Source organism: Urocitellus parryii, chromosome 6 (genome assembly GCF_045843805.1).
Source record: "Urocitellus parryii isolate mUroPar1 chromosome 6, mUroPar1.hap1, whole genome shotgun sequence".
Taxonomy (NCBI): domain Eukaryota; kingdom Metazoa; phylum Chordata; class Mammalia; order Rodentia; family Sciuridae; genus Urocitellus; species Urocitellus parryii.
This window is the reverse complement of record NC_135536.1, coordinates 50,457,782-50,581,303: the sequence shown is the minus strand read 5'-3', so window position 1 is coordinate 50,581,303 and position 123,522 is coordinate 50,457,782. Positions and strand designations below refer to the sequence as shown.

The 123,522-nt window shown below is 36.4% G+C and overlaps 1 protein-coding gene and 1 pseudogene across 1 annotated transcript; one reads left to right on the top strand and one right to left on the bottom strand.

The window, feature by feature from the left end:
* Positions 1–16,364: 16,364 nt before the first annotated feature.
* Positions 16,365–72,043, top strand: Sec23a (SEC23 homolog A, COPII component). Its single transcript, XM_077799380.1, has 20 exons — positions 16,365–16,537; positions 21,954–22,195; positions 23,314–23,371; positions 23,730–23,816; positions 25,666–25,902; positions 27,780–27,859; positions 29,106–29,250; positions 30,897–31,055; positions 32,961–33,076; positions 39,681–39,804; positions 41,638–41,718; positions 42,677–42,766; positions 45,773–45,879; positions 49,145–49,298; positions 54,214–54,291; positions 57,450–57,611; positions 59,894–59,980; positions 61,378–61,533; positions 63,322–63,387; positions 70,659–72,043. Exons 2-20 carry the CDS (start codon positions 21,975–21,977, stop codon positions 70,746–70,748), a joined length of 2,298 nt encoding a protein of 765 aa, XP_077655506.1. The 5' UTR covers positions 16,365–16,537; positions 21,954–21,974; the 3' UTR covers positions 70,749–72,043.
* Positions 72,044–98,102: 26,059 nt separating this feature from the next.
* LOC113196881 (asparagine--tRNA ligase, cytoplasmic pseudogene) lies at positions 98,103–99,776 on the bottom strand (annotated as a pseudogene).
* Positions 99,777–123,522: the final 23,746 nt, after the last annotated feature.

Below are 123,522 nucleotides of genomic sequence, written 5' to 3'. Positions count from 1 at the left end.
ATCGAACTCAGGGCCTCGCACAAGCTATGCAAGTGCTCTTCCACTGAGCCACAACCCCAGCCCTATTTAGTATTAAATATTTTTTGACATCGGTGTTTGTCTGTTGAGGTTAAATGAGGACTGTGAGAACAGAATATTCCATTGAGTGTTCTTGATGATATAGTTCTTTCTGATGATGATATATATCTAAGTCAGACCTAATAAAGCTAAATGCAAAGGTTGGCTCTGTGTTTTCTATACCTTTAAGCAACCCTGTTAGTCTCAAGTATTAATGCATATAAGAGTCATATGAAATAAATTGTAAAAAGCTTAGTTCATAATTCTATCCTTTCTCTATTTTTTTCCCCAGTACTAGGGATGAAACCCACAGAAACTCTACCTCTGAGCCACATCTCCAGCTTTTCTTATTTTTATTTATTTATTTATTTAAAATTTTGAGACAGGGCCTTGCTAAGTTGTTTAGGGCATTGCTAAATTGTTGTGGTTGGCCTGGAACTTGTGAGCCTCCTGCCTCAGCCTCCCAAGTTTCTGGGATTACATGTGTGTGTCACCACTCTATTTTTGTTGTGCTTGGAGTCTGGTGGACAGGGAGACATGTTTTTGTTGATTTAAAAAAAAAAAATTTGGTACTGGGGATTGAACTCATGGGTACTTAACCACTGAGCCACATCCCTAACCCTTTTTATATTTTATTTAGAGACAGGGGTCTCGCTAAGTTGCTGAGCAATCCTCCTGCCTCAGCCTCTGGAAGCTGCTGGGATTACATGTGTGAGCCACTACATCTGGCTGGGGAAACATTTTAAACATTAACTGGGGAAAGTACCACTATGGAAAGGTTCAAGAGGGTCTTTCTGCATAGAAAATAAATGAAAACCATATGAGAAAAAAGACTACTCAGAGCTTCCTATAAGGAGTCAATCACTACTACCATGTACTGTTTAGTAGAAATCAAAAGCAGATAGGGGAATAGGAAAAACTTGTAGTGGAAAAAGGAAAAGTTTCATGGAGAAGCCATAGGTTGGCACTACGGTTTGAATGTACCCACTGACATGTGTTGGAAACTACCCCAAATTCATTTTAATCGTATTTGGAGGTGGACCCCCATAGTGATATTTACTTATTTATTATTATTATTATTTTTGGTTGTTCTGGGAATTGAACCCAGGGCCTGTGCGTGTGAGGCAAGCATTCTACCAACTGAGCTATATCCTCAGTCCTCCATAGCGATATTAATGTCTTTATAAGAAGAGAGATGTTTGGGCTGGGTTGTGGCTCAGTGGTAGAGTGCTTGCCTGGCATGTGTGAGGTCCTGGGCTCCATCCTCAGCACTGCATGCATATAAATAAATTTTTAAAAAGACCCATTGACAATCAAAAAAAATTTTTTTAAAGAAAAAGAAATGTTTTACTCAGCTTTTTCACTGCTGTGACTAAAGGACTCGATCACCAAAACCTTAAAGGTGGAAAGTTCATTTGAGGGCTCACAGTTTCAGAGGTCTCAGTTCAAAGAAGTCCTGAACCAGGCCTCCAGGCTCCAGTTGAGGCTGAACTTCACAGAAGTGTGTGACAGAGGGAAAAGGCTCACATAATGATCAGAAAGCATGGTCTCTCTCTCTCTCTCTCTCTCTCTCTCTCTCTCTCTCTCTCTCTCTCTCTCTCTCTCTTCTCTTTCTCTTTCTCTCTATTTATGAATCCCATAGTCAAGCCCCCAATGAACCACTTTCAATAATCACACCCCCACGGCCTCTAGCTACCACGCCTCCAACCACCAATCAGGGAATCAATCCATTGATTAGGTTAAGACTATAATTATTTCTCTTCCAAAACTTCTTGCATTGTCTCACATGAACTTTGGAGGGACACCACCTCTAAACCATATCTAGCAGCCTGAGCTAACATATTTGCTTAAACATGCCATGTTGAAGCCAGAATTAGGCAGGTAGGCAAGGGTTGGATCTGAGAGAATGGAGGAATTGAAATATTAATTTCTTCAGAGCCCTTCTTCCACCCTAATCAAGATAACCTGCCCCTGCTCCAACCTGCTGCTAAGGTAACCTGTCCCAGGGATTGTTCCTCCCTATAGGGAGTTGTTAATTACACCCCCTTCCTTTCTGGATTACTCCTCTCTGGCTCCTTCAGCCCACCTGTTTCCCACCTTTTGGCAATCCCTTTCAAGTATTTCCTGGGCCTAGTCACATAGGCTGGATGGAGAAAGATAAGGGGAAGAGAGCAGGTGAACAAAGGAAAGATAAGGGGAAGAGAGCAGGTGAGCAAAGCAAACCTATAAAAAGATAAAGACTTCTTAGGATGCAAGGATATCAGCTATGGTCCCCTTCTCCCTCCTGGGACAAGTCTGTGTTAACCCTTTTTAAATAAATCCTGCTTATATGCTTGCCTCCTTGTGCTTCTCTAATGTTATAATTCAACATATGAGGAAGCAGGACCAGTAACCGGCAGTATCAATGTGATGCTCTCTGCTGTTTTATAAAGCAGAAAGAAGATCCACACTAGAAACTGAATAGACGCTAGCAGCATGGCCTTGGACTTCCCAGACACTAGAACTTCTATTATTTATAAATTACACAGTCTGTGGTATTTTGTTGTGGCAACAGACAATAGATTAGGACAGCAGGCTAACTAGATATAGGACATCCTGTGTGATCGGTTAAGGGTGCATATTTGGCTTTATCTGGTTAGTTCTAAATTGGAATTGCAGACAAATTAGGAAAACTATCAAATATTAATCAAATCCAAGATATTTTGTACTGATTACTATATATATATATATATATATATATATTTTTTTTTTTTTTTTTAAACTTTCTGGGTTGTTGCTAGAGTTAATATTCTGACTTGCTATAGTCTATCTTATAGTAGGCTGTTTTCCCAGGTTGGTTATTGTAGATGACAGATTGGGATTATGGTTTGGATATGAAGTAGCCCCCAAAGACTCTTGTGTTGAAGGCTTTGTCTCCAACTCAGCAATGTTCAGAGGTAGGACCTTTGGGAAGTGATTGGAGCATGAGGATTTTAATTTCATTGATGCCAATGATTGAATCATATCTAAATGGATTATTGGGACGTGGTGGAAACTGTAGGAAGTGGAACCTATAATACTGCCGGTTGCTGGTGACAGTGAGTTCCATTTCCCCAGATGTTCAAGATTGAACACTGGAGAAATGGGAGAAACAAAGAGACTAGCATAGAAACAAGTTTACTTAAAGACTAGAAACAGACTGCTGGGCTGGAGGTGGGGAAGAAGGAGGCCATATCTACTATCCAAGGAAGTGGGAGTGTCCTGCCCCTTTTATACATCTCAGATTTTCTTTATTCTCATGCCCTCCTTCCCATCTTGCCTACATGACCAGTGGCCAGGGTAAGCAAAATGGTGAAAGCCAAATGGGCAAGGGAAGGGCCAAATGGTGGAGTGATCCATGCAGTATGGTAATAGCCAGGAGATATCACTTAATAACTCTTACAACTTCCTGCAGAGAGGAACAATTCCTGGGGCAGATTACCTTAGCAACAGGTTGGAGCAGGAGCAGGGGGAAGGGCTTTGGAAGGAGGCAGGGGAAAGGGTAGCATTTGATTTTCTTTCTAACTAGCCACCACCTTCCTGATCAGACCCAATTATTTGTTACCTATATTGACTGTCTTTTTGTCCCCCAGCTTCACCTAGTTGAAAGGAGTGGGTCCTTGGGGGTGTGCTTTTGGGGACTATATCTTGTTTTCTGTCCTTCTACTCTTGCCCTTTGCTTCTGGCCACCATGAAGTAAGCAGCTTTGCTCTGCCATGCCTTTCTGCCATGATATTCTGTCTCACCACAGGTTCATCTTAACAATGGCCAGCTGGCATCAACTGAAACATCTGGAATTGTGAGGCAAAATAAACTTTTCTACCCTTAATTTTTTATTTTTTCCAGGTATTTTGTTATAGAAAAACTCCAAAGCAACAAATTCCAGGGAAAGTTCTGTGAGCTTTTAATGACAAACTGGTAAAAAAAATCAGAGATAGTCGATGAAGATATATGCAGAGAGCTCTAATTTGCTTCCTAGAGCACATGTGCTCTGGGTATGAGCAGTCTCATTATTCTTGCTGAGAGTGCTGTCCTCAGGCTCTAGGTGCAGATCTAAAGAGGGATTGAAAGCTGACCTGATGTCTGAAAATCAAGGTAATGTCTAATTTAATCACAGAATCCCAAACAAAAACTTTAATCCTCTTTCAAAGTAAAAATACAAATCTAGTTTTTTTTCTTTAAGTGAGATTTATTTCCTTTGCTGTATAGCTTCTATAAATTCTGTGTTCTTTGCCAGGAATGGTGGTTCATGCCTGTAATCCTGGTGACTTGGGAAATTGAGGCAGAATTGCAAGTTTGAGGCCAGCCTTGGTAACTTAGTGAAGCTCTAAGCAATTTAGGGAGACCCCATTTCAAAATAAAAAATAAAAAAAGGTAGGGGGTGGTTGGGGATGTAGTTCAGTGGTTAAGTGTTCCTAGGTAGTTAAACCCATGTAACACATACACACACACACAAAAAAAATCTATGTTCTCTTAAAAATCAAACATTAGATAAAAACAACAACAAAAAAAAAACTTCTGCCAGTAGATCATGTTTTGCTTCATTGAGATACTGTAAATGGTGTAAGAGATTAAAGGAACTCTTACTAATAATTCTAGAATTGGCCAATGTGGCAGAACAAAGAATCATTGGAATATTGGACACTCTGGAATAAAAACAGTTGCTATTTTAGAATTATAATTTAAAAAATATATTTATTTATTTATTTATTTTTTAAGTTTTCGGCAGACACAACATCTTTGTTTGTATGTGGTGCTGAGGATCGAACCCGGGCCGCACGCATGCCAGGCGAGCACACTACCGCTTGAGCCACATCCCCAGCCCTAGAATTATAATTTTTTTTGATACTGAGTGTAAGCAAAAATAATGAAAAATGGGTGTAGACCTGGGATCAGAAGCTGTCTTTATTAAGCAGCAGTGGGATGGCACATTTTCAGAATGAAAATGGTGAATGGTTATAAGAAGGGTCTGTGTTTTTATAGGTCTTAATGAGAGTTAATCATAGCAGAATGTTTAGTGTGACTTAATCAATAAAGACTGAATATGTACTGGCTGGAAAGTCAGGAAACTAGTTGTGCAAGTTAAAAATCTAACTCAGAGCCATGTGCTGTGGCATACATCTGTACTCCCAGCAGCTCAGGAGGCTGAGGTGGGAGGATTTCAAGTTTAAAGCCAGCCTTAGCAAAAGTGAGGCACTAAGCAACTCAGTGGGACCCTGGTTCTAAATAAAATACAAAATAGGGCTGGGGATATGGTTTAGTAGTTGAGTGCCGCTGAGTTCAATGCCTGGTAACCCCCCCCCCCCCCCAAAAAAAAAAATCTAACTCAGGAAAGCAGTTGTAAAAGCTTGAAATTCAGTGCTACTGGGATAAAAGTCCAGAGCCCAGAGCCCATTGTTTGCCTTCCCCTCCTAGTCTCCTGGATCACACTGTCCTCCTTTTCTACCTGGGGGCTGTCACTTTCCTTTCCATGGGGATGTTATTTTCCATATCCTTCATTTCAGACTCTGAAAAGGGATAATGAATTGGGATGTGGATATCACATCTGGTTATTTCCTGCTTAGAAGGAGGAAGTATGGGGGACCCTTCCTTTCAGAGTCCTGGAAGAGAACATGGAGACCTCAGTTGCTGAGGCTGAAGAGGAATGTGTATGAAGGATCCTTGAGGTCATCATAGGCAAAATCCTTTTTATGTGGTTTCAGAAAGTCAGATTGTGAACACAGGAGGAAAATGGCTTTGACGTGCTTCCAGGAGGCAATTTGAGCTGAGCAGGTCACCTTAAAGAAACTGTTTTTGTACAAAATTAAGAATATGGAAGAAAAAAAGGTTATTACAGGAAAAATTAGTATTAGAGGGGTTAAAAGAGAGAGAAGCCAAGAAGTCCACCATTTTAGGAATCAACTAGTTCTCACCTCCATGGTTCCAATCAGTCCTATAGTTATTTAACTTTATCCCTTACTAGTCCTGATTGATTAATATAGAAGCAACATTCTTCTCTGAAGAAGGGGGCACAGGCCATCTAATATGGCAGTAAGCAGATCTAGCCCAGATGATTCTGCAGGATGACGGATGTCAGGGATATCTGACAGATGTTTTTTGTAAAGTCAGTACCTAATTAGTGACCTGTTGGATATTTTCTTTTTTTTTTTCTTTTCTTTTCTTTTTTTTTAGAATTTTAATATTTATTTTTTACTTTTTGGTGGACACAACATCTTTGTTTGTATGTGGTGCTGAGGATCGAACCCGGGCCGCACGCATGCCAGGCAAGCGTGCTACCGCTTGAGCCACATCCCCAGCCCCTGGATATTTTCAACAACCTGTGCTGACAATTTTTATAGTGAGTAGAGGTTCCTAATCCCACTGCTCCTATGCCGATCCCAGTGGATATCTCTAGCCCTGTGAGTAAGGGAATAAAATGAAAGGATCCCTTGTGTCTGGTGTGCATCATTATTGGGATAGATAAATTTTTGGTCCTAAGGTAAAATGTCAATTTGAGGAGTAAGGGAAGCCAAGGAACAGAGACCAGTCCAATTTTGGTAGATAGGGGTCAATATGAGTCTCACAAAAGAAAAAAAATGCCTTAAAATTTCGGGGGCATCAGGGATGTAGGACTGAAAAAAAGTATATATCTTAAATTCTATTAAAAGAACTATTGACTTTTTCTTTTATATGCCCAGGTATGGTTGTACTTTGGTTATAACTGTTTTTGCCAAGTGTTCAAGACCAAGCTGGTCAAATTGACTATGTTCTTATCTGTTATTAAGAGTCAGCTAAGTTTCCTCAGGGGTCCTTCTTGGGGGGAACTTGTGAGCAGCCTCTTAGGTCCACTAGTGCCATTTGCCAAGATAGGTCAAGGTCTTGCTGACCATGTGGCTTCCTTTGGAAGCATCAGTGTTGTATTTCTTCTCCAATGACTTTCTTCTTTTGCAACATGTGCAGTGTTGGCTTTCTTTTTCCAGGGTCCCAGTGATCTCCCTGATCGGGAGGTCATGTGACCCAGAGTTGCATATCTCTTAGAGAAGTTCCTGTGTTCCCTGAGTTCAAACTGACTCAGAGGGCAAGAACCAAATATTGATTTTCTTGACCCTTTTATTTTAACTTTAATTTTTTTTTTAAAGAGAGAGTGAGAGAGGAGAGAGAGAGAGAGAGAGAGAGAGAGAGAGAGAGAGAGAGAGAGAATTTTTAATATTTATTTTTTAGTTCTCGGCAGACACAACATCCCTGTTGGTACGTGGTGCTGAGGATCGAACCCGGGCCGCACGCATGCCAGGCGAGCGCGCTACCGCTTGAGCCACATCCCCAGCCCCTAACTTTAATTTTTAAGCCTTTGACTTAAACATCCAGCAAGCCAGTCTCACCAGTCTTAAAGTAAGAGTACTGGGCCTTAACTTTATTTTTTTTTATTTTATTTTTTTTTAAAGAATTGGTTTGGATATCTTTGTGTCCCCACAGCACAATGATAATGATTTTATTTATTTTTTTTTTAAAGAGAGAGTGAATGAGAGAGAGAAAGAGAGAGAGAGAGAGAGAGAGAGAGAGAGAGAGAGAGAGAGAGAGAGAATTTTAACATTTATTTTTCAGTTTTTGGCGGACACAACATCTTTGTTGGTATGTGGTGCTGAGGATCGAACCCGGGCCGCACGCATGCCAGGCGAGCGTGCTACCGCTTGAGCCACATCCCCAGCCCTGGGCCTTAACTTTAGTGTCTTTATCTTTACAGTCACTTATCCCTTTTATTTAATTGGGGTCTATATTAGTAATGGAAGTTAGCCTTATATCCTGTCTGTCTATAGATGATGGCCCATTATTTAAATTAATTTAGGTTGTTATATTGAAAGTTGTACTTCTGTAAGACCGTAACAGAGGACACTTAAAGTGGACAAAGAAAACACAAAATGAAATTTACAAGAGTTGAAAACATTTTGGGTTTGTGTAATAGCTTTGAATCAAGAAATATAACTTTTTATAATTTTAAATCTTTGTAACAAAAATTTATCCTTTGAACATGACTTTAGATGAGCTTAAGCCTAGCCTACTTTGAAAATATCTTAACATGAGTAAGGTGAAAGGCATCTTAACTCAGGCAAGGTGGGGTTCTTGATGAATCCTAGGTAAAATATTATATTTCTGAAGCTAGTCTTTGCCTCTTTCTTAAATGTCATTTTATAAAGTTTACATATATTGCTTCCTGAATCTATATGAATGTTAGCTAATAATATGACATTACATCTGAAACATGAATCAAAGGAAAGCTAAGAAAGCTTTGGACTTCTTTCTGTGAGAAAGTGGCAAAATGTTTTTATGTTTCACATATTAACCTTTTAACAGATCAGGCTCTCATTATCTTTTAGAAATACATTTACATTTCTACCCCAATGTAAAAGTAGCATAAAATTCAGGTCAAGTTATGGAACATTAAATGATATAAATAAATCTCCCCAATTAAATTTGTTATTTTAAAAGTCTAAAATTACCATTACTGACAACTTATATTTTGGAGAACACTAGCTTGACACAATGCTGTTTTTTTAAAGAAAATATTTTATTTATTTTCATGTGGTGTTAAGGATCGAACCTAGTGCCTCACATGTGCTAGGCAAGCACTCTACCACCAAGCCACAACCTCAGTCCCATAAAATGCTTAAACCACCTACTTTAAAATATTTGTATACCTAGAAGATATGAACACACTTAGAATGCAAAGAAGACAATAATAGTACCACAATTACATTGATGTTTTTATATTAACCAAGTTTAGTTTTTTTAAGAAAATCTAGATTCTGTAATGTAGTATTATACTCTAAAATAACAGTTGTTGTTTATATAAATCCCAATTCCTTTAAAACCATTTGCTTTAATATTTGACCTTAGGAAAAAGCCTTGAATAGCTGTGATTAATTATGCTACTTACATATAACCACTTTAGTCACAAGCTTTTTGAAATTTACCCTTCACAAACTTTCTGCAGCTTACTTAGACATTCTACTTTACCACACAAATGACATTCTTATCCAGAAACATTTCTTATTCCTTCTACTAAAATATATTTCCATACCTAGGACCTTCTTTTTCTCTTTCCTAGTTTTTGACCACTTTTCTTAATTCACAGTTCTTATGAAATTTTTGAAGGGGCTGGGTATGTATGTGGCTCAAGCGGTAGCGCGCTTGGCTTGCGTGCGGCCCGGGTTTGATCCTCAGCACGACATACAAACAAAGATGTTGTGTCCAATGATAACTAAAAAATAAATATTAAAAATCTCAAAAAAAAAAGAAATTTTTGAATTTAGGCAAAATATTTTATTTAATAAGATGAAATACTTTTATGTTGTTATGTTACTTTAATCAAAACCCAAATGAAACCTCTTACATACACTCTTTGTATATAAATTATACCTGATAGAATATTGACTCTTAGTAACCTTGTTTTAGTTAAGGCATAGACATAGCAATCTTAAACCTTTTTCCATTTACAAATTCATGAAAACATGCATAATGTTTAAGTGTATTACCCTGAATTCAATAAGTCAAGAATATTTGATTGTATATTTAGCAGTTAGCACTTTAACTTTATAAGTTAACCAGATGTCTCCTTAACACATTTACAAAGATTAAACCCACAGATATTAAAACCTAATTTAGTTTAACTTTATAAACCAAGATATCAAACAAGTGTATTGAATAGCATTAACCATCTCTTCCTTTTTAAAGAAAAATCTTAGAAACAATGGATTTAGATAGCAACATTTTATTACTTGTTTGACCACCTCGAAAAAGTATGAGTTAGTCATTTAAAAATGTCTTTACTCTCATTTGTTTAGTCAATTTAAATTGAACTTTTAAAATCATGTGAATTAAATGCATTTGGATCCATTTTTAAAATTTTAATTTATGTCACTCATTTATCTATAATGCCAATTTTACCATGGACACAAACACATGTAGACATAACAATATACAGGTGCACACATACACAAAACAAACAAAAAAAGGCCTTGTAGCTTTTTGTAGGTAGGTCTCCATTGCAATGCTACAGATGAGAGCTAACTAACCTTTGTAAATTGGCCTTTGAACAAAACAGAGTAAAAAAAAAAAGCCTGTATAGTTGGATAAAAATAGGACTGATCATAAAAACATATTAGTCTAGGCACACAGGACCAAAATGTGAATTTCACCATAAAACCATGAGCTGAAAAATATAGAATTAAAAAAAAAGAGTCCTAGGAAAAAGTGACATAGCCATTAATTATTTTAATAAAGCACCATACAGTTTACTTTTTGACTCCGGCTAGTGTGAGTTCAGGTATTGAAAGAAGGAGAAAGAAAGAAAGGGAGAGAGAGAGCCCTGAAATTATTTTTTTCTCCCTGTGCTGTAGCCAGTTGTTTTAGATCTCCCAAGGGGGCTGTTGGGATTTAGAAAGCACTTTTTCCTTTTTTTTCCCTTCCATCTCAGATTGGTCCCCTGCTGAGCCTGCAAGCTCCTGTCATTTACATTTCATGGCAAGCCTTAGTGAGATCTGGCTGGAGCTGAGGTAAATTGCTGTTTTGAGCAGAAACATCATGCCTAGGGCATTTTAACCATTTTTTCAGCAGTTGGTAATCAGGCCAAGTTTGGATGCAGAAAATTATGAAACATCATTTCCCATAACTTTTGAGGATGAGGCTCCCCTTTTTTTGGAGGGGGGTGGCTACCAGGGATTGAACTCAGGGGCACTCAATCACTGAGTCACAGCTCCAGCCCTATCTTGTATTTTACTTAGAGATAGAGACTCACTGAGTTTCTTAGTGCCTTGCCATTGCTGAGGCTGGCTTCAAACTCTATCCTCCTGCCCCATCCTCCAGAGCCACTGGAATTACGGGCATGCACCACTGCGCTCAGTGACGTTCCCCTTTTAATAAATAAAAAGAGATCAGAAATATGGGTGCCTATGCTGAGGAATTTTTTTCTTTGGCTAGGGGGCAGCTCCCCAATCCCAGAGCCTCTAGGGATCAGCAATTTCTATCTTTCCTTCCATTACCTCTGGCTGGAACCTCACTCAGCGTGGAGGATACAAATTAACCTTTTTTTTCCCTTTTCCTTTTTAAAAATTTATTTATTTGTTCTAATTTGATATATATGACAGCAGAATGCATTTCATTTCATAGTACACAAATGGAGCACTATTTTTTATTTCTCTGGCTGTACACAAAGTAGAGTCATACTATTTGTGTCTTCACACATGTATACAAATCAACCTTTTGATAATTATTTTAATTTAAGGGAGGACGTTTGCCAGCCAGTTATCCCTTAAAATTTCTTACATGTTATGAACTATGATTTCATAGTTCACTTTTTTGCTCCTCAATCTGAAGTGGGAGGCAAGCCTATTAGTGCTCTGGGTGATACATCCACTAGAGAAAATAAATGATTTGAATTTCTGAATTAGTACAGATGATGGGTAGTTTTACTCTAATTAAATGAGACAGTTTTTTTTTTTTTTCTTTTCCCCCACTGCCAGATGAGGATTATCTGGTCACAAAAGATTCCTCCTTCAGGGAAATTTGGTTCCTCTGATCAACGATATTTTGGGCCTGCATTTTCTCCTGCAGTGAACAGGTGGTTTGCTAAGGAATGTGACATAGCCTGTCCTCAGAGGCCAGACAGGGCTGCAGGTAAATTTGGAAAATAAAGCATGTGGGGTCTTTCAGTTGGATATGAACAGGGGAATGATGTTTAGCAATGATGGGTTGAGAGGTAAGCCAGATGGTGGGGTTAATCCCAGTGAGCAAGGAATAATCAGGAGACATAAGGGGTGCAGACACTAGGTCTAGGTTAGAATGTAATATAAAGATGGTAGTAGACCTTAAAGGAGGAATGGTGATGGAGACTTTTGATTTGTGGAGGAGATCTCAGCCCAATAGGGGCACAGGGCAACTTGGCATGACTATAAAAGAATGAGATAATGAGAGGGATACAAATGTGCAAAAGGCAGGGGCGGGGATAGCTTTAGTTCCAGAGATTCCCTTTAATAGTGGTTTTTGCTTTGAAAGTGAGTCCATGTCATTGAGTCAGAAGGGAAATACCCCAGTGTTGACCACAAAAGAAACTGCTTGGTTGTTCACCATCCCTGTAATCTGGGAGCAGTGGAGCCCAGGTCCCCTCATTCCAGTAACTCAGTGCATGAGACTTGGGAAGTAGGCCGCACAAGCGGAGGAGTGTCATTCCCTGGGGACAGTCCATCTTCCAGTGTCCCCATTGCCCATAGTTGTTATAGGGTATATTGCAGGAGGAAGGGGGGAACTCAGATTAGGACAGGCTTTTGCCCAGTGTCCAGTCTGCCCATATCAGAAACAGGATCTGGTGTGGCCACAAGCAGCAGGGGCTCTTTTAGACTATGGATGACTGAGACCAAGAGCTGATATTTAGCTTTAAGATGGTTTTCTTTCTCCTTTTTGGACTCATCTTCCCTATTGTTAAAGACCTTGAAAGCAGCATCTAGAAGTTGCTGCTGAGGAGTCTTGGGACTCTTTTCTAACTAAGTTTTTTTTTTTTTTACAGCTATCAAGTGCAGATCTGCCGATTAATTGGATATGGAGAAAGAGAGCACCAGCAGAAGTATCAAGATCAAGGGTGGTATATTTGGTAATAATTTCAGTAAATCGAGCCAAAAAGAGGACAAGGTTTTCATCAGGTCCTTGGGTGAGTTCCCTAATCTTGTCATAATTAACCTGGGTATGAGAATTTTTTGTCATGCCATCAAGGAGGCAAGTAGTCATGTGTTGGATTTTAGTGAGCCTGGCATCTTGAGATTGGTATGTCCATTAGGTTCAGCTGCAGGGATGGCAGCACATGCTGCAGGATTGGTAAAGGGGTTTTGAGTATTGGAGGAGGTCGGCATGCTCTTTAGCTGCTTGCCAGATTCAGGCACGTTTATCAGGGGTCAGGGTGGAAGTTAGGATATAGTAATATATATTTGACATACTTTTGAAGCTGAAATTTCAAAATTAGAAGAATCTGAGCATCACTTTTTTTCTAGTGAATATTTGAGAAATAATTGGCCAGTGCCTTGTTCTGTCCCCATGTAAACAAATGGAAAAGAATCCGTGTTAGACAAATACTTCAAGTGCTTCATGTGTATTAGAGAACAATAAACCAAAAAGGAGAGGTGAAAGCTCCATCTGGTGGTTAACACAAAATTCCAAAAATTCACATTATCATACTTCACTAGACTGAGCAGTACTGGAATTTTCAGTTTAGAAAAAAATCTGTGTGTTCTGAAGTAGAAAGGAAACTACCAGCTGTTACATAGTAACTAATATTTAGGGTAATTAATGGTGGAAGACAAAGTCTTTCATAGGGTATTTAGAATACTTGTTCCAAGATAATCCCTGCAAAAAGAAGATCAAATGTCTTTTGATAGTATACTTAAATCCCTTATTTGAAGACTCATGGGTATTAACATTAAAATCTGTGACAAGTCAAGAGACTTATTTTATATAATTTAACTTGGTATTTCCTGACTTTATTTGACCATGGAATCTCTCCCCCTTTTTTTTTTTTAATCTCTAATTTTGAAAAATGCTAGTTTGAGAATGTAATGATCTTAAGGGCATTTGCTTTATAAAAAAAAACTTTTTAAAAGAAGGGTCTTGAACAGACGCTTCTCAGAAGATGATATACAATCAATCAACAAATATATGAAAAAATGTGGGGCTGTGGTTGTGGCTCACCGGTAGAGCACTTGCCTAGCATGTGCAAGGTCCTGGGTTCGATCCTCAGCACCACATAAGAATAAAATAAAGATATTAAAAAAATTAAAAAATGTTCATCATCACTAGCAATTAGAAAAATGCAAATCAAAACCACTCTAAGTTTTCATCTTACTCCAATAAGAATGGCAGCTTTTATGAAGACAAACAACAATAAGTGTTGGTGAGGATGTGGAGAAAAAGGTACAATCATACATTGTTGGTGGGACTGCAAATTGGTGCAACCAATATGGAAAGCAGTATGGAGATTTCTTGGAAAATTGGGAATGGAACCACCACTTGACCCAGCTTGCTTCTTGGTTTCTACTCAAAGGACTTAAAAACAGCATACTACAGGGACACAGCTAGCTATTGTGAATTGTGCTGCTATAAACATTGAATGAATAAAAAATGTGGCATATATATACAACGGAATATTACTCAGCAATGAAAGAGAATAAAATCATGGCATTTGCAGGTAAATGGATGGTATTGGAGAAGATAATGCTAAGTGAAGTTAGCCAATCCTCCCAAAAAACAAATGCCAAATGTTTTCTCTGATATAAGGTGGCTGATTCATAGTGGGGTAGGGAGGGGGAGCATAGGAGGAATAGACAAATTCTAGATAGGGCAGAGGGGTGGGAGGGGAAAGGAGGGGGCAGGGGGTTAGCAATTATAGTAGAATGTGATGGACATCATTATCCAAAGTACATGTATGAAGAAACGAATTGGTGTGAACATACTTTATATATAACCAGAGATATGAAAAACTGTGCTGTATATGTGTAATAAGAATTGTAATGCATTCTGTTGTCATTTATTTTTTTAAAAAATCAATTTAAAAAATGTAACAGTGGGCTGGGGATGTGGCTCAAGTGGTAGCGCGCTCGCCTGGCATGCGTGCGGCCCGGGTTCGATCCTCAGCACCACATACCAACAAAGATGTTGTGTCCGCCGAGAACTAAAAAATAAATATTAAAAATTCTCTCTCTCTCTCTCTCTCTCTCTCTCTCTCTCCTCTCTCACTCTCTCTTTAAAAAAAAAAATAAAATAAAAAATGTAACAGAAAAATAAAAAAAAGAGACCTCAGAGAGTTAGCTTGCCCCTTCCATCATGTGAAGACATAGCTAGAAGGCCCTCACCACACACCTCATTATCTTGTATTTTGATCTTGGATTTCTCAACCTCCAGACTATGAGAAGTAAATTTTTGTAGTTTATTAAGTGTCCTGTTAATGATTTTTGATATAATAGGCTGAGTAGACCCAGATGCGTATCTATTTACCCTATTTATTCTTGGATCTTATTTTTTTGGGTGAACGCCCTTATTTCAACCTTATGACATTGCCCATTGTTATTTACATGTTGTATTCAGTCAAGAATCATTCTTAAATTGGTACTCTGAATCCACTTTATTTGCAGACTTAAACTGAATTTTGGCTTTTGATTTCATTCCCTTTTTAGGCTTGTATTAAAATTTGTTAAGCAAATGTATCCTTTCCCATTTTGTAAAACACTCTTAACATATACATTATATTTGGTTCTATCCTCTTACTCTATTACTGGGATTAAATTCAGGTCTTCACACTTGCTAGGCAAGCATTCTACTACTAAGTTATATTCCCAGCTCTGTTTGATGTTATTTCTCATGAATATAAGAATTAAAGAACTTTGATTTCTGTTTTTCTAGTCCATAAAATGCTGAGAGGTCTGAGCTTTGTAGAATTTTATTGTAATCATATCTGGAACTAATTTCATGAGCAGGCCCTCATGGAAAAATGAGGTGTGCCTGATACCACCAAAATTGAATGTTTTCCCAACCTTTTCTGTCTCATTTTTTCAGCATTTTTTTTGAAAAAAAAAAAAAAGTAGCAAACTTATCAAGAATAATCAGCCAAAGATTGTAGTGTGTGTGTGTGTGTGTGTGTGTGTGTGTGTTTGAGGCTATGGGGTAGGTGGAGATAGGTGGCAGAACTAGGAGGAAAAGAGAGATACATAGTGTGTAAATTCTGCCAGATCAGGGATTTAGGCTTATTTTGCTTCCATCATATTATCAGCATCTCAACTGGTGCGCTGCACATAGATGTTCAGTAAATATTTGTTGCATCAAGTAAAGAAGGAACTTTTCACTTTTTTTTTTTTCCAGATGTGTGGTTTCTGGTTTTCAGAATCAATCAGGGTCCTAGAGGAGAGGATGCTCTAAAGGACGTCTTCATTTCTGTCGCCGAGGTGTCTGGAGTGCCTAGTACAGTTATCCACCCTTCCTGCGACCTGCAGGGAGTGGGCATGCCGCGGCTCCCGAGAGGGGAAGGTCGCTCTACTTGCCCGCCCCACTCCCTTGCTCCCTTGCCAGGGTTGTTCTGGTCGACCCACCCCTAAGGCTCCGTTCCGGTCCCCTCTCCCATTCATCCCTTTTCGTCGGGTTCCCAGCCGCACATCATTTTAACCTTTAGCTCCCGGGTCCAAGTCGCCGGGTCCCTTCAGCTCGGTACCGGCTCACTGACGCCTTTTAGCCCCGCCCCACCGCCCCGCCCCTTCCCTGACTACTCCCCCCCGCCCCCTTGACGTGGCAGAGGCGGCACCAGCCATGTTGGCGGGGCCGAGGTCCTCAAGGAGGTCGGGGGCGGGGCGGCGCCGGCCCTGATTGTAGTGCCACGGCTGGTCCTGCCGGGTGGAGGGGACTGACTTTGCCAGGACAAGGCTGCGACAAGCGCGGATCTCGTAGGAGGGGTAGTGTGGTAAGGACCGACTTCAAGGCCCCCTCCCCTCAGGTCCCCGGGGATCCGCGGGAGCTTAGCGGGAAGCCGGAGCCAGGCGGTGGCGGCAGGCCTGCGGGCGGGGGTCTCTAGATGGTCCCGGCTCTGTTTCCTGGGTGCCCCGCGTCCGGCGAGGCGCCCCGGAGGCTGCGGCCGAGTGCGGGAGGGGGAGCGCTGATCCCTGAACCTGTCATCCTCACCCACCGCCCTCTGCTTCGTTCTCCTGGGGCCTGGCGACCCGGCCCGCTCACCCAGCTTCCCTGGATTAGGTGGGAAGAGGGGAGTCGGGTGAAGAGTGGCAGTTCGAGTATCTGGCCCAGCACCCACCCCCACTTCCTGGGCGACCCGCCTTCCCTACCCCATCGCCACCCTTGCTGGCTCTGGGGCCCTTAGGTTCATTGCTGGCTGATCTGATGTGCCCTAGACTTTGAACCGAGGTGACTTTATCACCTGTAAATCGGCCTTGTTGTTAAATAGGTTTAGGAGAAAAGTGCCAGGTAAAGCTAATGCCTTGGGCCTTGATTACTAATAGAGTTGAGTTTTCAGACCGGACCGTCCTATACCGTTGGGCTTCCAAGCTGCCAGTTTTGTCTTTCCGTTCGGGTGGGAAAGGAAAAGTCACTGTTAAGAAGTCTTGATAAATCTACAAATAATCACTGCCGCGAGATGTTCAGTTCATGTTCTCTCATGAACTTCCTTAACACTTACCCACCCGGTCCCCCAAAGCATTGGTAATTAGCTAATTTGGTTAAAGAAGTTTTACATTTAAATATAGATGTAAACCCAAATGTTTAAACCTTCTGTTTTTCTCCAGTAGTATGATTAACATCATTTCAGAAGTTAATCCATTTTTAATCGGTTCATTATAATATGGTGTGTGAATGATTTTATTTGGTTTTATGTTTTTCTGTAAATATGTTAATATTTATGGGATAGAGTGCTTGACAAATAATGCTGTTTTGTGGAAAGCTAGTTTGTAAAAGGACTTTTGTACTCAAATTAGTGATTAAAATTTTTTTTTTTTAGTTGTAAATGGGTCTTTTATTTTATTTATGTGTTTATATGTGGTGCTGAGGATGGAACCCAGGGCCTCACACAGGCCAGGCAAGTGCTCTACCACTGAGCCACAACTCCAGTCCCTTAAATTAGTGATTGTTTTTTTTTAAGAGAGAGAGAGAGAGAGAATTTTTTAAAAAAAATATATATATATATATATATATATATTAGTTCTTGGCAGACACAACATCTTTGTTTGTATGTGGTGCTGAGGATCGAACCCGGGATGCAGGCATGCCAGGCGAGCGCACTACCGCTTGAGCCACATCCCCAGCCCCAAATTAGTGATTTTTAAGATTGAGTTCCTCCTTTTGAGGGAGGTGTGGTGGATGACTATATAATTTGACCAATTAAGAAAAAACAGGTGGGACTTCAAACTTTGCTGTGAAGTGAGAATCTAAGAAAATAATGGATGTAATTTAGCAAACTAAGAATCTTAGATGCGAGATTAAGAGAAAAAAATGTGAGAAAGAAGAGGGTTTGTGCTCAGATATCACTCAGATGTTATTTAATATGTTTTAATAAAAAAAGTAATGCTGTGAAGTTATAATCCAGCCTCTTACCTGTTACAGAAACTTAAACCTGCTTATAGCCTGTATGTGAATGTCTTCCTGCTAAAACTCTTAGACCTTTCTCAGTGATGTTACATAGTAGTCCTAAGACGGTGGTGCTGAGAACCCCATTGTACTCTTAAACTTTATTGAGAATCCAAAGAAAAACAACTTTCTTAATAAAAGGCAGCTAGGTTTTCATATATACTTCTGCAGTCTGTTGAGATGTTTTGGTTGAGTTGTATGAAGGAAATCTATCTTCATATAGGTAGTTAGAAAAAGAGATACCTTAATAATGTTTTCAGATAATTATGTGTATTCTTCTTTGAGACTACATAAAAACTCAATAGTTTTAGTTAAGAAATTAAAGGTTAATTCCAGTATGGGATCTGAAACCTTAGAAGTGGTTTTTTTTTTTTTTTTTTTTTTTTTTAATTCTTAAAATCCATTGGTTTAACTTTCACTTTGAATGAGTCATCTACCATGTACAATATTGTAATATCATGAATTGACCATTTAGGAGGACTGACCATTGGAAGTAATATATATCTTCCAAATGTTGAAATGTTTTATTATACAATGCCAAAGAAAATTATTTTAATATGATTGCTGGTCTTATCAGATTTTTTTTTCATGTTTTAGGAAGCTCTCAAACTTCTGATATGGATATACATTTAAAAAATTTTAACATTTGTTTGCAAGCTCAAGTTTTATCATTGGCAACAAATATTGTCATGTTGTTTTCCATGAAATATAGCCTCAAGCTCATTTTATCTTTTTATTTTCTTCTTTTTTTTTAGACTAGGGACTGAACAGAGGACTTTGTGAATGCTATGCAAGTGCTCTACCACTGAGCTACATCCCCAGCCCTTTTTAAAATTTTTATTTTGATCCAGTTGGTCTTGAATATGTGATCTTCCTGCCTCAACCTTCATGGTAGGAGGGATTGCAAATAAGCACATGCCACCATCCCCAGATCATTTTTACATTTTTAAGAAAATGTCTGGCCGGGTGCAGTGGCATACACCTGTAATCCCAGTGGGTCGGGAGGCTGAGACAGGAGGATCATGGGTTCAAAGCCACCTCAGCAATGGTGAGTCTCCTAGCAACTCAGTGAGACCCTGTCTCTAAATAAAATACAAAACAGGGCTGGGAATGTGGCTCATTGGTTGAGTGCCCCTGAGTTCAATTCCCAGTATCAAAAAAATAAAAAATAAAAAAAAAGAAAAGAAACAGAAAATGTCGGAAGTACTAGTTATGTACTATCCTTGAGAGAACTGAGAAGAGTAGTCACTCAAAGCAGTTTTGGGGGGTTGGGGATTTAGCTCAGTGTAAGAGTGCTTACCTAGAAAATGTTAAGCCCTGGTTTCAATTCATAGTGCTTTATGTTTCAGAGAAATGACCATGATTGGTGTCTGGGGTGTTTTAGTTATTTTAATGCTTTTTGGAGATTTGTTTTAAATTATAGGCATAATTAAGTAATAAACAGATTACATCATTTGCTTCCATGTTTTATAAAAATAATGCAAGGATAGTATAGTCCTAGAATATAAATTAACAAATGTATGTGAATACATTTGTAACCTGGAAGATGTTATTAAAACTGGATTTCTGGGGCTGGGGATGTGGCTCAAGCGGTAGCACGCTCGCCTGGCATGCGTGCGGCCCGGGTTCGATCCTCAGCACCACATACAAAGATGTTGTGTCCGCCGAAAACTAAAAAATAAATATTAAAAAAAGTCTCTCTCTCTCTCTCTCTCTCAAAAAACAAAAACAAAAACTGGATTTCTCCTGGAGGGGGTTGTTTTTCTCTTATTGTTGCTTATTGTTAGAAGCATCTTCTAATTCCCATCTCACTATCCCAGATCTTTGTTTTATCATTATCTTTCAATAGCCATGTTTCCGTGAAAACTCAAAACCATCCTCTCAAAACTGTTTCCTGTATTTACCTTCAAGATAGTTTAATCTTATTTTAGGATTACTCTTTACTCTTTATACATGTTTGAAAATCTACATCTCTTGATTAGCATAATATTCTCTAGTTGTCTCCCAACTTTTGGGCATGATAGGAGAAAGTACAGTTTTTCTTTAATTTTTATTATGTGTGTGTGTGTGTGTGTGTGTGTGTGTGTGTGTGAGAGAGAGAGAGAGAGAGAGAGAGAGAGAGAGAGAGAGAGAGAGAGAGACTGGGGATTGTACCACTGAGATATATCCCCAGCCTTTTTTTTTTTTTTTTTGGTACCAGGGATTGAACCCAGGGGCTTTTTACCCACTGAACTGCATCCCCAGCCTTTAAAAAAAATTTATTTAGACATGGGTTCTTACTGAGTTGCTTATTAGGGCCTTGCTAAGTTGCTGAGGGTGGCCTTGAACTTGTGATCCTCCTACCTCAGCCTCCCAAGCCACTGGAATTCAGGTGTGTGCCACAGCACCTGGCCCCATCCCCTGACCCCATCCCCAGCCTTTTTTACTTTAAGACAGAGTCTTGGTAAGTTTCCCAGTCTGTCCTTGAATTTACAGTCCTCTCACCTCAGCCTTGCAAGTCACTGGGATTACAGGCATGTGCCACTGTGCTTGGTTTATTTTATTTCTTTTTAAGAGAAAAAGAGTTTTTAGCTGCTTGAAACCCTTAGGTTGTTAAACTTCACTTTCTGTAATTTGTATTATCAAAGTTTATTTGAAAAATTTTCTAAAATTAATCTTGTTATATCTAATAGATTTATATTTAAATTATATGTCCCCTTCCCTCTCTTATTTTAGAATAAATTTCTTGTCCCACTATCTTTCTTAGCAACTTTAACATCCATATTGGTTCTTCTGATACCTTAGGATCATAATTCTTCAGTTCTTTTAACTTGTCTTCATCTCTGCCACACAGCACTTCAGTCTCTTTATCCTTCTGCACTCTTTTAAGTTTATCAACTTCCTTGCATGAATAACTGTTGTGCAGCTTGATAACATGAGATAGAATAGAACTGATGGATAGGTAAGAAAACTGGCACAGTAGGTAGGCAATTAGAGAATAATGAAATGGAGATATCTTCTGACACTGGATCCTCCCTAATGGCATCCTCTTCCTCCTAGAAATAAACTTAAATTATTATATTGAAAAAATATATCTCAAATTAGAGTGTAAAATGCTTTCATAAGTTAGAATGTTAAAAATTTTCTCAAGTTTCAGCAAGAGGTTATATGATCTGTCAATCATAGGAAACACCATTTAACAAGTGTTTTGCTTGTTGTGCCATGATATCCTGGATTTGCACAATAAAAATTACCTGTCTAATTCAGAAGTATCTAGTTTTAGAAAATCTTTTTTTTAAATGTGCTATTAACACATTTGCTTTTATAAAGTTTAGTAGGAAGCTGTCATTTTATAGATAGAAAATGATGTGAGTTTTAGAATTTTATAATTTTGATGTCTTTTTGTTGTGATAATATATAACTTACAAAACTGATACAGAAACCATAGGATTTAGATTTAGCACCCCTTCAACTTGTTCCTTTTCTATATGCTTTTAAATAAGTAGTAAAGACGGTGTTTTTTTTTTTTTTTTTTGGCCATAGTTTTTAAAAGGGTGAATAAAAAGAGAACAAAATATCTCTTACTGGGCATTGGGGTCTGTAGAGCCTTATTTTGTAATAAGTAGTTGTTGTTGCTTGTTAATTCTTTACTGAGATAAATACTTTTATTTGGTCATGATTTGTAATGTGTTAATATTGTTGAATGTGGGAAAACCACACTTATTTTGAATCTTCATAAAAGGATAAAATTTTTAATTTTGTTACAGCAATAACAATCAAGCTTTACAATGACAACCTATTTGGAATTCATCCAACAAAATGAAGAACGAGATGGAGTTCGATTTAGTTGGAATGTTTGGCCATCAAGTCGACTGGAAGCTACAAGAATGGTTGTTCCAGTTGCAGCCCTCTTTACACCACTGAAGGAAAGGCCTGATTTACCACCCATTCAATATGAACCTGTTCTGTGTAGTAGGACTACTTGCCGTGCAGTTTTGAATCCTTTATGGTAATTAAAATATATTGACAGAACTAATGTAGTAGTACAATTCAAACACGTAGTTTCTTTATGTTCACTTTTGTAAAAATGTCTTTGTTTTGTTCATAGTAATTTTTTCAGACTCCAGTAGTTCAAGAAATCCAAAGAACTGTTAAGTTTTACGATCATTCTAGTTGTAGTGAGTTAATCATATAAAGATATCAGATATAAAAGTATCACCATAAAAACTGTTAAAGCCTATCAGTGTTTTCTGGATACTGATGCTGGCTGTATATCAAGGCATCTTTTGTCATTGGAAAAGTCATAATTGAATAGTATGGTATTTTAAAAAAATGTTATGATACATAGCTTTTTAGGGGTGGAAGGTGGGTACCTGGGATTAAACTCAGGGGCACTTGGTCACTGAGCCACAACCCTAGCCTATTTTTGTATTTTCTTTAGAGACAGGGGTCTCACTGAGTTGCTTACTACCTCACTTTTTGCTGAGGCTGGCTCTGAACTTTCAATCTTCCTGCCTTAGCCTCCTGAGCTGCTGGGGTTACAGGCATGTGCCACCATGCCCTGCTTATTATGTTTTTTAATTAATTTATTTTTTTAAGAATCTTCCCATTTCATGTCAGTCCAAATCACATTTTTTTTGTGTGTGTACTGGGTATTGACTCCAGGGTGTTTTTACCTCTGGGTTACATCCCCAGACCTTTTTTATTTTTAATTTTGGGACAGGGTCTTACTGAGTTGCTTAGCGCCTTGCTTTTGCTGAGGCTGGCTTTGAACTTGCAATCTTCCTGCCTCAGCCTTCCAGGCTGCTGGGATTACAGGCATGCACCACCATGCCCACATAGCTTTTTTTAAAAAAATTTTTTTTAGTTGTAGAAGAACACAATACTTTTATTTTGTTTATTTATTTTTATGTGGTGCTGAGGATCGAACCCAGTGCCTCACACATGCTAGGCAAATGCTCTACTACTGAGCTATAACCTCAGCCCCCAAAATACATAGGTTTTAAAGATCATTTTGACTATTAATTTGAATGCATTCATTTTATAGAGATAAATTAATTTTATTGAAATTAGGATCTTTATAAAATTGAACTGAAATATAAACTGATATATCTTTTCTTAAAACAGTCAAGTGGATTATCGAGCAAAACTCTGGGCTTGCAACTTTTGTTATCAAAGGAATCAGGTAAGAAAATCCCCGTTATAGATGTTAATGCTATAATACAAGTCACATAGAAAAATGAATATTTAAGAAAGATAAAATATGGGCTGGGGTTGTGGCTCAGTGGTAGAGCACTTGCCTAGCATGTGTGAGGCACTGGGTTCCATCCTCAGCACCGCATATAAATAAATGAATAAAATAAAGGTCCATCAGCATCTAAAAAAATTTTTTTTTAAAGAAGATAAAATAGTTATCTTTCATGTAATGAAATGTCTTTTTTACTAATTAAATGATTAAAAAGTAATTATTTTTTGAGTTTAAAATTTTATTGATTTTTCTTGCAAATAATTTGTTAAAAATTTTTATGTATTTCTCTCTATAGTTTCCACCTACTTATGCTGGGATATCTGAACTGAATCAGCCTGCTGAACTTTTACCTCAGTTTTCTAGCATTGAATATGTAGTTCTGGTAAGAACATAAGAACAGATATTTAAGAAAATTTTAAATATCCAGTGTGTTATATTAGGATAATTGTTAATTTGAGATAACTTAAAAGGGATCATCACACATTAAGTTGGTGGGGCATTTCAATGGTAAGAGCTGTTAGAGTCAATTTGAGAAAGGTAATTTCTTTATTATAGTTATTTGTTGGGTGGTCAGATACTGGGTAGGGTGGGGTGATTTGCTATGTTGAGTAAAACAATCAAAAATAAAGTATCAATCTTGTTTTGTAATTGGAACATCAGTTTACAAATAGTTGGCCAATATAACTCTGAGGTCTGCTAATTTATCCCCATGTCTAATTAATAAAAATATTTTTGCTTTGGAAAATAATTTTTCTTCCCTTTCTGGACAATTTTACATAGTTATTTATAAGTTTAAGTGTGGAAATGATAATATGAATATTGTAGAGAAAATGGAGTTATGGTTCATTTGAGCCAGTCAGTAATTTGTTTAGCTTGGCTCATTTTTGGGTCTCTGAAAATCCACTTCAAGTCTGGATAGTTGTTTTATTTATTTATTTATTTATTTATTTATTTATCTATCTATCTATCTATCTATTTATTTATTTATAAAAGCGAGAGAGAGAGAGAGAGAGAGAGAGAGAAAGAGAGAATTTTTTAATATTTATTTTTTAGTTATTGGCAGACACAACATCTTTGTTTGTATGTGGTGCTGAGGATTGAACCCAGGCCACACGCATTCCAGGCGAGAGAGCTACCACTTGAGCCACATCCCCAGCCCCTGGATACTTGTTTTATAAAAATCACTTCACTTTGTTTTTAAACTCTATATTTGTTATTTTATTATTTTAAAATTAATAAATACTTATTATAAGCGAAATAAGACAGACTTAGAAAGTCAAGGTTGAGTTGGGTCTGAGTTGGACATAGTGTAATTTGGTAGATTTCATTTCCAGTACTTCCCCATTTCCTCCCCTCCTTCTCCTCAATCCCTTTTCTCTACTCTATTGGTCTTGAGATTCCTTTCTTAGCTCTTTTTTTCCCCCTTTAACTTCCACCTATGAGAGAAAACATTCAATCTTGACTTTCTTTTTTATTGTCATTTTTGGTACTAGGAATTGAACCCAGGGATGGGTTTGACTGAGCTATATCACAGCCCTTTTTATTTGTCGTTTTGAGACAGGGTCTCACTAAGTTGTTTAGGGCCTCACTAAATTGCTAAATATGTCCTTGAACTTTTGATCAGAAGGATCTTAGTCTCCCAAGTTGCTGAGATTATAGGTATGTGCCACCATGCCCAGCTGAATCCCACATTTGTGATTAATTATAATGTTCTGATTAAAATAATAATAATAATAATAATGATAGATGGAAGATCAGTAGAGCAGAGCAAGTGGATTGGGGGGAGAGAGGAGGGGAGGGTAAGGAAAAGTACTAGGAAATGAAGTTGATCAAATTATGTGCATGTATGAATATGACATAATGAATCCATTATTATGTATAGTCATAATGTATCAATTAAAATGTAGTATAGAAAGCAAAAAACAAGAGAAATGAACCCTTCTGTAATGAAATAAAATGGAAATTGAAAGTCCCCTCCAAGTAACTATGTAGAATGTTTTTAAACTTAATTTTTCCCTTGATGCTGTGTCTTGGATGGCTCTTCATGACACATATATAACCTGTTTCATTTCTGTAATGGCTATAATAGAACTCTATCATATGCATGTATTAGGATTCCATTGTATGCATTATTTAATTAGTCCCTGATCGACTGTCTTAAAATTTGTGCTGAAGTGTTAATGCTTTTAAAAAACCTTATTTTTCTTACTACTGCAAAATTTTTTTAAAAGCGTGGTCCACAGATGCCTTTGATATTCCTCTATGTGGTTGATACTTGCATGGAAGATGAAGATTTACAAGCCTTGAAAGAATCCATGCAGATGTCATTAAGTCTCTTACCACCTACAGCTTTGGTTGGACTTATTACTTTTGGGAGGATGGTGCAGGTTCATGAACTTGGATGTGAAGGCATTTCAAAAAGCTATGTCTTTAGGGGAACAAAAGATCTATCTGCCAAACAACTGCAGGTAAGTAAGAATGGTAGTTTTCAACTTGTGAATGTTATTTCATGTAAGTAATATATATGCCTTTTGGATATGTTTCTAAAAAAATAAGGAAAAATTATGAATGATTAATATAAATGTGTTACAACAAAAGTTTTAAATTTAGTGTTGTCATCACTTTTTTTTTTTCATGTTCCTTAAATTGCTGTTAGGCAGATTAAAGATCTTTTACTTTTAACTGTATTCTTTTTTTTTTAATCCCATATGTGTTAGGGATCAAACTGAGACACTTGCACATGCTAAGCAAATATTGTACCTTTGAAACACATCCCCAGCCCCTAAATGTATCTTTAAAATTTAAAGTGAAACCAAAGATATTTTACTAGAGATTTGAAGGGCTTATAGAAGAGAAATGCTGAAGGCTAGGAGAGAGCAATCACACAATATTAGCTTTTTTCCCCCTCCCTCTTCCTCCTCCTTTACCTTTTTTTTTTTTTTTAAGCAATACTAGCTTTTGCTTCTAGACATTTCACTTAGAGATTTTGATAGCCCATAAAAAAGTAAGTGAATGTTTATTTGTATTGGGAGATGACTGGGTTGTTCATGTATGTATTTTGAAAAAAATTTCTAAGTGATTCTAGTACAATTCCATTTGAAAACATTTCCTCTGGAAGATAATAGTTAAACCTGGAATAAAGCCAACACACATGAAGTCAAACTTTGGAGGCATCCAGGTTAACCCAAATGAAAAAGAAAGGAAGAAAAGATTTTTGAGGATGACTCTTAATCTGAAGCTTGGCAGATTGGTATAGTGGTACTAAAGTTAATTGAAAACATCCTAGAGGAGCTTGCAGGTTTGGATAAATAAATAGGATTTGAGGAAGTAAAGAAAAGTCTGTTTTTGGGAGGAGGGGTGGAATACCCTGTGGCACTCTGTTGCTGTACCACATCCCAGCCCTTTTTTTTTTTTTTCCTTTTTAATTTTGAGGCTGGGTTTCATTAAGTTGCTAAGACTGGTCTTGAACTTACTGTCCTCCTGCCTCAAGCTTTCTGCATTTCAGGGATTCCTGGCATGTGCCACCAATAGGCTAAGTTTATTGTTTTAAGAGGTTTGTTGTTGAAAATAAGGAAGAAGACAATCTGGGAATTTGAGCAAGAACCAAATTTAAGATGATTACTTTAGGAGGAGAGACACTATACACAGAAGGGAAATACATTGAAGAGTGAATGCAGGCAAGAATTAGATGAGCAGAGTGAGGTTTCAGAAGACATGGCAGGAATTTTTTAGGAAGTAGAATGTCTTGGAAGGGGGGATCATCTGTTTCCATGAGACAGGAGATAAAGTGGTCAAGTTTTAACCTCTCTGTGCTTTTCATCTGTAGAATGGAGATACAGGGTGAGTTCCTTTATCCAAAATTCTTGGTGCCAATGAAGTAGTAAAAATGTATAACAGGCAATCAAAAATTCTGAAAACCTGATGACTGAATTAATTCCTTTCTCTTTCTGGAGTTCAGTTTCCAAGAATGCAGGGACTATTCATTTTTTCACCATTTTATTCCTGGTACATAGTAGGTATTTAATATATAGTTACTGAAAGGGATGAATGAATATGTTATTTATTTTGACTATTAAATTAGAAATAATGTATTTGAGTTAATATCCTTTCTCTTTGCTCCCATAAAATCTTGTCCTTTGCTTCCTCATGATGATTATTTCACTGGACTGTTAATGTTTTTCTGAAACTTTCTTGAATTGGACTCTTGCCCACAAGCAAGAAAGAGATCTTGCTTGTGCCCTTTATTTTTTTGAACCTACTTTCTAGCATAGCACCTTGCACATTATAAATAGTTGACAAGTTTTTGTAGAATTAAGTGCATGTTACTCAAATAATCTTTTTACAGGAGATGCTGGGACTCTCTAAAGTACCAGTCACCCAAGCAACCCGAGGTCCTCAGGTACAGCAGCCACCTCCTTCCAATAGGTAATAATCAAATGTGACAATCAGAATTTTGCAATTTATGCAGCTATTTTAAGTATCTCATACCCTTGAGCCTTTTTTTTTTTTTTTTTCATTGTGGTACTAATGGTTGAATCTAAGGCCTCATGCTTTCATGCTAGGCAAGCACTCTACCTACCACTGAGCTACGCTTCCGGCCCAGCTCATATCCTTAACTTGAACATAGGCATTCAACAATACTATATTGTTAAATATTTTTAGGAATTTAATGGGTTTAATTAGACTACTTGTATTTTTTATTTTATTTTATTTTGATATAGAGTTTTATTAAGTTGCTTAGGGTCTTTCTAAGTTGCTAAGGCTGGCCTCAAATTCGTGATCCTCCTTCATCCCGAGTTACTGGGATCACAGGTGTGCACCACCATGCCTGACATGATTATACTTTTTAAAGAATTGAGACAGAATCACATCACTGAAATTTTTTTAATCACTACAATGTAAAGAGTTTAGTTTTTATATATTGTTGATTTTCTATTTTTAAGTTCATAATAATTTTTGTGGTTTGAGGGCAATCCAACAAAAGTAGGACCTCAAAAACTTTTTATTTTGTTTTTTTCAACTTTAGAGGTAGCTTTTTCTCTTGAACTTTATAATTTTTATAATTGGATGTGATATTACTTTTTTTTTAGGGGGGGATACCAGGGATTGAACTCAGGGGTGCTTGACCATTGAGCCACATCCCCAGCTGTATTTTGTATTTTGTTTAGAGACAGGGTCTCACTGAGTTGCTTAGCATCTCACCATTGCTGAGGCTGGCTTTGAACTCAGGATCCTTCTGTCTCAGTCTCCCAAGCAGCTGGGATTACAGGTGTGAGCCACTGCTCCCAGCCCTGGAAGTGATAAAGTGATATTACTAAAATTGAGTTGATGTTGCTTCTCATAATTATTTCAATAACTTAAAACTTACTAGATGAAAAATGAAAAATCTTGATGAAGTACTTGGTTTGAGTGTTTTGTTTATAGCAGTTATATTATACTGGACCATTAACATAAGTAGCATCTGGGATCTTGTTTGAAATGTAAATTTTTGGCTCACCTCTGCTTCCTACTGAAATGACATTTAGAATTGGGGCCTAGTAATCTGTTTTAAAAAAAATTTTTAAAACTGTTGGTTTACTGTATATTCAAAGTAATGGTTTCTCTATTTTTAGGAAAGTTTCTTAAACTCTCAATAACACAAATGACTTAAATTTTTTTTTTTTTTTGGCAGATTTTTACAGCCAGTACAGAAAATAGACATGAATCTCACAGATCTCCTGGGAGAACTTCAGCGAGACCCTTGGCCTGTGCCACAGGGAAAGAGACCTTTGCGTTCCTCGGGAGTGGCACTTTCCATAGCTGTAGGACTACTTGAGGTAGTGATGATGAATTTTTTTTTTTTTGAAATGTAAGTGTGGGTGTGTCTGTGAGGGTATGGAATTACAAGGGTATAGGGAAAAAAACAAAAACAAACCAAAGTGCTTTTCCTTATTTTGTCACTCAATAATCAACAGATAATACTTCTGTTACCTTAGGAGTGTGTGTGTGTTTTAACCTACATAGCAATCAAGCAGTACTGCAGTGGACGCCAGCTAGATGTTCTTTAATTCAATTTAATTTTTTTTTAATATTTATTTTTTAGTTGTAGTTGCACACAATACCTTTATTTTATTTATTTATATCTATGTGGTGCTGAGGATTGAACCCAGGGCCTCGCATGTGCAAGGCGAGTGCTCTACCGCTGAGCCACAACCCCAGTCCATAATTCAGTTTAATTCTGACACTGTCTACCTAGAGGTAGCATCACATCTATGGATTAAGGGCTTGATTTCACAAGACTGCTCCCCCATTTCAGATACCAATTGCGGTAGTAAGTTGTTACTTGTAATTTTGACTGACCAGCTGTAAATTGGGGGTTTTCACAACTCCATTTCAGGTTTGATTAATTTGCTAGAGGGGCTCACAGAACTTGGGGAAAACACTTTACTTAGGTTTACCTATTTTATTACATTTTGAGACAGGGTTTTGCTAAGTTGCTTAGGGCCTGGCTAAGTTGATTTGTGATCCTCCTATGTCAACTTTCTGAGCCACTGGAATTATAGGCATGTGTCACCATGCCCGGCTTATCTCTTTACTTCTTTATTTCATTTTCATTCTCTTGGTTATCTTCTAGTTCTTCTTTAATGTTCCTTATTAAGTTTTTATTTGAATCTGGCTGTTCTAGGTCTGTTGTTGGCTTCCTTCTTTTTTCTTCCTGTTTGTACTCATTTCTCCAAATTACCTTTGCTCTTTGTGAATACTGCAGTGAAAGGATGTAATGATCAGTGGAATTTACTGCTTTTTTTTTAATTTATAGGAATTTTGAAGTTTGAATGTTATTTGTGCTTTAGTTTTATAAAAGTGTTTGTGTGTATTTTAATTTGTTCTTGTTCTTCCTTTTTTCATTTTTACATGACTGTTTTTATTTTAGATTACCAAAATGAAAATTACTTTTGTTTATTAAACTAGTTTGAGAAAGTTATGGAAGTAACAAACGTGATTTCATTCAAATAATATCTAAGAATGCATAAAAATGAAAACTAAAAAGTAGTTTTAGCTATATCCTCAGCCCTTTACTTTTGTTTTCTGTGGAGCTGGGGCTGGGGCTGTAATTCTATAGTAGAACACTTGCCTACCATGTACGAGGCCCTGGGTTTGATCCCCTGCACTGAGCTGGACAGAAAAGATATGTCTTCTGTGTTTCTTTCTGCTTCTCTGGGACTAGTTAAGCAGGTGAAATGTATTTGTTAATAGGCATTAGGGTTATAGGTTATTTTAAAATTAGTAATGCACTACTATTTAGAAGAGAATTTCAAAAGAAACCTCAAACATCTGGTTTTTAATTTCATTTTAAACATTAAATTATTTTATTTCTTAGAAAATACATTCTTCCCACTTTTCTTTAAATAACATCAGAATTTATATATCTATATCTTTCTCATTTTCCTTTAAATTCTTTTGATAAGTTTCTCTTTTCCAATAGTGTACTTTCCCCAACACTGGTGCTCGTATCATGATGTTCATTGGTGGTCCTGCTACTCAGGGACCTGGAATGGTGGTTGGAGATGAATTGAAGACACCTATAAGATCATGGCATGACATTGAAAAAGACAATGCCAAATATGTTAAAAAGGGAACCAAGGTAATTTTTGTTTTTAAGTTTTATTACCTTACTAGAAGGTACTAAGTTGTTTTGATGTATTGTTTTGATGATTTCTGTAGAAATCTGGTGTCATGAAGTCTGATATTATAACTGCTATTCAGAACTGAGGAAATAGTCTTTTTTTTTTTTTTTTCGCCTTGAAAGTTGTAACAGTTTTTCTGGTTTCAAATATTTAAAATTTAATTGTAGCCAGGCATGGTGGTGTACACCTGTAATCCTAGTAAATCTGGAGGTTGAGACGGGAGGATCACAAGTTTTTGGCCACCTTGGGCAAATTAGTGAGACTGTCTCAAAATTAAAAAAAATGATTTTTTAAATTTTGAGACAGGGTCTTGCTCAGTTGTTTGGGCCTTGAAAAGTTTCTGAGGCTGACCTCAAACTTGGACTCCTTCTGCCTCAGACTTCTAAGTCTGGGATTATAGGCATGTGCCACCAGGACTGACCGAAATGTTTCCTCTTGATAAGTACATTGTTTGTAGTTTGAATGTTTCGTATTTTCTTGTGAGTTACTTTTTGTTTATCTGACTTCATTTTGTTTTTTGATTTTGTGCAAATCCCCAGGCCTTTTACTTTAGTTTTTTGAGACAGGGTCTGGACTCTGTTATATTGCCTGTTAATGTCCCTTTTTTCTTTTCAATTCTCTAGAGTTCAGTTTTAGCTTAGTTGTGTTGTATTATCTCATATTTTTTGGGTAGTCACTGTTAATTTTTTTTTAGGGGGGGTACAGGGATGGAACACAGGGGCTCTCGACCACTGAGCCATATCCCCAGTCCTATTTTGTATTTTTAATTTAGAGACAGATGTCTGTCTCATTGAGTTGCTTAGTGCCTCACTTTTGCTGAAGCTGGCTTTGAATTCCTGATCCTCCTGCCTTGGCTTCTTGAGCTGCTGGGATTACAGGCGTGTGCCACCACGCCCACCAATTTTTTTTTTTTTAAATTTCTAGTTGTATATGGGCACAATACCTTTATTTGTTTATTATATGGTGCTAGGATTGAACCCAGTGCCTCACATGTGCTAGGCAAATGCTCTACCACTGAGCCACAACCCCAGCCCTTGGCCAAATTTATAAAAGTAACTAATGACATTATTTTTGTCATTGTTAATAGATTTTTTTTTCCTGACAACTAATTTTCTTTCTTTCTTTCTTTCTTTCTTTTTTTTTTTTTTAAATGTTTCTGTACTGGGGTTTGAATCCAGGGGCACTTTACCACTGAGCTACATCCCCAGGCCTTTTTACTTTATTTTTTGAGACAGGGTCTTGTGAAGTTGTCCAGGCTGCTGTTAAACCTATGATCCTCCTGCCTTGGCCTCTTGAGTAGCCGGGATTACAGCTGTATGACAACTGTACCCAGCCTAATTTCCCTTTTGAGCTTCCAAGTTTTCTTGGTTAGAGCTACAAAAAATGTTTTCTTTATCTTTTTGCTTTTGGAATTGTCTGTTTTTGTTACTTGCATGTGAACTTAACCAGGAAAAAGAATTAAAGAATCTGTCTTATTCTACTCTTTTTTTTTGTGGTGTCAGGGATTGAACCCGGTTCCTTATGTATGCAAGGCAAACACATCTACTAACTGAGCTATGTCCCCAGCCCTTGTCCTACTCTTTTGACAGATGAATAGCAAGATGTTTGGTATACCTTTCTTTAAATTTTGCTTCATTTAGGGATTTATTTAGAACTAGTGGCTTTTAAATAAAATAATATGAAAATGTCAGACTTCCAGAAGTTATTGTATCATTTTTGTGAGATATTCTAGAAAAGTAAGAATAAATCATACTTAAATTATGAATTCTTTTAATCTTAAAATCATTTTGATTTGATAATAGAAAAATATTTGTAGAATGATTAATTTTGTATGTTAGATTTCATTCAAAAATCTTTTATAGCATTTTGAAGCATTGGCTAATCGAGCTGCTACAACTGGTCATGTTATTGACATCTACGCGTGTGCATTAGATCAGACAGGTCTCCTGGAGATGAAATGCTGTCCCAACCTTACCGGGTATGAATTTAAATTTGTATATTTTTTGCAATTCTAAATTCATGATGACAGTTTACAAATACAAACCAAATAATGACTATTTAGGAAAATAAAAGAATCATTGTCTTATCACTTCAGGGCAATATCTTATTAACAGTTTCGATGTTTCTTATGTAAACACACTTTACATTTTTGTCTAAAATATAATGTTGTTATATACAATAGTTCTGTCTATTGAACTCTACTATTGAAAGGGCCTATGAGCAATCATGGTCCAGTAGCAGTGAGGACACCCAGTACCCAGATCTTGGTGTCTACTAAAAGTAATCAAGGGTTCTAATAGAATTGGCTGATTCTAGGGTTTGGACAGGGAAAATACAAGGTGAGCCTGAAGCTATGAATCTGTGTTGGTTCCTCACTGTCACAGTGTGCCACAATAATGTGGATTGTTAACAACAGAGGAAGTTGGGTACAAGATATACAGAACTCTCTTTGCAACTTCTCTGTAAATATAAAACTATTCTAACATAAATTTTTTTTAGTTTTATTGATTTTACTTTTTTAAATACATGACAGTGGAGTACATTACAATTCTTATTATACATATAGAGTACAATTTTTTATCTTTGTATATAGAGTGTGTTCACGCCAATTCATGCCTTTATACATGTACTTTGGTTATTTTTTTTTTTGCATTACAATTCTTATTACACAAGTATACCACAATTTTTCATAACTCTGTTTATATGTAAAGTATGTTGACACCCAATTCGATTCTAATGATGTCCGTCACATACCACAGCCCTTGCTAATCTTCCTCTCCCTCCCCCCTTCCCTATCTAGAATTCATCTAATCCTCCCATGCTCCCCCTTCCTACCTCACTATGAGTCAGCCTCCTTATATCAGAGAAAACATTAGGTATTTGATTTTTTGGGATTGGCTAACTTCACTTAGCATTATCTTCTCCAACACCATCCACTTGCCTGCAAATGCCATAATTTTATTCTCTTTTAATGCTGAGTAAAATTCCATTGTATATATATGCCACATTTTTTTTTTATCCATTCATCCACTGAAGGATATCTATGTTGGTTCCACAGTTTACCTATTGTGAATTGTGCTGCTATAAACATTGATGTGGCTGTGTCCCTGGAGTATGCTGTTTTTAAGTCCTTTGGGTATAGTCCGAGGAGAGGGTCTAACATAAATTTGTTATAAAAAACTGTAAACAAACAAACAAACAAAAAAAAAACTGTAAACAAGTATGGCAATTCAAATGAATTTTCACCATTGAAAACATATGTAATAATGTCTTCTAAAATTATAAACATGTATTTAATATTATATATAATTAAATAATATGTAAAATAATAAATATAAACATACAATTATGTTGAATTATATATAATTAAAATATACAACAATAATAACATTAAAAGAGGTGGTAAAGGAATTAAGATACTTTTAAATCCTTGCATTATCTGGGAAATTATAAAAATGTTCACTTATATTACATTTTCATGAATCAGGAAAAAAATTTAAAAAAATATAGTGTTATAAAGTTGCCAGTTCTGTTTAAGAATCTCATTTTGATATCTTGAAATCATTATTTTGCTATTTTAGCAATGTTTTCATACATAATTCACATTACCATAAAACTATTTAAAATGTACAGTGTGGTGGTTTTTTATGTTTACACATTGCACAGCCATTGCCATAATTTAATTAATTTGCATTACTCTAGAGACAATACCCATTAGAGGTCCTCCGTTTCTTCTTCCTTCTCATTCTCAGCTACTTTCTGAGCCTTAGGCAGCCATGAATTGCATATTCTGAATAATTTATATAAATGGAATAATATAATATGTCGTCTTCATTTAGCATAATGTTTCAAGTTTCATATTTATGATGTAACAGTATTTTTTTGGCAGTACTGGGGATTGAACCAACGACCTCACACATGCTTGGCAAGAACTCTACTACAGAGCTACATCTCTAATCCTTTTTTTAAATTTTATTTTGATTTTGAAACAAGGTCTTGTTAAGTTGTCTAGGCTATCTTCAAATTTGAGATGCTTATTCTTCAGCCTCCTTATTAGCATGTACCACCACACCCAGCTTTATTTCTTTATTATTGTATAATAAAAAGGGAAGAAGGAGGTTCAACTTCATTTAACAATATTCCATTGTATGGATATACCACATTTTATCAATCTACATTGAACATTTCATTGCCATTTTTTGATTATTATGGATCATGCTAATTTGAACATTGTGTGAACATTGGGTAAATATTGTGCTTTGAAGTTTCTCTTAGATACATATGTAGGAGTGAAGTTGATTTTGTTAGCTTTTTGAATTCTTGATACATTCTGGATCTTAACCCCTTGTCAGAGGAATAGCTGGCAAAGATTTTCTTCTATTCTGCAGGCTTTGTCTTCAAACTCTTAATTGTTTACTTTGCTGTGCAGAAGCTTTTAATTTGGTGCCATTCCACTTATTGATTCTTGGTTTTATTTCTTGAGCTTTAGGAGTCTTGTTAAGGAAGTTTTGGTGCCTGCAGCTGTATGATGGAGTGCTGACCCTTCTAGCAGTTGCAGGATTTCTAGTCTAATTCCTAAACCTTTGATCCACTTTAATTTGATATTGTACAGGGTGAGAGAGGGGGATCTAGTTTCATTCTTCTACATATACATATCCAGTTTTCCCAGCACCATTTCTTAAAAAGACTGTCTTTTCACCAACATGTATTTTTGGCACCTTTGTCAAGTACTAGGTGGCTGTAAGTATGTGGGTTTGTCTCTGTGTCTTCTATTCTATTCCACTGGTCTTCATGCTTGTGTGAATGCCAATACCTTGCTGTTTTTGTTCCTATAGCTCTGTAGTATAATTTGAAATCTGGTATTGTGATCCCTCTTGTATCACTCTTCTTGCTCAGGATTGCTTTGGATATTCTGGGTCTTTAATTTATCCAAATGAATTTAAGGACTGTTGTTTTTCTTTTCCTAGTTCTGTGAAGAATGTCATTGGTATTTTGATGGGGCTGCATTGAATCTGTATATTGCTTTTGGTAGTATGCCAATTTTGAAAGTATTAATTCTGCCTGTCCAAGAACATGAGAGATCTTTTCATCTTCTAAAGTGTTCTTCAATTTTTTTTCTTCAGTGTTCTGTAATTTTTTTTATATCTTTATTTTATTTTTATGTGGTGTTGAGGATTGAACCCAGCGCCCCGTGCATGTCAGGTGAGCACGCTACCGCTTGAGCCACATCCCCAGCCCGTAGTGTTCTATAATTTTAATTGCAGAGATCTTTATTTCCTTGGTTAGATTAATTCCCAAGTTGTTTTTCTTTCTTTCTTTTTTTTTTTTGAAGTTATTGTGAATGGGATGATTTTCCTGATTTCTTTTTCAACAGAATCACTGTTGGAGTACAGGAAAGCTATTGATTTATGAATATTGATCTTGCTTCTTTGCTGAATTCATTTATCAGCTCTAGAAGTCTTCTGGTACAGTTTTTTGGGTCTTATAGATATAGGATTTTGTCATCAGCAAACAGATAATATAACTTCTTTTCCTATTTGTGTCCCTTTAATTTCTTTGAGAGTACTGTTAGCTTAAATATTGTTTTACCTGTGAACATAGAATGTCTTTGTTTATTAAGATCTTTTAAAATTTCTTTGAAGTGTTCTGTAGGTTTCAGTGAACCAGTTTTATATTTTTGTTAAATTTATATTCTTAAATATTTTATTTTTAATGTTATTATAAATGGAATCAATTCCTTAATTCTGTTCTCATGTTGTTTATTGTTAGTGTTAGGAACACAATCAGTTTTTCTTTTTAAATAAATTTTTAGATGTAGATAGACACAGTACCTTTATTTATGGTGGTGCTGAGGATTGAATCCAGTGCCTGACACCTGCTAGGCAAGCACTCTACCACTGAGCCATAATCCCAGCTCATAATCAGTTTTTTTTAAAAATATTTTTTAGTTGTAAATGAACCTTTATTTTATTCATTTATATGTGGTGCTGAGAATCAAGCCAGTCCCCCACAATCTTGTATATGACAGCCTTGCTGAACCTTTGTATTAGTTTTAATTTTTTTTTTTTTTGTGGATTTCTTAGATATTCCTATATGTAAGACCATGTCACTTCTTCCTTTCTATCTAGATGCCTATCTAATCACTCTGGATAGAATGTACAACACAATGTTGAATAAAAAAAGTGATAGTGGACTTCTTGTGTTGTTTTTAATCTTAGAGGGAAATCATTTAATCTTTTCATAATATGATGAAGATATATTTTCATACTAGATGAAAATCATAGTATGAAAAGATTAAATTTCTCCCACCTGTCTCCCTCCTCCTCTACCCTACTAACATCATCAAATCCAGGGCCTTATGCATAGTAGGCAAGCACTTTACTACTGAGCTATAACTTCATCCCCTGATGTTTGTTTGTTAAGTCTACCTTACATTCCTGGGTTGAACCTCATGTGGTCATTGTCACATAACCCTTTTTATAGTCAGATTCAATTTCTAGTATTTTCTTGAGGATTCTTGTATCTATCTTCATAGGGCATATTAAGCTATAGATTTCTTATGATGTCTTTTGTTTTGTGTTAGCTTCATAGGATAAATTGGGACATGTTTCCTTTTCTTCCATTAGAGGTTATTACTTTTGAAATAATTTTATTAAGTTTTAAGAAACTCAGGTATATCAATTTATTTTTCAGGTTATTTAATTAGTTCATCTAATAAATATTAATGAGCACCAACTTTGTAGCAAACAGTTTTTTTTTGTTTTCATTGCAGTGCTAGGGATTGAACCTGGGGCTTTGTGTATGCTAGGCAAGTGTTTCACTGACCTCTATCCTGGCAAACTGTTCAAGGAACTAGAAATACAGCAATGAACGAAACATAAAATGTCTGTTGTCATGGAACTTATCTTCTGTGTGGGGCTCTTAAGTATAATTTTCCAACTTATATTCTGTACTCTATGTGCTACCAAAGTGAGAAATTTAAACAATGCCTAAGTGTATAAAGTGAAAATGTTCCATTAATACTTCCCTCTATTTTTAAGAATGAGAATGCCTTGGGCGTGGTGGTACTTGTGTGTAATCCCAGCAATTTGGGAGACTGAGGCAGGAGGATCACAAGTTCAAGACCAGCCTGGGCAATTTAGCAAGACCCTGTCTTAAACAAAGAAAGGGCTGGGCATATAACTCAGTGGTTGAGCGCTGCTGGGTTCTATTCCCAGTTCTGCCAAACAAACAAACAAATAAACAAACAAACAAAAGAATGAAAATTATGCTATAAAATGTCAGGTTTCTTCACCAATATGCAGAACTGAGAGGCAGGGCCAGTAGAAACACATTTGTCACTGTATAGCATTTGTGTGTGTGTGTGTGTGTGTGTGTGTGTGTGTGTGTATGTGTGTGTGTGTGTTGCTGGGGATTGAACCCAGGGCGGGCCTTGGGCATTCGAGACAAGCACCAAGCACTCTACTAACTGAGCTACATCCCCAGCTCCACTTAATAGCATGTTGTGCCTTTTGAATTTTTTTTTTTTTTTTTTTGGGTACAACTTTGTGTTGGTATCTTTTATTAAACATGTATTATGATTATTATATTTCTATGATAGTGGATTTATTCAAAAACATTAATTTTAATAACTATGATATACTACTACATTTCATATCATAATTTACTTAGCCATTTCCCAATTTTAGGATGTTTAATTTTAATTTCTCTCTCTTTTTTTTTTTTTTTTTACATTTTTTTTAATTGGTTGTTCACAACATTACAAAGCTCTTGACATATCATATTTCATACATTAGATTGAAGTGGGTTATGAACTCCCAATTTTATCCCAAATGCAGATTGCAGAATCACGTCGGTTACACATCCACAATTTTACATAATGCCCAATTAGTAATTGTTGTATTCTGCTACCTTTCCTATCCCCTACTATCCCCCCTCCCCTCCCCTCCCATCTTCTCTCTCTACCCCATCTACTGTAATTCATTTCTCTCCTTGTTTATTTTCCCATTCCCCTCACAACCTCTTATATGTAATTTTGTATAGCAATGAGGGTCTCCCTTCATTTCCATGCAATTTCCCTTTTCTCTCCCTTTCCCTCCCATCTCATGTCTCTGTTTAATGTTAATCTTTTCTTCCTGCTCTTCCTCCCTGCTCTGTTCATAGTTGCTCTCATTATATCAAAGAAGACATTTGGTATTTGTTTTTTAGGGATTGACTAGCTTCACTAAGCATAATCTGCTCTAGTGCCATCCATTTCCCTGCAAATTCTATGATTTTGTCATTTTTTATTGCTGCATAGTACTCCATTGTGTGCCTTTTGAATTTTTAATGTTTGAATGTGTTGCTATTTAAGGCAAAATTTTTTAAAAATTGCTGAGGACAGATTGTAAGTGTTGGGGGGCATGCAGATACACTCAGAATTAAGATTATTTGTAGAGTGAGGATATTTTCATATATATTTCAGTCTTAAACACAGCACATTTTGGGAGATATCTTTAAAATTTATTGGTAGTCTTGAGAGGTGTTCATTTTCTGGTAACACATGAACCCATTTTAATGTATCTCATGTTTTTTCCATGCAGTGGATACATGGTCATGGGTGATTCTTTCAATACTTCTTTATTCAAACAAACTTTTCAAAGAGTCTTTACCAAAGATATGCATGGACAGTTTAAAATGGGCTTTGGTGGTACATTAGAAATAAAGGTAAGAACCAAAACTTCCCGTGTATGATATGTTTATCAAGAGAGAAATTGTAGGCTTGATCATAATTTTAAAATATCATTAATAAAATTCAATGTATGCTTTAAAAATAGTGAAATAGTGGTTATTTTATATTGAATTTTTTTTTTTTTTGTTTTCATTTTGTTTTTGTGGTGCTGGGGATAGAACCCAGGGCCTTATATATGCTAGTCAAATGCTCTGCCACTGAACTACATCCCCAGCTCTTCTATCGAAATCTCGAATTAGAGATTTTGTTCACTTGAAGAGACTGAGCATTTTTGAACAATTATTAGAAAGTAGAATTATGTGAGTAAATTTCTTTTACCTTTCTATTGTTTCTATATTTGTTTTAATTTTTAAAGTATGCTTTATCTTTTTAGTGCTAAATTTATTTATTTTAGTGCCAGAATTTTTAATGGAGCAATTATCTAACTTAAGATAAACTATTTTGTGTTATTTAAGATTTGACATAGAATAATTTTGTGGTTAGTTGTTATAAAATTCTATTATTCATTTAAAATTTGCATTTAAAAAACCTAAAGGGTTTGTTAGTTACATGTATATTATAAGCATGATTTTTAATATTAATTAAAGATTAATCTTGTTATTATATTGAGTTCTTGCTGTATATCCAGCATAATGCTAGAAAATTATAGAGATGTTGAGAGATGGTTTGGGGATTTAGCTCAGTGGCAGAGCCCTTGCCTAGTATGCACAAGACAAGTTTGTTCTTTGACTCTGGAAAAAAAAAAAAGTGAGATGTCAAGAATATCTAAGGTGTAGTCTTGTCATAAGGATAGAAAGACAAGACTAACTCATGTGATAGAATTGAATAGCAGATATAGAGTTTAGGGAAGAAAAATGAATGCATGTAGGGCACAATGTATCCTAGGGGAGTGTCATAGTTTTTGAAAGATGGGAGGAGAATGCATTTTACTCAGGAGCCCAGTGAGGAGAGAGGCAGAGAGGTGAGAATCAATATGAAATATTTGAGAAAAATGTCCAGTGAGAGTGTATGATTTGTATTGGAATATAGGAGAAATAGTTTTAATTATGTGGGTTGGTTGTAGTTTGGAGAGGCTTTTGTCTGCAAAAGTCATTGTAGTATGGTGAATAACTGTGTTAGGTAAAATTTGTCTATTTAGGATAAGTCATGAAAAAGAAGCTCAAGTAAGAAAATAAATAGGCTTTCTATTTTTTTTAGATAGAAGATAATGTGATAGGTTAATTTGGTGACAGTAGAGATTAGAGAGAGTCCATCTGGACAGATTTTTTTTTTTTTTTTTAGTACTGGGAATTGAACTCAGAGGCAGTCAACCACTGAAACACATCCCAACCCCCAGGCTATTTTGTATTTTATTTAGAGATAGGGTCTCATTGAGTTGCTTAGTGCCTCACTAAGTTGCTGAGGCTGGCTTTGAACTTGGGATCCTCCTGTCTCAGCATCCCTAGCCACTGAGATTATAGGCGTGTATCCCCACGCCTGGCTGAACAAGATTTGGGAGGAAAACTATGGTTTTGGATTAATGCGTATTAATTTTGGGCATGGTGTAAGTTTCAATTCAGGGTGATATTTCCAAAGGGAGACCTCCTATAGGTTGATAGAAAAGAGAAATAAAATTAAGTTTGAGCTGTATTTTAAATATGGGAGTTATCAGCATTAAAGTGCTCAGTGCTGAATTATTTTTAATGTTAGTGTATTTTTGTTGGGTTTTTAGTTTTAAATATGGAAGAATATCTTAACATTCTTATATACTTTGAAATTAACATATAAGCTTATCTTTGAGGAAACCAGACTGTATTCTTGTTTTGCAGACTTCAAGGGAAATAAAGATTTCAGGAGCAATTGGACCCTGTGTGTCTCTCAATTCCAAAGGACCCTGTGTATCTGAAAATGTAAGTCACTTTTATTCTTTTTTTCTTCTAAAAATTTTTTTTTTAGTTGTCGATGGACCTTTATTGTACTTTATTTATATGCGGTGCTGAGAATTGAAACCAGTGCTTCACACATGCTAGGCTAGCTCTCTACTACTGAGCTACAACCAACACTTTAAAAAATTTTTTTAGTTGTAGATGGACACATCACCTTTATTTTATTTATTTTTATGTTGTGCCCAGGAGTGAACCCAGTGCCTCATGCATGCTAGGCAAGTGCTCTACCACTGAGCCACAACCTCTGCCTGAGCCCAGTCACTTTTATTCTTAAAAAGAAATACAGTTGATTCTTGGGCAGCATCAAGAAAGATTTGGTGTGGCATTCCTTTTTAAATTATTGTATGCTCTGTTTTATGTGGTTTATTTTCTTCTGATATGCTTCTGTTTATGTTCTGTGCTCTTTTCACATACCCATTCCCATCCATTCTTAAGTTAAAACTTTTTTTTTTTTTTTCCGTACTGGGAATTGAACTCAGGGGCAATTAACCACTGAGCCATATCTCCAGCTTTTTTTTGTATTTTATTTAGAGACAGGATCTCACTGAATTGCTTAGTGCCTCTCTTTTATGAGGCTGGTTTTGAACTTGTAATCCTCCTGCCTCAGCCTCCCAGACTGCTGGGATTACAGGTGTGTGTGCACCCACTCATGGTATGGTCTTAAAAAATTCTTGAGCTTTTTTTTTAAATTTTGATATAGGATCTTGCTAAATTCAAGTTGCTGGCCTTGAATTTGTGAACGTCCTGTTTTAGCCTCCTGAGTCACTAGGATTACAGGCCCAGCAACTCTTAAGTTTTTAACATGCAGTGAGTTGGTTTGAAAATTGGAATATTTTTTCTTACTGGAGATTTTTTTGTCCTTACTTTATATTAATAAATTATGTTCTCTGGCTTTCAAGCATACTATATTTTGTTTTTACAGGAGATAGGAACGGGTGGCACTTGTCAATGGAAGATATGTGGACTCAGTCCCACTACAACCTTAGCTATATATTTTGAGGTTGTTAATCAGGTATGACTTTCTGTATTTGAATATTTAAAAGTATATTTAATTTAGGTCATTAATATTTCATATGAATTTTAGGATTTTTTTTTTCTAGTTCTGTGAAGGATATCAGTATTTTGAGGAATTGAAATGGATCTGTAGATAGCCTTGGGTAGCATAGACATTTTGATTATATTAGTTCTTCTAGTCCAGGAACACGGTTGTCTTTCCATTTGTTTTAGCTTGTTTAATTTCTTTCATCAACATTTTATAGTTTTCATTGTAAAAATCTTTCACCTCTTTGATAAAATGAATTCATAAGTATTTTATTTTCTTTGTAGCAGTTATTGTAAATGGAATTGCTTTCTACTTCTTTTTATTTATTTTTTTTATGCTGCTGGGGATTGAAACCAGGGCCTTGTGCATGCTAGAAAAGTACTCTACCATGAGCTACATCCCTAGCCCTTGATTTCTATAATGTGCCATTGATGTATAGCAGTGCTACTGAATTTTGCATTTTAATTTTGTATCCTGCAACTTTGCTGAATTTGTTTATTATTTCTAATCGTTTTTTAGTGGAGTAATTAGGATTTTCTGCACTTGAGAAAGATTGTGGTATTTGTTAACAGTGACACTTTGATTCCTCATTTCCAATTTGAATGCCCTTGATTTCCTTCTCTTGCCTAATTGTTTCTAGGTAGTACTTCTAATATTGTGTTGAATAAAAATGTGAAAGTGGGCATCCTTATCTCATTATAGATCTTAGAAAACTTTTACCTTTCCCCCTTTATGTTGAAGTATGTTCCTTCTATATCTAACTTGTTTAGTGTTTTTACTATAAAGGGATTAAAATTTTTTTTGGTTGTACATAGACAAAATACCTTTATTTTATTTTTTTTATATTATTAGTTGTTCAAAACATTACATAGCTCTTGACATATCGTATTTCATACATTTGATTCAAGTGGGTTATGAACTCCCATTTTTACCCTGTGTACAGATTGCAGAATCACATCAGTTACACATCCACGTTTTTACATACTGCCTTACTAGTGTCTGTTGTATTCTGCTGCCTTTCCTATCCTCTACTATCCCCCCCTCCCCTCCCCTCCCCTCTCATCTTCTCTCTCTACCCCATCTACTTTAATTCATTTCTCCCCCTTGTTTTTTTTCCCTTTCCCCTCACTTCCTCTTATATGTAATTTTGTATAACGATGAGGGTCTCCTTCCATTTCCATGCAATTTCCCTTCTCTCTCCCTTTCCCTCCCACCTCTTGTCCCTGTTTAATGTTAATCTTCTTCTCATGCTCTTCCTCCCTGCTCTGTTCTTCGTTGCTCTCCTTATATCAAAGAAGACATTTGGCATTTGTGTTTTAGGGATTGGCTAGCTTCACTTAGCATAATCTGCTCTAGTGCCATCCATTTCCCTGCAAATGCCATGATTTTGTCATTTTTTAGTGCTGAGTAATACTCCATTGTGTATAAATGCCACATTTTTTTTTATCCATTCATCTATTGAAGGGCATCTAGGTTGGTTCCACAGTCTAGTTATTGTGAATTGTGTGCTATGAACATCGATGTAGCAGTATCCCTATAGTACGCTCTTTTAAGGTCTTTAGGGAATAGTCCGAGAAGGGGAATAGCTGGGTCAAATGGTGGTTCCATTCCCAGCTTTCCAAGGAATCTCCATACTGCTTTCCAAATTGGCTGCACCAATTTGCAGTCCCACCAACAATGAACAAGTGTACCCTTTTCCCCACATCCTCGCCAGCACTTGTTGTTGTTTGACTTCATAATGGCTGCCAATCTTACTGGAGTGAGATGGTATCTTAGGGTGGTTTTGATTTGCATTTCTCTGACTGCTAGAGATGGTGAGCATTTTTTCATGTACTTGTTGATTGATTGTATATCCTCCTCTGAGAAGTGTCTGTTCAGGTCCTTGGCCCATTTGTTGATTGGGTTATTTGTTTTCTTTTATTTATTTACTTGTGGTGCTGGGGATTGAACCCAGTGCCTGTGCATGTGAGGCAAGTACTCTACCAACTGAGCTGTGTCCCCAGCCCTATAAAGGGATTTTAAGTTTTATCAAATTGCCTTTTCTTCATCTATTAAGATGATCATATAGTTTTTAATCCTTCATTCTTTTTTTTTTTAAAGAGAGAGTGAGAGAGGGGAGAGAGAGAGAGAGAGAGAATTTTTAATATTTTATTTTTTAGTTCTCGGCGGACACAACATCTTTGTTGGTATGTGGTGCTGAGGATTGAACCCCGGCCGCACGCATGCCAGGCGAGTGCGCTACCGCCTGAGCCACATTCCCAGCCATTTAATCCTTCATTCTATTGATTACATTTATTTATTTGTTTATGTTGAACCAGTTCATGCATTCCTGAGAAGAATTCTACTTGATCATGGTGAATAATCTTTTTAATTTGCTTTTTTTTCTTTTTGGTACTGGGGTTTGAATGTAAGGGCAGTCAACCACTGAGCCACATTCCCATCCCTTTTTTAATACTTTATTTAGAGACAGAGTTTTGTCCAGTTGTTTAGGGCCTCGCTAAGTTGCTAAGGTTGGCTTTGAACTTGTGATCTTGCTGCCTTAGCCTCCTTAGCTGCTGGGATTGTAAGTGTGTGCCATCATGCTTGGCTTTACTTTGTTCTTGAATTTGGTTTGCTGTTATTTTGTTTAGAATTTTTGCATCAATATTCATTATGGACATTGACCTGTAGTTATCTATTTTTGTTGCAACCTTGTTTGGTTTTGTTATCAGGGCAATGTTGGTCTCAGTTTGGAAGAGTTCTTTCCTCTTCAGTTTTTTGGAATATTTTGAGAATAATTGGTTAATACTAGTAGTTCTTCTTTAGATGTTTGCTAGAATTGAGCAGTGAAGCTGTCTGGTCCTGGCTTTTCTTGATGGGAGACTTTTTAATTTTTGAATGAATTTTATTTGAATTTTATTACTACTAGAGAATATGTAGTCTATGATAATAACATAGTAAATTTTGTTTAGTTTTTACTCATTTGTTTTTACATAGCATAATGCTCCAATTCCTCAAGGAGGACGTGGTGCAATCCAGTTTGTGACCCAGTATCAGCATTCAAGTGGGCAGAGGCGCATCCGGGTGACCACCATTGCTAGGAAGTAAGTTATATACATTTTTTTTTTTTTTTTTTTTTGTGGTGCTAGGATCAAACCTAGGGCCTTGGGTGTGCTAAGCAAGTGCTCTACTATACTACTGAGCTATATTCCTAGCCTGTAAATTTTATTTATTAGAGATTTAATTTACATATCAAAACTATTATAGGTCATAATTCCAAATTGGATTCCCATTTTGGGAGACACAAGTAGAAAGTGAACGTTTACAATTAACAGCATTTTATTTTTTTCAAACCCACTTTGTTTGTTAGACTATTGATTGATAAGAACTGTAAGCAATTTTTAAAAAGTATTCCTGAGACCCACTCTTCAAAATATTTTTATTTACCTCATAACAATGAAAGAGGAGAGGGAAAAATCAAACATTTTCCTTTAATAGCCAGTAATATCTATATCTTTATATAAAATCTATATCTTTCTGTGTACGTATATACATATATAAATCAGTATATATATATATATATATATATATATATATATATATACCCCTTATATATAACATAGTGATTAGTAGCATTATTTTTCAGTGGATGATAAAATTCTTAACTGTGTTTCTTTTCAAGTGTTATTAGTTATTTAATTCATTTTTAAGATCTTTGTTCAGCTTCTGTTTTGTGGTACTGTTGGAGCAGAGTGTGAATGCAAGAGACTTGAATATACTTGGTCTTTATATGATGGTGGAGGCTCACCATCATATGGGCTCGTCTTTAAATAATCTATGCTAAAAGGCCAATTGTGTTTTTTGTCTTCAAATCCTTTGGGAATGAATGCTTTTATTAAATATAATAAAATTGAATTACTAGGAAAAGTAGATTTTAAAAAGCCATTCAAAACACAGTTCCTATTTTTTATTAGTAGATTCATTAGACATAAAATTATTTTGTTGAGTTGCTCAAAATTTTCTGAAATTTTTAGTTTGTATTCTTATCTCATGGGAAATGAGACCTGGTTCATATACCACACTTTGACTAGCACCTATTAAGACCACACAAGGTAAAGTTTCTAGTAGTTTAGATTATAGGATAGTGTTTGTTTAACATGATCTTGTCTGATTGTATTGATGCAGGCAGAATCTTCAGAGGGGAATAGTTAGGCATAACATGGGGAGGCGGCCAGTGCCAACTTAAGCTCAAGGGGGTTCTTCTTCCTGCTAAGGAGGGTGTAAGCTACCTAAGAAATTAGTGTAGAATAATTAGTCAAAACAAAAAGACAAAGTTGGAAAGACAGTTTCAAAAAGGTGGAGCCCTGTAGATTAAGTACACAGGGGACCTGGAGCTAGACAATTAGAAAAAGTCTCCTGTGGTTTATTTAAGGTGGTACATCAAAGGCAGTGATAAGGTTTCAGGGGTGGAGTCTTTTCTTCATTTACTAGAAACATGACTTTAGGGGCCTAGACAAGTGTTTATGTTAAGTAAATAAGTAATGAGGAAGTAAAAACTCTGCCTCCAGAGAACATAATCATAGTTACCCTATTTTTTCATATAGAAAATAACTTGGATCTGCAAAGTTTGGCTTGAAACTAGTAAGAATCATTGTGAAGGGATATTGGCAACACAGAAGAGAGATTTTTACAGTGTCAGAAATGTTGGGCTTTCTGGGTGAAATAATTAACATGTTATAATTAGCATGTTTTCATTGTGTTTACTTGCTAATATATTTCTGTTGTTGAACCATTATATTTTTACAAGAAAAAAATGTCACCTTTATGGTTATCAGTTGGGAAAGTCTTGATTTAAACAATTTTGTTTTTAATTCTTTGATTATTTGAAAACAAATATTAAAAATTAGTACTTAAGCTAAACTATTCATATAGTCACTGTACATAAATTTCATTAAAAATAATTTTCAAAATTTTCAGTGCCCTTTTTAATTTATTCTCAGAAAACTATAACAATAGAAGAAGAAGGAAGAAGAACTTTAAAGATTTTACTACCCAAATTCCCTTGGGATTGGTCTTGTGTGTAAAATTGGTTCAACATTTATTTTCAGAAAGTTCATAAATATTGCCAGTCTTGCTCAAAGTGAGGTACTTTGGAACTAGGATCATCTGAAGTAATATAAAACTGCACCTTTGGGCTGGGGATGTGGCTCAAGCGGTAATGCGCTCTCCTGGCATGCGCGGGGCACTGGGTTCAATCCTCAGCACCACATAAAAATAAAATAAAGATGTTGTATCCACCCAAAACTGAAAAATAAATATTAAAAAATTCTCTCTCTCTAAGAAAAAAAACCAAAAATTGCACCTTTGAAATATAAAATAAACAATTATAAACAAAGATAGCCCAGCAATAGTTTTACTGAATTGCATTTATAGAACATGTGAATTTAATAAATTATGCTATTTTATGCATAATATCAAATTAATCCCTCAGGTTGAAATTCTCATGTAACTTTTTATTTTAGTCAGTATACTAAATTGGAGAGAAAAGAATATAAAGTAATTTTAATTATATGATTTTTTTTATCACTAATGATTAAAGACTAATGAGAAAAAATTCTATTGTTTTATTTTCCAGTTTAGGCTTAGAGAAAATCTTTATTTTTATATTTCCATTTTTCTGCTTATTTCCCCCTTTGCTCTAAGGAGTGAACTGGGGAAGTGTACTGGGGCCTCACACATGCTGTGAAAATGCTTTACCACTGAATTAGGGAGTGAACTGGGGCCTCACACATGCTGTGAAAATGCTTTACCACTGAGCTATTTCCAAAGCCCCTTTTCTGCTTTTATAAAATTGAAGAAATAAAATCCTAACGTCTGATAGATTCATGTATCTATGTGTGTGTGTGTATATATATATATATATATATATATATATATACACATTTGCATACTATTATGTTTACTTGTAAAAATATTATTGTTTTCAGGATTGTGCATATATGCCTTTACAGTTTACTTTAGAGAATTTTTTTAGGTTTGATTATATTTTTGTGAAAACAATGCTGTAGTGAAACAAGTATTAGTGATTTCTTTTTAAAAAATGTGGTAGGTCTGGGGATGTAGTTCAGTGGTTGTGTGCTTGCCTAGCTTGTATGAAGTCCTGCATTCAATCCCCTGTATCACTGAAGCAAAACAAACAACCAAAAAAAGCTTCTGCCCCCCTCCCCAAAGCTAATTTGTCTATATAGTGTTGGAATTTGAAATATTAAAGTAGTTTTCTTCATTTTTCAAATTTAAATCTGTGTGGTGGCCAACTATGATAATGTGAATATAATTCAGCAACATTTCTGTACTTTCTTATTTCTGTAGCTGGGCAGATGCTCAAACTCAAATCCAAAACATCGCTGCATCTTTTGACCAGGAGGCAGCTGCCATTCTTATGGCCCGGCTAGCAATATATAGAGCAGAAACAGAGGAAGGACCAGATGTGCTCAGATGGCTGGACAGACAGCTCATTCGACTGGTAAATAAACATTGTGCTTTTCTAATAAACGTATGTTTTCATTTGAAATTTGTTTGCTGTATCTCCTTAAAAGTACTTAACAGTAACCCTGAAATACTATATGAGGGATTCCTATTCAAATTACTGAGACAATACCATAGTAATGATAGTAAAATTCAGTAATAACTTCCAGTAAAAGTGAATTCCTTTTTTTCCTTAACATGAAAGAACGGCAAGTATGTAACCTATATTTTTCTATTGATTTTAGTTGGTATGAAATTAGTTTGAAATTTAATTAGATATTACTGTAACTGCTCTTACTACTTTTTTTGTGTATTCATTGCTATGGTGTTAGTTTTATTTCTGTTTTATATTGAATGGAACTTCATATTGTAAATACATCTTTTAAAAGTAAGTGAAGTATATATAAGTTAGACATATTAAATATAGAAATATAGGCAAGTATCAATTACAAATTACATAGATTACAAATATATGCTAGTAAAATGATTGGTGTTGATTTACTTGATTTTGTAAACATACCAGGAACCCATTTCTCACATTGTGACCTAGAAGGCTTTATTTATTTATTTATTTATTTAACTGTTTATATATATATATATATTTATATATAAAATATATATGTTTTATACACACACACACACACACACATATTTATTTTTTTAGGTGTAAATGGACACAACACAATGTCTTTATTTTTATGTGGTGCTGAGGATCGAACCTGGATCCTGCCTGTGCTAGGGGAGTGCTCTACCGCTGAGCCACAATCCCAGCCCCAAGAAGGCTTTATTAATGTTCTACTTTTCTTCTCTGGCCAGTCATTTCCTTGAAAGTACTTCTGCATTCACTCTTCAGCTTGAATACCCTATGGAGAGCTCTGTTAAGCTATTGAGTACAAGAGACAGCTAACTTGCTTTTAAACTATCAAATAGGTTGTGCTTTATTTCATGTAGTTTTAAAAATAGTCTTGAGTGAACTAACCTTTGTTTAGTAAAGTTAGTCTCTCTCTCTCTCTTTTTTTTTTTGCAGTACTTGGGATAGTATTAATTTCCTTACACATGTTAGGCTAGTGCTCTACCACTGAGTTACATCCCAGCTCTTTTTTATTTTTTATTTTTGATACAGAGTTTGGCTGGGTTGCCCAGGCTGGCCTTATTCTCCTCCCTCAGCTCCTGAGTAGCTAGAATTGTGGATGTATGCCACCACATCTAGCATTAGCTATTTTTTTTTCACTTTCATCTTTATTTATAGAACATGTGAATTTAATAAATTATTTTATGCAAAATATCAAATTAATCCCTCAGACTGAAATTCTCACTCAACTTTTGGTTTTAGTCAGTATATTAATGTAGAGAGAAAAGAACACAAAGTAATTTTAATTATGTGATTTTTTTACAACTAAGATTGAATTAAAGACCAAGGAGAAAAAAATTCTGTGAAGCACCTCTCTGTAGAAAACAGTGTTATGACAGTATTAGTGTATCTTTTTTTTTTTTTTTTTTTAAACAGAGATTTAACTTCTCACAGAGTCAGCCATTGATGGGACACTATCAGTACAAATGCCAACACAGTTCTTCAGAGGTAGACCTTTCATTCCAGATAGGAAGATAAATCATTAAATATATTTTGACCTTTATTTGTTTTGGGCAATAGAGAAGATTATCTTTGCATTAGCAAAATTTTCTGGAATTTTACTATCATTTAAAAACCTGCCATGACATTGGTAAAACCTGTAAACTTGTCATTCTGAATAGGGAAATTGTTATTTGCCTTATTACACAAACTTCTTTAGCATTATGTGAAATGTCATCAATTCTTTGGCTGATACTGTTTTATAATGAAACCTGTGTTTTGGAGTGCTGAATATTGAACCCAAGGCCTTTTGTACACTAAGTACGTGTTATACCACTGAACTACTCTCCCAACCCTCTAAAATGGAATTTTTTGATTTCCCCAGATTGCATTCTGTCCTAACATTTTATTTACTATTCTTTTACATGTTGGCATTGCTAGTTTCTTACCAATTCTTGTAAGATTGAGAAAAATAGGATAATTGCTAGAGTTGCCCTGTATTCAGGGAAATGGAAAACTTCATAGTTTATAGTTTTGCTATATGAATCTGTATAGCCTTTATAAACATCTTTATAACCATGTGTGTCAAGGAAGTTGTTGACTACATCAAAAACTTAAAAAGTATATTTTACTTAGAAATATCTCAGAATTTATTCTAAAATTACAATAGGATAAATGAAGATGCCAATAATGAGGGATTGATTGGTTAAGATAGTTATGGAATATGTCAGTATTGCAATGCTAGTCAGGCATTAAAATTGTAGTAGTAATAAGAGTATTTAATAACATGAAAGAAATGTTCACAATTAAAGCAGAAATTTTTGGCATAAGTATCAGATACTTCCAACTCTGGGATTTTTTTTTTTTTTTTGGTACTGGGGATTGAACTCAAAGGTGTTCTATCACTAAGCTATTGTCCCAGCCCTTCTTTTTTTTAAATTTTGAGACAGGGTCTTGCTAAATTGCTGAGGCTGGCTTTAAATTTGTAATCCTCCTGCCTCAGCCTCCTGAGTAGCTGGGATTACAGGCATGTTCCCACTGTGCCCAGCTCAGTAATCCTTTGTTTCCTTCATTATTATAACATCAGGTTTGCCTAATACATTATTTTAACAGAATTTGGGGCACATTTTGACAGGTTATGGTTAATATTGTGGCTGATAGCCTGACATACTGACTTTTTCACAAAATCTATTCAATATACTTAGTATTCTAGATTTTTTCAAGTATATATGATATTCTATCATCACTATCCAGAAGTTTACACAATGTTAGAAATGCACTATTACAGAACTGGTACCCACATGTAGCTAATCAACACTTGAAATTTGGCTAGTGCAATTGAGGAACTGACTTTCTAATTTTTATTTGATTTTAATTAATTTAAATTGCCACATGTAGCTAGTGGCTATCATTGGGCAATGACAAATTTATTATTTTGCCAGTGAAGCATTATGAGGGAAAATTAAAGATAGCAATGCTCTTATTCTTAGATCCGGAGTGTTTTTTTTTTTTTTTTCAAGGATTAACTCTATTACTATGGCTTCTTTCCTTCTTGCCTGCCTGCCTGGGATTGAACCCAGGGCCTCTCACATGATAGGCAAGTAGCTGGGTGTGGTGTTGCATGCCTTTAATCCCAGTGACTTGGGTTGCTGAGGCAGGAAGAACACATGTTTGAGATCAGCCTCAGCAACTTAGCAAGACCCTCAGCAACTTAGAGAAACCCTCTCAAAATTAAAAAAGGACTGGTTTCCTCAGTGGTAAAGGGACCCTGGGTTTAATTCCTAATACCAAACAAAGCAGAACGAAAAATAGGCAAGTGCTCTGTAACTGAGCCTCCATCTATAACTTTTTTATCCTTGGATAACTCTGATTCTGAAATGATTTTTTCCTGGAAGCTAAAATTAGATTAAGCCAAATATGCCTTTTACTTTCTTTGTAGGGCACAAATAAATGATAGAGCTGAACATTCCAGGTAGCAAAAGTCCTGCACAACTCCTAGCAGTGAACCTTTTGTTACTTTTTGCTTATTACATTTTACCTGTTGTTTTTGTCCTTAACTCATATGCAACTATGGTAAACATTTCCAGAAGACAGAAAGTTACATAAGTCTTAAAAACTTTTCATTTATGGCATTTGCATGTGAATGGATGGAACTAGAGAACATCATGATAAGTGAAATAAGCCAATTCCAAAAAACCAAAGGCCAGATGTTTTCTCTGATAAGAGAATGCTGATCCATGGATGGGCCCCAGGGGTGGGGTGGGGTGGTAGGGAAGATTGAAAGAATTTTGGATTGTGCAGAGGGGAAGGGTGGGGCAATGGGGATAAGGATGATAGAATAAGACGACATTATTACCCTATATACATGTATGGTTGACGTGATTTTCTGCACCAGGTACAGCCAGAGGAATGAGAAGTTATGCTCCATTTCTGTACAATGTGTCAAAATACATTCTATTCTCATGTATAACTAATTAGAACAAATTTTAAAAAAAGTAGAAGGGAGACCAGTAGAATAGAAGAAGGGGATCAGGGGGAGAGAGATATGGGTGGGAAAGGGGAGGTACTGGAGAATGAAATTGATCAAATTATACTTGTTTTATTGTGTGCATGTATGAATATATTATAACACCCCCCCCCCCAAAAAAAAAAAACCTTTTCAGGGCAGAGACTTTTTACTCAAGAATAAGAAAAATTATGATTTATTGAGTGCTTTAGTAAGTGCCAGTCATTGTGCTAGGCAGTTTGTCTTACAGATAATCTTACTTAATTCCCTAGATGCCTTTTGTTATGTTATCATAGCCTACTTCTCTGTTGCCAGTGTATGTCCCTCTTTACATTTTCTAATTTCTGACTTTTTTCTTTATCAGATTTCCTGTTCGTCTTTCTGATTTTCTTTTCCTCACCTCTTCTTTCTTTATGGTATTTCTGATATATCAAATTTTGTACCAGCAATGTACTTTTATAGCTACTCTGGTATTTTGATAGGCATCTTTCCTTTAGTTGGCTAATATCTTTTTTGGTTAAGTGTTAGGGAATTTTTTTTGGCCAGTGTCTAGGAGTTCTTTATTTATTAAATAAACAGAGATACTTACTTAAACAAATCCAAACATTTTAGGGTGAGTTGTTACTATACTATTTTTGTTTCTGGAATTCAAATGTTTTCTTTTTGTTGTAATCAGTCTCTTGCTAAATGTATATGTAATATTCCAGTTTTATCCTATATCAAGTATCCACCTCCTAAAAAGTAGTAACTTCTTGTAAATAGAATATATAGAGGCAACAAGTTTTGGCTCTGATAGCAGAAATTCATTACTAACATATTATATTTTATTTTTTTTAGTGTCAGAAATTTGGAGAGTATCACAAAGATGATCCAAGTTCCTTTAGATTTTCGGAAACTTTCTCTCTTTATCCACAGGTAAGTAGATAAAATTCTTGTCTTGCATTGCCAGTAGCATTTTGTCTTACTTTTTTTTTTTTTTTTTTTTTTTTTAATACTAGGGATTGAACCCATGGGTGCTTAATCTCTAAGCCATATCCCCAGCCTTTTTTATTTTGAGACAGGGTCTCGCTAAGTTGCTTAGGGCCTTATGAAGTTGCTTAGGCTGGCTTTGAACTTGCAATTTTCCTGCCTCAGCCTTCTGAGCTGCTAGGATTAAAGGCATGTGTCACCATGCCCAGCTATTATTTATCTTTTATTACTCATAAGACCTATTTTTTTGGAAATATTTTTTTTAGTTGTCAATGGACCTTTATTGATACATGGTGCTGAGAATCGAACCCAGTGCCTCACACATGCTAGGCAAGTGCTCTGCTACTGAGCTACAACCCCAGCCCCATAGGACCTATTTTTATTGAGTTATTCTTTTGATTAGGTAACTTTTGGGATAGCTAAGTAATTAATACTATTCGGTCAGTACTGAATGAAAAGTCTATAGTGTTTTTATATTTTGCTCTTACAAATAGTCATTTATTTGTGGAATACAGATTTATAATGAAACCCTACTGTTACTACAATTGGGTGTAAGTGATTAGCTTTCCATCTGATATAACAGGTTCTAATTGCAGTGATACCACAAGGACTTTTTTTTTTTTTTTCTTTTTGTGTTGCTGGGGGTTGAACCCAGGGACTTGTGCATGCAAGGCAAACACTCTACCAACTGAGCTATATCCCCTCCCCCTACAAGGACTTTTTGTGAGGTAATTTTACCAATTAGTTAGACTTACAGCATGTTATCGTCACCTCGGAACAGTTTTGTGGGGCCATACCAGGTAAAGAAACTAACTTGATTTACCTTATGAACTTTTTCCACTGGGCATAGTGGAATCTGTCCCCTTATCTATAAACTCTAGGTTGTTTATATAATAAATAACAGAACATTTATTCAACTGAGTACTGAATGAATGATGATGATGACCTGGATCCCACTTTGAAGGAGCTTCAGTCTAAAGGGTAAAATCTGATATATACCCAAACAACACAGAAGAAAAAGTGAAAAATGCTATGAAAGGCATACAGAATTTAAAGACAACTTAAAGAAATTCTTTCAAATGAATGGTTTGATACATCTTTATAGAGGGTGACATTTCAGCTCAACCTAGAGGGATGATAGATGTTGAGATATGGAAATTCAAGTTTTTGCCCTTAAAAACTTTGTGTGAAAGCTAGATTCTGGGGCTGGGATTGTGGCTCAGTGGTAGAGTGTTTGCCTCACCTATGTGAGGTACTTGGTTCAATCCTCAGCACTACATAAAAATGAATAAAGATTAAAAAAAAAACAGAGCAATAATGCATTGCTATGCTTAATTGTGTTAATAATGTCCAAGTCAAAATAAAATTCATTTTAAAAAAAAGCTAGATCCTTTGTTGATTTGTGATCCAGAAACTCCATTTTTTTTTTTTTTTAAACAAAGGGAGACTTTTCTAAACTAATGAGGTTTTAGAGAATTAAGGAAAAAAGCAGGATCTATTTGTCTTAAGGCATGCAAAGTCCTTTCTGTTTTGGGAATTCTGAGGCCTTATCTTTGTTATTGAAAAAAAAAAAAAAAGCAAAATGAATGTGGGCATTAGCCTATATGTTAGACTAAGTTTTTCAGTTTCCTTTCTTCTTCTTTTGTCCTTATTCTAAGACTTCTCTTTAGAATTTTAGATGTTCAGAATGATCCCACCAATCTCCTTTTTTCCCTTCTGCTGGAAGTAGGAAGCAGAAAACTCGTTTTTCCTTAGGTTTTTCAAAACCTGAGGATCTTCTGTAAAGGTGCCAGAGGCATGTGATGTGCATAGGCACACTCTGGGAATCCAGTGACTTAACAGACTCAGGCAGAGGGATTTAGTGAGATCCTGTCTCCAAGTAAAAATTCAAAGGAATTAGGATGTATCTCAGTTAAGTGCCCCTGGGTTCAAACCCCAGTACCAAGAATGAATAGACAGATAGATAGATAGATAGATAGATAGATGAAAGTGGCATTCATTAAATTCAAGGGAAGTCTTTATCTCCCAAATATTTACCTAAGAATTTAGTAATTAGACATTCTTGTAAGTAAACAGGAATGATTCAAATGATAAAGGGGTAAGAGAGCCTCTCCACTGAATCACTGAAAAAGGAAAAGGAAGGAGAATTTCACTGGGTGCCATGTGTTGGGAGAGAACTGTGAAGTAAGTTCCAAGCAGAAGGAACATGCAGGCACTTGAGACCTCAGGACTGAAAGAATTTAAGAGACATGATGAAAGACAAGTGGGAGTACTTTGGGGCTGATCCTGCTGATTTTAGGAAAGATCTAGTATAGCTGTTCTTTATTTAGGCCTGCCTCTCTCCTTTTTTTAAAAAAAAAAATCTTTTATTTGAGGGGGAGGAAGTAAAAGGAGAAAGAAGCTGTAAAACAAAGTCTGGAGGATGTTTCCTAGGGATGGGGAAGACCTAAATATTAGATAACAATATGGGAATAGATAGTTTTTTTTTTCTCTTTTTGAAACTAATGCAAACTCTTGCTAGCCCATTTTTTTAGATGTATGCCAAAAATAAAAAGTATTTTAATCTACTTTTGTTTTTTTGAGAGCCTTTTGATGTAGTAATGAAAAAATCTAGAGTTGTGGTCAGAGGGATGAGGGATAAAAACAGAGAATGCTGGGACTAGGGTAGTGGCTCAGTGGTAGAGCACTTGCCTAGCATGTGTGAGGCACTGAGTGCGATTCTTAGCACTGCATACAAATAAATAAAATAAACATCCACTGACAGCTAAAAAAATATATATGTTAAAAAACAAAAAACAAATAACAACAGAGAAGCTGATAAAACACTACCTGGCATCAGCTTCAGAAGAATGGATTTGAACAAGAAGTTTTTTCCCTACTTTTATACTTTGGAGTTACTTCTCATTTAATTTTTTTCCTCTTCATAGAGTTATATTTTTAAGCAGCTGATAAATAGCATGAATTTCTGAGGAATATTGTTTAGAATGTTCTCAACGTAAATTGTTTATTGTATTGTTTATAGTTGTAATCAAATGCTTTTCTTGATTGTAAACTGGTGTCCTGATATTAAAATCAGTAACAATATCTCATATTTTATTTTACAGTTTATGTTTCATTTGAGACGATCTCCTTTCTTGCAAGTTTTTAACAATAGTCCCGATGAAAGTTCGTATTATCGTCATCATTTTATGCGTCAAGATCTGACCCAGTCTCTAATCATGATTCAGCCTATTCTGTATGCATATTCTTTTAGTGGACCACCAGAGGTAAGAGGAACACACACACAAATGTTCATTGGTCTTACTACTGTGATGTTTGGCATTAAAATAGAACAGTTAATTTAAAAAATATATAATTATTATATATAAGAATTGAATTACTTATTCACTTAAAAACATTTATGAGAGCTTTTTTATACTAGATATCTTGGATAGGAATAGTGAAAGATCATTAAAAATAATATAAAAATATTGTAGAAGAGACTTTCAGATGATTTTGTCTGACCATTTGGTTGATCAAATCCTGTAACACCTATGATCATTCTTGTTTTTGGTACCAGGAATTGAACCCATGGGTGTTTAACCACTGAGCCACATCTCCAACCTGTATTGTGTTTTATTTTTAGAAAGGGTCTTGCTAAGTTGCTTAGGGCCACGCTAAGTTGCTGAGGCTAGCTTTGAACTTGTGATCCTCCTGCCTCAGCCTCCCGAGCTGCTGGGATTTGGGTGTGTGCAACCATTCCTGGCTTATGATTATACTTCATGTCTTTAACAATGTTCAGATGTGATTGTGATTCTGTAGTACTCAGCTTATTTCAAAATTTAGTGTCAGATAGTTATAGTATTCTGTCTAAACATAGTCTCATTTTCCTTTGGTCCTTTGAGAACATAAGATACAGTTGCCATATTTAAGACATATTTAGAAGAATGATGGCTTAACTTCCTTATCAAACTGTCTCATTTACTTTAACCTGTTATCAGTGAACAGTTTTTCTGTTCTATATTCTGAATTGTCTGTTTTACCACTTATAAAAATGTGTAATGACTATATTTGAAAGTAATACTTGAAGAAGGGTCACTATATAGAGAATACTTGTGATTTCTATTTGTTAGTGATCCTTCATGATACCTCATGTAGGAAATGTTTTATTTTGTTTGTGTAATTTTTAAACAATTTGTCAAATAGTTTCTACTAGGAAAATACATTTTAAAAATATGTTGGTTTGGCTATGTATTTTAATTTTGTAACTCTTTGAATCAAGAAAATAAGTTTTGTAAGTAACTTCTTGTTTCAGAGTAATATATATAAACTGTAGACACTGGAAAAATGTAGAATAGTGTCTAGAAGAAAATTGGAATCCCACCATCCCTAGTCCCTGCTCCTATCAAATTCCAACCATTTCATTTAATACATGAATCCCATTAACCTCATTTTCCTAAGGCTTTGCTTTGGAAATTATTTCTTTCTCTCCTGCATCACCACTTTTGTGTCTATCTGTATCATTCTCATTAACCTAGAAACTTTAACAGCAGTCAGGTTAAAAAAGAAAACTATCAAAACCCTCATCCTTTCCTTACATTTTCTCTAATTACCATCCATTTCTCTGCTCACAATTAAATTCAGAAAAGTTATTTATTGTCTACACTTTCTCACTTGACATTCTCATCACATGTCATACATTTCCCTCTTTATAAAATATGGGTTGAACATGTCATATATTCTGAGTCAGTTTTTGTCCCTAACATTATATTAAAATGGCTCTTATCAAGACCACCATTATTCCACAACTTGCTTCAACAAGCTATTCACAGTATTTGCTAATAAGGACTCTCTTCTCAAAAACCTTATGCTTTAGTCTTTTCTGACTCCTACTGTTCTCACCTGGTATCCCCTTACTCATGAAGGTTCCTTCTAAATATTAGCATGCTTTTAGGCTCAATCTTTTGTTTTCCTTATCTTCTTCCCTTTCTAGGTGATGCAATCTAATCCCATGGTTTTAATTACCATCTTTGGGCATATGATACCCAAATTTATATCATCAGTTTGGTCCACTCCTTTTTATTCATATATGGAAATTTGCTCTATCCCAAGCCTTTCCATTTCATTTATTGCTGCCACTATTAAGCTTAAGAGTCATCCTTGATTTCTTCTTGACTCTATTTTTTGTTACCTCAATTTATAAAGATTTCTTAGAAAATTAAATTAAAATACACTGCAAGAATTTTTTAATAGTAAGATATTTTAAGTAATAAAAAATTTCAGAATCAAAAACTATCCTGGAGCTGAGTGTAGTGCTACATGCCTGTAATACCAGCAACTTGGGATGCTGAGGCAGGAGAATACCAAGTTCGAGGCCAACTTGGGCAACTTAGTGAGACCCTTCCTCAAAATAAAAAATTTTAAGCAGGGCTGGAGGTGTAGATCAGTGGTAGAATGCTCCTGGATTAAACTACCAGTTCCACAATTAAAAAGAAAATCCTGGAAAGATCCATTTTGTATCTTTAAGTAGTTAATTTTTTCGTACCTCTCATTGTTTTCTCCATGTTAGCCGGTTCTTCTTGATAGCAGCAGCATTCTTGCAGATCGTATTCTTCTTATGGACACATTCTTCCAGATTTTGATTTATCATGGTGAGGTAAGATCCTATAGCCATTTAAGGCTATGCATGTAAAGTCTTTTTTACTCAAGGAAGGTTTTTAACTCCTATATTAAATATAGCTAGTGTTCATCTCTGATAATAAACTTTGATTTCCCTGTTTATAAAATACAGGTTGAGCCTGCCTAATCCCAAACTCCAAATCTGAAATACTCCAAAATCTGATACTTTGTACACTGACATGAGACAAGTAGAAAATTCCACCATGAAACTTTGTGTCATGCTCAAAGTTATTAAAAATATTATGGAAAAACTACCTTCAGATTATATCTGTAATAACTATATATAACATAATGAATTTTTGTTTAGATTGGGCTTCCACCCCCAAGATATTTCATTATGTGTATGCACATATTTAAAAATCTGAAAAAAAAAATCTGAAGTCCATAACACTTCTGGTTCCAAGGATCTCAAATAAGGAATGCTCAACCTGTGTGTATATAATGTGATTCTTCTTAATTTAGGTTTTTAGGTTTCAATCACAATTGACCCTCCTCTCTTTTTTTGTTGTTGCTCATTTGTCTATACATGTTTGTACAAATAGATTTTATACAAATCAAGTGCTGTGAATGTAAAAACATTGACGTGTGCATAGATATATGAGATTTTTGGGTTTTACCTTGAAGAGAGGGTAAAAGCCAGCCTTTGTCAGGAGACAAATTTTTGTTTTTCATTATTTCATGTGATCATTATAAGTTATTTTAAAAAGTGTCCCACATGATCTTGAAAAGTTCATTTAAGGCATAAATGAATCAAAATTTATAACTTAATTGGAATGGTAAATGATTGAAAAGAGTAGAATATTTGAGAAACCATTAAGCTTTAACTCAGGTATTTAGCAGAACTCTATTCTTACTGAATTTATCCAGCCAATATTTAAGTACATCCACTGTATAAAAAAGTAGCATACTCTGGATGCTTTAGAAGAGATTGATTTTTCACAGACCTGCACTCAAGCTTATAGTCTAGTATTTTAGTAACTTATACAGATTTATTTTTAAATTTTCTTTTATTGTAAATTATTTTAGATTTGCATTGGAATAGTAAAGATGTTACTCAAAATATCCTTTTAAGTAATACTCTAGGATTTTAAAAGGTTTATTCATTATTATTATTTGATTATTTTTAATTGATTCCACTCACATCTCATAAACTTTTATTTTGTTTTTCTTTTAAAGGAGAAGAAATCTCCTAATTTTTTATTTGTTTACTTAAGAATATTTTATCTACTGAAATTAGTATTTTTAACTTTAAAAAATTGAGATAAATGGAATACTTTTCTGTCACTTTCTGAATATTACTTCCTTTGAAAAAAATCATAAGATTTTTAGTGGGCAAGAAATTTAAAGTAATTCCTTCACTTCTTTTAAAACTAGACTATAGCACAGTGGCGGAAGTCAGGATACCAAGACATGCCAGAATACGAAAATTTCCGTCACCTTCTGCAAGCCCCAGTAGATGATGCACAGGAGATCCTTCACTCCAGATTTCCAATGCCAAGATACATTGACACCGAACATGGGGGCAGCCAGGTAAGTAGTGTAATTTTTTTGTGTGTGGTTGTTGATAGGTTTGCAATGAGGTATACTTACTTGTCTTATGACTTTAGTTTGAATAGATTGCTTTACAAGACAGAAAGAGGAGAAGACAAGAATGCTTTTGCAATAACTTTGAGAGCAAAGCATTAAGATGATTGACCAGTTGCCTAAAGCTACCAGTTTTCTCCATCTTCTGTTTCCAGTTCAGCTCTCATAACAAAGTTAGGATGGCATTGCAGTGGTTATGTCAGCTTTAATTGAGCTGACATATGTGAACAATATATGAACAGCTGGGGAAATAATTTAGTGTACCTTTCTAAAAACTGTAATTTTACTGATAAAGTCTATGAACATGAAGTTTCTGTTAACTTACTTTTTAATTTTTCTCATTCTGTCATTCCAGTTTCTAGAAAATAAATTGTCAATTTAAAGGAAATTTTTGTGGTATTAAAAGAAACTGTGTTTTTTTGAACTGTGAGGATTAAACAAAATATATATGCATATGCCTGTCTCATTTGATCCCTTCAAAAGGCTAGATTAGATGCCCTTAGCATACCTACATTTGTAAAACAGTTCTTATTTCTTCCTTGTGATTCTGTTTTAAGTTACAATAAATTGCTGGGCATGGTGGTGCATGATGCTGATAATTCCAGCTTCAGGGAGGTTGAGGCAGGTGATTCCATGAGACAAGTTCAAGGCCAACTGTGGCAACTTAGATCCTATTTCAAAATAAAATGAAAAGGACTGAGAATGTTTCCCAATGGTAAAGCACTCTGAATTCAATCCCCATTACTAAAGAAAAGAAGAGTTATGATAAATTAATTTTAAGTTATTATAAGTTTGTTTCATTACTCCTTAAAGGCAGGGATTATGCTTTGTTTATTGCTGTAACCCCAGCATGTAGCAAGTATTACAAAAAAGGTAGCAGATATCAACAACAATTATTATCAGAGATGATAACAATTATTGTTAGTGTTTTACTGTGTTCATAGTAGGAATTATCAGGTAATGAGAATTTGCAAGGCAATTTACACTCCTTATAAGATCTTCATAAGAATTCTGTTGTAATATCTATTTTTATAGGAGACTTTGGTTACTTGTGGTAAATGGAAGATCTGGGGTTTGAATTCTGGAGTTCTGGGCCAGTTTAAGAACCAGTGCTCTTGACTGTAATATGTGAATACTTAAAGAATAGAAAGAGATTTTTGAAATTTGAAAGATATGACTGCCCATGTTCTAGTCTCACTGATATCTCACTATGCATATTACTACTTTCCTCTTCTGTGCTGATTTTTTTCATGATGTAAACCATAGTGGGAAGATGGGTAAAACGTTGGGTAAGTTGTCTCATAGAATCACCTGTGATTTAAGAAAGTTTGAAATCATTGTTTAAAGAATTCAAGATTTTCTTGTTTTTAATTTGTATTATTATTTGGGATTTTGAATTTCTGAAACTGTTACAGACCAAGCATTCATTGATTTTTATACTAACCTTGTCATAAATGTTGTACACACAATTTTTATATGCTGAGTTTTAGACACAACAATTTGTTATAGAGATTATAAATGTATGATTTAGAGAAGTGGATATATTTATTATTTATATATAACATAGTAGCCTACACATTTAAAAATTTAGTTAATCTTTTTAAATGTTACATTTTAATAAAGTTAATTTTACCAACATATTAAATAAAATTGGTTTTAGATGGCATAATGTATTTATTCAGCTTATATTTACTTAAGCTATTTCTGATGGATAATATTATTCTTTGTTTTAAGGCTCGTTTCCTGCTTTCAAAAGTCAACCCTTCACAGACTCATAATAATATGTATGCCTGGGGGCAGGTAAGTATAAATGGCAGTCTTGGAAATTATTTCTTTATGTAGTCATAGTTTGTTATTTTAGTTTCATGAAAGCTTCATTTTTTTTCTCTGTGTATTTACTGATGATTTCTGTTGAAAAAGTAATAAAAAAATAGAATTAGTATTTGATGACACAATAAAAAATAAATAAATAAATTATCCTATCTAATAGGCAGAATCCCTTCATATTTCAATTCAGTATCACACCCACAAGCCAAAAAGCAATAAAGTATGAAAGCTAGGAAGTAATGATTGAAGTTTAATGTGAGGCCATGAACCACAAAAAGCCACCCTAAGCCAGGAGAGGCCAGGGATTATACTTGAGTAGGAGAGTCAGGAAGCCTAGGAACCGTTATTGATATATTTTAACTTTGTAGAAGTCTATCTCTTGATATAACATGTCAGTATTTATTAAGTGTCCAATAAGGGCAGGACTCTGTATTGGTACTTCAGAGTATGTGATTGCTATTTCTGTCTGCCTTAAAAGAGTTTTTGTAGTCTGGTATTAGAGATAAGACACATACCTCGGTAAAGTACAGGCAGAATATGGTAAATGTGCCTTTAGAAAAATATAAAGTAATACAATGGGTAGAAGAGGAAGAGGAGAAGAAGTCATGTGGTGGCAGCAGGAAAGGGTGGGTGATCAGAAAACAGTTCAGGGAAAAGGGATGTTTAATTTAGAGAATAATTATAATTTCAATATGTGGAAACTATGAGGAAGGGAATTCTATTTAAAGGATAGTATGGGCTAAAATAATAGAGTATGTGTAGAGATGAATAGTAGAACACAAAATTGGAAATGTGTTGTGTGACCAAATTGTGGAGGATCTTGAATGCCAGGTTGAAGACCGTGTTTGGTAAGCAGTAGAAAGTTGTTGAAGTTTTTGGACAAAGGGGCAAATTTGAGTCCTGTTGTGGTTGAAACTTAAAAAATGGGAGCAGTCTGTCAGTTGAAACTGTATTTATTGAAATAATTCAAGTGATGGGGCATAAAGATGATATTTCGAAGATGGACTCAATGGAACTTGATTGGAAATTGTAGGAAAGTAGCTATACACAAAAATCTAAATTCTGATTGGATCTTGAGCTAGGGAGATAACAATTATAAGGAATATAATTGGGAGGATTTTTGATATTGGAATATAGACTATATCAGATAATTAGACAATATTATTAATTTTTTTGAGTATGATAATAGTGTTGTGGTATATAGGAGTTGATGATCTTGGGAGATACATGCTGACATATTTAGGGGTCAAATGTCATGATGTCTTCAACTTGCAGAAATGAGTCAACAAAAAGAAGTAAAAAGAAAAGGAAAAATGTCTAAAATATATAGAAACAAAGCAAATGTGGCAAAATGCTAATCAGTGAAATTAGGTATACTATATACATCCTCAACTTTTCTGTAGGTTTGAATTTTTAAAATATAAGAAATTAAGGGAAAACAAGGGGTTTTGAGCCTAGGTATCTAGGAAAACGTGTACTAGTAAGTGGGAGTTGGGTGGAGAGAAAATGTTTGATTCTAGACACTGAGTTTGAGATGTCATCTAGATGACCATATTGGGTAAGTTGTTGGAAATTTTGATTTGTGGTGAGGCCAGGATATGAAGGCTGATTCTGGACAGGTGATACTTAAAGTCATTACAGTAAATGCTTATCTGAGAGTAGAAAATGAGACAAAGCACAATGAGACAAAACCTGGAGCAAGTACATGTGATAGGAGTGTTTATAAATAATCAGAGGTAGAAGGAGATTGAAAAGAATCCTTTGTCATAAAGGGAAGAACTTTAAGGAAGAAGAAGAGGGTAATGGGCACTGAAGTGCTACAGGCAGTTGAAGGAAAATACAAGGAGTTTGATAAGGAAGTCATTTGTATCCTTCAGTAGACAGTTTTAATATAGTGTTTGGATAGAAAAGAGATCATAAGGAAAATAGATTACAAAACAGATTAGAGTGGGTGGTAAAAAGGTAGAAATTAGAAGTATAAATGATCCTTTCATAAATTTAGCCTGAGGGTAAATGGAAGGATTATTGTTATTAGTGTAAGAACACAGAATTTATTTGTAGACGAAGGTGACAATCTGGGGATGAAAAAAAAAAAAGACAGATTTAAGATATAATCACAAGCACTATAGGCTGGTTAAGCATTGGTAAGGAGGCAGGACATTTATTTTTGCCAAAGAAAAAGGTGAGAGGAAGGGTGAAGATAGATTTTTGAAGTGGAGAGAAAGTTCACATAACTGCCTGTTTCTTTTCAGATTATTTGCTAAAGTGAGATAGACAGGGTTAAGGACTAGAAAAAAGGAAAGATTAAAAACAATTGTGAGGAATATAAGACAACAGGATAAAAATGGTCTTTTATAGCAGTGGTGAGGGCCCATTTTATTTACTAATAATTTCTTTTTTTTTTTTTTAAGAGAGAGTGAGAGAGAGAGAGAGTGAGAGAGAGAATTTTTAATATTTATTTTTTAGTTCTCGGCGGACACAACATCTTTGTTGGTATGTGGTGCTGAGGATCGAACCCGGGCCGCACGCATGCCAGGCGAGCACGCTACCGCTTGAGCCACATCCCCAGCCCCTACTAATAATTTCTAACAAGCTCCCATCATGTTCTTTAACCATACTTTGTAGTTTAGGCAGTGTGTTAAAGATGAAAGATTTTGGGTGATTGAGGATGGAGAAAAGGAGGTAGAATTTTTAGAGCAATGTTAATTGAGTAACAATGGGGTCCCATCTGGGTAGAAGACAAATGATGCCATAATTGGGTTAGGGCCCTTTGAGTATAGAGTTGTCTCAAAAATTTTTCCTTGATTTCTCTACGTTCACTGTTTCTTTTGGTGATTGCTTCCACTCTTACAGTGGAAGCAATCATTTGTCTCATTTTCTACTCTCAGCTTTTATGTGAAAGCTTACTTGCCAATTTCCTTCTTTTGTTTAGCTTCACACTGAGCTATAGACTTTAATTTTTTGAACTGCCTACTTGAATTTCCTGTAGATATTTCACAAGCAGAATGTCCCAACCTTACCTTTCTTTTTAAATTATCTTGTTCTTCCTGATTTCCTGTTTTTAACAGAAGGCCTCACTATTCCCTGAATTCCCAAGGCTTCAAACTTTAGTCATTTATAGTTTCTCCTTTCTGCCCCTAATCACTAGGATTATAAGTATGTGCCACCTGGCCTGGCTTGGCCCTATTTCTTCTATCCATTTTCAATCTCCATGTCATTATCCAAAGTCAGGTAGTGGTTACTTTTCACATGGACTGTTGGAATTCCCTACTAACTGGTTTTAGTGTTTCAGCTTTTTTCCTCCATTTTGTCAGTGGCCAATGAGTCTCCTTAATGTAGTAGTCCTGAATATCAGCTCTAAAATTCTCAATAATTCCATATTAAATTACATAAGAACCCTTTGTATTGTCACTGAGAGCCTTTCTGGTATTACCTACATTATCTTTTTCCACTGTTAGCCACCACCACTGAGGTCTTTTAGCCAAACTAGACTTCTCCTTTTTTTTTTTTTTTTTTGGCAGTACTGGGGATTATACTCAGTGGTGTTTTACAAGCTACATTCTGAGCCCTTTTAATTTTTTATTTAGAGAACAGGGTCTTACTAACTTGCCAAGCCTGGCTTGAATTTGTAATCCTCCAGCCTTAGTTCTGAGTTTTATTATAGGTGTGCCAGCACTATGCCTGAATTTTGACTCTACTTTGAATATAATGAACATGTTCTTATCTCTTTGTGATTTTTGTCCTCATCACCATTTAGACACATCACATTCATTCCTCCAATCTCAGTTCATAGTTCACTCCATGAAACCTTTTATATGATTGTATAACTGGATTTGTGTAATATCCTTGCCCCATCATCCCTTTTTCCCCATTTGTTTCCTATTGCACTTATTTCACATGTTAGAGTATAAATTACTCAAGGGCAACAATTCTGTTATTTTCATTTTTAACTTCCCCTGGTACCTTAAAAACATAGTACATATTGAATATGATAGATTTGTACAGAAGAGTAGAAATGGGAGTATGGGAGATCTGAGGAGATGGTTAGCAGTTAATGAGATTTTGTAGTATAGATGAATAAGTTAAATTTAAGGTCCAAAAGTCTTGAAATTTTGGGGAGATTTGTATAACAGGCGAAGGACCATAATCTTGGAAGTATGGAAAGGGTCGGATCACATATGAAAAAAAAATTTATGCCTAAATAATGCATATACGTATATAACCTCAGTATCACTTCACTCTGCTTCTTTGCTGGGGGAACAAAAAGCCAGATGTAATAATATGGTATAGAAGAGGTTAAGGAAACTTTAAAACAGTATTTGTGAGGGTTCGCGCATCTAATGTCCACAAGAGCCACGTAAGTAACAAAGTGGCTGGATGTAAAAAAAAAAAAAAAAAAAAAAAAGACCCTGATGCTCAGTGTTAAGAAGCAATACTTAGGAGTGGGGTGGTCTATGGCAAACTAAGGTTTGTGGAAAGAATACACATTTCTTCTTTAAAGGAGGTAGCTGCTTTCCCCCATCCTTATTATCATTCACATAATTCAGTTAAAAAAAAAGTGGGAGTCTACACTTTGCAGACCAAATGAAATATACTCTATATAGCTGGATTTTTCATACAAAAGTATGGTTTAGTCCATGGAACTAAATAATTCATGGAAATGATGACTTCTCATTTCTGTTTTTTTCTGGGTTAAATTACAACATGGAGATATACTTTTGGTAGACTTTTTTTTTTGGTACCAGGGATTGAACCTAGGGGTTCTTAACCACTGAGCTACATCCCCAGCCCTTTTTATTTTTTCTCTTAAGCCAGGGTCTTGCTAAGTTGCTTAGGGCCTCATGAAGTTGCTGAGGCTGGCTTTGAATTCACAATCCCTAAGTGAAATCCAGAGTTGCTGGGATTACATGCATGCGCATCCATGCCTGGCTGTTTTGGTAAACTCTTAATAAAGGAAAGAGCTTGTCCAATTAAATATGGAAAAGCATCATTCTGAAATGGTAATGAGAATGTAGATTTTGCCAGTTGCCTAAGTTTTCTTTGTCTGCAATTTCTTGTCTACAGAGTTTTAATAATAGCCCTTGCTTGCTGTACTCTGTAAATATTAGCTATTAGTTTTCAGTGTTAATCATTGGGAAAAAGTCTTTCCCTAAAGATATTTAACATAGGAAAGAATGCCTAATTTCAACTTTGAAGTTTAATTAATGCTATCTGAAAGTAGGGCAATTAGAAGCATAAACAAGAGCCTTCACGTCTTCCTTGACCTATAATTTTTATAAGAGAAATTGTTAGTATTTTAATAATCATAAGTTGAGCAGTAGTATGTTTCAGTCACAGTGCTTTAGGTTTTCATCTCCTTTACCCCATTTTAATTATGAAAAACTTTTCAGAAGAGGAAATTGAAGTATCATAGTTTTCTTTTTGTCAGAAATCGAGAACATAGTGATAAGTATTATATGTGAATGTCCTGAAGAGGGCACCACTGCAATACTGCTTTCTGTGGCATTCGGGACCTCTATTGGTGTAATGCTTCATATGCTAAATGTTGTAAAGCTTGGGCCTTTCTGTAATTTTAAAGAGAAAAAAGACCCATTTGAAAAATGAGCTAACTACTGATTTTTGATATAATTTGAGTTTAGCCTTAGTTTTTATAATTTCAAATAGGATCTCTGCAGTGTATAAATTAGGCAATCTGTATCTTTTATCTTGAATGGAAGAAATAGATCTAGAATTGGGTGAATTGAGGTGAAAAACATTTAAAATGAAAAAAAAAATCATAGGAAGAGAACAAGCAAGAACCACCAAGTTATTATTAGTTTGGGTCACATTTTAGGGGCTTCTGATAACTCTGAATTGTAGAAGAAGGAAAAATGTTTTTGTGGATACAAAGTAATAGCTTTTTCAAATGAAGTAATGGTGAAAGTAGCTAAAACACATATGTCTATTGTATGGCACAGATTTTTCTGTTTGCTTTATACTACTTCACTCATTGAATCTTTTTTTTTTAAATATTTATTTATTTTTTAGGTGTAGATGGACGCAACACAATGCCTTTTATTTTTATGTGGTGCTGAGGATCGAACCCAGGTCCCGCCCGTGCTAGGGGAGCGCTCTACCGCTGAGCCACAATCCCAGCTCCATCATTGAATCTTTTCAAGAGCTGTTCGAGATAGACCCTGTTATCCTTATTTGACAAATGTGGAAATTAAGACACAGGTCAAATCACTTCCTCAAAGTCACATGAATACTAAGTGGCAGAACCAGAATTTGAGCTCAGGCATCCTGGCCCATAAGCTCAGCACTTTAATCCCTCCCTTCATTGCCAAGTTTCTCAAGTTCTTATAAATTAACATGACTTATTCAGAAGAGGTAATAACATGTCTGCGGCTTTGCCAGGCTAGACCCACAGGAGCAATAAATTCATATCTAACATTTGCTACTATCTTGCTGATCTCTGAAATTACTTTGTGTTAGACTCTTTCCATTTATTAATAAATGGAATTTGAGTATGAGAAGAATATTTCTAAAAATTCAGATATAAAATCCACAAATACTTTCTCTTACAGTAAAATTTCATTGTTAATGGATTAGGTTTTCAAGGTCATTTTGTCAGTAGAGTTTTTGTTAAAATATTAAGAATTTTGGGGGCTGGGGTTGTGGCTCAGTGGCAGAGCGCTTGCCTTGCACATGTGAGGCACTGAGTTCGATCCTCAGCACCACATAAAAATAAACAAATACCATAAATAAATAAATAAATAAATAAACAAACAAACAAATAAATAAATAAAAGAATGTTGGTAATTCTGGTTAATTTCTTGAAACTTACAGAAATCAATTCAATGACTTGAAAACTTAGTAAGCATAGTTTATTTTAAAAATGATGCCGTGAATTTGCTTCCTTCTAACTGGTGTTTCTGTTAAAATGCCAGGGAGAGGGATTTTGGAGGTTAGGCTGTTTTAAAGCCCTAATCCTCTAATCACCTCTCAGTCCTCTTGATAACCAGTCTCCATCCTGAGACCTCTCATTTTCTAGCATAAACTCAGATGTGATGGGAATAGTCCATGAATCACAAAGACAATCAGGAAATTTTGAGGACTTAGATAAGAATTTCCCTCTCAGAAACCAGGAGCATAGGCATTCTTCTGCTTAAAATGATTCCCTTGTCTATTTTAAACATTTTCTTATGCAGTCCAAGGTATCACCCTGTGTTTTAATCACAGTGCATACTTCTCTTTTCCTCTAGGAGTCTGGAGCACCCATCCTCACAGATGATGTTAGTTTACAAGTGTTTATGGATCACTTGAAGAAACTTGCTGTGTCAAGTGCTGCTTGACATATGAAACATGCTAAAGACACTTAAGAAGATGAAATATTTTAGTTTCATTTTTTTCCCTTTTTCAGTTTGTCTGTGGAAACCAACAGATCTCTCTAGACTTTTTTTTTTGTATCAGTATGGTTTGAGAAAACATAAAAATGTTCACGTTTGTAGATAAAGCTGGAATATAATGAGAGCATTGAGAACAAATTTGTTTTGCTTGCCACAGTATTATAACTGGTTTTAGAATTTCAAAGTTTTTATAAATTATGTTTAAGAGTAAAAATAGAGTCTGCCTTGTACAACAGATATAACTTATTTGTATATTGCAGACAAATCCAAGGTGGCACTGAATATCCTCACTGACCTTTTAAAAACTTATTTAATTTTAGCCAGAAAGGAACAAATCAATAGTTATGATAAATGTGAACATTTTTTCTTATTTGTTGAATTTTTTTTAGTGATTTTCAGCATTTATGCATACACTTTTTCCTGTAGTTTTTCTGGTAAGGCAGATTTACTTTATGATTTGTTTAGAAATTATCTGACTTTATAATGGCAATTTTCATGAAGATAATTTAATGTTTTTGATTATTTGAAAAAATTATTTAGAGATGAAAAATTTTGGTGGGGGTAACATTCCCACAAATGACAATAAATGTGAAATTCCTACAAAGTACCTAACTTATGTGACTAACCACAATAATTTCTTTTTAAAAAGGATACAGAAAATAAAGCATTTGGTTAGAGTGCATAAAGAAAGCCTTTGCAGTAAAATGACTATTGTAACTACTAAACCAAATTTGGTTTTCACTACTCATTTTGTTGTTTTCCCTTCTTTTTCTGTGGTAAATTTTACATTATATCCTTCAGTATTTTAACACTATTTTGGGAGTTTACATTTCTTATTTCTGCTTCCTTTGTGTGAACTTTATTAAGTTGTGGTTCTTATTGAAACAGTATTATATAATGTTTAATTATGTCACATGATGATACTTAGTTCTGTTTTGATTTATTCATCAGTAACATTCGCTTTTACCTTTTAAAGTTTACTTATAGCAGATGTTTACATTGCTAAAGCCAGATATGTTTTGACAATGAAATTTACATATCAAGTACTGCAAATGAAAGGTGGTGCGCTGATATATGCTTAGAAAGATAGTTCTGATGATTGTTACTTGCATGAACACAATCATATGATGGTAAAACAGAAAACTTATAATTGTTATATTCAGTTTGCTTAAGTAAGTTCCATTTTATTTGAATTGAACTGTGCTAGACCAAAATGCCAATAAAATATACTTTTCTCTGTGTTTCTGGTTATCTTGAAATCTAATAAAACCTAAGAAGCCTGTTGTAACATTAGAGCACTTAAAAGATATTTTGACTTACACTTAGTAATTGTGTGTATTTATGGGGTACAGTGTGATAATTTCATACATGAATATAATATGTAATAATCAAATTAAGGTAATTAGCATTTTCATCCCCTTAAAATTCATGATTTGTGTTGGGACACTTTGAACTCTCTTTTAGTTCTTAATAAAATATATACTAAATGGTTGTAAACTACAGTCACTCAACTGTGCTGTGGAACACTGGAATGTGTTCTTCCTATTTAACTGCGTTTTGATGACTATTATCCAATCTCCCTCCATCCCCTCTTCCTAACTTCCTAACTTCTAGTGACTAACTTCCTAACTTCCCAATTTCTAGTGACTACTATTTAGGTTTCCACATGTGAATAAGAATGTGTGGTATTTGTCCATCTTGCCTGCTTTATTTTGTTTAAAATGTCCTCCAGTTTCATCCATGTTGCTATAAATGATAGGACTTCATTATTTTTAAGGACTCAATAATATTTCTCTCCACACACCCAAAACAAAATGAGAGCATTTAAAATCTTCTGCTAGTAGAGTAAAATATTACTCATTTCAAAAATAACTATGTTGATATATTTCACATATCATACAATTAACTCATTTGAATTAAACAATTCAGTAATTTTAAATATTTTCATGTATTTCTATAACCATTAACACAATCAATTTTAGAGCATTTTCATCATGCCAAAAATAGTTATTCATTCTTTATGTAAGACAAGTATGCTTCAGTGTTTTTTTAGACTGAGGAAAGATGTTGTAATAAAAACACCTGCTTTTTTGCTTGTACCTTCAACTTCTGTTCATTAAGAATGCTCTTGTATTTTGTCTTAGTGAAAAGATGGTATTTTAGCCCTAAGTGGTTCTTAATGTCTAAATCAAGTACAGGTTAAATGCTAAAGTGCCTCTGTATTTAAGGATAAATGATGAACAGATATATCATCATACCCATTTAGCTTGCTATTTAAAAGAAATCATTTTTGTGTGTATTTAAGCTATTAGTAAATTACTAGATATTCAGATGGATGGTTGAAAAAATGTTTAATCCTTTGTTTTTGTTTGGTCTGTTTTAACAAAGTACAGTAGATTATATATAATAAACAACAGAAATGTATTTATTAGAGTTTGGGGAGTTTAGACGCTAGATGATACACCTTTTTGCTGTGTCCTAATGAGGCAAGGGGCTATCCAGCTCCCTCAGGCCTCTTTTTATAAGGCCACTAATCCATTGACAAGGGTACAGCCCTTATGCACTAATCAATTTATAACATCCTACCTCTTAACCACATTGGAGATTAAGTCTCAAATAGGAGTTTTGAGGAGGTTCCCAACATTCAGACCAAAGCACACATTTGTTTATATTTTTATTTTAAAAAATTTAAAAAAAAATTTATGTGTTCCTTTTAGTTATACATGACAGTAGAGTGTACTTTGACATATCATACATACATGGAGTATAACCATTTTTGTGGATGTACATGTGTAGTTATACTGGTAACTTTATAGTTACACTGGTAACTTTATAGTTTCATATATGAACATAGGAAAGTTATGTCTGATTTTACTGTCTTTCTCATTTCCAATTTTCTTTCTCTTCTCCCCACTCCCCTCCATCCAAACCGATGAACCTCCACTCCTCACTTCCTCCTGACCATTTGTGAGTCAGTATCTGCATATCAGAGAGAACATTCGGCCTTTGGATTTTTTGGGATTGGGCTTATTTCACTTAACATGATAGTTTCCAGTTCCATCCATTTTCCAACAAATGCCATACTTTCATTCTTTATGGCTGAGTAATATTCCATTGTGTATATGTACCGTGTTTTCTTTATCCATTAATTTGGTGAAGGGTACCTAGTTTGGTCCCATAGTTTAGCTATTATGAATTGGATTGCTATGAACATTGATATGAACGTATCACTAGAGGACTCTGATTTTAAGTCCTTTGGGTATATGCTAAGGAGTGGGATAACTGGGCCAAATGGTGGTTTTATTCCAAGTTTTCTGAGAAATCTCCATACTGCTTTCTGGAGTGATTGCACAATTTGCAGTCCCACCAGCAATGTATGAGTGTGCCTTTTCCCCCACATCCTTGCCAACATTTTTTTTAATTGGTTGTTCACAACATTACAAAGCTCTTGACATATCATATTTCATACATTAGAATCAAGTGGGTTATGAACTCCCATTTTTACCCCAAATACAGATTGCAGAATCACATCGGTTACACATCCACATTTTTACATACTGCCTGCCATATTAGTGACTGTTGTATTCTGCTACCTTTCCTATCCTCTACTATCCCCCCTCCCCTCCCCTCCCATCTTCTCTCTCTACCCCATCTACTGTAATTCATTTCCCTCCATATTGCTAACATTTTTTTTAAAGGTCTTTTTTTTTTAGAGATAATTTTTTAATATTTATTTTCTAGTTATTGGCAGACACAACATCTTTGTTTGTATGTGGTGCTGAGGATCGAACCCGGGCCGCACGCATGCCAGGTGATCGAGCTATCACTTGAGCCACATCCCCAGCCCCCTTGCCAACATTTATTGTTACTTATATTCTCTCTCTCTCTCTCTCTCTCTCTTTTTTTTTTTTTTTGGAGGTGCTGGGGATTGAACCCAGGGCCTTGTGCATGCAAGGCAAGCACTCTTACCAACTGAGCTGTATCCCCAACCCTGTTATTTGTATTGTTGATATTTGCCATTCTGACTGGAGTCAGATGAAATCTCAGTGTAGTTTTAATTTGCATTTCTCTAATTGCCTGTGATGTTGAACGTTTTTTCTTATATTTGTTGACCGATTGTATTTCTTCTATGAAGTGTCTGTTCAGTTCCTTTGCCCATTTATTGATTGGGCTGTTTTTTTTTTTTTTTGGTATTAAGTTTTCTGAGTTCTTTATATATCCTGGAAATTAATGCTCTATTTGAAGTGTAGGTGACAAAGATTTTCTCCCATTCTGTAGGCTCTCTGCTTCCATTCTTGTTTGTTTCCTTTGCTATGAAGAAGCTTTGTGGTTTGATATTATCCCATATATTGATTCTTGATTTTATTTGTTGTGCTTTAGGAGTCTCGTTGAGGAAGTCGGTTCCTGAGTTGATGTAATGGGCCGACTTTTTCTTCTATTATGTGCAGGGTCTCTGGTCTAATGCCTAGGTTCTTGATTTACTTTGAGTTAAGTTTTGTGCAGGGTGAGAGATAAGGGTCTAATTTCATTTTGTTACATGTGGATTTCCAGTTTTCCCAGCACCATTTTTTCTCCAATGTATGTTTAGGTATGGTGCCTTTGTCTAGTATGAGATAACTGTATTTATGTGGGTTTACCTCTGTGTCTTCTATTTTGGTCTTCATGACTGTTTTGGTGCCAATAAAGATTGGCTGTTAGTGGAAGAAAAGAAGAAGAAGAAGGGAAACAGGTAAAAGAAAAAATATATATAAAGTAAAAATTAAAAATTAAAAACAGGCTGGAGTTGTGGCTCAGTGATAGAGCGCTCACCTAGCATGTGTGAGGTGCTGGGTTTGATCCTCTGCACCACATAAAAATAAATGTATAAGAAATTAAAAACAAAAAGAATACAAAACTAAAATATACTTATCAATCGTCCTAGTCCTAAAAAAACCGATCCCTGAAAAATAACTGGCTTAAAAAATGCTAGAAATGAGAAAAAAATATGAGTATGTATAAATATTCATGTACCGTTAAGATCATAAATCAATGAAATTTATATTTATAATTGAACAATGAAAGTATTACATGTGAAAACTTATAGTATGAGAAAAAGGATTATTGTATAGACATGTTATTTTAAATGCAACTGGAGGAAAGGGTAGAAAAGACATTTTCATTCAACCTTAGAAAATAACAGGACTACAAATGAACCTAAAGAAATAAAGGGAGGGCTGGGGATGTGGCTCAAGCGGTAACATGCTTGCCTGGCATGCGCGGGGCGCTGGCTTTGATTTTTAGCACCACATGAAAATAAAAAATGATGCTGTATCCACTGAAAAAATTAAAAAATTCTCTGTCTCTTTAAAAAAAAAGAAATAAAAGGAAAAGAAATAATGATAAAATTAGAATTTTAAGGAGATGGAAAACAAAATCATTCAAGGGAAATATTTTGTAAAACCCCAAAGTCCAAAGTTTGAAAGTTTTTGTAAATGAATTTTAAAGCTAAGAAGGAAATAGATATTGGTTCTTCTGTTAATGGTAAAATAAGTGCCTTAAAAAAATAACAGAACGGGCTGGGGCCGTGGCTCAGCGGTAGCACACTTGCCTGGCATGTTGTGAGGAGGCACTGGGTTCAATTCTCAGCACCACATATAAATAAATAAAGGTCCATCAACAACTAAAAAAATTTTTAAAAAAAGTAAACAGAAGCATTAAAAGAATACTTTTTTTTTGGTCTAAGCTAGTTAAGAATCATAATTATTTAGTTGTTTAATGTCTAACTCATCTAAAACTTCAGCTTTAATGAACTTCAAGGAAGACTTGATAGTATTACAGTCATACATGTGAAATAAAAGTAGTTACAGAGTTGAGAAATTAAGGAATTTTGAAGCTTAAAGGATCCATTGAGGTCATAAAGTCCTATCTTCTTAACCCAGTTCATGAATCCCCCAACTATGTCATTGATGGTTATCTAATCGCTGTAGATGGCTTTAACTATTAAACAAGACAGGTGTAGGTTGCTGAATGCTAGAGTATCTTTCCAAAACATACTGAATTGGGAAGGATTCATATGACATCAAAGCAAGCTCTGACCAGGGTTTTATGGAGAAATATTTAAATTTGTTTTACAGAACACATACTGAGGGACCATAACTATTAGCCTACAAAGATGTCTGGTACTCTGATATTGTCATTAAAAGAAATCAGGGCAGCCTATTGGGCAGGTGTTTGCTGGTTAGAAAAATGCCTCTGACTGGGACATCTTATACCCACTGTCCACAGAACTGTATTTTTCCTAACTAGGGAATTTAGGCAGGGAAAATTATACTATAGGGCCTGGTGTTAACAATCTGTCTCCTGTGGGGAATGTGGCCTGCTCTGCTGGAAGAGATGCTATTTCTGAACTATGAAAAGATACTGCTCATCTGCCTTAATAGGCAGAAGCATCCATCCACACAAAGATCCTGTGTATACATTTAACCTATTCTGGGGATGGCACTGTTTGTTTTGGCAAAATAGAGAAATCCATAAAATCAATAATTTTCTAAGGGATTAGAATTTTTTCTAAGAATAACAAATCTGGAGATTACTGATGAATAAAGATTACTTATGAGTAAAAATGTCACTTTGAAGTGATAAGTCTGCTGATTAAAGAACCTCCAATAAGGAAGGATCACATTTTGCTCTATTTAGTGGCTTAGTGCCCTTTCTTCAAGGCAATTTAAAAATAACTTAATCTGTAGAGGTTTAAAAATTAATCTTCATGAAATCCTTGTGAGGTTAAGTATTCTGTAGGTTTGAAGACATTTGTGAAGAAGTAAAATTCAACAGAGATGAGGGAATCCAAGGGCAGTGCTTTTCAAACCTGAACACGCATAGGAACAGCGAGGGATAGTGATTAAATTATTTGGGTCACAAGGCCTGAGATTTTTGCATTTCTAACAAACTCTGAGGTGATACCAGTGTCGGTGCTGTGGACCACGACTTAAACGATATTGTCGGCTAAGAACAATATTGCTATGTTTGGGGACATTCATAGGAGGAAGTCCAGCAGTGAGTGGAAAATATGCATTTTGGAGTTGGGAGGCTCAGGTTTGGGAACCACAAGCATGGAATTGATAGATGAAGTTATGGGACTAGTGAAATCACTCTTTAATTATTTACTAAGTACTAACGAGATAAATATGGACCTCAGAGTTAGAGACAGCCTTTCTCCATTGAGCATGGATTATGCCATCATATGTGGGCTCTTGCAATGTTTAATCCTAAAATTCTATTTTTAATGAGAACATTAAGCCTACTGATTTATCAAATATATCTTTTTCCGTAAGGAAGTATTTCTATTAAAAAGGCTATCAAGTTGCTGAAATATTAATGGTAATACAGTATCCTGTAATGGAAGAGAATGTTTTTGTTGAATTCTGGGATTTGATAATGCCCAGAATTAGGTTCTGTATTTTAATAGATATTGAGAAAAAAAAGACCCTGAGTAATAAATTGTGAAATGGCCCCCAAACTATCTTTAGTTTCTTTAAGAACTATCTCCCATTTTGGGGGCTGTGAAAAAGTTTGCCAAGGCATATTATGAATTGTTTCTAATTAGATATGTTTATTAATTGATTCGATGATCATTTAGAATAGACATGGCTCTACCTGTAGTTAGAGAAATAAATTTGACAGTTTCTGAGCAAACTTTGGACCATACACTGCTGTTTTATGTTTGCTGTATGGTGGCTCTTCTCATTTTCTTATATATTTACAGTGGGCCTTTTCAATTATATTAATTTATTGAGTGCTGTATACCCTCCTGACATGGCTCACAGTAAATGACTTTAATGATTAGTTTCCATTTGGAGTCTAAAGTCCAGCATGGTTTCAGAGAGCTAATATTTTATTATTGTGGGCTCTCTGGCAGGAACATTTCAGCACGCCTGCTGTGCTTACTCAGCTTATATGGCGACAGCTACATCTGCTTCTCCATCTGCACCTTTCAGATCTAAGTTTATATCATTAGCTATCTGTAATGCTTAAGAATCTGCCTGTATCTGCTGAAGAGAACTAACTGGATTGAAAAATGTCCACCTTTCTGCAAGACAAAATAACAGTTATGTGCATTGACATGAGGATTAAATAGACTATTGAAACTGATTGTCAAATAGAGATGTTTAAGTATGTACAGAACCTACTTTTATTTATTAAGGATATAATTACAATATATGGTGTAGCTATGCTATGTTATATACCACTCTTTTCCTGTAATAGATAAAGTCTGTTAATGAATAAAACCTAAAGTTATCTGTTCAGAGTAAAAAGACCCACATTTCAACATAGGATACTAGACAGTTCAGTCATGATGCTTATGTTCTCCCACTTGTTGCTCTGCTGAGCTGAACAGCCAACCTCACTCAGTCTCTTCCTAAAGCAAAGGAGTGGAGTCAAGTTTCCCAGGGGCAGTCTAATCCACAGACTGGCTGCTGTCCATGAAACAACTTGACATGGAAAATTTCTGAGCCAGGTACATTAGCATGTGCCTATAATCCCAGCTACTTGGGAGGGTAAGGATCACCAAGTTTAAGGCCAGCCTGGGCAATTCAGTGAGACCCTGTCTCAAAACCAAAACAAACCAAAACAAAACAAACCTCCCCTCCTAAACCCGCCCCCAAAACTGGGTTGTACAAAAATCAAAACAAAACAAAAACAAGTTTCTGTAATAAGGTTAATGGTAATTGACTAATTATATAATTGAGAGATAGGAACATTCAGAAAGCATGAGCCAATCTTTTTTTTTTTTTTTAATGGGGAGTACTGGGGATTGAACTCAGGGGCACTCAACCATTGAGCCACTTCAACAGCCCTATTTTGTATTTTATTTAGAGACAGGGTCTCACTGAGTTGCTTAGTGCCTCACTTTTACTGAGGCTGGCTTTGAACTGTGATCCTCCTGCCTCAGCCTCCAGAGCCGCTGGGATTACAGGCATGAACCACTGCGCCTGGCGGTCATTCTTTAATGAGAAGAAAAAAAACAAAATGAAGAAACAGGAGCGGAAGAGGTGAACTGATGGTGGAACATTAGGGTGCAGGTCCACAGCTTCTGCTGCTGGAGTTGGTTGCCTTGAATGCCGAACATGGCTATTTCTGGGATCATTTCACTCTTAATCCCAAACATAACTCCCCATTCTAAAAGTTCAATTTACATGCAGAACAAAGGTTACAGTTACCCTTTGACTTGTCTATATTGCAAGAATATAGATCCAATATTCAGAGAACAAGTCAGAAATGAAATAGGCAGCACACTGGGACAGAGTTTCTTTTACCTGTTTACTCAAAGTAGGTAAGATTCACCAGGTCTAGGTGTCTTTCTAAAAATATCCAGCAGGATTTCTAATTTACAGCTTTCTAAAAACAACAGAAGACCTTATCGAGTATGGGGAGTTACACATGATTCACTACACCTTTGTGACTAGTGCACTGAATGAGCAAGAACTGTGGCTATAATTTTTTTTTTTTTTTAATTTATTTTTTAGTTCTCGGAGGACACAACATCTTTGTTGGTATGTGGTGCTGGGGATCGAACCCGGGCCGCATGTACTCCAGGTGAGCGCGCTACCGCTTGAGCCACATCCCCAGCCCGTGTGGCTATAATTATGAAAGTGATTCTGTGTGTGTGTGTGCGTGTGTGTGTGTGTGTGTGTGTGTGTGTGTGTGCGTGCGCGCGCGCTGGGCCTTGTGCTTGCCAGATACGCACTCACTGAGCCTGTATGAAAGCTATTACATTTCTCTCTACAAGTGTCCTTTTAAACTAGCATAATATGTGTAGCTTGTCAATTCTAACAATCCCTTGATGATTTAGGGGTCACTTAAAGGCCTCTCTGTCATAGACAGAACCCCACTTTAACAATGGCCTTGTCTTGCGCTAGGTGAGAAATACCTCATCCACATTTGCCCATGGTGTTTATCTCATAGCTCACTTGGAATCTGCCATCTGTTATCTCTACATCTTAGTTTAAGCCATTTGTTGTATGTTTATCCACCAGAAGAGTACAAATGATACACAAAGAATTCCATTGTCATTCTCTGGTTCTTATGGAGACTTCTAAATCAGTGTTTCTCGGGGTTCCTTTCTCCCATATGTTCTTCACCAAGGACTTAGGGATTTTCTCTTGGGACTCACCCACTCAGCTCTTGCCTGGGATATCTGGTTCTTCAGAACTTTTATTCCTAATCACAGAATTTGCTTATAAACTGCTCAAAATAACCTTTAAGAGTTGAATCTTCTAAAAAAATTGACATTATTGTGCATATTTGTGGAATACAGTGTGCTATTTTGATCATGTGTACAACATACAAGGGCTGAATCTTTATCAACTAATTTTAATGAAAGGCAATGCCTCCCTCTAAAATATTGGTCAGGCCATCTGCTCTTTTTAATGAAGAACGTGACATGATGGGGTGACATGATGCTGCAGCTTTCTGTGGAATGTGATGTGTTCATTTCTTTTGCCCACTGAGCTGCTTTGCAGTGTGGGATTCTTGTGGGCTGTAGCTACAGGAAGGGTATTTAAGTCCCTTCTTGCTTGGAGTCTGAGCGAAGAACAGACCCTCCATCGCACAACTCTGTGTAACATCGGTTCAGTGTTTCTTTGGCAGTTCTAGCTAAAAAATAGCTTAGGGATATTATCATTTAATCATTTTATATGCAATACTGTGTAGGTTAGATACTGCTGATAGACTAGAGATAAAAATGACTTATAGAGCAGTGCCTTGTGCTAAAAATATCAGTTGCTGATGATTCTAGAAAGTTAGAAATAGAACTAACCTACCAGTCAGATATTTGCAAGGACAGAGGCATAAGGTATTTAATCATTTAAACTCCCCAAAAAACTCTCTGGAAAGAAAAATCATAATTTTATTTCAAATAATCAATGCAAGATTTTTTTTTTTTCAATGTTAGGTGACTCATGCATTAGAGTACATCCCCCACCCCCATCCTTTGATTTAATCAAATTAATGCTGCAATTTTATTCCTAGTCAAGTCTTCTTTACTATTAAATTTAGAAGAGTTATGAAATAAAACTTGACAAGACACAAATTATTCTATGTTCTTTTCTTCTGTTGGGAGATACGTCATTACATTTTTCTATATTATTTTCAATGACTACTTCTTTAAAATAGCTCTTGAATATAGTGAATGCTTTAATTCACTCCTTTTTAAAAATATTATTAAGCCTTCGTTGAACACAAGATATAATTACTAAAGAAAATGAAGAATAACCCTCTGAACACAAAGATGAAACCACTTAAGAGTGCATGCTGAAGGTAAATCAAACTTCAATGAAGTTGAACACAATTTGAAGGCACTGACACATTTTCACCACCGGGTGGCAGTAGCTACTACATAACAGGAAACCGGGCTCCTTAATCTCTTCTTCACTTGAAATTCTCCACTTTTCTAATTCTATATGTAATTTTTTTCTATCAACACCCATGCTTTGATAGTCTTTGATTTTTGAAAGCTAATCCCTGTTTCTGTGTGAAATAATTGGATCCCAAAAGTAAGAAATAGTTTGCTGAAAGGGTACAAAATGCGAAAATACTCTTAATTCCACATCATGCATTTAAAGCTTTCAAAGTCTGAGTTTCCTGAAAAAAATAAAAATTCATGAATTTTTAAATTTGCTGTGTGAGTCAATTCTTTTAAAAGTAGCAATTGTGGGCTCCATTGTACAAGAAAGGCTGGGTGGGATTTGAGGGTTACATCATCTTCTCATCTCCAGATGTAAACATATTTTTGACTCATAATTTCTTATAAAATATTTAATATTGTCTTTACAACCTAAGTATAGATTTAAGATGTGGTGATACTCTTTATTCAGAGCAAAAATGCAACCGCCAAACCCAGGGGAATTTATTTCCAAAAATTATATTTTGTGGAAGATTCTAAAGAGTTAAAAATTCTCACTCTTACTCACTTTCCATGCTTGAGTGAATTACTTATCATGGATCATCTGTGCAGATGAACAGTTTTGGTAAATTTTAGAAATACTGGTTGTCTCAGATTTTTCCAACCATCAAGTTCTGCGTATTTGCTTACTCAGTAGGGGTAATCCTGTAGTTGGATTCAGAGATTTTTTTTTAAAGTCTATTTTCATTCAGCAAGGATGGAAGAGTAAATATAGTCCATATCTTTCTTTTTTAATTTTTTTAATTTGTTTTAATTAGTTACACATGACAGTACAATGACATATCATATATTTGAATCAGATGGGATATAATTTCTCATTATTCTGAGTGTACAGGTTGCAGAATCACATTGGTCATGCAATTAGTCCATATCTTTCAAGGAAAAAAAAAATCCATCGATACTGATTTTAAACACAAGCACAAAGAGCAAAGGAGTGTAAAGTGAAGCGCATGGGTCCAAGGCCTAGCTAGGTTGGTCACCCCCTGATGACTTACTTCTGGGCATGTTTTTTAACCTCTTTGGGTTCTGTTTCCTCAGCTTCATGGCACCTATCTCATGGAGGTGTGTGAGGACTGAATGACTGAGTGCCTGTAATATGCGTACGGCACTGTCTGGCACTTAAAAAATGCCCCCTAAGAGTTGACTGCTGCTAGGCAAGGTAGCACATGGCTGTAAATCCCAGCAACTCTGGAGGCTGAGGCAGGAGGATCACCAGTTCAAAGCCAGCCTCAGCAATTTAGTGAGGCCCTAAGCAACTTAGTGAAACTCTGTCTCTAAATAAAAAGGGCTGGGGATGTGGCTCAATGTTTAAGTGCCCCTGGGTTTAATCCTTGATACAGAAAAAAAAAAAAAAAAGAATTGACTGCCACCACTGTTATGGGAGTCCTTGCTCTGATTCTTAATTGCCTTTTGGGTACCCCAGATTATTAGGTGCCTTTTACAGAGAAAGAAACAAAGGCTAGAACACCTTATGAAAGTTTGCACACTTGGTAGGTAGTTAGGCCCACAGATAACACTATGCAGATTGTATACAAATGCATTGTGAAGTGGAAACTCACAATGTCTTTAATAGTAACTGATAACATGAATTGAGTACTCAGTCTGTCCTGGGTGCTGTTCTATGTGCTCAGGATAACCTCCGAGAGAGGCACCATTATTACTCCCATTTCATCAATGAGGAAGTTAAGATACAGAGTGAGTAAGTAACTCAAGATCACAGAGCTGTTGAGCAGTAGACTCTAGCTGTAAGCCTAGGTGTTTGCTCCAGAAACCAGGGAGGTTTTTCTGGAGGGCGACCAAAACTCTTGCATGTGGTTCCCCACTGGCATTTGGCCCTCACAGGTTTCTGCTGTCTCCTTTACTATAGCCACCTGTGGGTGCAATAGAGCTCCAGACAGGAAGAAGGATCCACACTCCTTTTGATTGGGAATTTCCATATTTACCCAGAATCTCTATGACTTCTCTCCCCCTTGTCGCCTCTTGATGTAGGATTGAGACTTTAGGTCTCACACTCATGTCCCAAGTCTCTTACCACTACCTGCTTCTTCCACCTCTTCTTCTCCTCAGGCTCCAAATCCCTTCCTTTTCAGTGGAGGCACAGTCCATTCACAGAGCCTGGTTCCCATCAGCATCATCACTGTCACTGAAAGTTCACAGACTCTGGACTGTATTAGGTGTACATTGCAGGAAGAATGTTAGTACTTGGAAGAAAAATCTAAAATAATTCACTAGCAGGAGTCTAGGAGCTCATTCCAATTGGTTAATTTTTGCTTCTCCCAATTAATACACTGAGTTATTTAGGCAAGGGGGATGATGTTTAGGGGAGATAAGTGGAAGAGAAAGGATCTGGAGATTGGTTGGGAAGGTGGAAGAGAGAGGCTGGTCTTCTTGGGGTCATCTCACTTTACTTAGAAAACTTTACTTAGGAAACTCTCTTACTTTCTCTTTTCTTCTCTTACTTACTCTTAGGGATACCTACTCTGTTTTCCCAGGGCTTGCTTCTAAGATAGATTAGGGAGACCCTGATCCTCAGCAAAGGTTCTCTTCCAACACACGACTTCTGTTAGTACAGAATGCCCCTATATAACCTCGCTAGGGTGGGAGGCGGAGCCTAGATAACCCAGTGCACATTTACAGAACACCACGTCAAGTGCAAATGGTGCCAGGAGCAAAAGACGATGGAATGTGTGAGGAAATCCCAGATCATGTGCAACAACCGCCAGTGTGCCTATGCAAGGCAGTGGCCAGGCTGTGAAAGCTTCACTAATGCCTCCTCAGAGAGCCAGTCCAGAACCCCCTCCTTCGTGCTGTCTCCCTTTTGCTGAAGCATAAGCCCCCATAAAGCCTTGTTGGGTTGGTAGTGCTTGTCTCATGGTGATTTATTTTCTTTCTTTCTTTAAAACAAAAAGAACCTCTAATTGTGCTTCAAATTTTAAACCCAAAATACTGACTTCAAAGAAATCCACTGATAAATGCTTTTTGAGGCCAAGCATCTGTTTCTCCTTAACTTTCTACAACTATGTATATATACACATTAATAACAATTTCAATTTACAATCACTACAGTCCCATCTATACATGACATTACACCCAGACCACCTAAGCTGAAGTTCAAATGTTCTTAGTTATACCCCAAGTTTACTAGCTGCCAATTTTTTTTGGATGATCTCAGACTCAAATTCCTTGCCTATTTTTGAAGATGAAACCCAAAGAATTCTTAAATGATTCTATTTGGGGGAGATTGACTTAAAGGTGTTAGCAGAAGCAGGGCTGTGTGGATCCTGTCTGGAAGCACTGGAAGAGAACCTCCCAGTTTCCACAGAAGAGAAAGGAAATCTGTGTCCACTTCAAGACTTCTGGCAAAGCAGTTTACAGATCGTCACTCAGAAGATACATGAGAGAGAGAGTTCCTTGGGGTTCAGGTTCATGGTGGCTGCCACAATGTAACTGCAAAAGAACCTTTTTTCAGCTATAGAAACTGAGGCTGAGATGCACCATTTATAAAAATTTCATCACAGAGGTCCTTAAGCTCAATATTTTAAGATGATGGGTTTCACATGACTTTCTTCTAAGTCCACAGCCAACACCTTCTATTGTCAACGTGCGCTCACAGTTGAATTTAACTTCAGAAAAAGGTATGAGGTGGATTTGACAGGGCATTACACCATCTCTGCTTTCTCTTTTATGGTGACTACCCAGATCCTGCTTGCATCCATCTTTACTAATTTTGGGGTTCCATCTATTACTTTTAAACTGTGGTCTACACAGTTTAAGATGTGTTTCTCATCTCTGCAGACGACAGAGGAAGGCCATCACCTAAAACCTGGGGCTGCTAAGAGGTTTTTCACCAACAGAAGCTGCTATGCCTTCCAGACATGCAGCTGACCATGGAAAGCCTCTTGGTGATTTTTGTTTCCAGTTGAGCAAAAGACCCCTGTGCTGATTGGTAATGCTTTCCTACCTGCTTTTGCATAGTCAATATTAGAAATCTCTTTTTCACTATATCTTCCTTTCCCATGTCTTTCCACTGAGACCCATTTTGTCCCAGTGTCAGGATATCATATTTGCCTAATGTCTGACTTATTGGATAGCTTATATATGTAAAAGGTAGTGTGTTTTCCCAGTTTCCTATTTGTAGGACAATCTGTATTTTCATTCTTAATGTTAATAAAGGACATATAAGCTCTGGATTATGATTCCCAATCCATTTTAATGCATCTGTATCAATTTTGTTAAAATATTCATGGAATTGAAAACTTGGGACTTAATACGTTTGAAGGCTATTATTTTTGCCCAGAGTTTTTGTATTCCCAGGTTTATTACATTGTGTGGCACATAAAATGCTGTCAAATATTTATTGAATGAAGTGAGAGAATTAATTTTTAAAAAAAGTGAGGAGAGTTGTGGGTGTTAACCTGTGAAAGATTATGGCCAAGTCTTTGTACAAAACTCCCCTGGGTAGACATAAATGGAGAGCTCCCAGAGCCTGCACTGCAGACAAGGGACATTGCTCTAAGGTTGGTACAATAAGAATGTCAAGTCCCAGAATCTGAACATTAGGCATGGGCAACTGGGCTTCTTGAGCAGCAAAAGTTGTTTCTGAATTTTAATGTATTTGTAGGATAAAAATCAGGGAGCCTTTCATTGTATGCTCCTCTCACCTGGTGTGCTGCCATGAAATGCAAGCCAAGCAATGGACAGTCATGTACACACCTGCATCTCAGGTGGACATCCTCGGCACTACCTGTTTGCTGCCTTGATAGAGCATTGTTTAATGACATAAGTTGCTTTACTTGCCTGTCCTCAAAACCAAAGTTTTCTGTAGTCTAGCTTAGCGCATCCAATCACATATGTGTAGCACTTGCTATTGGCTAGATTTTAGTGATTTTTGTTAGACTGATTTGTGTGAAATTGTATTTCATTGTTTGGCCCAGATTTTTCAAATATTTTAAAAAATATTTTCATATCTGAATTCCTGTTTCTCTATGAATACTTCTTTTGCTTCCTGATTAGATTCAGCAGAAATTTGCCTGTTTTATCAATTCTTTCAGAGAATCATCTTCTGGAGTTATTTATCAATTCTAGTATTTTTTTTGTTTGTTTTCTTATTCTTTTTTTTCCATTTTTTTTATTGATTGTTCAAAACATTACAGAGCTCATGATATATCATCTTTCATACATTTGACTCAATTGGGTTTTGAACTCCCATTTTTACCCCAAATACAGATTGCAGAATCACATCTGTTACATACTCACATTTTTACATAATGGCATATTAGTGACTGTTGTATTCTGCTGCCTTTCCTCTCCCCTACTATCCCCCCTCCCCTCCCCTCCCCTCCCATCTTCCCTCTCTACCTCCTCTGCTGTTGTTTGATTCTCTCCCCTTTTTTCCCCCTCCCCCTTGCCCATCATAACCTCTTATAATTTTGTGTATCATTGAAGGTCTCCTACCATTTCCATATGCTTTCCCTTCTCTCTCCCTTTCTCTCCCCCCATTCGTCTTTGTTTACTGTTAGTCTTTTCCTCATGCTCTTCCTTCCTGCTCTGTTCTTAGTTGCTCTCTTTATATCAAAGAAGACATTTGGCATTTGTTTTTTAGGGCTTGGCTGGCTTCACTTAGCATAATCTGCTCTAATGCCATCCATTTCCCTGCAAATTCTATGATTTTGTCATTTCTTAGTGCTGCATAATACTCCATTGTGTATAGATGCCACATTTTTTTTTTAACCATTCATCTATTGAAGGGCATCTAGGTTGGTTCCACAGTCTAGCTATTGTGAATTGTGCCGCTATAATCATTGATGTGACCATATCTTATTTATTTCTTCCTTGTGCTTACCCTTAACTTGCTTTATCGCTTTTTTTTTTTTTTACAAATGCTTCGTACATTTATTTTGATACTTTCTTGTTTAATTTAAAGTATTTGTGAATGTTTTTCTCCGAGTGTCTTATGATATCATGTTCTTTTACAATTAGGGTTCTCACTTGGTTATTTCTTTTTTTCATTGATTATTTCTAAATTGATCCTAATAGTAGTTTTGATTTTCCCCCTTTTACTTAGAAGAATTTAGGAATTGTTTTTTGGTTCATGGGATACATAATTAGATTACCATTAGATATTTATAATAATTTAAGGCTGAGGCAGGAGAATCTTGAGTTCAAAGCCAGACTCAGCAAAAGCTAGACTCTCGGGGCTGGGGTTGTAACTCAGTGGTAAAACACTTGGCTCACACGCATGAGGCACTGGGTTCAATCCTCATCACCACATAAAAATAAATAAATAAAATAAAGACATTGTGTCCATCTACAAAAAAAAAAAAAAAAAAAAAAGCTAGACCCTTTCTCTAAATAAAATAGAAAACAGGGTTGAGGATGTGGCTCAGTGGCCAAATGCTTCTGAGTTCAATCCCCTATACCCCCGCCCCTGCTAAAAAAACAAAACAAAAACTAGATTACTATTAGTTTGATCATTTTCTCTCTCTTTCCTTTCCATACTGGGATTGAACCTGGGCTTACTTTCACTGAGTTACATCCTTACCCTTCTTCTATTTTTCATTTTGATATGGGGTCTCACTAAGATGCTGAGTCTGACCTGCCTTAGTCTCCCAAAATGTTGTAATTATAGGCATGCACCACCATGCCTGGCTGTTATATATTTCTTTCTTTTCTTTTCTTTTTTTTTTAAAGAGAGAGTGAGAGAGGAGAGAGAGAGAGAGAGAATTTTTTAATATTTATTTATTTATTTTTTTAGTTCTCGGCGGACACAACATCTTTGTTGGTATGTGGTGCTGAGGATCGAACCCGGGCCGCACGCATGCTAGACGGGCGCGCTACCGCTTGAGCCACATCCCCAGCCCTGTTATATATTTCTTAAAACATTGCCCTTGTTTACTTTTTGCCTACTTGATTTGTTGAAATGGAGACTATGTCAAAGATTCCACTACTGTTGCATTACTGAAAATGTACCCTGGTATTTAAAAAAATGCCTGCCTATATTTCATTATAATTATCCTCAGCATACAGAGATATGACTGCTATTGTGGTACTAAGGAGAATGCCACTCATTAATGTAACAGGAATGGTCCTTTTTGCTAATACATGATGCTTCTGGCCTTTAATTTCTCTTAATCTGATAGTATTTTCATTGCTGTTTCATTGCTTGTTTTCTTCCTGTATTTTCCTCTTACTTTTTTCTCATTCATGTCATTTTATATTCGATGGATCTCAAAAACACCAGCTTTGCACTCAATCTGCAGTTCTTGGACTTTAATATGTGTGGATTTACTTGTCATTTTGTTTCATGTGGTGTTTTCATATTTCTTTGCATTTCCATTGTTTTGAAATATGGATCTCATTTTCTTTGCTTTCATCTTCCTTTGGAGATAAACACATACACACAAACTTAAATTCTTCTAGTAGTATTTAGTTTTCAAAGTTTCTCAAAAGCATTCCTTAACTTGTATTTCTCTGTCAAGATGAAAAACCATATCTTCATCATGTTTGAGCAGATTGACTCACCTTTCATTTTCTTATTGTTCATTGTTCCTCCCCACCCAATTTTTTTAATGTAATTTTTTAATATTTATTTTTTAGTTGTAAGTGGACACACAATATCTTTATTTCATTTTTATGTGGTGCTGAGAATAGAACCCAGTGCCTCACATGTGCTAGGTGAGCACTCTACCACTGAGCCACAACTCCAGCCCTTGTAAATGGAATCTTGTTTTTTTTAAAAAATATTTTTTAGCTGTAGATGAATACAATAACTTTATTTTATTTATTTATATTTTTATGTGGTTCTGATGATCGAATCCAGTGCCTCACACATGCTAGGCAAGTGCTGTACCACTGAGCGACAACCCCAACCCATAATCTCGGTTTTAAAATATAGATTATTGTAAAAAATTTAAAAAATTATCTCCATCAAGAATGTTTTGATACTGGGCTGGGGTTGTGACTCAGTGGTAGAGTGCTTGCCTAACATGTGTGAGGCACTGGGATCGATCCTCAGCATCACATAAATATAAATAAATAAAAATAAAGGTACTGTGTCTATCTACAACTAAAAATATTTTTAAAGAAAGAATGTTTTGATATTGATTCAACTTTCTTTTCTAACTGTTCCTATAATATTTAAATCTATCTTTATTTCAGTCATTTTTGGAGCTCTGGGACAATACTTCTATGTCATTACTTCTTTATTTTCATCTCAGGTTTCTTCTATTGTTCAATTGAAATATGACTCCAGTTTTTTTTTTTGGAAAAAAAATTAAGTGGGTATATTTTCTGAAATATCTGAGTTTATTTCTTTATCTTGAGCTCCAGTTCTTCTGTGAATTGGAGAAACTTTTCTGTTATTTGTCAGGTACCCAGTCTATGGTATTTTTACCCTCACAGTCCAAATGGACTAAGGCAGATGTTTTAGTCAGCTTTCTATCTCTGGGACCAAAAGATCTGACAAGAAAAAATTTAGAGGAGGAAAAGTTTATTTGGTGGCTCATGGTTTCAAAGGTCTCAGTCCATTGACAGCTGGCTTAGAGATGAGTTTGAACATCATGACAGAAGAGTGTGGTGGAGGAAAATGTCTCAGGACATGGTACCAGGAAGCAGAGAGAGGGAAAAATTCCCTTCACCACAGACAAAATATAAACCCCAATGGCACACATCTATCAACCCAGCTTCCCCAGCCACTCCCTACCTTCCCACAGTTATGACTCAGTTAACAGGTGATCAATGCACTGGTTAAGGCTCTCATAACCCAATTATTTCACCTCTGAACTTTTATTTATTTATTTTTTTGTAATGAGTGTTCATTTATTGATCACTGGGAAAATACAGCCTATTGAGACTACATGGCATGCATTTGAGGGAGAAATTAACTAAATCTGCTCTGAAGCCATTCAATAATCTTGCTATGAAGTATGTAAGGTAGCACAGACCAGTTCTAAGGACATGGGAGGGATGACTCAACCAGCCAGTCAGTTTTGTTGAGATTCAAACTGCCAAATTCTTTTGGAACATATTTTTAATTTTAAAAATTGCCAGGAAAGAAGGAAGCTCCGTCTTCCCCTTTATCTTAAACTAATGCTATGAAGGATGTTGTCAATCATTTAAATACCACGCCTCTCCCCAACAATTATGCTCACTATAAATTTTAAGGCAATTCCACTTTTACAAATTCTTCCATATCAAATCATATGCCTCAAAATTAAAAGCAGTTATGTGGATTCAGAAAAGATTAACTGATGTCAAACAATGTACTCATTAGATTCCAGAATCTACTGGCTGAGGTACACTCCAACACTAGCAAATCTTTATGCCCACACTGCAAATTGCCCCCACAGATGTGTTTTAAATCACTGATACAATAAAATGATACAAATTAAAGAATTCCAGTTACATTTAAAAGTACAGAAAGATTAAGCTTTAAAATTTTTTTAGGATACCTTACACAATAATTAAAAACTGTTTAATTATGTATGGCATATTTAACACAATTGCTATAACTGGATAAAATGCTGAAATGTATCCACAACTACAGAGTTACATGCCACATATTTTCCCCAGACTTTGTAGTATTTTTTTATATCATTTTAAGAAAAAATATACTACAGACTTTGTAGTATATTTTTTCTTAAAATGATATCAATGTCCCCTGATGTTCAAATAATGTGGACTACTTTTTATGGTTTTATGGTATCTGGGAATAAAAAACAGAAAGCTATATTCCAATGGAATAAACATGGGACAATTTGGCATTTTGTTCCTTTTTTTTGTATTGGTTCTTTTTTTTTAATTGGTTGTTCAAAACATTACAGAGCTCATGATATATCATCTTTCATACATTTGACTCAATTGGGTTATGAACTCCCATTTTTACCCCAAATACAAATTGCAGAATCACATCTGTTACATACTCACATTTTTACATAATGGCATATTAGTGACTGTTGTATTCTGCTACCTTTCCTATCCCCTACTATCCCCCTTCCCCTCCCCTCCCATCTTCCCTCTCTACCTCATCTGCTGTTGTTCAATTCTCTCCCTTGTTTTCCCCCCTTTCCCCTCACAACCTCTCATATGTAATTTTGTGTAACATTGAGGGTCTCCTACCATTTCCATATGCTTTCCCTTCTCTCTCCCTTTCTCTCCCCCCACTCGTCTCTGTTTAGTGTTAATCTTTTCCTCATGCTCTTCCTCCCTGCTCTGTTCTTAGTTGCTCTCTTTACATCAAAGAAGACATTTGGCATTTGTTTTTTAGGGCTTGGCTAGCTTCACTATAAATTCTATGATTTTGTCATTTCTTAGTGCTGCATAATACTCCATTGTGTATAGATGCCATATTTTTTTTTATCCATTCATCTATTGAAGGGCATCTAGGTTGGTTCCACAGTCTAGCTATTGTGAATTGTGCCGCTATGATCATTGATGTGACAGTATCTCTATAGTATGCTCTTTTAAGATACTCAGGGAATAGTCCGAGAAGGGCGATAGCTGGGTAAAATGGTGGATCCATTCTCAGCTTTCCCAGGAATCTCCATACTGCTTTCCAAATTGGCCTCACCAATTTGCAGTCCCACCAGCAGTGTACAAGTGTACCCTTTTCCCCACATCCCCCCAACACTTATTGTTGTTTGACTTCATAATGGCTGCCAATCTTACTGGAGTGAGATGGTATTTTAGGGTGGTTTTGATTTGCATTTCTCTGACTGCTAGAGATGGTGAGCATTTTTTCATGTACTTGTTGATTGATTGTATATCCTCCTCTGAGAAGTGTCTGTTCAGGTCCTTGGCCCATTTGTTGATTGGGTTATTTGTTATCTTATTGTTTAATTTTTTGAGTTATTTGTATATTCTGGATATTAGGGCTCTATCTGAAGTGTGAGGAGTAAAGATTTGTTCCGAGGATGTAGGCTCCCTATTTACCTCTCTTATTGTTTCTCTTGCTGAGAAAAGACTTTTTAGTTTAAGTAAGTCCCATTTGTTTATTCTTGTTATTAACTCTTGGGCTACGGGCGTCCTATTAAGGAATTTGGAGCCCGACCCCACACTATGTAGATCGGAGCCAACTTTTTCTTCTATCAGACGCAGAGTCTCTGATTTGATATCAAGCTCCTTGATCCATTTTGAGTTAACTTTTGTGCATGGCGAGAGAAAGGGATTCAGTTTCATTTTGTTGCATATGGATTTCCAATTTTCCCAGCACCATTTATTGAAGATGCTATCCTTCCTCCATTGCATGCTTTTAGCCCCTTTATCAAATATAAGAAAGTTGTACTTTTGTGGATTGGTTTCTGTGTCCTCTATTCTGTACCATTGGTCCACCTGCCTGTTTTGGTACCAGTACCATGCTGTTTTTGTTACTATTGCTTTGTAGTACAGTTCGAACTCTGGTATCGCTGTACCTCCAGATTCACACTTCCTGCTTAGAATTGCTTTTGCTATTCTGGGTCTTTTGTTTTTCCATATGAATTTCATGATTGCTTTATCTATTTCTACAAGAAATGCCGTTGGGATTTTGATTGGCATCGCATTAAACCTGTAGAAAACTTTGGGTAATATCGCCATTTTGATTATGTTAGTTCTGCCTATCCATGAACAGGGTACATTTTTCCATCTTTTTTTTTTTAAAGAGAGAGTGAGAGAGTAGAGAGAGAGAGAGAGAGAGAGAGAGAGAGAGAGAATTTTAATATTTATTTTTTAGTTATCGGCGGATACAACATCTTTGTTTTATATGTGGTGCTGAGGATCAAACAGGCCTCACGCATGCCAGGTGAGCGCGCTACCGCTTGAGCCACATCCCCAGCCCCCATTTTTCCATCTTCTAAAATCTTCTTCTATCTCTCTCTTTAGGGTTCTGTAGTTTTCATTGTATAAATCTTTCACCTCTTTTGTTAGGTTGATTCCCAAGTATCTTATTTTCTTTGAGGATATTGTGAATGGAGTGGTTTTTCTCATTTCCGTTTCAGAAGTTTTGTTGCTGATATACAGGAATGCCTTTGATTTATGCATGTTGATTTTATATCCTGCCACTTTGCTGAATTCATTTATTAACTCTAGCAGTTCCTTTGTAGACCCCTTTTGAGTCTGTTAAATATATTATCATGTCATCCACAAATAGCGATAATTTAAGTTCTTCTTTTCCTATTTTTATGCCTTTAATTTCTTTTGTCTGTCTAATTGCTCTGGCTAGTATTTCAAGAACTAAATTGAATAGAAGTGGTGATAGAGGGCATCCCTGTCTTGTTCCAGGTTTTAGAGGGAATGCCTTCAGTTTTTCTCCATTTAGGATGATGCTAGCCTGAGGCTTAGCATATATAGCTTTTACCATGTTGAGATAAGTTCCTGTTTTCCCTAGTTTTTCTAGTGTTTTGACCATAAAGGGATGCTGTACTTTGTCGAATGCTTTTTCTGGATCTATCGAGATGATCATATGGTTCTTGTCTTTATGTCTATTGATGTGGTGGATTACATTTATTGATTTCCATATATTGAACCAGCCTTGCATCCTAGGGATGAATCCTACTTGATCATGATGCACAATTTTTTTGATATGCTTTTGTATTCGATTCGCCAGGATTTTATTGAGAATTTTTGCATCCAAGTTCATTAGAGATATTGGTCTGTAGTTTTCTTTCTTTGAAGTGTCTTTGTCTGGTTTCGGGATCAGGGTGATGTTGGCCTCATAGAATGAATTTGGAAGAGCTCCTTCTTTTTCTATTTCTTGAAATAGCTTGAAAAGCATTGGTATTAATTCTTCTTTGAAGGTTTTGTAGAACTCTGCTGTATACCCATCTGGTCCAGGGCTTTTTTTGGTTGGTAGTCTTTCGATGGCTTCTTCTATTTCTTCCTTTGTTATTGGTCTGTTTAAATTGTGTGTGTCTTCCTGACTCAATCTGGGCGGATCATACATATGACTTAAGAAATTTATCGATATCTTCATTATCTTCTAATTTATTGGAATATAGGGTTTCAAAATACTTTCTAATTATCTTCTGTATTTCTGTAGTGTCTGTTGTGATATTGCCTTTTTCATCCCGTATATTAGTAATTTGAGTTCTCTCTCTTCTTCTCTTTGTTAGCATGGCTAAGGGCCTGTCGATCTTATTTAGTTTTTCAAAGAACCAACTTTTAGTTTTTTCAATTTTTTCAATGGTTTTTTTTGTTTCAATTTCGTTGATTTCTGCTCTAATTTTAATTATTTCTTGTCTTCTACTACATTTGCTGTTGTTTTGCTCTTCCTTTGCTAGGTTTTTGAGGTGTAGTGTGAGTTATTTATTTGTTGGTTTTTTCTTTTTTTGAGGAAAAAACTCCAAGAAATGAATTTCCCTCTTAAAACTGCTTTCATTGTGTCCCATAGATTCCGGTATGTTGTGTCTGTATTGTCATTTGTCTCTAAGAATTTTTTTATCTCCTCCTTTATGTCTTCTGTAACCCATTGATCATTCAGTAACATATTGTTCATTTTCCATGTGATGTAGGATTTTTCCTTCCTTCTTTTATCATTGATTTCCAGTTTCATTCCATTATGATCAGATATGGTGCATGGTATTTTCTCCATGCCTTTATATTTACTAAGAGATGTCCTATGGCATAATATATGGTTTATCTTTGAGTAGGATCCATGTGCTGCTGAGAAGAACGTATATCCACTTGATGATGGTTGATATATTCTATATATGTCGGTTAAGTCTAGGTTATTGATTATGCTATTGAGTTCTATAGTTTCTTTATTCAGCTTTTATCTAGAGGATTTGTCTAATGGTGAGAGCGGTGTGTTGAAGTCACCCATAATTATTGTGTTGTAATCTATTTGACTCTTGAACTTGAGGAGAGTTTGTTTTATGAATGTTGCAGCACCATTGTTTGGTGCATACAAATTGATAATTGTTATGTCTTGTTGGTGGATGGTTCCTTTTAACAGTATATAGTGTCATTCTTTATCCCTCTTGATTAACTTAGGTTTGAAGTTGATTTTATTTGATATGAGTATGGCCACTCCTGCTTGCTTCCGAGGGCCATGTGAGTGGTATGATTTTTTCTAACATTTTACCTTTAGCCTGTGTAAGTCTTTTCCTATCATATGAGTCTCCTGAAGGCAGCATATTGTTGGATTTTTTTTTGATCCAGTTTACTAGCCTAGGTCTCTTGATTGGTGAGTTTAGGCCATTAACATTTAAGGTTACAATTGAAATATGATTTGTACTTCCAGTCATGTTTATTTATTTATTTATTTTAGTTTGGCTAGTTTTTACTTTTTGGTTATTTTCCTCCCCCTTTACTGAGATACCTCCCGCTGTTAGTTTTGGGCACTATTTTTCAATTCCTCTTCTTGTAGTATTTTGCTCAAAATGCTTTGCAGTGCTGGTTTTCTGGCTGCCAATTCTTTTAACTTTTGTTTATCGTGGAATATTTTAATTTCATTGTCAAATCTGAAGCTTAATTTTGCTGGATACAGTATTCTTGGTTGGAATCCATTATTTTTCAGCGTTTGAAATACATTGTTCCAGGATCTTCTTGCTTTCAAAGTCTGTGATGAAAAATCAGTCGTTAACCTAATTGGTTTACCCCTGAATGTAATCTGCCTCTTTTCTCTCATAGCTTTTAATATTCTCTCCTTGTTCTGTATGTTGGCTATCTTCATAATTATATGTCTTGGAGTTGGTCTATTTCGTTTTTTTTTTTTTTTTTTTTTTTAATTCTTTTTTTTTTTTTTTTTAATATTTATTTTTTAGTTCTCGGCGGACACAACATCTTTGTTGGTATGTGGTGCTGAGGATCGAACCCGGGCCGCACGCATGCCAGGCATGGCGCGCTACCGCTTGAGCCACATCCCCAGCCCCTATTTCGGTTTTGAATGTTTGGGGTCCTGTAGGCTTCCAGGATTTGGCAATCCATTCCATCTTTCATTTCTGGCAAGTTTTCTAGAATTATTTCATTTAATAGGTTGTCCATTCCTTTGGTTTGATTCTCTATGCCTTCTTCTATCCCGATGACTCTCAAATTTGGTTTTTTTATGACATCCCATGTCTCTTGAATAGATTGCTCGTGGGATTTAAGCATCTTTTCTGTGTTGACTATATTCTTTTCAAGTTGATAAACTTTGTCTTCATTATCTGATGTTCTGGCTTCTACTTGATCTAGTCTATTTGTAATATTCTTGTTTGAGTTTTTAATTTGGTTTATAGTTTCCTGCATTTCTAGGATTACTGTTTGATTTTTTTTAAGATCTCTATCTCCTGGTAAAGCTCATTCTTTGCCATTTGAATTTGTTTGTTTAATTCATTTTCAAAATATACTCTTATTGCTTGGACTTGCTGTCTCATGTCTTCTCTAATATTCCTTTCCATCTGAGTTAGGTATGCCTTGAGTTCTTTCCCTATCTATGTTTCTGATGCTTCTAGGTTCTCCTGTAGATTTAAGTTGTCCTGCATTGTTTGTACTCCTTTTTTCCCTTGTTTTTTCGTGATGTTCACGTTACTTTCCAGCTCTATTTGATTGCTGTGTTCCTGCTCTCTTCTATAGATTTGTTTTGGTTTTGTATATCTCTGTTGTCTCTCCTTTGTGTTGGTAGACTATGCCTGCTAAATTGGATTCCGCTGGGAAGGAATTCCGACGGCCGAGCTCCAGTGATGTCACCTCTCTGCTATGGCGGGCCCCAGGCTCCTTGCCGGGGTGTCCGAATGGGGGGGTGGGACTGGAATGTCTCTGGTTGGTTTCAGCTCCCGGTTGCCGGTGGGCGTGCGGTCTTCAGCCGCCCAGTCGCGTGGTTGGTCGCCATATTTTGTTCCTTTTTAATGAGGCAGTCTGTCCCTTTCATGACCATCTTTTCTTCATGCTTTAGGAGGAATCAGTTATGGCTTACAGAGCTGGACAAATCGAGGGTACAAGCATATATCTCGGATGTGATATCTATTCAGAATCCAAGTCAGGAATCATTCTAAGCCCAAGCTGAATCCTCCATGAGGATGTGTACCATATTTTCTCTGATCTGTGTACCAGTAAGGAGTGGGGTCAATCCCTTCCCTTTTATAACCTTCCAACATTTCTTCACTATCCCAGATACGCATTGAGCCTCCCACAATCTCACCAACATTGGGCATCAACACGTCAACAGATTCAGTAAGGCGGGAATCCTCAGGACATCGCTGCATGTAGAAGGACTTGATCTTCACAGGAAATTGACACAGCAAGACTGGTTCATTAATGGTGTCTGTCATCAGTCTCTCAGGAGCTTCTGGGATATCTTCTCCAAATTCATAGAAAGTCCCATCTTCTTTCTTTACATTGTGTTCTTTTAGCCACACAATAGCATTGGAGTAGTTCATCTGTTTGAAAGGCCGTTTAGGGGGTTTAAAGTTCAGATTGAGGTCATACATTATGCTTGCTGCCGGTGATTTTAAGACTCTTATCTACCATGTCACAAACCAAGTCCTCCAATCTGTTCAGGAGATCCTCAAAAGGAAAGGGCACTCAGCTTCCACATGAGTGTACTCAGCCAGGTGACTTCGTGTTCTGGATTGTTCTGCTCTGTATGACTGTGCAATACAAAAAACATCTCCCAAGGATGGAAGGCAGGTCTCCAGGAACAACTGAGAGGACTGAGTCAAAAATGCCTCTTCCCCGAAACAGTCAAGCTTGAAGAGCGTGGCACCACCTTCTACCTGTGTCTGCACCAATGTTGGAGGAATAACTTCACAGTACCCCCTATCAAAGAAGTGATCTCTGAAGCACCTGGTGATCATGGAACGTGCTTTTGGGATTTTAGACATATTTTCTCCTCGGATCATCATATGCCTATTGTTCAGCTGGACATCGACATCAGATACTTCATTGATTAAGTTATCTCCTCCTCCAGCAGGGGCCAACCCTATAAGTCCCCAGAAGTCACAATTCAGCTCGTGGCCCCCTGGAGCCTGCTTGCCCTTTGGAGTAAGATTTAGCATTCCATATACAGCAACACTACTCTCAGTAGACAAAACTACTCCATGGTAACACTGACACAACTCCTCCGACAAGACACACTGAAGATAACCCGTACCATCCCGCAACCCCAGGAACATTAAATTCTTTCCTTGCCTACGCAGCCTATGGACCCAGCCAAAACCCTTTACTCTCCGGCCTCTATATCCTTCTAATGCATGAATCTTCACATATTGTGGCTCTGGCAGACTTGGATCATTTTTAATGGTATTCTTCTTTGCTTCTTCGAGGTTCTTTTCTCTTCGCAAATTATCTTCTGCCTTTTTCTTCTCTCGGGATTCACTCTTCATTTGCTCCCTATGCTACATTTTCCTAATGTTCTTCATCTGTGATTTAGACATAATGTTCCATCTCTCATTTTCTTTTTGTGAATCTACATGAATGGTAGGAAATGGATCTTTTCCTACTGTCATCAAAGCTTTTAGGCCTGTTTTAAATAGCTTCTCTTTGGTTCCATCTCCTGTGGCACCATTTCCCTCTCGATCTGAGACATACAGCTCTGCTAGCACCATTCCTGCAGTCTCTCTGGTCACCTCCAAGGACATGGTACCAACACCGCTGCCGCCCAGTCATCCCAACATGTGAGAAAAGCTCACCTCTGAACTTTCTTGTGTTGTCTCACACATGAGCTTTTGGGAGACACCTGTCTCTAGCAGGGGCATGTACAATTCTGGAAGCAAAATGTAAGTTTTTCTTGGAATCTTTAAAAATGTTTTTTATATTCTCCTTTGAGTGTTACAGCATAATATATTTTAATCCAAAGCAGGAAAAATTAGGGGCAGTGTGGTGTAGTGTCTAAGAGGGCTGAATTTAGTAGCTTGCTAACAGTGACTCTTGGCTTCTCTCTATCACTTACCTTCTTATTAGTTAGTCACAAGGCCTTGGGAAAGTTAGACCTTTCCTATATTTAAAGGAAACTAACAATGGTATTTAACCTCACAGGGTAACTGTGAAGGTTCAGTGGGTCAATTTATACAAAGTGCTTGGCCTACTACCTAAGATAGACTTCTGTTTCATTTTGGACTTTTTTTGGGGGGAATATCAGTTGTCTAAATTTCAATCTGTCCATTATTTTTCCTTCATGGTTATCTTCTTATCTCTCATTTTTTTTGTCCTTAGTCTTTCCCTTTATATTCTATAAGAAAATATAAATATCTCCTAAATTTTTCTTTTGCCAAACCTGCCCTTTCCTTCAACCTAGATTGTATTTCTGCTAATATGCTTATAAAACTTTAAAAAATAATAACATATAATGCACAGGAAGGAAAGTATAATCCTAAATGTGTATCCTGAGAAATTGCAAGAGAACAATCCGTGTATCACGTTTCAGGTTAAAAAACAGAATGCATTCCAGAAGCTCCCACATGAAGCCAAACACAAACCCGAGTCTCCTCCTCAAGGTAGCACTCTTCTGGCTTTGTTGGTAATCACTGCCATACCTTTTCTTTTTAAATATCTGGTAACCTAAGTAGGCATTCCTAAACCTTGTAGGTTAGTCTTTAAACTTTATATACATGGAATCGACCAAGGACCAGACCATGGCTCCTTGTTTTTTTTTTTTTTTTTTTTTTTTTACCATGATCTAGCTCCTTCCACAAGCCACTCTATTTGTGAGCTTCATCTGTGTTGTAGGCTTCTTGTCTTCATTTCTGTGCAGTCTTCCATCATTAGTGGGTAGCACTGTATCATCCCCTCTACAGCTGGGTGGTTGGGCTTTGCATGTTTTTTGGCTACTATAAACAACACTGCTATAAATGTCCTGAACTTTGAATCTTGATGCCCTGTGACATTTCTTAGGGTAAATTTCATATCCATGAAAGAGTTTCTTGGGTAATAAAGCATCCACAAAATCAGTTTTAATAAGTGTTGCCAAACAGTCACCAAAACTGCGCTGTGTGCTATTGTGTTTTTAATTCCCTTAAAATCACTCATCATTTTACTCTCTCACTTTCAGGTCCTGCTTCTCTCTGTTACAGCCTGGGTCTTTTTATACTGTACTTACTGAGAAGGGCAAGTGTGAAAATTTTCTTCTGGAATATAAGAAGAGTTTATTTTCTAAGGGTTAGTTCTTTTTCTTGTTCTCTTAAATAGTTTTCTTTTCCTTGACTTGTAATCCACGTGCCATCCTCCCAGACTTGGGTTCATTTTATTTTATTTTTTTTGCTTTTCCTTGAACAAAGTGGGTACAGACTCTGTCATCAGAGAGAGTAGACTTTTTCTCCCCCCACACCTATATCTTTCACAGAGATATACTGATATATAGATAGGGACTCTTTTTCAGAGATGGGAAAGGTTTACACACTGAGCTTTCAACCCGATTTCCCATTTCCGAGGAGACATTTGCTCAACTGACATGACATCTACTTCTAATGCTTGATTTTGTGAACCACTATAAGGCACAAAAATCTCCCATCCCCAGCATTCACCCCCATATAGCAGAAACCGCCAGCTGCCACTAGTCCCTCCTTGCATCTCCTTCTGCCTCTGTGTGCATACTTATTGACCCACCATTTTCTTGAATTTGTCATCTCTGCCCAGATGAAGAGATTTGGAGGAGTGGGCTGGGGAAGGACAGAGTCGTTGAGAAAAACCCACAGAAGCACAACTGCCTTATTCCCTAGTTGCTTCACTATTCTGCTCTGAGTCAGGGCACCAATGGTGTGGTCAGCTTGGTATTGAGGATTGATCTTAGGGGTATTCAACCACTGAGCCACATCCCCAGTCCTATTTTGTATTTTATTTAGAGACAGGGTCTCACTGAGTTGCTTAGCACCATGCTTTTGCTGAGGTTGGCTTATAAACTCATGATCCTCCTGCGTCAGCCTCCTGAGCCACTGGGATTACAGGTGTGCACCATAATGACCAGCTTTGCTGTGTATTTTAATGGATCCCTTAGTGAAAACATGGAAGCAGTTTTATGGGAAGGTGTTAACCAGATTATACCTTGCTCTGACAGTCATAACATATTACATTTAATTAGCAAAGTAGAGAAATGTGAAGGCAGGGTATATATATTTCTAAATTTACTGAACTACAGTTGCATGTTGCTGGGCTTAATGATGGGTTGAGAGAGGAATACATTCTGAGAAATGTGTTCATTTTCTAGTTGTGTGAACATCCTAGAGTGTACTTACACACACATACATGGTCTAGCCTACTATGCACCTAGGCTATGTGGTTCATATCATTTTGTATATGGAGCAACATTGACCAAAATGTTATTATAGGGCATATAAAAGCTGTTTCAGCTGGAAACATCATAGTAAAGATGCATTAGTCTCTTCAAAGACTAAATCCATTTTGTCATTTTATGGAGTAATGGCACTGAGATTTTATCTCACCTTTTGAGATATTAAACTAGTTTTATAAAAGTCAGCATTAAAGAATATCATTGATGACATGTAGTGAATTGAAGATGTCAAGATAGACAATCCACATAATTAAAAATGTACCATCTTTCACATACCATCAGCATGATAGGTTCTCTGAACAGTAAAGACATTATGTTTTTCTGGAATAGTTGTATTTTTAAATGGATTGGCCTAGTGGTTTTCAAATCTGACCATGTATCAGAATTAATTGGGGATCTTGTCAAAGTGCATACTTATTTGCTGTCATGCCCAGACTTACTGAACCAGCATATACATGGGTGTGCTGGGATATGGGTGTGTATTTTAAAGAGGACTGGAGTACTCTCTCTCCTCTTTTTCTAGGCTTCTGGGACACTACCAGGATAGATGCACCTGGGCAAGAAGCATCACTGAATCTGATCTCAGGTATGGTCTCCTGATTCCAAGGGCTGGGGATAATGGTTGTACCTCACTGGCTACAATGTCTGTGAAGGCTATATAATGGGGAGGGGACAGCAATATGGGCATTGCAAGTAATGCACAAAGACTTGTATTTGAAGTCAAGTTTTTATACCTTAAAACGGATTGACCTTGACCAAGTTTACTTTCCAGAGCTTCTGTTCTCTTAACAAAGAATGTAGGAAAATATTAATAATGTCATTGAGTTGTTGTTGAGAAATTGAAATTTTCTGAGAATCTGTTTGAGTTATTTGTTGTTGCCTATCAAACCCCAAACTTGATGGGATTAAAGCAGTAAAACTTTATTTTCTTGTGGCTCTGCAATATAGGCCCAAATGGATAGTCCTGCTAATTTCACTTATGGCCACTCCTCTGGCTTGTCAGCTTGTGGGTCAGCTGGGAGTTGGGACAATAGGGCTTCTGTCTCTCTCTCAGTACCTCCAAATTCCCATGGGCTCAAAAGCAGAAGTTCCAGGTCACAGTGTCCTTTCTGCTGCATTCCATGTTTAAACTAGTTATGTGGTGAACCCTCAATGAAACCAGAGGCAAGCACAGTGTGAATATTGGGAATTTGGGGTCATTGGTCACTGATGTAATAGATGGTCACAACAATTCCTGCTGCGGTAGATACTGACAAAGGGGCGGGCATACAAGGGAATAAAACTGATGTCTAAAGGTTACATTCTAGTAGGACACACTGTAAACATACAGGTACCGGTAAGTAGTAATGGAGGATATCAGGCCTCATCCAAGTGCCAAATCTCAGCTAAGAGTTCTGTTTGGGGCTAGAGTGCTTAGGCAAGGTCATGATGCATGCTGGATGAGGCTGATTCTTGAGAGAATGATCAGAGTCTCCTAGGAGGGAAGTGGTCAGTTGTGTACCTCCAGGGTCTTAAAGCTCTGTAGTATTTTATGCCCCACACCTGAGATGATTGCTGTGCCTTTGAACAGCTGCTTCATTTTAGAGTCTTTCTAGGTTACCACCACTCCCTTGATGGCATCTGATGTGTTAGGCAGAGGTTAATTCAGGAGGAAAAAAAAAATAGGGGCATGTGCAGAGAGTGCAGAGAGGAAAAAGCTTGGCACACCTGGGGGCAAGGCTGAGGCTGTTATTTTTGGGCTGGTTACCTTTAGGGGGAATGTACTTGTATCTTCTGGAGGAACCAGGTTGTGTTTCAATTGTCTAGGTTTTCTAAAGGCACAGGAAATGGGAGCATCTTCTGTTCCTGAAATTGCTTGCCTCATGAGATAGGATTTCCATTTTAATTCCTCTTCTGGAAAGACACAGAGAGCTTACCGTTCTATATCTGTCTTCATGTGCGGATGGTAAAATTTCAGGCATACTTGAAATTCACAAAGGACTTGACTTTACACTCAAAAATCTTTATTAATGAGCAAGTATCCTGGAAAGGAAAAGCTCTTAGATTCAAAATACCTAGGTTCAAGTTCTGAGTCTTCAAATCCCTGAACTTCTCTGGCTCTCTGTCTATAAAGTAGGTTTACACGATTGATTCACTGAGTTAGGAGAATTAAATAATTAAATGATACATAAATAATACAGTAATTCTCAACAATCTGACAATTTTAGAACACCACATAAATGTTATTTAGCTACCTCAATTACTTTGTGGAATAAAGTAAAACATTCATTGCTATTGTTATCCAATATCTGGAGCATTCAGTAAATATTGATTGAATTTATACATGAATTTAGAAAAGTCCTCCTCCCATTAACCAGATATTTTGATCAATTTGGGGCTGAATAAGTGGTAATGTAATTGTACTAATTATATTAGTACATTAGTAGGATAAATGTGATGTAATTAAGCTATGCATATGTTTTACTGGTGACATAATATGACTTTTAAATCTGAAGGTTTCTTTCATATTATCAAGCCTCTATGGTGTCAGTTCTAGAAAACTCCAGTGAACATGGCTAAATGGTTTTTGTAGGCCGTTAGACTAAGAACAGAAAGACTTTAATGACTTTAAAGACTTCAATGCACTGTATCATGCATATTATTACTTTAATCTAAAAAGAGAAAGTTTACCTAAAACTGAAAGCATTAAACTTACCTGATGTTTTTATGTGTATGTTTTATTTTTTGGCAGTACTGGAGCTTGAGTCCAGAGTTACTCTACCACTGGGCTACATTTCCACCCATTTTTATTTTTTATTTTGAGGCAGGGTCTTGCTAAGTTGCCTAGGCTGGCTTCAAACTTGTGATCCTCATGCCTTAGCCTCTAGAGAAGGCTGGGATAACAGGTGTGTGCCACCACGCCTGGCCTAACTTAGTCTTTGCTTCCATATTATTACAATAAAGTCATAAAGTGTTAGAAAATACTGAAACCTCTATAGGAGACGGGTTGGCAAACTATGGCTCATGAACCAATTCTAGTCCACTCCCTATTGTTTGTATATAGCCTATAAACTAAGAATGTGTTTCTTGGTTTGAAATCATTGGAAAAAAAAATCCAAACAAGGCAATATTTTATGACACTTGAAAAGTATGTGAAATTCAAGTTTCAGTGTCCATACATAAAGTTTTATTGAGACTCAGCCATGCTCATTGACTTATGTATTGTCTAGAGCTATTTCCACACTGTGACACAGAGTTGAAGGCGGCAACAGAGACCACATGGCCGACAAGGCCTAAAATATGTATTATCAGGTCTGGAAAACATTCATTGATTTCTGCTATAGACTCTTCAAAAAGGAAAGCAGAACATTTGAAACTCCCCTCACAGTATAAGACAAGGCTGGCATTTTGGGATTTCCAGATAGGGAGTTGAGAGCAGCTGAGGCCTGTCACCATCTATTACTGTCTATCATCCTCTAAGATGGGACTTCCTTTGCTGTGTTTGTGGCGGTGTTCAGCCTCATAGATACTGAGGTTTTCACTGTGCTTCCTATTTTTTTTTTTTTGGCAAGAGGAATTTTTTTATTTACTAAATACATACATTCACTAGTGATGTGATTCATTGTGGGTCTGAAATTTAGAACCTTGTTGTCTAGGCAGGTGAAGCAAGGTATACACACATATCTCGGGGCAGGACAAGTGCTGAGTTGGGGGGATTTTTGTTTTGGGGGATGGTTGTGTGTGTGTCTGTCCACCATTGTTCCTTTTGGTACTAGAATTCCTCTTTTTTTGGGGGGGGGCGGGGTCCATTCTGATCCCCCTTTCAGCACATGGATTTTGGGTGGAGCTGATCTCCAGAGGTGAGCAGGGCTCACCGTAACTGAGGGCTGAACCTCTTACCATCAGACCTGGGACTTCTGCTAGGACCTGGGGAAAGAGAGTCTTCTTTTCCTGAGGTCTCCAAATGCTAGTGTTACAGACCTAGGGTCTTTCAAGAAACTGAGGCAGTATGAAAATCCCCCTTCAAACCCTGATTCTTGTGGTCAAGTCAGAAAGATTTCAGACATGTCACTCAGAGTAACAGGCATGAGTTTATTGAAGGGATAGGAAAAGGAAAAGGGACACTTTTAAGGGAAAAAGTGAGTCCTCCCAGAGAGGAGATGGACAATATGCCTCTCTTGAACTATCGTCTTATTGGAGATCCCAGGGAACTTTCCAGAGAGTTCCCTTCAGGTCCACTTCTTGACTTTTAAAAAAATTTTTGATTTGTTATATATGACAACAGAATGCATTACAATTCATATTACACATATAGAGCACATTTTTTCATATCTCTGGTTATATACAAAGTGGAGTCACATCCTTCTCGTTTTCTTACATGTACTTAGGGTAATGATGACCATTGCATTCTACCGTCTTTCCTACCCCTATGCCCTCTCCCTTCCCTTTTTCCCTTTTTGCCACTATCTAGAGTTCATTTAATCCTCCCATTCCCCCTACCCAGCATATTATGGATAAGCATCCTTAAATCAGAGAAATCTTTCGGCATTTGGTTTTTGGGGATAGGGCTAATTTCACTTAGCATTATATTCTCCAGCTTCATCCATTTACCTGCAAATGCCATGATTTTATTCTCTTTTAATGCTGAATAATATTCTATTGTGTATATATACCTCATTTTCTTTATCCATTCATCTACTGAAGGGCATCTAGGTTGGTTTCACCATATAGCTATTGTGAATTGTGCTGCTACAAACATGATGTGGCTGTGTCCCTGTAGTATGCTATTTTTAAGTCACTTCTTGAAATTTTAAAAAATACTTATCTTTTAGTTTTAGGTGGACACAATGTCTTTATTTTATATTTATGTGGTGCTGAAGATGGAACCCAGTGCCTCATGCATGCTAGGCGAGCACTCTACTACTGAGCCATAACCCCAACACACTTCTTGACTTTTGACTGACAGCAAGAGGACATCAGACTTTTTCGTACTGGGGATTGAACTCAGGAGTATTCAACCATATTCCCAGTCCTATTTTGTATTTTATTTAGAGATAGGGTTTCACTGAATTGCTTAGCTTTTTTGCTGAAGCTGGCTTTGAACTCACGATTCTCCTGTCTCTGCCTCCTGAGCTGCTGGGATTATGAGTGTGTACCACTGTGCCTAGCTCTAATTGGATTCTTAACCATACATTCTCACAAATTTTATGGTTAGGAGGAACTATCCTTCTCTCCTAGAGTTTCAGGATGTGGTCATAAAAGTCTCCCCCTTTGGGGTAACTTGCTTTCCTCTCATCAACATTATTTTGGGCCTGCATTTCTCCTGCAGTTAACAGGTATTTTGCTAAGTAATTAATGTGACATATCGTGTCCACTTAGGCTAGGCAGGGCGGCAGGTAAATTGCTTCTTAGGAAAGGAAGCATGTTGGGGTCAGCACAGTGGGCCCATGTTATAGAATTTTCCCCTTAACCTCATGTTTCCACTGTCCTCATCTGTCTTTCCCCTAACCTTAGGATTATATAAGTCACCTTACCAGGAGAGCTTGCCTGGGAAAGAAATTGTGCAGCAGGAGAGCAGAACCCAGAGATGGAGAGGGAGGGAGGGAGGGAATCTGATGACAGTGATTTAAATCTAGGCACAGCTATGTCTTCTTTCCTTCTATGTACTGTCATGTGAACTGATGCAGTCCCTTTATTTAGATTTCTTGCCAATAAAAGATGAGACAATGCTGGCTTAAGTGCTAAGGTGGATGGTATGAACAGAAATACACAGGAAATCAGCAAGAGAATAGCAAGTCTGATACTGTGAAAAACACACTCACATGTTCGAGCCCAAAGAATGCACTCAAGGAACAGCAAAAATGAGGCTTTACTTTAATGATTGTTTGCAAGCTTGGGTGCCTGGTGTTCAGGGACCCCAAGTTCATGTACAACTGGTGTTTTATCCCCTAGAGCCCAAGACCCCTGTCCCAGTTCCTCATTTGGCCAAATACCACTGGGTGCACAGTTTTCCAGAATATCACCCAGGTTTTACTGTGTCCTGTTGGGTTATTTAAAGAAATATATATTTACCTGTCCCTACCTCCCTTTGTTCTTCCCTTGGACTGAGTGCCTTTTGGCGAATACACAGTTTAATCTCTGATGATCAGGTCAGGCCCCTTCCTTCTCACCTCCTCTTTATCAGGGGGCTGTGCGTTTTTACACTCTGGTGTTAACTGCTGGCGACTTTCCATTCTGCTCTCCCTTTAGCTGCCTTTTTTTTTTTAATATCCCAAGTCATTTTAAAACTAAATACTGAGTTTTGAAAATGGACCACTGGGATTTTCTATATCTCAATAACAGTGGGCAAATTGGAGACATGGATTTAGGACACTTGGACAGATGGATGTATGGGCTGGGGCGGGGTGGGGGTGTGGGATGGAATGAAGGGCAGAGGGAAAGGGTGAGAAGAAAAATCTCTCTTATTATTGAAATGCAAAGAACAGTACATGAGAAAAAGTAGCTTAAAGTAATCTCAGTGCCAAGTGAAGTCTTGAAAAAGTATAAGTTAACTAGACTCCTGCTTATCCCAAATCTTGATGCTTTCAAACACTTTCTTTATAAGGGCAGACTAAATTTCTCTGAGGATAGTAGTTAAAAAAGAAAAATGAGTTGCAAAAGCAGAAGGATGGTAATTATTAATTAATTATTCCAAATGGCACTTTGTATGGTAACAAAAAGGAAAAAAAAGAATGATTTGCTTCATCTGGGTTGAACAGGTCACCTCTTCTGGTTTTAGTCTAGCTGATCATCACAGGCAATAAATATCAGATTTGGCTCTTAGCATTCACAGAGGGATTTGACCTTTACATTTTAAAGGAAATGAGAAACAAAGGGATTACATAATTAAAAATCTGTTTCTGCCTTTTAAAAGCAATTCGATTTAGGTCAGGAGCCAACCATCTCCCTTTCCCTCTAATTGTTTTATCTTGGCTCCTGGTACCCTGTTCTTGTTTCTCCTGTGAATAGCTCATTAGTGTTGGGTAGATGTTCCCACTGAGTACACCGTGTTAATAGGGAAACAATAGAGGCAGTAGTAGGATTCGAGAAAGTTAATATTGGATGCAAAATAGAATAATGAATGAGAACATGTGCCTTCTAAGACATGCCTGTTAACAAACCCTCCATGGTGGTTCATTTTCTATTTGACCTTCTTGGGTAACCTCTCCTTAAGAAGAATAGGATGAAAATATTCACCCATTCAGCTGCTAAGGGGCCAAGATGGTCCTCTTCTGCCCAACCTATCTTACCATTAACATTTGAAGAGACCTAGAAGAATTGTAAAAATAAATTAACACATAAAGATCATGCATGTGGACATTGGAATATTATTAGTATTAACTTAAGACTAAACCAATGAAATCAATCACACAGTTATGTATAATCCCAGGAAAACATGATTTAAAAAAGATAATGAGATGTATAAAAGATTAAAAACTCTGTTGATGATATGGTGGATCATATCTATAGTCCTAGCTTCTTGGGAAACTGAGGTGGAAGGATCACTTGAGCTTAAGAGATTCAGGGCAAAGTGGGCAACATAGCGAGATCCCATCTCAGAAACAAAACAGAATCAGAAACAAAAACAAAAAACAAAAAAACACTTTTTTTTGTACTATGCAATACATTCACAAATTTCAAATATCAAGAAAAATAAAATGCTATATCTCTGTTCCCTTTTGCTCAGTTCCCATTTCTTACCCATAATTACTGTTATACTTTTTAAAATTTATTCTTCCAGATAATTTTTATGCACTGCTAAGCCAATCAGATATGTCATTTTTTATTTTCCTTTCTTTTGTAAACAATTGGTTGCACACTCTGTATATTTTCTGCTCATATTTTCCCATTAATAATACATGTTGGAGATGCAAAGTCTGATGATTTCAAAGGAGCACTAGAGATGGACTCCAGAGAATTGTGTACAAATCTTATCACCATATCTGTGGCAAGATATTGCCTGCTTTAAAAAATGACATAGAATAGTAAATGTTGTGTAACTACTTGAGTGATAATCTTCAGTCACAGCTACTCAGTTTTTTGACAGCCTTCTTCACCTTTTTGCACTAGTAAATCATTCTTTTTAGAAAAGTTAAAAAATAGAACTAAGCAAAAAGAAAGAAATCTCCCATAATTTTCTCTCTCAAAAATATTCATTTTTGATGTTTAATGAGAATCTTTCCTTCCCTGTCTCTTTCTCCTTGTATTACTCTCCCCATCTCTCTGTACACCACACACACACACACACACACACACACACACACACACACTCACATCTATTTGTGTACAAATTAAAAAGTGAGATCTCATTGTACATATAGCTCTGAAACCTGCTTTTCTCACCTAACAGTTTTCCATATCAGTGAAAATGGGTCTATACCGTAACTTTGAATCACAGCAAACCATTTCATCATGTGGATAGTCCATCAATTATTTAACCAATCCACTGTGGTTGAACACTTCAGCTGCTTCAAGTATCTACAGGTAAAAACAATTCACACTCTGCAACATTCTTACATGCTTAATGTTTCATTGACACCACATTTCCAGGTACTTCATCAAAAGACATTTCTGATTGATACTATCTTTTCCTCCTTCCCTCCCTGCCTTCCTGCTTTCTTTTCCCCTTCCACCTCTTTCTCTTTTTCTTGTTTTGGATGCATCAGGGTAGGCAGCTGGCAAGAACAATAGTTTCCAGACACCTGCACGCTCTGCACGACCAGAAGCACGCTCTGCACGACCAGAAGCACGCTCTGCACGGCCAGAGGCACAGAAGCAGCCCTGCTCTACACCTGCCTCCCAATTCAATGTATGTCATCCTTCACTGATGACACCTCTCTTGCCTTTCAGGGTTTCTCTTCAAATTTTAATGAGAATTTAATGGTATAAAAATATAGTCATGCTGGGCGTGGTGGTGCACGCCTGTAATCCCAGCAGCTTGAGAGGCTGAGGCAGGAGGATGTTGGTTTCAAAGCCAGCCTCAGCAACAGCGAGGTGCCAAGCAACTCAGTGAGACCGTGTCTCTAAATAAAATACAAAATAGGGCTGGGGATGTGGCTTAGTGATTGAGTGTCCCTGAGTTCAATCCCCAGTTATCCCCCTCCCTGCCAAAATACAGCCATATATATTATAAAAATTTGTCCTTCTAAGAAAGATAAGCTTTGTTTGGATGGAGATATTCTGATATACTTGCTAAAAACAAAAACTTTCTCTTTTATGCTAATGTTAGGCATTTCACCAGGGTAGAGGCCGTGGGCTGTAAAAGGTGGGACTAGGAGGATGTTGTAAATTAAAATAAGGGCCACTTACCCGAGTCTTTTGGGGAAGAAAAATACATCTGAATAGGTTGAGAGCAGAAGTAATTACATTATGTGTTAATTTGCATCTCATCTTCCAGGCAGTTCATGCAGGAGAGCAAAAACAATTAGAATTTCATAATGTAGTAATCACATAATGTAGAAAACAACCCATATGTGAAAGCCAAATTAATTCACAGAATGAGGGCGCTAAACTCACAGGCACCAACTTGGGTTCAGTTTGTGCATGTTTTGTACTTCTTACACTGGGAAACAGACATGATTTCATGGATGGGCTTCTTTCCTGTATCAGGGCCTAATCACGTCCCTTTATTAAACTCTTCTTGAATTACCATATCGGAATGTCATATTCCTTGTAGAATATGACAATTTTATGTTGACAGCAATTCAAAAGCTCACTAAAATAATTATGGAAATAACCATTACTAGATATCAATGTGTTAATTAGGAAAAAATTAAAACCTCAAAGCCTGTGTTATCTGCATACAGATATTTTTGTATGCAAAATACAAAATTCTTTGGTCTGTTTTTGTTGTTGGATTCTGATCCTCCTCTGTATGGGATTCTGGTTCTGAAGTTTTGGAGTATGGCCTGGGAATTTGCATGTGTATGGTTTGCATATGAGGTATCCCCCCAAACTCCTGTTAGTACAAGAATATTCGGAGGTAAAATGGGAGCATTATGAGAGCTGTAACCTAATCCGTCCATCCTAGTTTGAAGGAACTGACTGGGTGGTAACTGTAGTCAGGTAGGGTGTGGCTGGAGGAGGTGGGTCACTAGGGGCATGGCCTGGAAGGGTGCATCTTCCCTGTGACATCTTTATACTTCCCTCTCTGCTTCCTGAACTCACCATGAGATGAATAGCTTTCCTGTGCTGGGCCCTTCCCCCATGAAATGTTGCTGTCACCTTAGGCCCCGAGCAACAGTGGAGTCAGCCGACTATGGACTGAAACCTCTGAACCCATGAGCTCCAGATAAACTTTCCCTCTTTTAAATTGTTCTTTTCGGGTGCTTTGGTCACATCAACAAAAGAGTTGAGTAACATAGTATGTTAACAAACACCTTAAGATCAGGAAGATGAGGAAGGATAGGGGGTTAGGAATATAGATCAAGTCAAACTGATCTGGGTTAAAGGACTGACCTTCAGTTTCTGCGGGGTAAGCCTGACTGTGTTTCTTAACCTCTCTGAGCTCTTTTCCTCGTCTGGAGGACACCTACCACTTCAACCTAATTTTTTTGCCTTGTCCCCTTTGCTTATTCTTAACTGACCTCCTGACCTCATGTTCCTGGCACTCAGTGGAGGCACTCAGGGCTCTCCCCTATGCTTTCCCCTCAGTCTGCAAACCCCTCTCCCCCACCTTCTTCTAACTCCTTCTTTAGGATTTAGCTCAAATGTAACTTAGTCAGGTCTTTTTTTTTTTTTTAATAATCTAAATTATGTCCCTCCCTCTAAGTTTTCTCTTACATAATTTCTTTTCTTTCTTTGCCTTGTCTTTTTCCTTCTTCCCCCTGCCCCCCTCTTTCTTTCTATCTTTTTGTTCTGGGGATGACCCAGGGGTGCTTTATGACTGAGCTATGCCCCCAGCCTTTTTATTTTTTATTTTGAGACCAGGTTCTCCCTAAATTGCTGAGGCTGGCCTCAAACTTGTGATCCTCCTGCCTCAGTCTCCAGAGTCACTGGGCTTACAGGTGTGTGCATGCCTGATCCCTTTCTTTCTCTTAAAACAATGCAATCTGTTCTAGACTAGACCTAAGCTCCACTAGGGCAGAAGGTTATGTGACATGAGGCCTCTTTTGTTCCGCATGATTGTTGGGGCCAAGGGGTGATTTGGGGAGGGGAGCTTATATCGCCTGTTACCTCTCTTTGCTCTTCCAGAAAGTTGCTTCAATAAAATTTTCAATCTAAATAAAAACAGTGCTCTTTTCGTAAATATAATCTTTTTGCAAATGTAATCTTAAGAGAAATCTCCTAGGTTTCAATATTTCCCATGTTGCCTTCTTAACAGCATTCCAGGACCTCTGATTGTTGCTCCTTTATACTCTACTCCAAGCACAGTGCCTGGCCCAGAGCACTGTATATGTGTGTGCAGATAATATCTATATGCAGATAAGGCAGACTTTGAGTTTCCAATTATTTTCTAATTAACACATTGATATCTGGTAATGGTTATTTTCCTAATTATTTTAGTAAGCTTTTTATTGCTGTCATTAAAAACAACAATATAAAATCAACAATGTACCTTAGGTCATTCTAAATTTAATCAAGCTAATTCAATCTCTCTCTCTTTAAAAAGAAGACAGATTAGTAATAAGACAATAATTAAAAAAAACTAATTGAGTATTTTCAGTCTCACCTCAAACTCAATATGTTTAAAACCAAACTCACTGACTGCTCTCCAGACTGACTGTCCTCCTGAGTTTCCATTCTGTCACTGGCATTGCTACTCTTGTAGTCAAGGCAGGGGAACCTTTGGGGTTATCTTAGTTCCCTCTCCTTCCCCCTATTCCTTTGTATCATTAATTATTAGGGATCCATTACCACTCTACTGTGGACTTCATCCCTTTCCAGATAGTTCCCCAAATCTCATTGCCCTTCCCGACCAACCTTCCCATAGTTTCTTTCAGCTTAAGGAAGAGAAGTGCATTCAAAATCCCTTTAGTGGCTTCCTTTTCTACAGAAAGTTCCAGCACTTTGACCTGGTTTTCCAGGACTTCCTCAGATTAGCCCCAACCTACAATTCCATTTTCATTTCTGCCACTTTTTCTCACGTGCACCTTTTTCTTAGTTATATTTATCTATTCGTCGTTTGGAGATGCTGTGTTTACTTTCAGTGACAATAACTCACAGGATCCTTTAATACCATCTCTTCCCTCAAGGACACCTGGAAGGGCTCCCTTTATGCACAACCTTGTCCTAGGGTTAATGAAGATTTATAGAATGAAGCAGACATGTACCTTGACCTTGAGGAGCTGCTGGAAAATGAGAAGAACTGGTCAGAGGTGATCTCTTTGCTTTAACTGTCTTCGTGATCAATATCTGTCTCAGGTGAATCGATTTTACGGAGCCTGGCACTGGAGTTTAAAATACCAGATGGAGTACTGCAACCATGCTGCCTATGTCCATTTATATTTTCCATGCTGGCTAGGGTCAGACATTCTGGGTGGTACCATTACCAGGGTTAAATATATATCCAAGCCATCCTTGAAGTGGGTTATTATTCACAAAAGTTTTCTCAATATAAAGTAAGCACTAACTATAACTTCATTATGACTTGAGTAAAGAAAGGAGTCAGGAGCTATGGCCCAGGGACAGTATTTGTAAGACCTGGGTAAGTTTCCTTAAACTTTTATAATGTCACTTATTTTTATTGCCCTCCATATTTAATAATAACAGCATTTTTAAAAAGCAACAAAGTGGCTCTGGGCATCATCAATCATCTCTGGGAACTGGTGGTGAGTGGGTCCTGATCTAAAGCAGAGAATTCATTGTTCCTTCCCCAAGCACTTGCTTGCTTCATCACATTTCCTAAGATGGTATTTTCTTAATCTTTGTCTCTTTTCCGCTAATTCTGTGAGAAGAGGGAGCATATCTGCTTTGTTCCCTAATGAATCTCTGGAGCCCAGCAGATCCTGCCTATGTCTCCAGGAAGTTCATTTCTTCCTGTCCCCTTTTCAGATGTTTTTAGAAAAATATGGTGGGAACAGCTAAACATTATACATATTTTTCTCTGAAATAAGGTAGTGTTCTTTATTTTCCAAAAGGATACTCATTATCTTACTTGATAGTATCTTCATTCAGTTATTAGATTTTTTATTTATCATTAAGGGAGTGAGTTTGAGGTGGTTTTGCATTTAATTTTTATTTCAGCTTTATTATTTATTTACTTAGTTGATACTGGGGGTTGAACCTAGGGGTGCTCTGCCACTGAGCTATATCCACACTCTTTTTTAAAACTTTATTTTGAGTCAGGTTCTCACTAAGTTGCTGAGACTGGCTTCAAACTTGTCATCCTCCTGCTTCAGCCTCCCTCATTGCTGGGATTACAGGTGTGTACCACTGCATTTGGTTATTTTTCAAATTTAATATTGAATATTACACTTATAATGCCATCGTGTGGAACAAAACCAATGCTTCATTTGCAAAAGGGGACTAATTAATTTAGTTTGCTTAAAATGCAAGCCATAACATGTATATGCTGATAACAAATATGCACATGTTTATGTATGTATTAGTATGTTGAGGTAGACTCTCAGGGATTATTTTTGCAGTAAAATCCTCAGGGACATACTGTATGTTTAAAAAAATCTAATTATAGTGCAAAACTACAAGTAAATGTATTTTTTTCCAATCAAATCAAGTGTAGCTCTCAGTTACTCTTTTCATTTTATTTCAAGATGGATTTGTTCAGCAAAGACTCAAAGGAATTATGATATATGAAAATCAGATTTTTGTTTTATTACCAAAGAGCCAAAAAGCCAAGAATCACATGTGTCTTAGTGCAAACAATTTATTTATTTAGGCATTTTAGTCAGAGGGTATTAGTCTTGAAAGAAAATTTCAGAATGAAATAAAATATAATTTATCTTAAAGATCATATTGATACTACAGTTAAGCTTGTCACTTAACATTTCATTTACCTGTCACTCATGCTATTAACCCCTCTAATAGGTGCTTACAAAATGTATCCTCCCTGAGAAAATCTAGATTATGACACTGATTTGCTTCCCTAGTCACTACCACAAATTGTGGTTGTCATTTTTTTAAAATTAGCTTAATGGGTTAATTTTCAAATATTTCTAATAATTTGGGCCAAATTATAAGATACCACTGAAATTAAAAGTACTTACAAACAAGAATCAATTTTTTCTTGATTCAAAGTCTCTCTTTACTGGATTAGGATCAACAGAAATAAAATACCCAAGCCCTTGGATGAGTTGGTGTTGCTCAATGTGTGAGGGCAATTGAGCCACCAAAGATGCTCTGGGCTGGCATAAGGAAAAACACATATGTGGCTTCCTTGATCTGGAATGCTTGTCTCCTTCTTTGTCTAGTTTTTTTTTCTTGCTTTTCCTACTGACTGACATCTAACAGGCATGTAACTGTTTTTTGAATGAGTACATTCAATAATTAGTGGGAAAGAAAGTTTTTAATTTAGCCTCAAAACATTAACAGCAACAAAAATAAAGTTGGTGTGTGTCCAATTAATGTTATGTATCAACTATATTCAGAAAGGATAAAGTTGTTTGGAGGGCAAAAGGGGTTAGCATTGGTTATTTGTTTTGTTCAGGGTAAGAGGGGTAGCATCTGGTAACTTCCAGGGACATGGAAGGAAAAAACAATAGCAAAAAGTCAGGAAGTGTTAAAAACATGTGTCTCTTACCTCTTTCCTTTTCCTGCTCATTGGTGCTGACCACTGATATTGGTAAAGTTTGCTGCACAGGATCTGGATGGTAGTGTCTGGATGCAATCTCAGAGCCTAGTGGGTCTTGTTATTGATTTTGTAAATCTGCTTAATCAAATGTAATTTATTCTGTAGTAAATTTAGTGTGAATAAATTGTGAAAGAAATGTGGAATTTGTCAGATCAAAGTGGATTCTCTTGTATCAATCCAAATAACAAAGGCAGGAGGTCATGAAGGAATGACTGCCTGATAGTAACTATTGCCAAAGACTGCTGGCTCCACAAGCTGGCACAGAGGCCACCACAATGGTGTAAAGTAAATACTTCTCCAGGGACATCTGCCCAGCAATTGCCTGTTCAACCTGGGACTGACACCATTCTTGTTATTAATCATTGTGGCCAAGGACTCTTGTTTCATCATATCTGATGTAATCCTCCTCATTTTTGTCTTGACAAACTTTCTCTTGCCTCCAACTCTTTAATACATCCACAGGCATGGGTTGTCCCGCTGCAGTGCTCTGTGATCCCCACGGCAGCCTTAATACCCCATAAATATCATTATTCCTTGGAGAATCTTTCTCTGATTGCTTTTTTTAGTTTAGATTGACAAAAATTACTTATGTTTTGTTTAAGAATGATCAGGACCCAGTGTTTTATTCGTAGCATACGTGAATTCTGATTATATATTGGGGAGATCACCAGGCTTTGTCACCATAACTAACAGCAGTAATCTGAGGACTGGAGAAAATATTCTTAGTGAGAACTCTAATATTAAACTTAAAAACCTAAACAAAAAAAGATAAATAATACTTAGGATATTAAAAAAGGCCCTAAAACCATCACTGGGTTAGATGTGATATGCATTCTGCTCCTTGATTGCACACATAGTTGCTCCAAAAATGTCAGGTGTTTCTATTATTTCCACATGCTAAATGTTGTATTATATTTGGTTATACAATTGCAGCTTCAAAAATAACATAGTGAATATTTGTGAATTTAAAAGAATATCAATATTTTTTAAGGGAAGGAAATAAAAACAAGTCTTTAAAAATTTTTTAAATTTTAATTTGTTATATATGACAACAGAATGCATTACAATCATAATATACATAGAGCACAATTTTTCACATCTCTGGTTGTACACAAAGTGGAGTCACACCATTCATGTCTTCCTACATGTATTTAGGGTAATGATGACCATCCCATTCCACTGTCTTTCCTACCTCTATGTCCTCTCCCTTCCCTTTCCCCTCCCTCCCCATTTCCTCTTTGCCCTATCTAGAGTTCATTCACCCCCCTGCCCCCAACATATTATGAATCAGCATTCTTTAATCAGAGAAGTCATTGAGCATTTGGTTTTTTGGGACTGGCTAATTTCATTTAGCATTATATTCTCCAGCTCCATCCATTTACCTGCAAATGCTGATTTTATTCTCTTTTAATGCTGAATAATATTCCATTGTGTATATATACCACATTTTCTTTATCTATTCATCTACTGAAGGGCATCTAGACTTAACTTTATTTTCCATTCATGTTAGATGGCCCTTTGATTATATTGGGCATCTTGAGACTATTTGTTAAACTATTTTTTGAGTAGTCTAAGTGGACTCATACTGATTGGCAGGAGGGCAGAGTGATATGGTACATTACTTTATTTTATTTTATTTTTTGTGGTTCTAGAGATCAAGCCAGGGCCTTGCATATGTCATGCTACTCTCTCACTGAGTTAGACCCCAATTCCCTGGTGCATAATTTTAAAATCATTTTAAAAATAGAATTTATTTATTTATTCAATTATGTATGTATCTGTGTATGTGTATATATGTTGGGGATTGAACTCAGGGGCGATTTACCACTAAGCTACATCTCCAGTCCTTATTTTTAAATTTTGAGATGGGGTCTTGCTAAGTTGCTGAGGGTCTCCCTAAATTGCTGAGGCTGACCTGGAACTTGCAATCCTCGTGCTTCAGCTTTTCAAGCCATGTGCCACTGTACCTGACATATGGTGTATCATTAAAAAATAAACAAACAAATAAAAAAATCTAGTCATTCTTGGATTGTGAATGGTTTATTCTCTCTTCATTTGGCTACTGCTATTATTAGAAGCATAAGCTATCTCTTGAATAAAAAGACAATTATTCTTACCTTGATGTATATTGATTTGTCTAGAAGATGTTAACTTTTGTTATAATTCACATATTGAAAGTAATAAACCCATAGACACAGAAGCAGAATTTAAAATAAAATTTCTTAAGTCCTTTGATATTAGCTTGTCATTCTTATTTGACATGATACAAAGACACCTCAGGGAAGAATGCAGATTCTGACTAATTATTAAATCTGAAAGCAGCATGGGACACAGAGGTTTGAAGCTCATATCATTTTATTATTGTCAATAGCAGTCACACAGATGGGAACACCTACTACATATCTCCTTCAATAAATTTATGAATTAATCTGAATTAATCTTTGTGAAATCCTGTGAGCCATCAACACCTGGACACCATGCCAAACAATCCATGAGAGGCCCTGTGGCTTTTTCATAATCAGAAGAGAGCTGGAACCTCATGTATTATATACAATCATAAAGAGCTTCAGTTTATTCTGCTGTGATTAAAGCTCCAAGATATACAGAGAAAGAACAAAAAGTTCTATATTAGAATTCTCCATCGTGTTTAAGAATGACTCAAGTAAACCAAATAAATGACGTTGATTAGTTAAAAAAGAAATGTGAAGGGGCCTCAGGCTGCTGTTTAAAAGAATACAAGAGATTCAAGATGGTGGAGTAGAGGACGGCAGCATTCCTAGTTGCCTGGTGGCTTTGGTTTAAAGCAATGAGAGTACTGCTTCTCCATGGGTAGGTGAAAAAGGAATTTTGCTATAATTTAGTATTGGCCTGTCAGAGGTTTCAGAGACTCAGAAATTTGGGTACATTAAACAAAGAAGAAAGAGTATTGGAGCCAAGCTGGTTGTGGCAGCAGCAGCAGCCGTGGTGGCCCTGGTTAAGCACAGAGGGAGGGAGAACACAGAAACCCAAGAGACAGATTTGGTACGAAAAACCTGAGATGAGAAAAGCAGCCTGGACTTAGGCTGATCCCTAGGCTGCAGCATGAACTGTTGTTTGAAAAGTGCACAGTATTCCCAACTGGCTGCCGAGAACTGAGGTGGGAGCCATCTTGAGGAGGCCACAGTGCAGCTATTGCTGTGGGAGCTGGGAGACCATAGCATTTGCCATACTGCCCTGGCAAGCACCTAGTGTGCAACCTAGGGTGTACTTAGCAGAATGGGAGTGAAACAGGCATAGAAAAGAGTGGGCCCCAGGGAATTCAAGTCAGAAAATGGAAAGGGAGCCAGACTCACTTTCCCTTTAGTTTGGCAGCTCATGTAATCAATTGAAGCAAGTTGGGAATCTGAACAGGTGGATGTGAATCCCCTAGGAAGGTTGTGACTTTGGGCAGCAGAGTGGGTGGAGGATTGGTTCCACTGCCCCAGGAGTAGAATTCTTGGGAGACTCATGAGATCTAGACTCCTGGCAGAGATTAGCATCTGCTAGGCCCCAGGGGTGTGTGGTTCTAATCTCTCCAAAGCTGACACCACCCAACAAAGTCTTTGAGGACTGATTAGACCTAAGCCCCAGCTTCCAGAATTATCCTCATAGAAGTCTACAGTAGCCCTACCCTAGGAGTGTAGCCATCTGGTCTGTGCAGACAACACTCCAACTGACAGTATTGCCCACTCCACCCTACCTTAGGCTAGTGAGAAGGGAGGCGGAGAGTTGTTTTAACCAGCTTCAGTCTTAGATCACTCCAACTGGCAGCTTGGTGAGCAACCTAGCCAGCCCTTGCTCTCTCTCTTTTCTCAGTACATAGGCTCCCCGCCCCCGCCCCCATCTCTCACCTTTAGATAGGTCATCCAGACATAAATTCAGTAAAGTCTCTTTGGATCTGAAAAATATTTTAAATCAAATGAACTTAACAAACATATACAGAATATTTCATCCATCAAGAGCTGAATACACTTTCTTCTCAGGGGCTCATTGAAACTTATCCAAAATACACCATACTCTAAGCCACAGAGCAACTCTTAGCAAATACAAAAATTGATATGATTTCTTGTATCTTATTAAATTATAATGAAATTAAATTAGAAATCAATATGTCAAAACCCTACAAAAACTATGTAACACATGTAGATTAAACAATATGCTTTTAAATGATGAATGGGTGATAGAATAAGTCAGGGAAGAAATTTTAAAAATTCTTAGGCTAAAATGAGAATAATGATACAACATACTAGGACCCCTGATACACTATTATGGCAGTTTTAAGAGGAAAGGTTATAACTATGAGTGCCTACATAAGAAAATCAGAAAGATCTCAAATAAAAAAACCTAAGGATATATCTCAAGGCTCTTGAAAAATAAGAACAAGGCAATTCCAAAACCAGCTGAAGGAAGGAAATAATTAAGATTAGAGCCTTAATCAATGAAATTGAGAATAAAAGGATACAAAGGATCAATGAAACAAAAAGTTGGTTCTTTGAAGAGATAAACAAGATTGACAATCCTTTAGCTAAATTAACCAAAGAAAAAAAGAGAAAAGATCCAAATTTATAAAATTAGAGATGAAAAAGGAGAAATAACCATAGATATCACAGAAATCCAGTGGATCATTAGGGACTATTTGAAAACTTATACTCCAATAAGTTGGAAAACCTAGAAGAAATAGATACATCTTTCAACACAAACAATCTGCCAAAATTGAATCAAAAAGACAAAGAAAACCTAAATCGATCAATAATATGTAATGAGATAGAAGCAGTAAGTAAAAGAAGAGCCTAGGACCAAATAGATTCTCAGCTGAAGAGGAAATAATACCAATACTCATCAAATTATTCCATGAAATAGAAAGGGATGAAACACTTCCTAATTCATTCTATGAAGCCAGTATCACACTTATACCAAAACCAGATAAGGAGAAATTAAGGAAAGAAAACTACAGACTTATATTTCTGATGAACTTAGATGCAAAGATTCTTAAAGCTTTAGCAAATTGTGTTCTATAACATATTGAGAAGATTATACATCACCACCAAGTTTTCTTCCTCCCCCTGGAGATGCAAGGATGGTTTAACATGTGCAAATCAATAAATGTAATTCACCACATAAATAGAATTAAATACAAAAATCACTTTAGTCATCTCAGCAGATGCAGATGCCTTTGACAAAATTCAGCTCCCATTAATGATAAAAACACTGAAGAAACGAGAGATAGAAAGAATCTACCTCAACATAATAAGACTGTATAAGAAAAACCTAAGCCTGATGCAGTGGTGTGCCTTAATCCCAGTGTCTCAGAGGACTGGGGCAGGAGGATCATAAGTTCAAAGGCAGCCTCAGCAAATAAGCAAGGCCCTAAGTGACTTAGTGAGAGCCTATCTCAAAATAAAAAATAGAAAGGGCTGGGATGTAACTTAGTGGTAAATAGTCCCTGGGTTTCATCCCCAGTATCAAACAAACAAAAACCAACTGAAAAACTAAAATCCAAAGCCAACTTCATAGTAAATGGGAAAAATCTTAAATGAAAGCATTTCCTTTAAAATCTGGGGCAAGACAAGGATATCCACTCTCACCAGTCCTATTTAATATAGTGCAAGAAATTTTAGCCAGAGCAAATAGACAAGAAAATAAAAGGGATAAAAATAGGAAAGGAAGAAGTCAAATTATCACTGTTTGCAGATGGTATGATGCTATACCTACAAGATCCAAAAAACTCCACCAAATGACTGCTAGAGCTAATAAACAAATCTGATAAAGTTGCAGGTTACAAAATCAACATAACAAAAAATAGCTTTCCTATAATCTTTCTCCTATACCAACAATCAGTCTGCTGAGAAAGAAATCAGGAAAACAATTCCATTCATTCATAATAGCCAGTCTAACCTAGATGTCCATCACATGGTCCATATACACAGTGTAGTTTTATTCAGCCCTCAAGAAAAATGAAATTAGGTAATTTTTAGGAAAATGGATGGAACTTGAGACCATTATGTTAAGTGAAATAGGCCAAACTCAGAAGGTCAAGGGGCATATATTTTCTCTCATATGTGGAAACTCAAGAGGAGAAAGGAAAAGAAAGGTGGAGGGTGGAGATCTTATGAAAAGCAAAGGGGATCAGTAGAGGAAAGGGACCAGGGGTGGGAAGTGAAGAGGGAGAGGAGAATTACTAGAGGAATGATAAGGCCCAAATTATATTGTTATATTTTATGCCTGTATGAATACATGACAACAAATCCCACCACTATGTACAGCTATAATGAATCAATAAAGAATTGTGGGAAAAGAAAAAAAAATAAAGAATATG

What these genes read in the sequence shown, in the direction of transcription:
- Sec23a (XM_077799380.1), top strand. Translation starts at nt 21,975, where the DNA reads ATGACAACCTATTTGGAATTCATCCAACAAAATGAAGAACGAGATGGA. An exon ending in GCAGTTTTGAATCCTTTATG is followed by an intron (nt 22,196 to 23,313) that starts GTAATTAAAATA and finishes TTCTTAAAACAG; the next exon opens with TCAAGTGGATTATCGAGCAA. An exon ending in ACAGACAGCTCATTCGACTG is followed by an intron (nt 49,299 to 54,213) that starts GTAAATAAACAT and finishes TATTTTTTTTAG; the next exon opens with TGTCAGAAATTTGGAGAGTA.